Below are 144,179 nucleotides of genomic sequence, written 5' to 3' on the forward strand. Positions count from 1 at the left end.
ACTTGTTCGGGCAGTCCTATCCTTGTACTCACGATCTCCTGCTACTGACAGCAGGGTAAAGCAGAGAGGTTAGCCATAAGTAGCGCTGTCACCTACCGCAGGGTGCAAACTAAAATCTGCAGGTGGGATCCAGAGGGGATCGCATTATCATCAGTACTCAAATCTGGCACTGACCGGCAGCGGGGGATGTGTACTACAGGTTGCATACTCTATGCTCTGGATCCCACCTGCAGATTTTAGTTTGCACCCTGCGGTAGGTGACAGCGCTACCTACGGCTAACCTCTCTGCTTTACCCTGCTGTCAGTAGCTCAATAAAATACAGCAGGAGATCGTGAGTACAAAGATAAGACTGCCCGAACAAGTCCCCTTCCCGACATATAAAGATGCTCAATACTCAAACATATAAACACATCTCCGCTCTACCCTGCAAATACATAAACCATATAGATAGTAATCAGCAAATATACAGCAATTAGCCTTTACCTCCGATGTCAGTCAGGCAGACATGGGCGGCTTCTACCTGACATCACTAGCAACGGCACACATACTAGCTCTGCGCCCACAAACCACTGGCCTGCGCGCCAAAATACTGTTTAAAAGACGATCCCTTGACATCATTCTGTATATGCCATTGTTATCCTTGATGAAGAGGGCTGTGCGTCCCTTGAAACACGTTGACTAAAGAATAAAAATTTACTTTCTTTTATACTAAATTACGCGGAACATTGCCTCCTGTTTTCAGCGCCGATAAAAAAGGTTTGAAAAAAACAGCTATTTTCTATTTCCCACCTTCAGTATACCATCCTGCAGAACAAGATTAAGCTTGTACAATGGGTGGTTGTTTGGAAGCCTTTTCGGTTGTTGACTAAGTCTCTTCAACTCTTCACTGTAGAATCTCTGTTGAATGAGACTTATGACTGTTTCTTCAGCTTTAATTCTTTCTTCTACATTCAACAATTCCTTCTTTCTGATTCCCTTTGCCAAACGTTGAATTCGAGCTACTACGTTTATGACTGTATTCCATTTTTAACATCTGGCTAGTCTTTCAAGTATGTCATCTTGACACTTGGCAGCAGTGCTCAATGTTTGTACAACTTTTACTTCTGGTAGACAGTTCTGTGTAACCTTTACTGGGAGTGATTTCCTTTTCCCAAAGGAACTCTGGACCGGTGAACCAGTTTGAATTTTTCAATTCTGTTACATTCAGGCCTCTTGAAGCATGATCTGCTGGGTTATGCTTTGTGTCAATGTGATGCTAATGTTCCGGATTTATTATTACCTGAATTTTCTCAACTCTGTTGGCGACAAAGATATGGAATCTTCGAGCTTAGTTGTTTAAGTTATCCTAGGACAACTTGTAAGTCTGTCCAAAAATATTCATCTATTTTCAATTCCAATTCTTCTCTCAGAAACTGGCTTACTGATGCTGAAACTACGGCTGCTGTCAGTTCAAGTCTTGGTATTGTCTGAATACTGGTTGGTGCAACTTTGGCCTTCCCCAAAACCAGGGCACAGTGTATATTTCCTTCTCCTATTACTCTGATGTATGAGTACTGACCATAACCATAACTACTGGCATCTGAAAAATGATGAAGTTCTATTTTCTTGTACTTTTCAAAATCATGAGGTACAAAAAGTCTGGGTATTTGAACTTCTCTCAAGTTTTGCAAGTCTCTTATCCAACTCTCCCACCTTGGCCTCAAATTTTCAGGTATGGGCTCATCCCATCCAAACTTCTGTCTGCATAATTCTTGCAGTATTTCTTTTGCTCTGAGGATTATTGGGGCCAAGAATGCCAATGGATCAAATATAGAAAGCACTATGGAAAGAATGGTACGTCTAGTTGCAACTTTCTCTTCAATAGATACTTCAAAGAAAAAAATGTCGTTCTCTACATTCCATCCCAATCCAAGTACATTCTGAACTGGAAGATGATCATAATTAAGATCTACATTCTTCATTGTTGCTGCACGTTCAGAGTCACTAATGGATTCCAGTACCTCTCTGTTGTTTGAGATTAATTTGTGAAGGCGCAGGTTTCCTCTTGTGCATAACTTTTTTTCACTAGTTTGATTGCAGATTCTGTAGACTCTAGACTTATGAGACCATCATCTACATAAAAGTTTTTCTTCAGAAAATTTGCAGCTGATGGGCAATCCTTTTCATTCTGATTGGCCAGGTGCTTCATACCATAATTGGCACAACCTGGAGATGATGTTCCAAATAAGTGTACTTTCATTCTGTATTCTGCTGGCTCTGTATCTGTATCTTCATCCTCCCACCATAGAAACCTCAGGAAGTCTCTATCTTAATTTTTCCAATGAAACTGGTGGAACATCTTTTCAACGTCACACATGACTGCTACGGGATACTTTTTGAATCTACAGAGTACTCCAGGCAGAGTGTTTGTAAGATCTGATCCTTTAAGTAGATGATCATTTAATGCAACACCATTGTACTTTTTTGAGCAAGCAAATACTACTCTAATCTTATCTGGTTTCTTTGAGTGGTAAACACCTTGATGTGGGATGTACCACACTTCTCCTTCTGTAGGTTGGTTATTAATTTTCTCTGCATGTCCTTCTTTGAGGATGCCTTCCATGAATTTTAAATAATCCTGCTTGAAATTGGGATCTCTTCCCATCTTTTTCTTCAAACATTTCAATCTTGCTAGGGCAAGATTTCTGTTATTGGGCAGACAAGGTTGTTCTTTAAATGGTAAGGGCATTTCAAGATGACCTTGTTGATTCTGCTGAATATTTTCTTCTAGAGTGTGTACGAACTTTATGTCTTCTTGAGATACACTCTTTTCTTTAGAACTTATGTCTGCAAAGTCGGATTCAAGGATCTTGATTACTTTTGCTGGACTTACAGTTGGTATCTCTTGGACAGATATTCGATGACACAATCCTGTCACCTGTCTTGAGTTTGCGATCTGCTGTTTTCCTCCAGCAACACCCCATCCTAGATCAGTTTGAACAGCATAGGGTTCACCCTTTCCTCCTGTGATTACCTTTCGTGGTACCAATGCTTCGGGACAATCGTAGCCTATCAACAGTCCAACACCAAACTCCTTCAGCAGGGACATTTCATGAGATATGATAGATAGGTGCTCCCATTCATTGGCTGTTTCACAGGTAGGTATGCGATCTCAATCTAGAGGTATATCGTCTTTTGTATAAGCTGGAGGTAGATCTAATGTGCAGTTTGAATGAAGTCCTCTTACTCTCAGTCCTTTGACCCTTTGACTGTTCACTAATGTGTCTCTTCCCATCACTGTGGTGAGTTTGAGCTTTACTGGTTCTGTAGCCACTTGTAATTTCTTGATCAATGAAGGTGACATCAGTCTGGGCATCCAGTAGCGCATAGGCGTATACCTTATTGTACCTCCTTTTAGGATTTAATATGTGTACTGGTACAAGCATTGATGTGCCATTGTTTCCTCCTTCCCTCACTCTGCAAGAGAATACCAATACTTTCTTTCCTTCCTCAGTATCTTTAGGTATTGAGGATATATTTTTCTTTGGACATTCTTCATGTAGTGGTGTAGGATGGTGTGCTTTGAAAATGCCGCATGTGGCCTTTTTCTTGCACTCCTTAGTAACATGGCCTTTTCTTAGGTATCCGAAACACAGTTGGTTACCCAGCACAAATTATTTCTTTTCTTCTGGGGACTTCGCCTTCAATTGTTGGCACTTGTGTATGGAGTGGTTCTCTTCACAGAACATACACTTGAAGGTAGTCTAAAGATTTGTCGGTTCTGTCTCTCTACTTATCCCAGTAGTGACTTTGAACTTGCTCTCGTAGGTATCTGGACCTTTGGCTGCTGTGTTGGTTGCAAAGCTAGTTGCTCTTGCGCGTCTTATATTTCTTGCAGGCCTTTCTTCTAAGGATTTTAAGACATTAATGATGTTACTGGACTGCATGCTACCCGTGCTTCCATATTGATGAACTCAGAGAACTCTTTAAAACTTGGGAAGTCTATTACCTAGATATTACTGTATTACTGTTCAGTCACATAGCGATTCCATCTAGAAGCCACTTCTTCAGGTAGCTTAGTTAGCATCCTGTGGTTTTCTAGATAGTCGTTCAGTACTTCCAGTCCTTGAACGTGTGGTATGGCATTGCTACATGCTTGCAGGAAGTCTCCATACTCTTGGAGTCTGAAGTGTTCTTTAGGACCTATTTCAGGCCAGTTATTCAATTTCTCTCTAAAAGCTCTTTGTACTAAGAAAGGATGACCATATCGTGCCATTAATTTTTCCCAAGTTTGCTTGTAGGCTTCTTCGTCTTTTCTATAGAAGTTACCTTCAAGAACTTTCTTTGCTTCCCCACCAACATATCTCTGAAGGTAGAATAACTTGTCGATTGGACTGAAGCAATGATGCTCAAGGATCATTTCAAAACTTGCCTTCCACTATATGAACTTCAGTACGTCTCCTGAAAATACAGTGGGTTCCGGCACGGGAAGTCTAGCGAGGACTGTTTTTTGTTGTCCTGTTGGGACAATAGTTGTAACACTCTCCTGAGCATTACAGTGACACCTAGGAATAGAATCATCCAGTTCTATTTTCTCACTTAGTTCTGAATTAGGTGAGTCCCTTTCTTTATCTTTTCTGGTAGAGACAGAAGGTAAATTCACACACCTTTTTTCCTAACACTGGACTAGGCCTCTCTTTGTTTTTATGAGCAGGGATGGAAGGATAATAACTTATTTCTTCACTACATGCTGGAAATTTCCTTCAATTCTCCTGGGCATATTAAGGGAAGTAGGAGTCTTTATCTTCACTTAGTACAGATGATAGTTCTCTCATAAGTTTTACCAAATCTTTAGTGACCGCAGTACATATGTCCATGTTTCTTATTATATCCTGGGAAGGTGTCGTAAATGACCACAGGTTGACATATGCTGCCATAAGCTCTGATTCAGATTCTTCTACCGTCTCTATCATATCACTCAAGTTCCCTTTTATACTTTCTTACTTTAGCTTGCTTTAGCTTTTTACGAATGTCTTTAACCACCTCCGGACCGCCTAACGCACATGTGCGTTCCGGAGGTGGCAGCGCTGCGCACAGTCACGCATATACGCGTCATCTCGCGAGACGCGAGATGACGCGACTATGCGCGCGCGCATGCGCAGTTCGCGCCGGCATTTCTTTCAGGACCATTTCGTCAGCAACCTGCCAGCCAATGATCGCGGCTGGCAGGTTGCTGATTTTTAAAAAATCCAATCAAAGTGCCAGATAGCAGATCATATTTGTAAATATGATCTGTTATATGGCTGCCTGCTCCTCTGCTGGTTCTTTTCGTCGGTTGGATCCAGCAGAGGAGCAGGCTTCACAGTGAGTACACCAACACTACACTATAGCCCCTGATCACCCCCCTGAACCCCAATTAACCCTTTGATCACCTCTTTGATCACCCCCTGTCAATCACAAGTGAAAAGAAAAAAGTGATCAGTGCAAACTGTCACTTTTTTTTTTCACTGTTATTGACCGTTAGGTTTTAGGTATAGTTTAGGTCCCTTGGTTAGGTAGTTAGCGATCAGTTAGCGCCCAGCCCACCGCACCGCAGTCCGTTATTCGCTGATTAGCGTATCGCTAATCAGCATTTGTACTTTTATAGTATCTGAAAGTGATCAAAACTGATCACGGTCAGATCTATAATTGTATTAGTGTCACTTTAGCTCGCCCTCCACCCAAAACGCAGTGTTTGCCCGATCAGGCCTGATCGGTCGCCCACACGTGCGTTTGCCCACACCCGCCCCACCGCAGTGACAAAAAACAATTTTTTTTTTGATCACTGCACATTCACTTTACACGCACTGCGGCGATAAAAAAATCAGTTTTGATATTTTTTATCAACCGCAGCGGCCTCCGGTACTTCGCTAGCCTCCCCTTTGTAAGACAGGCTTGCTTTTTTTTTCTTGGGTAGTCTCAGGGAATACCCCTAAATTTAGTTGCCCACATGTCAAACAGGGGGTATTCTTCTGAAGAGGCCTACAGGCTTCTGACCCAGTCGGATGAGGAGTGGGAACCCTCATCTGATGAATCCAGCGGGTCAGAATACGAACCTGTAGAAAGCAGTGGCTCTCTGACCCAAAGTTCGGACGAGGAGGCTGAGGTCCCTGATAGCACCAGGCGTACCCGGCCCCGTGTCGCTAGACCGCAGGTTGCGCAGGATCCGCTTCAAGAGCAGCAGAGTGGGGCTGGTGCTGTCGGATTACGTGGTGAGGCATACACCAGCAGCCCAGCCCTCCCTGGACCTAGTACCAGCACTGCCGTACAACCTGGTGAAGTAGCGAGCACCAGAAGGGCAGTTGAAGCTGGTACGGTGGCACGTGCAGTAGTGACCCCGTCGCAGCCACCGCAAAGACGTGCCCGTAGAGCCCCTAGAATCCCAGAGGTGCTGGCAAACCCTGATTGGCAGTCCCCAACTTCAGCCGCACCTGTAGTTTTCCCTTTCACTGCCCAGTCTGGAGTTCGGGTTGAGACGGCTCAGATCGGTTCGGCCCTGGGATTTTTTGAGCTGTTCTTGACTGCGGAGCTTTTAGACATAGTTGTGGCCGAAACAAACAGGTATGCCACACAATTTATCACCGCTAACCCGGGAAGCTTTTATGCCCAGCCTTTCCGGTGGAAACCAGTCCAAGTTTCCGAACTTAAAACTTTTCTGGGCCTCCTCCTCAACATGGGCCTAACAAAAAAACATGAATTGCGGTCATATTGGTCCACGAACCCGATTCATCACATGCCCATGTTCTCTGCTGCCATGTCCAGGGCACGTTTTGAGGCCATCCTGCGGTTCCTGCACTTTAGTGACAACACCGCCTCCCGTCCCAGGGGCCACCCTGCTTTTGACCGGCTCCACAAAATTCGGCCCCTCATAGACCATTTCAACCAGAAATTTGCAGATATTTATACCCCAGAGCAAAACATCTGCATAGACGAGTCCCTGATACATTTTACCGGGCGCCTTGGCTTCAAGCAATACATCCCAAGCAAGCGCGCCCGGTATGGGGTCAAATTGTATAAGCTCTGTGAAAGGGCCACAGGCTATACCCACAAATTTCGGGTCTATGAGGGAAAAGATCAGACCCTGGAGCCGGTCGGTTGCCCTGACTACCTGGGGAGCAGTGGGAAGACAGTTTGGGACTTGGTGTCACCCTTATTCGGCAAGGGGTACCATCTTTATGTGGACAATTTTTACACAAGTGTGGCCCTCTTTAGGCATTTGTTTCTAGAACGGATTGGCGCCTGTGGTACCGCGCGAACTAGTCGCGCGGGCTTCCCCCAACGGCTCGTTACCACCCGTCTTGCAAGGGGGCAGAGGGCCGCACTGTGTAACGAAGAACTGCTCGCGGTGAAATGGAGAGACAAGCGTGACGTTTACATGCTCTCCTCCATTCACGCAGACACGACAATACAAATTGAGCGAGCAACCCGTGTCATTGAAAAGCCCCTCTCAGTCCACGACTATAACCTCCACATGGGAGGGGTCGACTTCAATGACCAGATATTGTCTCCGTATTTAGTTTCCCGACGCACCAGACGCTGGTATAAGAAGGTGTCTGTATATTTAATTCAATTGGCTCTGTACAATAGTTTTGTTCTCTACAGTAAGGCTGGGAGAACTGGATCCTTCCTCAAATTTCAGGAAGAGATCATTGAGAACCTCCTGTATCCAGGAGGTTCCGTGGCCCCAACCACCAGTGTAGTTAGCCGTCTACACGAGCGACATTTCCCCAATGTCGTTCCTGGTACCTCAACCCAACCGTCACCCCGAAAAAGATGTCGTGTCTGTAGCAGGAGTGGAATAAGGCGTGACACCCGCTATTTCTGTCCTGACTGTCCGGACCACCCTGCCCTATGCTTTGGAGAGTGTTTCCGGAAGTACCACTCACAGGTACACTATTAGCATAGGGATCATCTCACCAGGACAGGCACACAGGGCTATTAGGGCCCATTCACTCACTGCTGCTGCAAACGTCTCCTTTCACATGGGACAAAGTGCATAACGCACTTCGCCACATCTTTGGGCGATTTGCGCTTTGCACATTGACCCATGGGGAAGGAGAGGTTTGTTCTATAAAGGTAAAAAAACAAAAAAAAAAACAGGTAAGCAAACAGGTTAATGTTTAGTTCCAAAAGTTAAAGTTACATGTTCTGTTGCAAAGTTAATAAAATTATTGCGTTGTGGCCTGTTTTTTTCTTTTTTTTTTTTTTTGTCTTTTTACCTTCCAGGTGGACCAACCGATCGACTAGCTGCAGCACCGATGTGCATTCTGACAGAAGCATTGCGCTGCTGTCAGATTACACACAAGTCGGTGTATGCGGCGCTGCAAGACGGGATTTCTACTCTGCAGTGACAGATACGTTTGCCGAGGCATACGAGCTGAGGAGGAGGCGGCGTTCCTATGCTTTGGCAAACACTTTGTATGTATATAAAAAAAAAAATCCCGGCAATGATTTATTCATCCACATCGATTGATGCGAATGGAGAAATCTGGTTTGCCAGGGCATACGAGCTAAGTGGGTATGGATGTAGGGCGGAGCTCCTATGTCCTGGCAGACGCCTTTCCCCTCCATTTTTTTTTTTTTGGCAGAGATTTTTTCATCCACATTGATCGATGCGAATGAAGAAATCTGTGCCGTTCATTTTTTTCTTTCAGCCCAGAGGCTGAACGGAAAAAAAAATCTCATTACCTGTATGCTCAATATAAGGAGAATAGCAGAAACTCCTAATGCTGGCCATACATGTAATGATTGCGGAGACCCTCAAATGCCAGGGCAGTACAAACACCCCACAACTGACCCCATTTTGGAAAGAAGACACCCCAAGGTATTTGCTGAGGGGCATATTGAGTCCATGAAAGATTGAAATTTTTGTCCTAAGTTAGCGGAAAGTGAGACTTTGTGAGAAAAAAACAAAAAAAAAACAATTTCCGCTAACTTATGCGAAAAAAAAAAAAATTCTTTGAACTTGCCAGGCCCCTCATTGGATACCTTGGGGTGTCTTCTTTCCAAAGTGGGGTCACATGTGGGGTATTTATACTGCCCTGGCTTTTTAGGGGCCCTAAAGCGTGAGAAGAAGTCTGGGATCCAAATGTCTAAAAATGCCCTCCTAAAAGGAATTTGGGCCCCTTTGCGCATCTAGGCTGCAAAAAAGTGTGACACATCTGGTATCGCCGTACTCAGAAGAAGTTGGGGAATGTGTTTTGGGGTGTCATTTTACATATACCCATGCTGGGTGAGATAAATATCTTGGTCAAATGCCAACTTTGTATAAAAAAATGGGAAAAGTTGTCTTTTGCCAACATATTTCTCTCACCCAGCATGGGTATATGTAAAATGACACCCCAAAACACATTCCCCAACTTCTCCTGAGTACGGCGATACCAGATGTGTCACACTTTTTTGATGCCAAGGTGGGCAAAGGGGCACATATTCCAAAGTGCACCTTTCGGATTTTGCAGGCCATTTTTTACACATTTTGATTGCAAGGTACTTCTCACACATTTGGGCCCCTAAATTGCCAGGGCAGTATAACTACCCCACAAGTGACCCCATTTTGGAAAGAAGACACCCCAAGGTATTCCGTGAGGGGCATGGCGAGTTCCTAGAATTTTTTATTTTTTGTCGCAAGTTAGTGGAATATGAGACTTTGTAAGGAAAAAAGAGAAAAAAAAATAAATCATCATTTTCTGCTAACTTGTGACAAAAAATAAAAAATTCTAGGAACTCGCAGTGCCCCTCACGGAATACCTTAGGGTGTCTTCTTTCCAAAATGGGGTCACTTGTGGCGTAGTTATACTGCCCTGGCAATTTAGGGGCCCAAATGTGTGAGAAGTACCTTGCAATCAAAATGTGTAAAAAATGCCCTGTGAAATCCGAAAGGTGCACTTTGGAATATGTGCCCCTTTGCCCACCTTGGCTGCAATAAAGTGTCACACATCTGGTATCGCCGTACTCAGGAGAAGTTGGGGAATGTGTTTTGGGGTGTCATTTTACATATACCCATGCTGGGTGAGAGAAATATCTTGGCAAACGACAACTTTTCCCATTTTTTTATACAAAGTTGGCATTTGACCAAGATATTTTTCTCACCCAGCATGGGTATATGTAAAATGACACCCCAAAACACATTCCCCAACTTCTCCTGAGTACGGCGATACCAGATGTGTGACACTTTTTTGCTGCCAAGGTGGGCAAAGGGGCACATATTCCAAAGTGCACCTTTCGGATTTTGCAGGGCATTTTTTACACATTTTGATTGCAAAGTTCTTCTCACACATATGGGCCCCTAAATTGCCAGGGCAGTATAACTACGCCACAAGTGACCCCATTTTGGAAAGAAGACACCCCAAGGTATTCCGTGAGGGGCATGGCGAGTTCCTAGAATTTTTTATTTTTTGTCGCAAGTTAGTGGAATATGAGACTTTGTAAGGAAAAAAGAGAAAAAAAAATAAATCATCATTTTCTGCTAACTTGTGACAAAAAATAAAAAATTCTAGGAACTCGCAGTGCCCCTCACGGAATACCTTAGGGTGTCTTCTTTCCAAAATGGGGTCACTTGTGGCGTAGTTATACTGCCCTGGCAATTTAGGGGCCCAAATGTGTGAGAAGTACCTTGCAATCAAAATGTGTAAAAAATGGCCTGCAAAATCCGAAAGGTGCACTTTGGAATATGTGCCCCTTTGCCCACCTTGGCAGCAAAAAAGTGTCACACATCTGGTATTGTCGTACTCAGGAGAAGTTGGGGAATGTGTTTTGGGGTGTCATTTTACATATACCCATGCTGGGTGAGAAAAATATCTTGGTCAAATGCCAACTTTGTATAAAAAAATGGGAAAAGTTGTCGTTTGCCAAGATATTTCTCTCACCCAGCATGGGTATATGTAAAATGACACCCCAAAACACATTCCCCAACTTCTCCTGAGTACGGCGATACCAGATGTGTGACACTTTTTTGCTGCCAAGGTGGGCAAAGGGGCGCATATTCCAAAGTGCACCTTTCGGATTTCACCGGTCATTTCTTACACATTTTGATTGCAAAGTTCTTCTCACACATTTGGGCCCCTAAATTGCCAGGGCAGTATAACTACCCCACAAGTGACCCCATTTTGGAAAGAAGACACCCCAAGGTATTCTGTGAGGGGCATGGCGAGTTCCTAGAATTTTTTATTTTTTGTCGCAAGTTAGTGGAATATGAGACTTTGTAAGAAAAAAATAAAATAAAAAATCATCATAATTTTCCGCTAACTTGTGACAAAAAATAAAAAGTTCTATGAACTCACTATGCCCATCAGCGAATACCTTAGGGTGTCTACTTTCCGAAATGGGGTCATTTGTGGGGTAGTTATACTGTTTGGGCATTGTAGAACCTCAGGAAACATGACAGGTGCTCAGAAAATCAGAGCCGTTTCAAAAAGCGGAAATTCACATTTTTGTACCATAGTTTGTAAATGCTATAACTTTTACCCAAAGCATTTTTTTTTGCCCAAACATTTTTTTTTTTATCAAAGACATGTAGAACTATAAATTTAGTGAAAAATTTATATATGGATGTCGTTTTTTTGCAAAATTTCACAGCTGAAAGTGAAAAATGTCATTTTTTTGCAAAAAAATCGTTACATTTTGATTAATAACAAAAAAAGTAAAAATGTCAGCAGCAATAAAATACCACCAAATGAAAGCTCCATTAGTGAGAAGAAAAGGAGGTAAAATTCATTTGGGTGGTAAGTTGCATGACCGAGCGATAAACGGTGAAAGGAGTGTAGTGCAGAAGTGTAAAAAGTGGCCTGGTCATGAAGGGGGTTTCACCTAGCGGGGCTGAGGGGGTTAAGGTATAATTTAGATTTATGATACAATCTGGCAAACCTTTTTCCTTTCAGTGCTGCTTCTTGCTCCAAATTTTCTAGACTCTTTGGGGTCGGTTTTCTGGCACGTGATGAACGTCTTAGTTCATCTGTTTGGGCTATATTTATTTGAGGCATGATTAATGCTGCATTAGACTCTTCTACCTCAGACATATTCCCTTGCTCTTCCCCCTCTTCTCTATCTATCTTTGTATCCTCTAACACTGACACGGTAATACTAGGTTCAGACATTTTACTTTAAATGCAATACTGACAATCAATACGAATATTAAGAGTCCTTTCACTTTAAATGCAATACTGACAAATGCAGAAATAAATGACTGTCACTTTAAATACAACAGTGATAAATGCAGGCGATAAATGACTTTAAATGCTTTAGAGTCCGCGTACTACAAACTATCATTTGTATTTGAAGTCTCTTATTTCTGAACACAAAAAATGTCTCTTTATGCCAAAGCCTATATGCAATGATAAGTAATAAAGGAAAGCTCTGACCTTATTCTGAAGAGCAGGATACTCCAATCTGAAGGTTGCTGGAACAAATGTCTGTCTTAAAGGAGACTTGCCTTTTCTTGATGTGATGCGATGCTCTGTGCTGACTTCTGATACTCTGTGCAGACTTGCGATGCTCTGTGCAGACTTGCGATGCTTTGTGATGACGTGCTGGCTTGGATACGCTGTTGCAGGCTTTGGGCCTAGTGGTGAGCTGACTGCAGTATGTGGTCTCTTCGTGGATAGCGGTGCATGCACTCTAGCTCTGGACTTTGGCCTCCCACCATGCGCCTCTATATCTCTCTAGGGATCGCAGGAGGGTTGGCGCTCTTTCTCTGACTATTTTGCCTTTGCCGTTCTGCCACTTTAGATTCGGCTGCAGTTTGACTAATGCACACATTCTATGGCCTTTATGGTAGCTCCGCTGAGGTGTCTTTGCTTGCTCACCCAGGGAACAGTTGCTGCATGGCGGTATATGCTGGCGCTCCGCTGCTCTAATGCTCTCTTTACTGTGCAAGTTGAGGAGCGCTATCGCTTCGCCTTCTGAGGGCAATAGTTCCACTGTGCCAGGCGCAGCACTATGAAGTGCTTTATGTGCTGTGGCATTAGAAAAATGTTGGTATCTCTGACTTTTTACTTTGTAAATCCTCTAGCGCTGTTCTATGGCAACAGTAGGTTTAAAGAGCACTCCAAATGCTTGAAATAACTTCTTTATTAACTTCAAATTTTCTTCATATAACACTGCCGTCTCTGTTGAAAAGATATCACAAAATGGCGGTATGATTAAGATGGTGGTTCAACTGTTCAATCTTGTCATTCAACATAAAATGGTGGATATATTTCTCTCTTCAGTATCTGTACTCTCACTTTAAGTTATTTAAGCACTTTATGATCTCTCTTAGAGGTATATCTGAGGTCTAACTAATAGTTCTACTTGCAGTAAACAGTTAGCAGTGATTATATGCAGCTATGGTTGAGTATGATCTGGTATGGTTGTACGCAATTTGTATGGTTGCAATTAAATTTGCAATTAGTATTTGCAATTGATTTGGTGGAACTGCAAGTAAATACATATATAACTGGTTCAGTATACAGTTCTAAACACAATACTAACAATATGAACATTATATAACTGTTCTAAATACCTATTTTTGGCCTCTTGTTCTCATAAAACACAGCTCTCAGTGGAGTGAATGTCTCTTCAGCTCCTGTCTCTGGTGAATAATGATTTTAATAGCTCCTGCTAGGGGAATGCCCAGACAGGCCGTGTGTGAGGCTGTCTGTGATTGGTGAAAACTCTTGCTGCGTGAGAAGCTGGCTGTGCTTGGTCTAGACTTCTGCCCAGTAACAACAGATTAACACTATGCTTTCTGTTGTTTCTGCTGTGTCACTGAGCTTACCTTACATTACAAAATGAATCTTAAAGGCATATTATCTTTTTCTGCTTCTGTGAACACAAAATATAACAGTTATATGACATCCAAAACATGATGTCACAGTAAATAACTCTGCTTTTGTCTTTAACATATAAACATAGGAACTGTATTAAGGTTATTAGCAGGATTAGCTGTATACACATATAAGCAATACTAGCTACCTAGGACAGGTCTTAGCTGGCCAGATACAAACTCCCTGGATCAGCGACCCCTCTCTAGTAGCTATAGCCTGTAATATTATTGTGCTCCAGAAATACATCCAGGCCCCTCCTGAATTCTTTTATTGTCCTCACCATCACCACCTCCTCAGGCAGAGAGCTCCATAGTCTCACTGCTCTTATTGTAAAGAATCCTCTTCTATGTTTGTGTACAAACCTTCTTTCCTCCAGACGCAGAGGATGTCCCCTCGTCACAGTCCTGGGGATAAATAGATGATGGGAGAGATCTCTGTACTGTCCCCTGATATATTTATACATAGTAATTAGATCTCCCCTCAGTCGTCTTTTTTCTAAAGTGAATAACCTTAACTTTGATAATCTTTCAGGGTCCTGTAGTTGCCCCATTCCAGTTATTACTTTAGTTGCCCTCCTCTGGACCTTCTCCAGCTCTGCTATGTCTGCCTTGTTCACAGGAGACCAGAACTGTACACAGTACTCTATGTGTGGTCTGTTAAGTGATTTGTAAAGTGGTAGGACTATGTTCTTATCAAGGGCATCTATGGCCCTTTTGATGCAATCCATTATCTTATTGGCCTTGGCAGCAGCTGCCTGACACTGGTTTTTACAGTTTAGTTTGCTGTTCACTAAAATTCCTCGGTCCTTTTCCATGTCAGTTACCGAGTGTTTTATCATTTAGTATGTACGGTTGACTTGCATTATTCCTACCCATGTGCATAACCTTACATTTGTCAGTGTTAAGCCTCATCTGCCACTTATCTGCCCAAGCCTCCAATCTATCCTGATCCATCTGTAGCAGTATACTGTCCTCTGTAGTATATACACAGTATACTGTCCTCTTCCGTGTCAATTACTTTACACAGTTTAGTGTCATCTGCAAAAATTTATATTTTACTGTGCAAGCCTTCTACAAAATCAGTAATACATATATTTAAAAGGATAGGGCCCAGTACTGACACCTCTGGTACTCCATTAGCGACAGTGACCCAATCTGAGTGTGTACCGTTCATAACCACCCACTGTTTTCTATCCCTCAGCCAGTTACTTACCCACATACAGACGTTTTCTCCCAGTCCGAGCATTCTCATTTTATATACTAACCTTTTATGTGGTACAGTGTCAAATGCTTTGAAGAAGTCCATATATACGACATCCATTGATTCACCGCTGTCAAGTCTAGAACTTACCTCCTCATAGAAACTGATTAAATTTTATTTAAATAAAACAGTTTACCCACGGCAGATGTTAAACTTACCTGCCTATAGTTTTCGGGCTCTGTTTTTGGACCCTTTTTGAATATTGGCACCACATTTGCCATGTGCCAATCCTGTGGGACATTCCCTGTCAGTATAGAGTCTGCAAATATCAGAAATAAGGGTCTGGCTATGACATTACTTAATTCTCTTAGGATACGGGTGGGGGTGCCATCTGGTCCTGGCGATTTGTCTATTTTAATCTTTTTTAAGACGCCCCTGTACTTCTTCTTGGGTCAGACAGGGCACTTTTAATGGCGGAATTTACTTTTACATTCTGCATTTCATCTGACATCTGTCACAGCAAATGTCACTGTCAGAAGCGGACACCGTCTATTGAAAAAGTACACTGGATGTCACTGATATTTCAGATACGCAAACGTTATACTGGAGATGTGGCGCAGCTAATGTCACTGTCCACAGCGGACACCGTCTATTGAAAAAGTACACTGGATGTCACAGATATTTTTGGGATGTGCACGCTTTACACTGGAAATGTGGCGCAGATAATGTCGCTGTCTGTAGCGGCCTAACTATTGTACGCTATTTAGAGCAGGATGCGCTAAAAATAGATATTGCTGCCATACACAATAGTCCTTAGAAGTACTTTTGGGTCTGTAAAGTTTTAGCTATTTAGCGCAGTTTGTATAAAAGAAAGTACATTTTTATTCTTTGGTCAACGAGTTTCAGGGGCACACAACCCTCTTCATCAGGACAATAATGGCATATACAGAATGATGTCAAGGGATCGTCTTTTAAACAGTATTTTGGCATGCAGGCCAGTGGTTTGTGGGTGGAGAGCTAGTGTGTGTGACGTTACTAGTGATGTCAGGTAGAAGCCGCCCATGTCTGCCTGACTGACATCGGAGGTAAAGGCTAATTGCTGTATATTTGCTGATTACTATCTATATGGTTTATGTATTTGCAGGGTAGAGCGGAGATGTGTTTATATGTTTGAGTATTGAGCATCTTTATATGTCGGAAGGGGACTTGTTTGGGCAGTCCTATCCTTGTACTCACGATCTCCTGCTGTATTTTATTGAGCTGGCCTAAAATGTGCACAATCATTGCGCTTGTGCACATGTGGTATTCGGCCCAACACCGCCATGTGCCGAGCATCGAGATGCTCGAGCTGAACTGGTGTTTGGCCGAGCATGCTCGATCATCACTACCAGACACCCTCCCCTCTTCAGAGCAGGGGGTGCCTGGTTTAATGCTCGGGTTCTCCCATTGACTTCCATTGTGCTCTGCTGCTCGGTAAAACACCCAAACATCCCGAGGTGTTCTACTCGAACACCCGAACACTTTGGTACTCGATCAACACTAGTGGCAGAACTTTACAGGCCACAGTGAGATCCAATTTTAGCCCCGTCCAACACCAGAATGGAGACTGCGAGCATGGCCCTCTCTTTCAATATCAGTCTCTGACCTCAGAAATGTTCTTCTGGATGAACGGGAAAAAATTCCCACTGACACCTTCCAAAATCTTGTAAAAATTCTTCCCAATCCCAAAAGAGCAAAGGGGGGACAACTGCATATTACTGCCTATGGATGTAAAAAGTGAGGTCAGAAAAGCTCCTGGAGGTAGAATGTGGAGGGGTCAGCACTTTTTTCCATGTAGTGTATATACAGTGGGATGCGAAAGTTTGGGCAACCTTGTTAATCGTCATGATTTTCCTGTATAAATCGTTGGTTGTTACGATAAAAAATGTCAGGTAAATCTATCATATCGGAGACACACACAGTGATATCTGAGAAGTGAAATGAAGTTTATTGGATTTATAATTGTTTAAACACAAATAGGCAGGTGCAGACATGTGGTCACTGTTGTTGTCATTTTATTGATTCCAAAACCTTTAGAACTAATCATTGGAACTCAAATTGGCTTGGTAAGCTCAGTGACCCCTGACCTACATACACAGGGGAATCCAATTATGAGAAAGAGTATTTAAGGGGGTCAATTGTAAGTTTCCCTCCTCTTTTAAGTTTCTCTGAAGAGTAGCAACATGGGGGTCTCAAAACAACTCTCAAATTACCTGAAGACACAGATTGTCCACCATCATGGTTTAGGGGAAGGATACAGAAAGCTGTCTCAGAGATTTCCGATGTCTGTTTCCACAGTTAGGAACATATTGAGGAAATGGAAGACCACAGGCTCAGTTCAAGATAACGCTCGAAGTGGTAGACCAAGAAAAATCTCGGATAGACAGAAGGGACGAATGGTGAAACAGTCAGAGTCAACCCACAGACCAGCACCAAAGACCTACAACATCATCTTGCTGCAGATGGAGTCACTGTGTATCGTTCAACCATTCGGCGCACTTTACACAAGGAGATGCTGTATGCGAGAGCGATGCAGAGGAAGCCTTTTCTCCGCCGCTTGAGGTGGGCTAAAGCACATTTGGACAAGACTGCTTCATTTTGGAATAAGGTGCTGTGGACTGATGAAGCTAAAATTTTGTTATTTGGCCATAACATGGGGCGTTATGCATGGAGGAAAAAGAACACAACATTCCAAGAAAAACACCTGCTACCTACAGTAAGATATGGTGGTGGTTCCATCAGGCTGTGGGGCTGTGTGGCCAGTGCAGGGACTGGGAATCTTGTCAAAGTTGAGGTACGCATGGATTCCACTCAATATCAGCAGATTCTGGAGACCAATGTCCAGGAATCAGTGACAAAGCTGAAGCTGCCCTGGGGCTGGATCTTTCAACAAGACAACGACCCTAAACACTGCTCAAAATCCACTAAGGCATTTATGCAGAGGAACAAGTACAACGTTCTAGAATGGCCATCTCAGTCCCCAGACCTGAATATAATTGAAAATCTGTGGTGTGACTTAAAGAGAGCTGTCCATGATCGGAAGCCATCAAACCTGAATGAACTAAAGATGTTTTGTAAAGAGGAATGGTCAACAATACCTTCAACCAGAATCCAGACTCTCATTGGAACCTACAGGAAGCGTTTAGAGGCTGTAATTTCTGCAAAAGGAGGATCTACTAAATATTGATTTCATTTCTTTTTTGTGGTGACCACATGTAGCACCTGCCTAATTTTGTTTAAACAATTATAGCACTTTCTGTAAATCCAATAAACTTCATTCCACTTCTCAGATATCACTGTGTGTGTCTCCTATATGATAGATTTAACTGCCATGTTTTATCGTAACAACCAACGATTTATACAGGAAAATCATGACGATTAACAGGGTTGCCCAAACTTTCGCATCCCACTGTATGTTTTTCTTCAGACACCATGTTATACTCTCCTGGATGAAGAGACCAATTTGTCAGGAGTCCTTGATGTGAATTCACTTGCATTTGTGCTATTTATGGACTGTCTTTCTTCTACGGATCGCTGCTAATATTTGACAGGCATTGTATAGATGTGTAGGTTGTGACAGAACACCCCCAGGTGACATGTTCTTATATGGTCAATGCCTCATTGTTTGAATTATGGGAGGACAGAAATATTAGGTTTTCTGAAAATATATATAAAGGGCGATCCTCCCGGGTCACACATTACTCCGCTCACAATGGCAGCATACACGAGCCTCCTCCTGGTGATTGCCCTCTGTGCCGCCACAGGTAAGACCCTGCAGGATGGGTGCACTGCTAGAATGATGGGGGGTGTAGTGCTGTGTGGACCTCTGAGACTGTATTAGACATATTATATATAGGCTTAGATACAGATACTCGGGAGACTGTATCACACATAATAGGATTAGGTACACTGCTCAGCAGACAGCATTGGCGACTCTAGGAACAATATATAGGGGGGCACATAAGATACCACAGTCAAAAATGGGGGGACACCAATAATGTTCACCACTTAATCATACTACTGAAAAAAATGAAATAAGTATATATAAATAAGATTACAAAATACGAGCGTATCACGGTCTGCAGGGATACCTTTTTATTGTACTAACCTAATACTTAAAAAACAAGCTTTCAAGAGTTTTCCTTTCTTCCTCGGTACGCTTGAGTATTCAGAAACAATCTATTCCTAAGGCTGGGTTCACATCTGCGTTATGCCATTATGTTATAGGTTCCACTTCAAACGGAATATAATGGAATGGCCACATGGAATGCAAAAAGGAAGCCTTTAAGAGGCATTCTGTTTTGCTCTGTCCTAATAGAAGTCTATGAGAAAGCATAACGGATCTGTCTGGGTCCCACTGTGCAAGACGGAAAAAAGCCATGTCATCTGTGGGTGACAATGTTATGGGGGATCTGTGGATGACACTGTTATGGGGGATCTGTGGATGACACGGTTATGGGGATCTGTGGATGACACTGTTATGGGGGATCTGTGGATGACACACTGTTCTGGGGATCTGTGGATGACACTGTTATGGGAGATCTGTGGATGACACTGTTATGGGGGATCTGTGGATGACACTGTTATGGGGGATCTGTGGATGACACTGTTCTGGGGATCTGTGGATGACACTGTTCTGGGGGATCTGTGGATGACACTGTTATGGGGGATCTGTGGATGACACTGTTATGGGGGATCTGTGGATGACACACTGTTCTGGGGATCTGTGGATGACACTGTTATCGGGGACCTGTGGAGGACAGTGTTATGGGGGATCTGTGGATGACACGGTTATGGGGGATCTGTGGATGACACTGTTATAGGGGATCTGTGGATGACACTGTTATGGGGGATCTGTGGATGACACGGTTATGGGGATCTGTGGATGACACTGTTATGGGGGATCTGTGGATGACACACTGTTCTGGGGATCTGTGGATGACACTGTTATGGGAGATCTGTGGATGACACTGTTCTGGGGGATCTGTAGATGACACTGTTATGGGGGATCTGTGGATGACACTGTTATGGGGGATCTGTGGATGACACTGTTATGGGGGATCTGTGGATGACACTGTTATGGGGGATCTGTGGATGACACGGTTATGGGGGATCTGTGGATGACACTGTTATGGGGGATCTGTGGATGACACTGTTATGGGGGATCTGTGGATGACACTGTTCTGGGGGATCTGTGGATGACACTGTTATGGGGGATCTGTGGATGACACTGTTCTGGGGGATCTGTGGATGACACTGTTATGGGGGATCTGTGGATGACACACTGTTATGGGGGATCTGTGGATGACACTGTTATGGGGGCTCTGTGGATGACACTGTTATGGGGGATCTGTGGATGACACACTGTTATGGGGGATCTGTGGATGACACTGTTATGGGGGCTCTGTGGATGACACGGTTATGGGGGATCTGTGGATGACACTGTTATGGGGGATCTGTGGATGACACACTGTTCTGGGGATCTGTGGATGACACTGTTATCGGGGATCTGTGGAGGACAGTGTTATGGGGGATCTGTGGATGACACTGTTATGGGGGATCTGTGGAGGACAGTGTTATTGGGGATCTGTGGATGACCAGTTATGGGGGATCTGTGAATGACACTGTTATGGGGATCTGTGGGTGACACGGTTATGGGGGATCTGTGGAGGACAGTGTTATGGGGGATCTGTGTATGGCACACTGTTATGGGGGATCTGTGGATGACACATTGTTATGGGGGATCTGTGGATGACACACTGTTATGGGGGATCTGTGGATGACACACTGTTATGAGGGATCTGTGGATGACACACTGTTATGGGGGATCTATGGATGACACACTGTTATGGGGGATCTGTGGATGACACTGTTATGGGGGATCTGTGGATGACACACTGTTATGGGGGATCTGTGGATAACACACTGTTATGGGGGATCTGTGGATGACACACTGTTATGGGGGCATCTGTGGATGACACACTGTTATGGGGGATATGTGGAGGATGCAATAATATGGGGATCTGTGGATGACACACTGTTATGGTGATCTGTGGCTGACACGCTGTTATGGGGGATCTGTGGATGACACACTGTTATGGGGATCTGTGGATGACACACCGTTATGGGGATCTGTGGATGACACACTGTTATGGGGGATCTGTGGATGACACACTGTTATGGGGGATCTGTGGATGACACTGTTATGGAGATCTGTGGATGACACGCTGTTATGGGGGATCTGTGGGTGACACACTGTTATGGGGGATCTGTGGATGACACACTGTTATGGGGGATCTGTGGATGACACTGTTATGGGGATCTGTGGATGACACGCTGTTATGGGGATCTGTGGATGACACATTGTTATGGGGGATCTGTGAAGGATGCACTGTTATGGGGGCATCAGTGGATGACACGGTTATGGACATCTGTGGATGACACACTGTTATGGGGGATCTGTGGATGACACACTGTTATGGGGGATCTGTGGATGACACTGTTATGGGGGATCTGTGGATGACACTGTTATGGGGGATCTGTGGATGACACTGTTATGGGGGATCTGTAGATTACACACTGTTATGGGGGATCTGTGGATGACACTGTTATGGGGGATCTGTGGATAACACTATTATGGGGGATCTGTGGATTGCACTGTTATGGGGGATCTGTAGATTACACACTGTTATGGGGGATCTGTAGATTACACACTGTTATGGGGGATCTGTAGATTACACACTGTTATGGGGATCTGTGGATGACACTGTTATGGGGGATCTGTGGATGACACTATTATGGGGGATCTGTGGATTACACTGTTATGGGGGATCTGTGGATGACACACTGTTATGGGGGATCTGTGGATGACACTGTTATGGGCATCAGTGAATGACACTCACCCACAACCACACTCACACCCAACTGGTCAAACTTGTTAAATGTCTCCCAAACACAATATGCACAATAACCCCCCTCCAACAGTTAATTAGCCCCTTCATAGACAAAAAAAAGTTCAAAGCAGAACACACAGCAATGGGGCTGGGTGGGCTGGCAAGGGAGGGGTTAATAAGTGATGAATGGCCCTGTGTTTACTAGGCAAGAACCTGTTGTGACAGGTGCAAAGCGATCTCCTGTTCCCCCCCCCCCCCCCCAGTCCTGCCAGACACAATGCAATTAATAGCACCCCTCCCCTTCACAATGATAATGCACTCACTCCACCAGGCATCCTGCAGGCTGCAATCAGGACCCTCCTCTCAATCCAAGAGCACATTGGGGGGGGGTCATTGAAGGAGATCTAGTGCCTTGAGTGGGGGTCAGTGACAGTGTTAGGGGGGCAGCTCTGCACAGTACCCCCTCTGTATGAGCCAGTGCAGTCATTGTGCTGCCGACTCTGACGGTCATTGTCACTGATCAGTTTTTCTCCTTCCCCTTAGGAAGCACTAAGCAGGAAACTAAACTGCCTGTGTGTTTCCCACTTCCCTACAGGGAGCAGCAATCAAGCAATCAGCAGCCAGGAGCAGCCTTAGGCTACTTTCACACTTGCGTTCGGTGCGGTCCATCTGGTATCTGCACAGATGGATCCGCACCTATAATGCAAACGATAGTATCCGTTCAGAACGGATCCGTCTGCATAACAGCTTTTTCAGACCTGAGTTTTCAAGATCGTGAAAACTCAGATCCGACAGTATATTCTAACACAGAGGAGTTCCCATGGTGATGGGGACGCTTCAAGTTAGAATATACTAAGATCTGTGTACATAACTGCCCCCTGCTGCCTGGCTGCACACGATCTCTTACAGGGGGCTGTGATCAGCACAATTAACCCCTCAGGTGCCGCACCTGAGGGGTTAATTGTGCGGATCTTAGCCCCCTGATCGGGTGCTGCCAGCAGCAGGGGCCAGACCCCGCTCCCTCCCCAGTATTAGCATTGGTGGCCAGTGCGCCCCCCCCTCCTCAGTATTAGCATTGGTGGCCAATGCGCCGCACAGACCTGTCACTTACCAGTAGGAGGACCTCCGGCCGTCCACAGACAGTGCATGTAAGTATAAGCTAAGTAACCATGGCAGCCAGGACTGCAGTAGCATCCTGGCTGCCATGATAACCGATCGGAGCCCACCAATGATGGGGGGAGGGGGGCCACACTGGCCACCAATGCTAATACTGGGGAGGGAGGGGGGGCAGCACTGGCCACCAATGCTTTTAATACTGGGGAGGGAGGGGGGGCCGCACTGGCCACCAATGCTAATACTGGGAAGTGAGGGGGGGCCGCACTGGCCACCAATGCTAATACTGGGGAGGGAGGGGGGGGGCTGCACTAATACTGGGGAGGGAGGGGGGCTGCACTGCCCACCAATGCTTTTAATACTGGGGAGGGAGGGGGGTCTGGCCCCTGCTGCCTGGCAGCACTCGATCAGGGGGCTATGATCCGCACAATTAACCCCTCAGGTGTTGCACCTGAGGGGTTAATTGTGTGGATCACAGCCCCCTGTAAGAGATCGGGTGGTGCCAGGCAGCAGGGGGCAGTCATGTACACAGTTCTTAGTATATTCTAACTTGAAACGTCCCCATCACTATGGGAACTCCTCTGTGTTAGAATATACTGTCTGATCTGAGTTTTCACGATCTAACTCAAATCCGACAGTATATTCTAAAATAGAGGCGTTCCCATGGTGATGGGGACGCTTCAAGTTAAAATTTACCATCGGATTGGAGAAAACTCCGATCAGATGGTATATTAATAGGGACTCCTGACTTTACATTGAAAGTCAGTGGGGGACGGATCCGTTTGCAATTGCACCATATTGTGTCAACGTCAAACGGATCCGTCCCCTGTAAGTCTGGATGGATCCGTTTGGCTCCGCATGGCCAGGCGGACACCTAAACGCTGCAAGCAGTGTTTGGGTGTCCGTCTCCTGAGTGGAATGGAGGCGTAACGGAGCCATACTGATGCATTCTGAACGGATCCACATCCATTCAGAATGCATTTCAGCTCGGGCGCGAATCTGCAGGCAGCGTGTGTGTCAATGTGTGATGATTCTGATCGGCGGCAGCCGGGCCATGGGCCAGACTAGCGTTACATTTTAAAGGGGGAGGGTGGGGAATCAGCGGGGGGCACACGGGTAGCGACGCCTATGGCAGATTGTATCACACATAATAGGATTAGATACACAGCTCAGCAGACAGTATCACACATAATAGGATTAGATACACAGCTCAGCAGACAGTATCACACATAATAGGATTAGATACACAGCTCAGCAGACAGTATCACACATGATAGGATTAGATACACAGCTCAGCAGACAGTATCACACATGATAGGATTAGATACACAGCTTAGCAGACTGTATCACACAGGATAGGATTAGATACACAGCTCAGTAGACAGTATCACACATAATAGGATTAGATACACAGCTCAGCAGACAGTATCACATATGGCAATTTCCTCCGCTCTTCTGGGTAAAATCTATCCCTTTTATTTCATGCTTTACAATCACGCTGCTCAGGACACGATCGTGGCGCGGACATGTTCCGGACTCACCGCCTCTTCTTTAGATGCTGCACATTTGTATTAAGAACATAGATCCTCGTTAAGTAATTCACCAAGTTCCAGTGTTTTAAAGGGTATTAAACGGTATTTGACCCTATGGAGTCCCACTGATCAGCTGTTAGAGCCCGCAGCACTCGGTGAATGGGGCTGAGCTGCAATACTAAGCACAGCCACTACACAATGTATGGCGCTGTGCATGGTAAGCTGTGAGGAGACCGCAGCACTCGGTGAATGGGGCTGAGCTGCAATACTAAGCACAGCCACTACACAATGTATGGCGCTGTGCACGGTAAGCTGTGAGGAGACCGCAGCACTCATCGGGGCGGGCGAGGGGTTTGGGGGAGTTGGACCCCTGCTGATCTGATCTATCATGAGGATCATCAATGTAAAATTTCTGGATAAGCCCATTAACCCTTTATCACCTGAGGTCCAGCACAGTGTGTATTACAGTCCGCACTATAATAACTATACGTCTTGTGTAGAATGGAAACTTCTGGGGAATCTTCGCCCTGATAAGGACGGCCAGTCTGGAACCTCTCCCTGGTATACAGGCCTAGAGTGAACCTACAACAGAGAAATATGAAAAATAAAAAAGTCCACTTTTTTGGCCCTTGTCAGGATGATGACTCTGTCCGCGCAGTGACCGAACTCATGCCCGCGCAGCTCGCAAGTACAGAGCGGATCAGCGGAACAAGTACAGGTTGGGCGGGGGGATGATCTGTGGGGTTGCCCAGGGTCCGACTCCAAACAATATTAAAGACGGCCCTGATGCTATTCCACTCTTTCCCTGACAGTGGTGGTGGGGTTCCTACTGCTGAGGCACGTTTGTATGGCTGCCTGCCTCCTTGCTCAGCCACCCTGCACGGTGGAATGGCTGCCCACCCTTCCACCCAGCCATATTGTATGGCCGCCTGGCAAGCAGCACATTTGTATGCCCACCAAGCTGCAGCTTTGAATTGCCGCCCAAAACCCACCTCTGAGAACCGCTGCTGCCTGCCTGCAAGCCAGAGCCAGGAGTCAGGACCCTCCTGCTTCAGACTCCCTGCCAGCTTTGGTGAGTCTGATACCCCAGACTGTGCCCCACCCTACACTGGACGGTGCCCCCTAAACATACACTGTTGGTGGCACAGTACAAGCGTATAAGGGGATACACCAGTGCTGTGCCTCCTAACCTCTACTATGCCCCCTTATACCCTATAATGTCCCTCCTACCCTGTACTAGGCCCTCTTATACCCTACATTGTGCCCTCTTAATATACCCTGTACTGTGCCCTCTAATACTCTATACTGTGCCCCCCTTATACCCTATATCCAATAAATGTATGGAGTCGTCATCCAGTCACTGTATAGAGGCATTATCCAGTAACTGTATGGCGGTGTTATCCAGTCACTGTATGTAGGTGTTATCCAGTCCCTGTATGGCGGCGTCATTCGGTCACTGTATGTAGGTGTTATCCGGTCCCTGTATGGCGGTGTCATCCAGTCACTGTATGGCGGCGTCATCCGGTCACTGTATGTAGGTGTTATCCGGTCCCTGTATGGCGGTGTCATCCAGTCACTGTATAGAGGTGTTAGCCGGTCCCTGTATGTAGGCTTTATCAGGTCATTGTATGGCGGTGTTATTTGGTTGGAGGGCTAATATGTTTACAGTGTATACTGTAGATTCCAGTATATTATGCTGTAGTGTGGTCTGTATTTCCCAGTAGAGTAAATGAGCCTTGTAGAACACAGTCCACACCACTGACCACCAGGACCAGCCTTCTGCAATATAGCCTACAGTCCATGGCAGCCTCCCTTCTCTGCCATGTTGCCCTGCTGTGTACTAATGCTTATTATGGCACACTTAAGCTGGGTTCACATCCCCTTTTTGCCATGCGTTTAACATATACAAAAATGTATACCTTAACAGATGACTCAGATTGATATCATACAGCGGCATATATAGGATTCCATTGTAAAAGAAAGTCCACTTTTTTTGCCGGACTCTGCAGGATACAGAAGCGCGGTGTGCTCCGTTTTTGTAACCCTTTTTTCCAATGTATACGTCAAACAGATGGTAAAAAGGTGATGTGAGCCCACTCTTACATATGCACACATGCAATGCCAGGATGGTCATGAAGAGGGGGCCCCGTGCAAAAATTTGCTGAGGGGCCAAGTCAGTTCTACCCGTAGCTATGCCCCTGAACCCACCCATTTGTATACCTCTGTATTAAAAGTACAATGAAGCAGGAAGTGCTCCGTGCTTTCCAGCACGTCGCCACACTTCTTCCAAGGACAACCTCTTTCATCAGGGTTCCTGTACTTCAAGTTGCCCCTTACATACAGCTTCCCATGGAAGCTGCGCCAAGCCAGATTCCAATACTTCAGGGGTATCCTCACTGAATTTAAAAGTTTTAATCCCACCTCAAGGACCTCACTCAGGCAGTCTTTGAGCACCAGAGGTTTCTGTCAAGTAACTTTCTTGACAAGATCTTGATCTCCTGCACCTCCAGACTCCCCCTGACAAATCTTCAAAACTGGGGCAGCATAAGCAGGAGATGTCCAAGGGGCGTATGAAAGTCTTTCACTTGTCCTCTATTCTCCCATTCCTTGAAAAAAAGCTGAAACCATCCCCTACAGGAGGATATCCACAGAGGAGCCCTCTTTTGCCAGAGGTTTGCCAGGTTCATCTTGACAAAGGTGTTCTCAAGTAACTTCACAAGGTTAACCATACATAACCCTCCTAGTCTCCTTGGTCGATAAGTAACCTCCCTCTTGATTAGGTTGATTAACCTATTCCCCCATAACAGCTGGAAAAACATGCTATAGACCAGAGTCCACAGAGGTTCTGGCAAAATACATACACTGCCAAGTATATTAACAATGGTAACAGGTAAACCCTGGCCAAGTGAACTCTTTCCCAAAGGGTCAAAGACCAAACTTTCCACTGACCTACCTTCTGATTAGCTATTTTCAGCCTACCCTCCTAGTTTTTCATTGTTTAATCACCCGGGCGAGATTCAATGCCTAAGATTTTAGCAGACTCTTGAGGCTCTGGAAGTGTGTCTATTAGACTGAAATCAGAATCTCCTCCCAGCCAGAGACTTTCACACTTATCCCGATTAATCATGGACTTAGATGCTTCTGAGTAACGTTCCACTTTAGACATCACCCACTCTGCCTCCCCTCTCGAGGACACAAAGATAGTGACATCGTCTGCCTATGCAACCACCCTCTGAGTGGCTTCTGGGTTGTCCAAATCCGTCCTGACTCCCGCCAATGGTCCATGATCAATCTTCCTAAGAAATGGATCGGTCGCGAACACATATAACAAAGGACTCAAAGGACAACCCCATCGGACACCAGACCCAACCTCAGAGGGGGTTCCAACCCTATCGTTCACTATCGAGAAAGTCTCTGTCCCAGCATACAAAGTCTAAAGCCAATTTACAAACTCCTCAGGTAGGCCGTACCTCAGAACGATAGACCAGAGGTATTCATGGTTCACCCGGTCAAAAGCTTTAGCCTGATCTAAGAACAGCATGTACGGCTTCCAGCAGCAGCTGGGGTGCAAACTTTACCAGCCGATAAAATAATACTTTTGCCTCCTCATTGACTTTGGCAGAGTGCCAGAGGAAAGACACTCATTAAAGACCACAGTCAAGAGGGGAAATAAGGTTCCCTAAAAGGTCTTATAAATTTCAGATGTTAAGTCATCTGGCAATTTCTTGAGGGCAAGCTCTTCAATCATCAGTCTGACTTCCTCTTCCTTGATCAATTCTGTCAAAACATCAAGAGAAGGGTCTACTCCTGGTTCAGGAACGGCTTCAGCCAGGAAAGCCGATACTTTATCTCGATCTAGATCCCTCTTTCCTAAAAGGTGAAAGTAGAAGGATCTGATAACCGTCAACCAGTCCTGTGACAACTTTACTATTCACTGACATTTTACAATCCCTTTCAAGAACTAAAGATACATACCTATCATACTGGCACCTTTTCAGCAAAGATTTCACTCCACAGATCTCCTCAGGCTCTGGTATAGGTGGTACCTATTAAGAGGCACGAGAGCTGGCGTAAATAATTTGCAACCTGCACTTTGAACAGTTCCCACCACTCTGACTTAGTGCCCCCAAGATCCAATAAAGGTACCTGGCTTTTAAGAAAATCTTGAAAGGCCTGTCTTATCTCTGCTTCTTCCAGGAGAAATGAATTCAGCCTCCATATACCTCTTCCCTTCCAAAGGGATTCTTCAACATTCAGAGAAAACATAATCATACAGTGATAAGGGAACTCTCCCTCAACGACGGACACTGGCAAAGAGACAGCTTCCTCCTTCAAATAAAACCCGTCTATTATAGACCTACAGTTACCTCTGTGATAGGTGAAACGTGGGGTATGCCGGATGTGGATATCCACCAGGCGAGCCTCACTAGCTATACTATTTAAAGCTATACCATCATAGGTCAACTTGTCTCTGGAACCTCCTCTATCTTGGGGCCTACCGACAGTGTCCTACAAAAAAAAAAAACATCAGCATCAACTTGGCTGAGAAAATAAAAGGCCACAAACCTAGCTGCGTCAGGCCTAATCCTGGCAACGTTAATGGATGCCAGCGTCAATGGAGTGGGCGCCGCCGTCATGGATAATTAAGTTAAATGGCTTACTTCTTCCTATCCCTCCTAGAGACTGACGAGGCACTATCTAAGTTTTTTTTTTTTTGGAGATGGATGAATCCATCTTCTCGTCAGCGCAGTTTTTGCTTTTCTTCTTCTTTTTCTTATTTTGTTCCCCACCCTCATCTTTCATTTCCAAGCTAACCTCCCCCTCCAAGGTCGATGGTGCTCGCAGAGATGAAGGCTAAACGCCCATAGCTTGTCCACATCACCCTCCTGGAGGACTTGATACTTGTTAGGGGAGAGCACTAGAGGGCCGCTAGTACCGCTTTCCTTGGTCATTGTCAGACCAGATATTTTTGAGCCCTTCTGCTTACTCCTTTTCCCAGCCTTAAAGGGGCTATCCAAGACCTATAATGCCCCCCATATGCCTGGGCCCCTCACACAGATAGTACTTACCTTGCTCCCCAAAACCCGTGTCGCTCTTGATCCCTGCACGGACCCCTCTGCATCTCCCCATCGCCAGATGAAAACATCCGGTGATGAGGGGCAGCCAATAGCAGGCTGCGACTTGGACCCTCATCATGTTAAGCTCCCCCCCGGAGCCACCGCAGGGATCTTCCAGCCTCCTGGCACTCCTGGAGCCGGGCTGCTATAAGAGAGCTGAAGGTAGATGTTGATCCTCCAGCTCTCAGCAGCCCCAACGCCTTCACCTATCTGTGGTTCTGCTGGGCCCTTGATGCTGCTGGGCCTGCTCCGGAGGGGCCACAATATGCGATTTTCTGAGTTCTTGTCTGGGAGGCTTTTGCAGCCTTAACCCTAGCCCCAACCTCAGGGGGGGCCAAGACCACATCACTGCGACCCTGAGCTGATCGTCTCACCCCTGAGGCTGGTTTAACAGTCTCGGACAGTTGGGACAATCTCCTACATCACGTCGGCTTACTACAGGGGGTAGGACCCTCCAAGATTTGCTCTATCCAGAGACAAGAGAAGATCCTGGGCAGGGATGAAAGGCAGGTTCCGTCTCACTATCCTAGAAGTCAGGAGCTCCTCCACCACATGTCTGCTCACCTCACAGGAGAGGATTAGATACACAGCTCAGCAGTCAGTATCACACATGATAGGATTAGATACACAGCTCAGCAGACAGTATCACACATGATAGGATTAGATACACAGCTCAGCAGACAGTATCACACAGGAGAGGATTAGATACACAGCTCAGCAGTCAGTATCACACATGATAGGATTAGATACACAGCTCAGCAGACAGTATCACACATGATAGGACTGGATACACAGCTCGGCAGACAGTATCACACATGATAGGATTAGATACACAGCTCAGCAGACAGTATCACACATGATAGGACTGGATACACAGCTCGGCAGACAGTATCACACATAATAGGATTAGATAAACAGCTCAGCAGACAGTATCACACATGATAGGATTAGATACACAGCTCAGCAGACTGTATCACACAGGACAGGATTAGATACACAGCTCAGCAGACAGTATCACACAGAATAGGATTAGATACACAGCTCAGCAGACAGTAGCACACAGGACAGGATTAGATACACAGCTCAGCAGGCAGTATCACACAGGATAGGATTAGATACACTGCTCAGCATACAGTATCACACAGGATAGGATTAGATACACAGCTCAGCAGACAGTATCACACAGGATATGATTAGATACACAGCTCAGCAGACAGTATCACACAGGATAGGATTAGATACACAGCTTAGCAGACAGTATCACACAGGATAGGATTAGATACACAACTCAGCAGACAGTATCACACAGGATAGGATTAGATACACAGCTCAGCAGACAGTATCATACATGATAGGATTAGATACACAACTCAGCAGACAGTATCACACAGGATAGGATTAGATACACAGCTCAGCAGACAGTATCACACAGGATAGGATTAGATACACAGCTCAGCAGATAGTATCACACAGGATAGGATTAGATACACAGCTCAGCAGACAGTATCACACAGGACAGGATTAGATACACAGCTCAGCAGAGAGTATCACACAGGATAGGATTAGATACACTGCTCAGCAGACAGTATCACACAGGATAGGATTAGATACACAGCTCAGCAGACAGTATCACACAGGATAGGATTAGATACACAGCTCAGCAGGCAGTATCACACAGGATAGGATTAGATACACATCTCAGCAGACAGTATCACACATGATAGGATTAGATACACAGCTCAGCAGACAGTATCACACATGATAGGATTAGATACACAGCTCAGCAGACAGTATCACACAGGATAGGATTAGATACACAGCTCAGCAGACAGTATCACACAGGATAGGATTAGATACACAGCTCAGCAGACAGTATCACACATGATAGGATTAGATACACAGCTCAGCAGACAGTATCACACATGATAGGATTAGATACACAGCTCAGCAGACAGTATCACACATGGTAGGATTAGATACACAGCTCAGCAGACAGTATCACACAGGATAGGATTAGATACACAGCTCAGCAGACTGTATCACACAGGATAGGATTAGATACACAGCTCAGCAGACAGTATCACACATGGTAGGATTAGATACACAGCTCAGCAGACAGTATCACACAGGATAGGATTAGATACACAGCTCAGCACTTAGATACTCATTTGCATGTAATCTGTATCCTCTCTCCTCTTGCCCGCAGCTTACAGTCTACAATGTTACACCTGTGAGGTACAATCTAGCAACTCCAAATGCCTGACGGCGACAACCTGCCCAAGTAACGCAACGTCCTGTCTGACAACAGTGGCATCCGGCTCAGCTGGTGAGTTCAGAATCTCAGGTTTGTCACTATGGGGCCCCTGAGTGGCCCTCATTCAGCTAGGATCAGGCTTCCAACTCCATTGACTGAACATATTTAATCACATCATGCAATCTTGGTAACGACAAGTAGTTACAGATCCGCCTCTTTTAATAACAGCACTGTAGGGTCACATGACTAGTGCCGGTCAGATTATGACATTTCTGTTTTCTCCACTGCAGGTGGGGTCTCGGCCACCGCCATCATTAAGGAGTGTGCAGTGTCCTGCACTCCTCTTACCACTACCATAGCTGGTGTCACCGCCACTGCCACCTGCTGCTCCACCGACCTGTGTAACTACAGCGGCAGCACCAGCATCCAGTCCAGCTATGCCGCCATCATCCTGGCGCTGGGATCCATCCTGACAATCCTGAAGAGCTCAGTCCTGTAACCTCAGATGTATAGAAATAAAGAGATTGTGACTTCAGGGGCCAACGAGTCATTATTCTTCTATTATAAGACCTCACTTGATAGTAGCTGCAGTACCGGGCACGGCCACTGCACCGTGGATGGCGCTGTCTGCCTCCAACTCTATACACTGTATATTTTCCAAATCACTTATCAGTGGGGGGGTGCAGTGTTAGACCCCAACAATCTGATATTGAGGATAGGTCATCAGTATCTGTAGCTTGGCGAACTCCCTTAAAGGAATAATCTCATCTTGGACATTGGGGGCATATCGCTAGGGTAGGACCTGCACCTATCCTTTGAACGAAGCCCACAAAGTGCAGAAGAGCGCACTATGCATCCACAGCCACCCTTCATTCATTTCTTTAGGACTGACAAAAATAGCAGAGCAGCTCAGCCATTTTCGGAAGTCCCATTAAAAACTGTCACTAGTGGGGTACCTCAGGGGTCAGTATTGGTCCCTATTCTCTTCAATATATTTATTAATGATCTTGTAGAAGGCTTGTATAGTAAAATAAAATTATTTGCAGATTACACTAAACTGTGTAAAGTAATTGACACTGAAGAGGACAGTATACTGTATATATACTACAGAGGACAGTATACTGTATATATACTACAGAGGACAGTATACTGTATATATACTACAGAGGACAGTATACTGTATATATACTACAGAGGACAGTATACTGTATATATACTACAGAGGACAGTATACTGCATATATACTACAGAGGACAGTATACTGCATATATACTACAGAGGACAGAATACTACTACAGAGGGATCTGGATAGATTGGAGGCTTGGGCAGATAAGTGGCAGATGAGGTTTAACACTGACAAATGTAAAGTTATGCACATGGGAAGGAATAATGCAAGTCACCCGTACATACTAAATGGTAAAACACTCGGTAACACTGACATGGAAAAGGACCTAGGAACTTTAATAAACAGCAAACTAAGCTGCAAAAACCATTGTCAGAACATAGTCCTAACACTTTACACATCGCTAGTCAGACCACACATGGAGGACTGTGTACAGTTCTGGGCTCCTGTGAACAAGGCAGACATAGCAGAGCTGGAGAGGGTCCAGAGGAGGGCAACTAAAGTAATAACTGGAATGGGGCAACTACAGTACCCTGAAAGATTATCAACATTAGGTTTATTCACTTTAGAAAAAAGACGACTGAGAGGAGATCTAATTACTATGTATAAATATATCAGGGGTCAGTACAGAGATCACTCCCATCATCTATATATCCCCAGGACTGTGACTGTGACGAGGGGACATCCTCTGCGTCTGGAGGAAAGAAGGTTTGTACACAAACATAGAAGAGGACTCTTTACGGTAAGAGCAGTGAGACTATGGAGCTCTCTGCCTGAGGAGGTGGTGATGGTGAGTACAATAAAGGAATTCAGGAGGGGCCTGGATATATTTCTGGAGCGTAATAATATTACAGGCTATAGCTACTAGAGAGGGGTCGTTGAGTGGAGTCGGGAAGGAATTTTTTATTCCCCTAAAGTGAGGAAAATTGGCTTCTACCTCACAGGGTTTTTTGCCTTCCTCTGGATCAACTTGCAGGAGGACAGGCCGAACTGGATGGACAAATGTCTTTTTTCGGCCTTATGCACTATGTTACTATGTAAAATGAATGGGAAGCGCACTACCTCTTAAAGGCTCTGAAGTATTTTTTCATCTCCACATTTTAAAAGTCATAACTTTTTTATTTTTCCGTCAACATAACTGCACCGTGACTTGTTTTATGTGGGGCCAGTTGTATTTTTTAATGGCGCCATTTTGGTGTACATCAGGCGAATTTTATAACTATTAAAACATTTTGTGGGTAACTGTGAAAAAAAACTACGCAATTCCGCTATTGGTTTTACGGTTCCTTTTACATGGTGTGTAACACCCCAGAGTAGTGTTACCACTGCTGCAGCTTAGAGGGGAGGGGAGAAGAGAGAAGGCAGCGCCAAATGTGTAGTACAGTATAGAATAATTAAAATAATGTCAAAGTAATGCGCTTACCAGAATGCGGGCAGCTACAAATACCGGTCCAAGCGATGCCTTTGCTGTAAAACAATTACCCATAATCAAGCCACATTCATGTCAAACCACAATAAAACATCCTTCCCCATAAAACAACATATGACGTGCCAGTCTTCCTACGTTATATACCTAATTGAGTGTAGTTGCGGCCTGCAGTATGTGGGGTGCATGACACAGGAGCTACACTGTCGATTGAATCAACATAGACATAATATACGACGCTTATATCAGAAACACAGTTTGTCAAGACACTGTGCGACAACCACAGAAAAACAAAAACACCCAATAAAAATCACTCCAATAGAACATATACCTGAAAACCCATTTAATCGGTTTGACATTTTACAGAAACGAGAGGTCTTCTGTATATACCAACTCGATACGCTAACACCCCATGGTCTCAATGCCACTGCCTATGCCCTATATTTTATATATTATATACACTTTTTATGCTAGTACCTTTATTTACATTTTATTTCCCTGGTTTGTTTTTCTTTTTATTGTGTGTATTTTATAGATTATTATTTTTTAGACATGATGTCCGTTTGCCAGGATATCCCTCTGGCTCCCCCCCCCCCCCTTTTTTTTACCAAAAATCGTGTGTCTTATGCACACTATTGTTTCTGCTATACAGTTTTTTGCCTAACGCTCACTCCAAACAGACTTATACTCCAAAGCGATTGTGAGCGCAGCATCATTCCCCTCACTTCCCCCTCCCCTTTCTCTTCCCTGTTATCTCTTCATTGCCATATAGCACTCATCAAGCATCCTTTGGGCCCGTCCCACTAACTCACATGTCAGGAGGTGAGATGGTCTTCCCCACCACTCCGGACAGCTCAGCTCTTCTCAGCGCTTCATTGACTATCATACAGGACCAAACGGCATCCCCGTGGGCCCGCCCCACCAGCTTACGTGTCAGGGGAGGGGGGCGTGTCCTGCCACTCTGTTCAGCCTAGCGCTTCCCAGCGCTCCATCTACCGAGCAAAACTTAGCCACCCCTTTAGTGTTACGTCACAAAGGTGGGCGGGACATAGCAACCCGTCCTGAAGTATGACCGCTCTTCGCCGTTCTTTGTTCATAATTACTATCGGTGCATATCTTCCTCCCCAGTGACCACCGGACATCTGTGTGAAGTGTACCCAATCCTGTTTTTACCAATACTGACAGAAGATTGATTATTCTAACTCATGTCTATTTATACTAATCCCGCCCATAGCCAGGCCCCCTAAAATCGCGGTAAGGCGCCAAAAACAAGTGTATAAATAAATTCAAACTGTTTTGTATTGTATCACTGATTGTCCTGAAGAAGAGGGTCCAATTCCCTCGAAACGCGTAGACTAATAAATACTTTTTTAACACAAATGACTGGGAAAAAAGCAAAACAAGATAACCCAAACAATAAACAAAAGGGGAAGAAGACACTTAACTTCAAATAGCAATGCAAGCACAGGAACTCAGCCGAGATCCAAACACCAGCAATCCAAAACCAGACTGAAGCTATAAACTAGTGCACAGAATGGTGGGAGAAGCCACAATAAATAGGGAAGGATAAATGACCACATAAGCAACACCTGAGGCAAGGGGTGTGGCCATCACCAGAAACAACACAGACCCGAATTGATCTACAAGTAACCTGTCAGATCAAACCATGTGTTGCCAGTCTCACTGATCTCCTGGCACCTGTCACAGGAACGTCCATGACAGTACCCTCCCTTTTACGGGTGACCTCCGGGCACCCAGGACCAACCTTATCCAGGTGTGACCTGTGAAAAGCTTTCACCAAATGACTGGCATTTAAGTCGAATGCCGGTACCCACATCCTCTCTTCTGGTCCATAACCTTTCCAGTGCACAAGATACTGAAGAGATCTACGGCGAACTCGAGAGTTAATTATCTTGACAATCTGAAATTCCAAACTACCGTCCACCATGTCAGGAGCGGGTGGCAAGGAAGACGGTTCCAAAGGTTAAACATATCTCTTCAACAAAGACTTATGAAACACATTATAAATCCTTAGAACCTGAGAATGTTCAAGACGATTAATAATAGCAGTGATCTTATATGGACCAATAAACCTTGGACCTAACTTCCAAGAAGGTACCTTCAACTTAATATTTCTTGTGGACAGCCACACAGAATCACCCACTCTTAGGTCCAGATCATTCATACGTTTATACTTGTTAACCATATTCCTCAAGTTATTTTGAATATCCCGCCATATAGATGACAATGATGATGAAAAATGTTCCTCCTCAGGAATACCAGAAGTATCAGAACCAGAAAATGTGCCAAACTGCGAGTGAAACCCATATGCCACAAAAAACGGCAATTTATCAGTGGACTCCTGAATACGATTGTTTATGGCAAACTCTGCTAGAGATAAAAATGAAGACAACTTCTCCTGGTTCTCAGAAACAAAACATCTCATGTAAGTCTCCAGACTCTGATTAGTGCGCTCCGTCTGTCCGTTCGACTGAGGATGAAAAGACAAAGAAAAGGACAATTTTACCCCCAGATGAGTACAGAACGCCTTCCAGATTCTGGAAACAAACTGAGTCCCACGATCCGAGACCACGTCAGAGGGAATGCCATGGAGTTTCACAATGTTATCAACAAACACTTGTGCAAGAGTTTTAGCATTAGGTAGGCCCGGTAATGCTATAAAGTGCGCCATCTTACTAAAGCGATCAATTGCCACCAAAATAACTGTCTTTCCTGAAGAATTTGGTAGATCAGTGATAAAAACCATGGATAAATGAGTCTATGGTCTGGACGGGATGGGCAACGGAAGTAGAGATCCGGAAGGCCAAGTATGTGTCACCTTAGTGCTACAGGCTGACACATAGTACTCAACACACTTACGCAACCCCGGCCACCAGAATCTACAAGAAATTAGGTCAGCAGGATCTGCTCCCAGGGTGTCCCTTAAGAACCGTACAGTGATGTTCCCCAAACACCTTTTGACGCAAGTCAGATGGAACAAACAATTTCTCAGAGAGACAAGAATCCAGTGCTTCTCCCTGAGCCTCTAACACCTTCACCTCTAGGTTATGGTAAAGAGCGAATATCACCACCCCTTCCGACAGTATCAGACTTGGATTTTCAAAATCATCACCTCCAGGAAAACTACGTGACAAGGCATCTGCCTTGACGTTCTTAACCCCAGGACGATAAGGGACAATGAAATTAAATCTGATGAAAAACAAAGACCATCTGGCTTTTCTCGGGTTTAGTCACTTAGCCGATTCCAGGTAAGCCATGTTTTTGTGACCTGTGAGCACTAGTGTTGATCGAACACCATAGTGCTCTGGCTGAACACATCATGATATTCGACCGAGCACCCGAGTATAATGGAAGTCAATGGGAGAACCCGAGCATTAAACCAGGTACCCCTGCTCTGAAGAGGGGAGGGTGCCTGGTTCATAAGAAAATGTCAGAAATTGTTGGTAACACCACCAAAATGGTTCTGTAACAGCATGGGGAGGATGTATGGATTCATCTTCGACTCGCTGGTCGCTGCTTGGAACTATGTTAAACATAGAAACATAGAATGTGTCGGCAGATAAGAACCATTTGGACCATCTAGTCTGCCCAATATACTGAATACTATGAATAGCCCCTGGCCCTATCTTATATGAAGGATGGCCTTATGCCTATCCCATGCATGCTTAAACTCCTCCACTGTATTTGCAGCTACCACTTCTGCAGGAAGGCTATTCCATGCATCCACTACTCTCTCAGTAAAGTAATACTTCCTGATATTACTTGAAAACCTTTGCCCCTCTAATTTAAAACTATGTCCTCTTGTAGCAGTTTTTCTTCTTTTAAATATTCTCTCCTCTTTTACCTTGTTGATTCCATTTATGTATTTAGCAGTTTCTCTCATCTCCCCTCTGTCTCGTCTTTCTTTCAAGCTATACATGTTAAGGTCCTTTAATCTTTCCTGGTAAGTTTTATCCTGCAATCCATGTACCAGTTTAGTAGCTCTTCTCTGAACTCTCTCTGAAGGGGTCAGGGTCAGGGTGCTGGCGGGGTGTCATGAAACTGTCCCAGGCTTTGGAGAGTGTTGCCTTGCCTCTGTTGGAACTGCTGTGTGTTCCCCTTGTCTCCCCTCCTCGGTTGGCCAAGGAAGTACGGGTAGCAGGAAAGGCAGCCTAACATGAAGTCAGCCATGTGTGCCAGAGTACCAACAGGCAAGACTTCGCTGTCGTCATCAGAACACCTACCCCTTGGCAAGGGATATTTACACAAGGGGGTGCTCCGTGGAACAGTTGTGGGCCTGTTTGGTGTGGCCCGCCATCTCCCTTTTGCCACCCCACTGCCTCTTCCAGCCTGTTGCGGTGCTGCAGATCCTTCCCCTCTGTACTGCTGTCCTTGCTCGGCTTTCCACCTTCCCAGGTTGGGTCAGTGACATCATCGTCCACCACCTCCTCTTCCACTTCCTCACTCTGATCATCCTCTTGATTTGTTGACCTAACCACAACCTCAGTGATTGACAACTGTGTCTCATCCTCTTCATTAACCTCTTGAGACAGTAATTGTGGTTGACTCACATTGGCAACTGTGTCTCATCATCATCCAACTCATTAAACACTAAAAATTATATTAATTTTCACTTATATTTTTCCAATCTCTGGCCCTGACACACAGAAGGTATTGGACAGATGTCACAAGTCACTGCAGACACCCTCTATAGAAAAAGTATTGAAAAGGAAGAAAAAAATATAGTCATTTTCACTTATATTTCTCCAATCTCTGGCCCTGACACACAGAAGGTATTGGACAGATGTCATAAGTCACTGCAGACACCCTCTATAGAAAAAAGTATTGAAAATGATGGACAAAATATAGTAATTTTCACTTATATTTCTCCAATCTCTGGCCCAGACACACAGAAGGTATTGGACAGATGTCACAAGTCACTGCAGACACCCTCTATAAAAAAAAGTATTGTAAATGATGGGAAAAAAAATTGGCACTGTAGCTATTGTGGGGGATAACAACAAGCTTTGGCTTAGACTTCTTGGCATCTTTCAGAGGATTCTCCTCTTCAGGTTTCTCATTTTCCTTTGATTGAGCCAACCTTGAGAAGCTCTTGCCTCTAACTCTTCAAACTTAGTCCTCATTTCTTCGACCCGCTGCTCCAGAGCACGCTTAGACATCTCCAACTTACAGACTTTCTTCCCGCCGTCATCCTTTGAGCTCACGAGATCCTCCATCTCTGCTCTAAGTTGCTTGTTCAGCCTTTCTAATTTATCTCAAGTCTCAAGCGCTTCTTCAAGGGCCCTAACCAGAGAGAGGACCTTGGTCTCCTTTTCCCAAGCATCAGCCTCCGCTTGGTCATGTTCTTCGGCATATCGGGCCGAGATGTATTTCTCTTCAGCCAGGAGCCGGTCAAACTTCTTCTGTTTCTTCTCAGATTTTCGCACCAGCTTGCTGGAAGTGCCCCAATCTTTGGCCTCCTGTTCCAGCTGCTCCTTGCTCTGCTCTGTTGCAGCAGACTTAGGAGTACCCACCTTATCTTTTGGACACCCTGTGGGGGTACCACCCACGGTCCCTTTAAGCACTTTGTCTGTGTCTACTGTAGTCTTTGGTGTCTTTTTGGAGTTTTTACTCTTCTCCTGGACATTAGGCAGTAGACCATTCAATTCACTCGTCTCTTTCTGGGTCTCCTCCTTTGACCCTTCTATAGCCTTCTTCAGTGGCTCTGTGAAGACCGCTAGTCCCTTCTCTAATGCATCCAGGGACGAGGCGGAGCGAGCGGAACCATCTTTAAGTTTGCAGCTGTACTGACCTGCCAGGTCAACTATAACTGTCTGGATCTGGGCCTGAGACACTAGGCTGACGTTACCCCCCCCTTAACTCTCGTCTTGTCAGATATAACAATCCTCTGGTCGCTATTAGTAACCCCATTTATTTTGCAGGATTTTGACATGGTAGGCTCACTCTCCGAATCGCTATCAGTCACAGCATATACGTCATGCACACCGCTCGTGTCATTAGTTATCCTGACCGCTAGGGGCATTGATGAGCTCATTCCCACCTGGGCCTTTTCCTTATTACCCATAGAACACCGGGCAGACTGCTTATCCCCACCTGATACGTGTGGTACACTTTGTAGCACTGTCACATTTTTTACATTTTTACCAACAGGGGAAGCTTTTTCCCCAGTCACAGCCTGCAAAGAAAATGGATTGCCATCCTCAGACATTTCACAGGAATCCACATTACTTATATGCAATTCTTCAAACCTCCTGATCAAGTCATAAAGTTCTTCTTGAACAGTACCAGATGAAGAAAATAAACCTTTATTATCGCTACATATTTTACATAACTTCACACCTTCATCCGGAAATGCATTTAGCTTGACAGCTTCCCTTAAAGGGACAGGAACAAATCCTGCAGGAGTTGCATCACTGACTGCAGAAGTGTCTCCATTTCCTGACAACTCCCAAAACGAGGGGAAAGAACTGCCCAATCTCCTATCCGGCATGAGGGCATCGGCAAACCCAAGCTCATAAGTCCCAGTTTGCACTGGTGTCTCACACTCAGTGAGAGCCACTGGATAGTCCTTCCTATCTGCACGAATGTCCCGCACATTGACCCCAACTGCACAATCAATAATCGGAACAGTCTTACCCATTGGTGCCACTGGTTTGTCAGGCTTATGAGGTGAAGGATCTCCAGGGCCATCCCCTCCGAGGTCATCATCCTTCTCCCACCTTGGATTCCTGGACGTATGTCTCCTGACCATCAGACAATCAGGTGCACACTTTCCAAACCGATGGCATCTCCAGCAGCACTCTCTCTGACGCGGGCTAGCTGCACGCTGTCGTGCTGGGTTGCTGCCAGCAACGGACTTATGGCACCTCCGGACATCATCTCTAGGATTCTCTATACACTTGCAGGGACCACTTGAACTCCTGAAAGTCGAACCACTCTTCCGCTCTTTTTCTTCCCGACGGTTGCCCTTGGCAACGGCATGTATTCGCTTTTCCTCCGACACTCCCAGCACGTCAAGGACCCTCTCTTCAGCAAATGATTAGTTCTCTGCTGTAGCTGCTTCATTATGTCCTCCGTGGCCCTTGTTTTCTGCCAAACTGGAGCACAATTCACATGGGATGTCATCTTGACCCAAAAATTTTCCCAGAGACCCATGACCAGAGTCAGTCTCGCAGCAACACAGTTCACTTAGTCAGAGAGCACAAAACCACACAAGAACACAGTCGGTCTCTGTACCTTAGGATTTCTGGCCCTTTAAAACAACACAGCTTTTGCTTGCAGCACAGCAGTATTGCACCACAGGGAAAAAAAAAAAAATTAAAAAGTCCAGATTATCGCCTGCAGGCTCCTGTGTGCAGTCGCTGCTCTCAGCAACCACTTTGCCTCTTTTCAGCCGGGACTCCTGCGCGCATCCTCCACCAATTGTGGGGAATTAGCTCTACTCCGGGGTCATTCACACCAGTATCTTTGCCAGACACCAAGTTTAAGGTCCAAACATCGATTTTTATTTGGCACCTAAGCAAAACAAACATAATACAAACATATGGTATAATCCCTGACTCACCTATAGAGTGCTGTTCAGACACAGTGTCAGGTCCGCCTTTCTCAGCCAAGCGTATACCAGTACCCCAGGCTGTAACACGGTCAGTGCAGGCTATGTCCCAGCCTCGTGGTTTCTCAGCCTAGCCTGGCTGGAACCACACACCCAGAGCCTCACTCGGCCTCTTCTTACAACCACGCCCCCGAGAGACAGTCTGAAATGGGCTTTTACTCCCCAGTAATGATCCCAGGTGATTACACCTCCTGTGGGTCCCTCATGCTAGGGGAAACCTGCCCTGGAATGAGAGGGGTGGATTGGCAGCTTCCTCTACCAACCTAGCTTCCAATCCAAGTAAAATCCAGCCCTTAAATACTAAACAAAATAGCTCCAGCCACTATGCCTTGCTGAAGCCAGCACCACTCTGGAACTTTACTTATCTCACCCAGTTGAGGAACCTGGGTGAGATATACCTCTTCCAGAATCCTTATTCACTTTAGCGTTCACATCACCACACAATAAAATACTGCCAGCCTGCCACCACACACAATAGTCCTTAAAAAGACTTTTGGTTCTTTGAAACGTATTTGTACTAAATAGATTGCCATTACACTTCTTACACTATCTGTCCCTTCTGAAGCGCAGCTCTCCTTTACTTCAAATGAGCCGAACATGCGTCATCGGGTACCGCCATGTGCCGAGAATAGCAATGCTCGAGCCAAACAGCAGTTCGGCCGAGCATGCTCGCTCAACACTAGTGATAATATATGCATTTTTTTGTATGGACTCTGCACTTTACATAGTTAACTAGATAGTCAGCACCTTATGAATTGCTTAGTTATTATGGACTGCCCCTGAGGACATCAACAAGCAGATCTAACATCACCGTTGCTCATTATGGACTGCCTCTGAGGACATTAGCCTACTTCACAAGCAGATCTAACATTGTGAAAGGTAGAAACCGCTGCTATGTCTATGGAGAGAGAACTTGCTCCTCCTCATAATTTAGTGTGTCCTAAGGCAAAGGGGTCCTGCCTTAAGGAAAATGTGTGTTTAGCTACCAGTATAATATTTATCATGCAGCACTTTGTGTTTTTCTAGGTACCCTTAGAGCATATTTATATATTTACCCTAAGCACGTCGAGGACGGCTTGACTCTTAAGTGCCGGGGAATATAACGCCCCAGAGGTGCATTACCACCTTTTACACTTCCTCACTATCTTCTATTGTTAATATAATGTCATATTTGCACTTACTTGCTGATCCTGCAAAAAGTGTATATTTCTGATTTTGCAACTGTTTATGTGAAATGTGCCTGGTTCACCAGCAGATGGCGGCAAGCATGGTAGAGCTAGTTTACCTGGAATGGAGCCTTTCTTTCCATTCTAGCCCTCTCTAGAGTTTAGTTAATGAAAGGTCACTCTAGCTTACCCCTTCTTGGGGAGAGGGTGAGTTGGGAGTACCCCCTCCAAAGGGGAAAGAAGCAGGCCATCGTCCCTGCTGGACGGGCCCTGCTAAAGCCAGCAGAGCACCATCAGCTCTGTTGGACTTGGAGGCCCAAGGTACAAGCCTGAAGAGCCAGGGATAGACAGCTCCTCTGGATAAAGAAAGCTAGAGACAGACCAGATGACAAAATTAAGTTGCAGCCTAAAGCAAAAGTAAAAGTTTCTATTTAATCCTGTCAGCACAGCAGAGCCAAAGAGTAACAGATGTATCAGAGCCGAGTGTGTTTGCCGGCCAGAATTCATGCCAAAACCTGCTGGAGACCAAGATAAAGTTGGGAGATTGTTGTCTGATGAAAGTTTATTCAAGTAAAGCTGTTATCAACTTCAACACAAGGTCTGGACTCAATTTATTTCATCATCCCCTTCACCAATGTCCCCTTTTATTGCAGTGGACAGCCACACTTGGGGTTCCAGTGTATCCAGGTAGGAGCACCATGACAAGTGCAACACCTATAAAGGGACATTAGGCCACCATACACCACTCTGGCTTTCCTGACCTGGGTACCATTCTATCAGGCCTGTGCAATGCAACTGACGTCACGATAAACACTTACACCTTCTTAAAGGGATCCCATGGATGTTAACCCCCGTGTGCTGGGGTGGCTAGATCACCAAATATTTGAAAACACACATGTAAGGTAACTTCATCCTTTATTAATAAAATGTCACACAACACATAACATCTGACATATTTTATAGACTAGCAACAATACAGGACAATGCTGTGACACAGAAGGTCCCCCCGCAGCCAGAACCGGTCGGCATACTCAAGTGTCAAAGGAGTGTGCAATCTATGTATATAGCACTTATCACAAAAGTGTCAAAATATTCATTCTAAATACACATAATCCTCCATTTAGCTACAAGCAATATTGCACAATCCCATAAACGTAATGCTTATCAGTCATTGCAAAGAATCTCAGCAGAAATAAAAAAACGTAAATACAGTAGGTGATAATACATAGTCTAATTGGTCAGTTACACATATTTTTAATGACACCCATCTGTGAGGGAGAGGAGGAGTCCCAATTTTTGCTGGCAGCATCAAATCTATTCCTAAAAATGGCCGCAAAATCTTGCCAGACTATTCGCGATCACGTCATCAGTCCGATCACGTGACTCGCAATCTTTTTTCTTTATGCTCAGAAGGGGCGGCTCCCCTGCGAACCGCCCACAATGGAATCTCCCTGCAAAGCCAACGATGTTTGAGATGAATAACACAAAACTCCAACAGCCGTATAATATCACTGGCGCCATAATAGTAAAGGGCGACGTGCCCATATCTCTCTTTAGGAAGATATATGTATTATGTTTTGATAGCAAGCTAAATTCGGGGATATTCAGAGTACCATCTTAAGGGTAGCAAGATCAGTTATTAATTCTCACATTACCCACAAAAATATATAAAAGAACGCTGATGATCCCAAGGTGCTATTGCCCCTTCAATCACCATATGGAGATAATATATTCATCACAATATGATAATGAAGTGCAAATAAAGTGCACAAATGAGTCATAATTCCACACAAAACATGAATTATTATAAAGTGTGTAATGTAAAATACATAACATTTATACATGCCGTATAATGTGCAAGTAACAATCTTGCAATAAGTGAATTACATGATGACTGAAATAAAATACATAATCAAAAAATATATTATATAGCATAAATTACAATAGATTAATAAAAAGCAAAAGTGAACCACAAAACATTTAAAAACAATAAGTGCTGCGCAAAAGTGCAAGTGCTGGTGCCAAACGTGACAGGCAGTGAAACGTGCAGGACCTACAAAAAATGTACAGCCCTGTCCCTGTCTCTCGGGCCAATATGGACATCGCTGGAAATTTTGGGGATTCTGCACATGATAGGGAATATACAATAACATACCCAACAACATGCACCACGGTGGGTGTAACATATTGGGCCATATGCCCATGTAACCTAATTTATGTTGGAATGACATCAAGACAATTCAGGAGGAGGATCAGGGAACATGTCCTATCAATTGAAGCAGCCAAAGATGAGGAGGAGGATCTGACACAATTACAGACTGTACCAAGACATTTCAAAGAAAAACATAATTCTGAGGGATCCTCTCGCGGTTCAGAGGGATTGACCAGGTGATGATCTCCCCTAGAGGAGGGAATTGGAGGAAGATACTTTGTCATAAGGAGAAAAAGTGGATCTTAACCCTAAATACGGTCACACCATTGGGATTAAATGAGGGCAATAGCTTTGCCCCATTCCTCCAAGGGGTGCCTCAGTGTTGCTCGGTGGTGGCCCTCTGACCCGGGCCGGAGCTTGACGCATATAACTATGTTTTTAACAGTTGTGGTTTTATTGAGCTTTTCATTGTTTTTAACTGTTTAACAATTTTGGCACCTTCCCGACTAACCTTTATTGCTATGTTTCAGAAACCCGGTCTTTGGTTGTTTTGCCCATATTTTTGTGATATTGACTTATGATCATCTGTGACGAGTTAGGAGCGCCTTGGCTATTATCAACGTTATTAGGATGGATAATCCTTGAAGATGATGACATTGAATATGGATAGTGAGGAACAATGTGGCTTACGCTCTTTTAAATTGCTTAGTGATATATAACATAGGGTCATACTGCCCATATGGGGATCCGTTTTTGTAGGTCCTGCACGTTTCACTGCATGTCACATTTGGCACCAGCACTTGCACTTTTGCGCAGCACTTATTGTTTTTAAATGCACTGTGGTTTACTTTTGCTTTTTATCAATCTATTGTAATTTATGCTATATAATATATTTTTTGATTATGTATTTTATTTCAGTCATCATGTAATTCACTTATTGCAAGATTGTTACTTGCACATTATACGGCATGTATAAATGTTATGTATTTTACATTACACATTTTATAATAATTCATGTTTTGTGTGGAATTATGACTCATTTGTGCACTTTATTTGCACTTCATTATCATATTGTGATGAATATCTTATCTCCATATGGTGATAGCACCTTGGGATCATCAGCATTTTGTTATATATTTTTGTGGGTAATGTGAGGGTTAATAAACTGATCTTACTACCCTTAAGATGGTACTCTGAATATCCCCGAATTTAGCTTGCTATCTAAACATAATACATATATCTTCCTAAAGAGAGATATGGGCACGTCGCCCTTTACTATTATGGCGCCAGTGATATTATGCGGCTGTTGGAGTTTTGTGTTATTCATCTCAAACATCGTTAGCTTTCTATTGTGGGCGGTTTGCAGGGGATCCGCCCCTTCTGAGCATAAAGAAAAAAACATTGCGAGTCACGTGATCGGACTGATCATGTGATCGCGAATTGTCTGGCGAGATTTCGCGGCCATTTTTGGAAATAGATTCGATGCTGCCAGCAAAAATTTGGCCTCCTCCTCTCCCTCACAGATGAGTAACATAGTACATAAGGCCGAAAAAGACATTTGTCCATCCAGTTTGGCCTGTTATCCTGCAAGTTGATCCAGATGAAGGCAAAAAAAAACCCTGTGACGTAGAAGCCAATTTTCCCCACTTTAGGGGAATAAAAGATTCCTTCCCGACTCCAGTCAGGCATCAGAATAACTCCCTGGATCAGCGACCCCTCTCTAGTAGCTATAGCCTGTAATATTATTACACTCCAGAAATACATCCAGGCCTCTCCTGAGCTCATTTATGTGTCATATCGACCAGAGCACCAACCATTACCTCTGGGCTAGTTGTGCCACCCTTTATACATAGATCCATTTATAATATACCTCCATTAAGGAGTGTGCACACTCCCCAGACAAAATGGATATCTGGAGTCACACTCAGAGTAAAAGGATGACATTAGAGACCTTTTCATTTGATACATCTAGTGAAGATGCAGTGAGACAGGTAGAAACTATGACAGATACTTAGAGAAACTGAAACTTTGCTGTTAAAACAATTAAGACAAAGATGGGAAGTTAAATCCCTCCAACAGTATCTGACATATAATAAGATACCTAAGGGGCTACTCCTATATAAAACACATGACCAATCAATAATTTTGATACAGTTGATAATAAAGCGGAGATCAGAAATTTTGGAGGAAGTAACTACAAGACTGGACCTCCTGAAGGTAAAAATAGAACAATTCCCAACTAATGAGGAATTAAATAATTGGCAATTAAGATTATGTAAAAGCTTAGATAAAATAGAACACGAATTGATGAATAAAAAGAAGAAAAAATTTAATAATGGAGGCACCACCCGACAAGGTAAGGGATATGAGGGAGCAAAACGGGTGAAGTCTAGAGAAGTAGATTCACACAACACTTATACTATACCTGTCAATAATAGATTTGAAACTTTGTCAGAGGAACCTTTTTTAGACACAACTCCCCCTCATCACAAACCACGGACACGAGGACGGATACACAGATCACCGATACAGATAGAACAACCACAATCACCCAACAGACACCGGTACAATCTCAGAGACAGATACCCCAACCAGAAACATGAACACAGAACCAATTTATATTTTCAGACACCTCAACCACAGAGAAATCACAATTATCAAACACGGAGGAAATATCACGAGTCAAATCAACACAAAAGGAAAAACCAACACAAAGAGGAAAGAGATGTAAGACCAAGATACAACAGATATTAGAAGAAACACAAAGCACTGTAGTCAATTTAAGTACTACTACATTAGTGGTACTAATGCACAGATTTCCTTTTGAACATAGGTTTGAAATTTGCTCCCACTAACAAACTTAATAAATTCGACACGTATTTAGGAGTGGAAAAATGTATACAACAGTTATGCCCAAAAAAATATTTTATTAAGAACCCTATTAGGGAAGAATAAAGTAAGGGAATAGTAAATAAATACCAACATACCAGTCTAAAACCCAAATCAACTAAGTATCCTAGACAGGACTTTTTGTAAATGTATTGAACATGACATTCGTAAATTAAACATAGACACCACCAGAAGTAATAATTTAACAAGACAAGAGAGAGAAGCCATCAAACAATTACAATCTCAAAATAAGATTGTCATTTTGGATGTGGATAAGTATAATGGAAAATGTAAAAAACAACTAGACGATCCCAATACATATATACAATTGGGAACAGATCCCACACAATTATTTCAAAACATTCTGTTAGAACAAGAATATAAATTCATCACAGGTAAAGAATAGCTGGGCACTCACTAATACTTGGAACCACACAAATTTATTAACAATAGAGATGAAACATGCGACAATGGCAAGTATTCGAATAGAAATGATGGCATATAAAATCAAATGACATATAATAAAATCGATACCATATGATTTAAAAGATACCAAACGATTAAATGTTCTTAAAGAGGATCGTCCTGTAATGAAAAAATATGCACTGAATAGTCTCTCTTCCTAGGATGCAAAAAAGCCAAATCACATGGAGCGTGTGCGGTGTCCCGCTACACAGGCCTAAAGAACCTTGGTTGAAAGGAAAACCACAGCGATTTGAATAGGATATAATGTGCCGTGTAAAGCCGAAAGTCCTGAGACACTGGTGTTGTATGATAACCGGTACACTTACGTGTCCACGATTTTACCCTTCGATTAAAACGCTCTTGTTCACTTTACACGCTGACCAACAGACATGTATCGATATCTGATTAACCTTAAGGTCAATGACGTCCTTACACAGGCGGGCGGGTAGTTGTACTCCTCCATGGCTAACGGCTTGTGGTTGATAATTGATAGAAAATCGCGTGGCAAAGATGTAGTGCCGGAAGTGGTATAAAGTCCAATTTGATGATTCGTAAAAAAGACCTCTTTGTTCTTGAATTGGGGGCCAGTAGTACCAAACGCATTTCGGGACTGTATATCGTCCCTTCCTCAGTGGTTATTCGTCCCCCATTTTTCCCCAATATTTATATGGACTTCGGTCGTCTCCAAAATCTGGTATCGATTCAAAACCTGGCATGTATTCGCCAAAAAATATAAAATCTTAATACAAGCAATAAAATCATTTAAAATAAAGCCATACATCATATTGCTCTATAGATGTTGCATCAAAAGGAGCAAAAAACGCATCAGAAACCAAGATGCGGTTTACATGCGTTTTCATTGCGGTTCTGTTGCGATTCAAGATTCAATTAGATTTTCTTATGATGTTCCAGTATATAACACCTCCTTAAATGGTCAACATAGAAATAGGGCAATATGATGTAATAAAAACATAGTTGTTGTCCATATATAAATAAAATTTAAAAAAAATCCATTAAAATGATTATAACATATGTTCTATTGTCCTATAAATCTAGTATTGAGAAGGTCACGCATCAGAGATAATTTTTATTGTGATTTCAAGTATCATTAGATTTTCTTATAATTTTGATATCTGTTTAACTAAAACTAAAATTCAAGGTAAGATACACTAATAAGAAGATAGATATAGGAAGAAAAACATACACCCAGACATGAGTAGTAAAACGCGGGAGGATGAAATGAATGAGAGTGACACACATAAGAACACAGATGTTAATTTTCACATTCCTGTACAAAATAGATTTGAGGTATTGGAAGATAGAGAACATTTTTTAGATAGAACTCCCCCACATCACAGACTACGAACACGACAAAGATCCCCCCAATTGGGAGCACGGCCACACAACACCAATTCACCCATGATTAACACAGGACACATTATCACCAGAAACCAGAAAGGAGGAACACATATCAGGATCATTACAAATCACAAGAACACCAGCCGAGAATACGGAAATACGAGAAAGAGAGAGAAAGACACGTAGAGGAGGGAGGAAGAAGAAGAGAACACTACAGATAGAACAAGTTGAAAATGATTCCATTATCAATTTAAGTTCAGTTACACTCTCAGACACACAGAGCCAACTATTGAACAAAGAATTAAAGTTTGCTCCCACGATAAAACTAAACAAGTTTGATACCTTTATAGGAGTTGAAAAATGTATAAGGAGATTATGTTTGAAGAAATATTTCATAAAAAACCCACTGAATAGGGAGAATCATAAAAATGAGGAATATGTACATACTAGACTCAAAAAGAACTCTAAGAAATACCCTAGGAATGAGATGGGCCAAGAATTAGCAGCCTTTAAAGAAAGTGTAGAGAATGACCTTCGAAAATTGAAAGACGAAACTAGATTTAAACGGAATAACCTAACTAGAGCTGAGACTATGGCTATGAAGGAGCTACAAAAAGAAAAGAAGATAGTCATTCGTCCAGCTGATAAGGGCGGCTTCATAGTCATTCAAGACTTAGAGAAATATAATTTGGAATGTACACGGCAATTATCAGATACAGCAACATATATGAGACTTCCCAAAAATCCCACAGAACTTTTTTATGCAGAGTTAGTTACTTAAAATGAAGGAAAGAGTATTGGCATATAATCAGAAGATGAATACAATTTTATATTAAATAGTCACCCTAGGATACCAGTATTTTATTGTTTACCTAAAGTACACAAGAATAAAGAAAACCCACCTGGATGACCAATTGTGTCCGGAATTGGATCGTTAACAACCAATTTATCTCAATATATTGATGTTTTATTACAGCCTAAAGTGAAAATTATTCCTTCATACACTAAAGACACAACACAGATTATTAATATTGTGGAAAAGTTAAATTTTAAACAGGAATGGATTATGGGCTCTGTGGATGTACAGTCCTTGTATACAATTATTGATCATGAGAAAGGAAAAAAGGCAGTTAGATCTCAGTTACCAGTACACGATCTGATCGAAGGGATAGGTTTTATACTTACTCATAATTATTTTAATTTTAATAACGACTTTTATTTACAGACACAGGGGACTGCCGTGGGCACCAGGTTCGCCCCCAGTTATGCTAATAATAATGATTTGAATTTAAACTTCTCAGGTACGACTAGTCAGATTTTGTTGGAATTTTGGGATTTACAGATCACTATTCAAAATGAAAAAATTGAAATGTAGTAACTTCACTAAACTAACAGCACGGAATAGTTATATTCTTTATAGTAGTTGTCATCTTCTGAGATGGTTGGTAAATATACCGCAAGGCCAATTCTGGAAAATCAAAATAAATTGCACAATCTACAATTTGAGAATGAGGTAGAAAAAATGAAAGAACAATTTTTAGAGAAAGAATACCCTATTGAAATATTGGATGGAGCAATTAACAAAGTACAAGAGATGGACAAAAAGTCTTTCTTTGAGGAAAACAATGTAAGTCAAGACCAACCCAAGGAAGAAAACCTGAGAATAGTGTTACCATATAGTGCAGAGTATACAAAAATACAGTACATTATCAAGAAACATTGTCATTTAGTGAGAAAGGATAAGGTGATAGGATCAATAATACCATCACATCCACAATTTACATTTACTAAAGCACCGAATTTAGGGATAAAAGTGGCCCCAACAGTGAAAAAAGACTCTTTTAAGCCATTAAACTTACAAGAGTGGACTAAAACAAATTTAAAAGGCTTTTTTAGATGTGGAAGTTGCAGAAACTGTAAGGAGATTTCCTTCCCAAAAAAGACGACTGAGATTTTCTCAACGTCTAATAACCATATACATCGTATAAAGGATCTCCTTACCTGTAACTCATGTGATGTGATTTATATTATTGAGTGCCCATGTAAACGCCAATATATAGGAAGAACGAAAAGACCCTTAAAGAAACGTATCTCTGAACATCTTTCTAATATTAAAAAAAGGTTTTGAAAATCATTCCCTATCAAACCATTTTAAACTTGTAAATAACCAAAATCCATCAGGACTGAAATTTGCTGCATTAGAAAAGGTACATAAAGATTGGAGAGGAGGTGACCATATAGGAAAATTATCAAAACTAGAAACAAAGAGAATTTACGAATTCAATACTTTGCTACCAATGGGTCTTAATGCAGAGTTTGAACTATTTGGTTTCTTGTAAAAGGTAGGTGGGCGCCATTTGTCGACGGGGGGCCGTGCCATTTTTTAGTTTGGCCGGTCCTCCCTTGATGATAGGCCTCCACCTACTGTTTAGCCTCCCTCCAGAATACAATACCTGTGGAAAGTACGCACCGAACATATACACACATGTATATATAGATGTATCTATTTATTCTTATGCCCTCGTGCTTTTATGTCGCCATATTAGTGTATCTTACCTTGAGTTTTAGTTTTAGTTAAACAGATATCAAAATTATAAGAAAATCTAATGATACTTGAAATCGCAATAAAAACGCATAGAAATCGCACTATGATTTCTTATGCGTTTCCTTCTCAATACTATATTTATAGGACAATAAAAGATATGTTTTTTATATATGGACAACAACTATGTTTTTATTACATCATATTGCCCTATTTCTATGTTGACCATTTAAAAAGAAGTTATATACTGGAACATCATAAGAAAATCTAATTTAATCTTGAATCGCAACAGAACCGCAATGAAAACGCATGTAAACCGCATCTTGGTTTCCTTTTGATGCTACATCTATAGAGCAATATGATGTATGGCTTTATTTTTAACGATTTTATTGCTTGTATTAAGATTTTATATTTTTTACATGCCAGGTTTTGAATCGATACCAGATTTTGGAGACGACCGAAGTCCATATAAATATTCGGGAAAAATGGGAGACGAATAAACACTGAGGAAGGGACGATATACAGTCCCGAAACGCGTTTGGTACTACTGGCCCCCAATTAAAGAACAAAGAGGTCTTTTTATAAATCATCAAATTGGACTTTATACCACTTCCGGCACTACATCTTTGCCACGCGATTTTCTATCAATGAATCAACACAGAGCCATTATCAACCACAAGCCGTTAGCCATGGAGGAGTACAACTACCCGCCCGCCTGTGTAAGGACGTCATTGGCCTTAAGGTTAATCAGATATCGATACATGTCTGCTGGTCAGCGTGTAAAGTGAACAAGAGCGTTTTAATTGAAGGGCTTAATCGAAGGGTAAAATCGTGGACACGTAAGTGTACCTGTTATCATTCAACACCAGTGTCTCAGGACTTTTGGCTTTACACGGCACATTATATCCTATTCAAATCGCTGTGGTTTTTCTTTCAACCAAGGTTCTTTAGGCCTGTGTAGCTGGACACCGCACACGCTCCATGTGATTTGGCTTTTCGCATCCTAGGAAGAGAGACTATTCAGTACATATTTTTTCATTACAGGACGATCCTCTTTACGAACATTTAATCGTTTGGTATCTTTTAAATCGTATGGTATCGATTTTATTATATGTCATCGATTTTATTATATGTCATTTGATTTTATATGCCATCATTTCTATTCGAATACTTGCCATTGTCGCATGTTTCATCTCTATTGTTAATAAATTCATGTGGTTCCAAGTATTAGTGAGTGCCCAGCTATTCTTTACCATTTTATTCCAAGTATAGTGGGTGAGTCTGTATCAGCTGTGAGCACCACTTCTCCGTGATCTAACACTCTTGTGAAGCCTAATCACAATTTTATAAATTCATCACTACAACCCAACAGAAAATCCCAGTCTTCTACTGTATACCGAAATGCCACAAAGACCCTATAAACCCCCTGGGACGGCCAATTGTATCGGGAATAGGGTCCCTGATGTTCAATTTTTCCCAGTACATAGACATGTTGTTACAACCAACAGTGAAAAAAATAAAATCCTATCTAAAGGATACCACCCAAATTATCGAAATCCTAGAATCCTTAGAGGTTGATCCCAAATGGATAATAGGTACATTAGACGTTCAATCGTTATATACAAGCATCAATCTCCAACAAGGTATAAAAGCAATGGAAGACCAACTGGTGAAGGAGGGTAGATTGACAAACAAACAAATAGAGTTTATGGTGAATGGGGTCCATTTTATATTAAATCACAATAATTTTTGTTTTGAATCCCAGTATTACAAACAAATACAGGGTACTGCCATGGGCATCAGGTTTGGTCCCAGTTACGCTAATTTATTTATGGCGCAATGGGAGGACCCCATATTGCTCCCAGACTGGGGACAGACCTGGTGCTCTGGCAGCGGTACATTGACGACGTCATATTTATTTGGAAGAAAGACAGAGAGACCCTTAACCAATTCCTGGCAGATATCAATGTTAATGAGGTCAATTTACATTTAACTTCAAACATTTGTGAGACATCCATAGAATACTTGGATTTACAAATAACAACACAGGGTAATAAAGTCACATGTAACAAGTATCATAAACCCACTGCTAAAAATAATTTCATTTTGTTTACCAGTTGTCACTTGCCCAGGGGGTTATTAAATGTACCTTTTGGACAATTTCGCAGACTACAAATAAATTGTACTTTAGATACGAAGTTTAAAGAAAAGCCAATAACGATGCAAAATCAATTTATTGAGAAACAATATCCCTCTAAATTAGTGGAAATCTCATTGAATAAAGTCAGAGAGTTAGAAAGAACTAGTTTCTTCACTAAACTAAAATTGGAATTCTCAAATACAGACAAAGTGGAGCATATGCGAATCATACCATTCAATAACCAGTATAGGAAAATAATACATATTGTGGAAAAACACTGGCATTATCTACAAAAAGATAAAGTGATAGGTACACTTGTAACACCCCAGAGTTGTGTACAAAACTCTTCTACCCCGCTACAACCTGTTAAGTGTATTTATCCTGTCATCTTGTGTAATTTTACATCACATCCTCACTAATGTGCATTGACACCCTTGTTTAATGTATTTGCTGTAATTTTCATGTTCACCAGCAGGTGGCAGCAATGTGTTTAGAAGGGACTTAGTTCAGTTTAGCATTTCTAGACTGGAATAGTACATTCCAGTTTAGCTCCCCCCTCTGTGAGGAGGTGTGGAATGTTTCCACATCCTGCCTCATGGGTGGGGAAGGAAGTTGAGTTAGTGTGCCACCCTAGGGGAAGGCTGTGCTGGTAGGAGCTCCCAGTTCTAGGGATCCAAGCCAAGATCAAAAGATCATCATTCCCAGTCTGAGCTCTTTAGCCTCAGCTGGTGGAAAGCAAGCAGCCATCTCCAGAACTCCAGGAAGAAGCATACCCTGTGAGCATAACTGTGAGTACCGTCCAGAGACCAGGAGAAGCCAAATTCCTCCTCAGCAAGTCAGTCCCCAATAAAGAAGAAGATGCAGATAGTAATTCCTGCCACAATACAGAGCCACACGCAGACGAGAGAGCTCCAGGCACATGATAGAAGCAGAAGAGATAGATTCCTGCCATACATTGCCAATACCTGCTGGGACTTCAGACTATTGCTGTATCTCACATGGATTACTGCTGCATCAAGTAAAGACCAGTTTGAACTATATTCCAAGTCTGGATCTCAATTATTGCTGCAAATCCCTCAATTACTCCTACTAGCAACACACTCATTTTATTGCAAGTGAGCCAGGATCCAGGAGTCCAGCCGTACCAAGGTAGGAGACACCGTTGACACCATTACTGCTACCATACAGAGACATTACACCACTCTGGCATTCCTAGCCTGGTACGTGAGTTATTACATCTTAAACGGCCCTACAATTGGCGTCACGAACAAAAACTACTAACTATTATTCACACCTGACCCAGTCATTGCATATTATAGCGTCAGAGTGCATAATCCCAATCCGGCTTACTGCACACCCATTCCACCCATACCCCAGGAAACCTTCACTAAGGCTCCGAATTTGGGATTACAAGTAGCACCCACTATAAAAAAATTATATAAAAAAGGTAGGAACTATACAAAATTTAAAGGGTTCTTCAGGTGTGGGTCTTGTAGAAATTGCATCTGCACCTCTTTTCCTAAAAAAACCACTGAAATCATTGCTACAAGTAACCACCATAAACATATAATCAGAGATTTTCTTACACGCACCTCCACAGGTGTCATTTATGTCATTACATGCCCATGTGCAAAACGGTATCTGGGCAGAACTAAAAGAACTCTCAAAAAACGTATTTCGGAACATATGTCTAACATCAAGATTGGCAATGGTTATATGAAACATCTATTATCTAACCATTTTAGGGATCATCACAACCAAGATCCTAGTGGTCTTATATTTGTGGCAATAGACAAAGTGGAAAAACATTGGAGGGGGGGAGATTACATCAAACAAATGTCAAGAATGGAATCAAGGAGAATCTTTGAGTTGAACACATTAATGCCAGCAGGCCTCAATGCAGATATGGAGCTGTTTGGGTTTTTTATGAATTTTCAGGGCGGTGTCCCTTCACTGATGCGGAACCCCGGTGGTTTTAAAGCCGCGGGGTCTGTCCTTAGTGAAGGGAACCCACCCCATTCCATCTCTTCCATCTCTTGCAATTCCCATGTACCCAACTCTATCATCAATATGAAAAGGTCTCTATATTTGTGATGCAGGAGTGAAAAAATTCCTGAATACATAGGCTGATAGAAAATATCTTCTTTCAGCTTTGCACAAAAAACGCAGAAGTCCGCAAGTATATTGTCCTCTGTAGTATGTGTATATATATATATATATATATATATATAAATATTATACTGTTCTCTGTAGTATATATGCAGTATACTGACCTCTTCGGTGTTAATTACTTTACACAGTTTAGTATCATCTGCAAAAATTCATATTTTACTGTGTAAGCCTTCTACAAGATCATTAATAAATATATTGAAGAGGATAGGACCCAGTACTGACCCCTGAGGTACCCCACTAGTGACAGTGACCCCTCTAGTACTGACCCCTGAGGTACCCCACTAGTGACAGTGACCTAATCCGAGTGTGTACCATTAATAACCACCCTCTGTTTTCTAGCACTGAGCCAGTTACTTACCCACATACAGACATTTTCTCCCAGTCCGAGCATTCTCATTTTATATACTAACCTTTTATGTGGTACAGTGTCAAATGCTTTGGAGAAGTCCAGATATACGACATCCATTGATTCGCCGTTGTCAAGTCTAGAACTTACCTCCTCATAGAAACTGAATAAATTAGTTTGACATGACCGATCCCTCATGAAGCCATGCTGATATGGCATTATTTGTGTATTTTCATTGAGATCCTTCAAGATAGCATCTCTTAGAAAACCTTTAAACAGTTTACTCACGACAGATGTTAAACTTACCGGCCTATAGTTTCCGGGCTCTGTTTTTGGACCCTTTTTGAATATTGGCACCACATTTGCCATGCACCAATCCTGTGGAACACTCGCTGTCAGTATAGAGTCTGTAAATATCAGAAATAAGGGTCTGGCTATGACATAACTTAATTCTCTTAGGATACAGGTGTGTATGCCATCTGGTCCTGGCGATTTGTCTATTTTAATCTTTTTAAGTCACTTTTGTACTTCTTCCTGGGTCAGACAGGACACTTTTAATGGGGAATTTACTTTTACATTCTGCATTTCATCTGACAGTTTATTTTCTGAATACAGTGGAGAAAAAAATATTTAATAGCTTTGCTTTCTCCTCATCGCTCTCTGCAACTCCCCCCTCATTAGTCTGTAGAGGACCGACACCTTCAGATTTATACTTTTTACCATTTATATAATTGAAGAACATTTTAGGGTTAGTTTTGCTCTCTTTGGCAATTAATCTCTCTGTCTCTAGTTTGACGGCTTTTATTTGTTTTTTTACATATTCAATTTTTTTCCTATAGTTTTTCAGTGCTTCCTGGCTCCCCTCCTGTTTTAGTGATTTAAATGCTTTCTTTTTGTCATTTACTGGCACATTGGGGGGGCTCTTGTTACTGGCACATTGGGGGGCTCTTGTTACTGGACCATGATGGGGGGCTCTTATTACTGGCACATGAGGGTTATTGTTACTAGCACATGAAGAGGGGGCTCTTATTACTGGCACATGATGGGGGCTTATTACTGGCACATGATGGGGGCTCTTGTTACTGGCACATTGGGGGAGATCTTGTTACTGGCACATTGGGGGGGCTATTATTACTGGCACATGGGGGCTCTTGTTACTGGCACATGATGGGGGGCTCTTATTACTGGCACATGATTGGGGGCTCTTATTACTGGCACATGATGGGGGGCTTATTACTGGCACATGATGGGGGGCTTATTACTGGCACATGATGGGGGGCTCTTATTACTGGCACACGATGGGGGCTCTTATTACTGGCACGTGATGGGGGTTCTTATTACTGGCACGTGATGTGGGGCTGGGCCCTTATTACTGGCACATTGGGGGGCTCTTATTACTGGCACGTGATGGGGGCTCTTGTTACTGGCACGTGATGGGGGTTCTTGTTACTGGCACATGATGGGGGGGATCTTGTTACTGGCACATGATGGGGGGGCTCTTGTTACTGGCACATGATGGGGGGCTCTTGTTACTGGCACGTGATGGGGGGATCTTGTTACTGGCACTTGATGGGGGCTCTTATTACTGGCACATGATGGGGGACTCTTATTACTGGAACGTGATGGGAGGCTTGGCTCTTATTACTGGCATATTGGGGGGCTCTTATTACTGGCATGTGATGGAGGCTCTTATTACTGGCACGTGATAGGGGGCTCTTGTTACTGGCACATGATGGGGGGCTCTTGCTACTAGCACATGATGGGGGCTCTTATTACTGGCACATGATGGGGGGGCTCTTGTTACTGGCACATGATGGGGGGCTCTTGTTACTGGCACGTGATGAGGGGCTCTTGTTACTGGCATGTGATGGGGGGCTTTTATTACGGGCACATGATGGGGGGCTCTTATTACTGGCACGTGATGGGGGGCTCCTATTACTGGTACCTGATGGGGGCTCTTGTTACTGGCACATAATTGGGGGGCTCTTGTTACTGGCACATGATTGGGGGCACTTATTAATGGCACATGATGGGGGGCACTTATTACTGGCACATGATGGGGGGCACTTATTACTGGCACATTATTGGGGGCACTTATTACTGGCACATTGTTGGTGGGCACTATATGGGCATCTACTGAGGCCACAAAGAAGGGATATTTTATATGGGGGCTCTGTACAGTAGCATTTTATACTGGGACACATTATGGTGGGTACTATGGGGAAGGGGGAGAGGAGTTCTATGGGGTCATCTACGGGGGGCACTAAGAAGGGGTATTTTATACTTGCAAATTATGGGGGACACTGAGGACATCTACTGGGGCACTATATATGGGGCATTTTATACTGGTACATTATGGGGGCACTATGGGGACATTAGCTCACCTGGGGGCATTACAAGGGGGTATTTTTTTCACTGTCACATTATAAGGATAATTATTTCTACTGGGGGGGCATTATGGTGGGCTTTATTACTCCCCCAGTGTGCAGGGGACAGCACCTCCTGCCACTGTTCAGCATCAGCAGCAACCGCAGACTCAAATTCAGTCCCACTCCACCACTCCCTCTCCTAGAGGTACTGGTACCGGCAGCCATACCTCTGCCTCCACTGCACCCTCCTTCAGGTCCTCCTCCTCTGCCGTCCGGCGCCAGCCCTCAATTGCTGAGGCTTTGGAACGCACCGCGCCCTACACCCCCGGGGACAGACGCGTGTGTTCTCTCAATGGGCTCCTGGCAAGGGTTATTGCCCAACATCTGCTGCCCTTTAACCTTGTGGATAGCAATCCATTCAGGCAGATGTTGGAGCAGGCCCAACCTAGATGGCGTGTCCCCAGCCGCCATTTCTTTGCCCTCCACCAGCATGTGGTGCAGAATGTATCCCTGTCGCTGGATCACGCTGTCAGCAACAGGGTGTATCTGACAATGGATGCCTGGACCAGCAGGCATGGGCAGGGGTGCTACATTAGTTTTACCGCCCATTGGGTGTCCCTCCAAGGTGCCGGGGAGGGAACAGCGGCATCAGACTTTGTGGTGCCGCCACGGGGTGTCCAGGGTGGAAACACTAGCCTTCCTTAAGCCACTGTCTCCACAGCTGCTGAGCCCCCCAGCAAGCGCCCCCGTAGCTACGCAAGTGTGGGGCACGTCCGCTGCCAGGCCGTGCTCCAGCTTGTTAGCTTAGGGGAACGGAGACACACTGGACCTGATGTTCTATCAGCACTACAGGATCAGGTCCAGAAGTGGCTGACACCCCGAAGGCTCCAGGCAGGTATGGTTGTATGCGACAACGGCAGCAACCTCCTCGCCACCCTCCATGCTGGCAGTCTGACACACGTCCCCTGCATGGCACATGTCCTCAACCTGGTTGTCCAGAAATACCTACGCACATTTCCAGGGCTGAGTGACATTGTGCAACGTGTCCGTCGGATTGCCAGCCACTTCCGACGCTCCCCAACTGCCTCCGCGTCCCTGTCCAGACTGCAGCGGGACAACAGCCTGCCCCCTCACAGGCTGCTTGTCGACAGCGTGATGCGGTGGAACTCCACCCTCCACATGCTGGAGAGGTTGTGGGAGCAGAGAAGGGCGGTGAGGGAATACCTGCTTGACCTAGGCACTCCAGGGCCAACCAACCCACTCCCATACATCACTAATGCGGAGTGGGGGCAGATACAGCAGGTCTGCCACGTGTTGGCCCATTTGAGCAGGCGACCAAGATGGTCAGCGGGGAGCATGTCGGCCTCAATGACGTGCTCCCCTTAGTGTTCCTGCTGGACAGGACACTAGATCGCCTGCTCGAGGCTGGGGAAAGTGCCTTGGTGGAGCAAGATGAGGTGGCCTTGATTCACCAGGACCAGGCCCAGGACGGCGTGGAGGAGGAGGAAGACATTCACGACATCCAGGGGCACCGTTAGTCCGGGGGTGGGGCAGCAGCAACAGGGACCTTAATGAACAGCAGCTTGAGGACCAGGATGTCATGGTCCCTGGCAGCCATGAGGAGGCACAGCGGGCTGTCCTCTTCCCTATGGCTGCCCACATGCTGCGCTGCCTTAGGAGGGACCCCCGGATCAGGAAACTGAAGGAGAGTGATGATTTCTGGTTGGCCACCCTTTTAGACCCTAGATGCAAGGGGAAGCTGGAGCAGTTCATCCCAGCCAGCCGGAGACAGGCCCGGATGGAAAAACTGCGGGCCTGTCGAATCAAACGGTTGGAGGCTAACCCGCGGCCTCAGGCTCCAGTTCTCCCCGCCCATCTCACCCAGCCGACAGCTGGTCCCAGCAGCACCAGCCGAGTTGGTGACCTTATGGGTGAGATGAGGCAGTTCTACCAGTCTGCGCGACCCAGTAGCAGCAGCAGCAGTCACTACCAGCGGCTGGCCCGCATGGTGGCTGACTACATGGGGTCAGTCGGTGCTTCCAACAGCATGAGCACCGACGACCCCATGGAGTACTGGGTCGCCAGGCTGGACACCTGCCGTGAGCTCGCTCAGTATGCGCTGGAGCTACTGTCTTGCCCCCCTCCAGCGTACTGTCTGAGCGGACATTCAGCGCGGCAGGTGGGGTGGTCACGGACAAGAGGACCCGTCTGTCCACTGACTCCGTGGACAGACTCACCTTCATCAAGATGAACGAGTCCTGGATCGGCAGTGACTTCTTGGCCCCCGCTGTCGGTTAAGGCTGTTGAAAGGTCCCTTGTCCATCACTCTCCTTTTCTCTCCCTCCCAAAATCCGTTGTTTTTTAATCTTTTTAACTTATTTATTGATATTTTTAATTATTTATAAAATTATTTATTTATTTATATTTATATATGAATTGAATTATTTATTAATTAAAATGAATTTATTTTTGATAAATTTAGTTAGGAATTTATTGATAAATTATTTATTTATTTTTTCTATTTATTATATACAGTACAGACCAAAAGTTTGGACACACCTTCTCATTCAAAGAATTTTCTTTATTTTCATGACTATGAAAATTGTAGATTCACACTGAAGGCATCAAAACTATGAATTAACACATGTGGAATTATATACATAACAAAAAAGTGTGAAACAACTGAAAATATGTAATATTCTAGGTTCTTCAAAGTAGCCACCTTTTGCTTTGATTACTGCTTTGCACACTCTTGGCATTCTCTTGATGAGCTTCAAGAGGTAGTCACCTGAAATGGTCTTCACGTCACAAGTGTGCCCTGTCAGGTTTAATAAGTGGGATTTCTTGCCTTATAAATGGGGTTGGGACCATCAGTTGCGTTGTGGAGAAGTCAGGTGGATACACAGCTGATAGTCCTACTGAATAGACTGTTAGAATTTGTATTATGGCAAGAAAAAAGCAGCTAAGTAAAGAAAAACGAGTGGCCATCATTACTTTAAGAAATGAAGGTCAGTCAGTCCGAAAAATTGGGAAAACTTTGAAAGTGTCCCCAAGTGCAGTCACAAAAACCATCAAGCACTACAAAGAAACTGGCTCACATGCGGACCGCCCCAGGAAAGGAAGACCAAGAGTCACCTCTGCTGCGGAGGATAAGTTCATCCGAGTCACCAGCCTCAGATATCGCAGGTTAACAGCAGCTCAGATTAGAGACCAGGTCAATGCCGACACAGAGTTTAGCAGCAGACACATCTCTAGAACAACTGTTAAGAGGAGACTGTGTGAATCAGGCCTTCATGGTAGAATATCTGCTAGGAAACCACTGCTAAGGACAGGCAACAAGCAGAAGAGACTTGTTTGGGCTAAAGAACACAAGGAATGGACATTAGACCAGTGGAAATCTGTGCTTTGGTCTGATGAGTCCAAATTTGAGATCTTTGGTTCAAACCACCGTGTCTTTGTGCGACGCAGAAAAGGTGAACGGATGGACTCTACATGCCTGGTTCCCACCGTGAAGCATGGAGGAGGAGGTGTGATGGTGTGAGGGTGCTTTGCTGGTGACACTGTTGGGGATTTATTCAAAATTGAAGGCATACTGAACCAGCATGGCTACCACAGCATCTTGCAGCGGCATGCTATTCTATCCGGTTTGCATTTAGTTGGACCATCATTTATTTTTCAACAGGACAATGACCCCAAACTCACCTCCAGGCTGTGTAAGGGCTATTTGACCATGAAGGAGAGTGATGGGGTGCTGCGCCAGATGACCTGGCCTCCACAGTCACCGGACCTGAACCCAATCGAGATGGTTTGGGGTGAGCTGGACCGCAGAGTGAAGGCAAAAGGGCCAACAAGTGCTAAGCATCTCTGGGAACTCTTTCAAGACTGTTGGAAGACCATTTCAGGTGACTACCTCTTGAAGCTCATCAAGAGAATGCCAAGAGTGTGCAAAGCAGTAATCAAAGCAAAAGGTGGCTACTTTGAAGAACCTAGAATATGACATATTTTCAGTTCTTTAATGCTTTTTTTGTTATGTATATAATTCCACATGTGTTAATTCATAGTTTTGATGCCTTCAGTGTAAATCTTCAATTTTCATAGTCATGAAAATAAAGAAAACTCTTTGAATGAGAAGGTGTGTCCAAACTTTTGGTCTGTACTGTATATATTTATTTATGATTTTGCATTATATTTTATCTATTTATTAATTTATTAATCATGAATTTTAAAATTTATATATATATATATATATATTATATTTTATTTATAAATTTAATATAATCATGTATGTTTTGATTCAGTAATAGTGTGTATGAATTATTATTTTTATTATTTATATATTGATTAACAATTTTATTTCTTGTAATGTATTGCTCATGTTTTAATAAATATTATTATTGATTGTGATAATTTTTAATATATTTATAGTTATATTTACATATATATTGTATTTTTTAATGTATTTAATGTATAATATGTAGATTATTCAAATTATGAAATGTACAGTTGGCTTTTAATTAAATTTATGTATTGATTAATGTCAATATTGATCGATTTTTAAATAATCAGACATTATTTATTTTCTTAATTTATTTTTTTAAGTAATTAGTGTGCATGGCCACACAGCACACAATCTGACCTCACTACTCTGCGCCAGGTTTCCTGATCAAGGCACATGGAAGATGCAGCAGAACACTGTGTTTTCGCTTACAACGACATCATGTGTTTTCTTGAAGCCAGGGGGCTGTGGAAGTGTCAGTGTTTAGCAGCGGCTCTTACGTTCCTCCTCATGTCTGTGAGGAGGAATGTGTCCCGACGCTCCACCCACCCATACACGATCAGTATCGCACACACGCTAGTCTACATCCAACTGCTGCACCCATCCCTCATGTGCCTTTGTGAGAACCGAAGTCATTGATGAGCCAAGTTTCATCGGCCGGAGTCTGGAAGCGTTCCGTCATGATCCGACGGGGGCAACGCAAACTCCCTTAGGCGATGAAGCAGGGTTGTTCCAAAGCTGATGGAAGGGTCCACATTGGGGCTTCCACCAGTGAGCAACCTGCATGATCTCTTGACGGTCATAGGGCATAATGATCCATTTTAAGTGGCTATTTTGAACAAACGGGGTATTGATGTCAGGCGCAAAGGGTGCATACTTGAGCATGGCACAGCGGATCGCCAACACTGTCATCCAGCACAGTGCACTTTTCATTCTGTTAAGAGGGGAACAAATGTTCTTCAGTTACATAGTACTGACAGTAAACTGTTTGCGCATAACGATTAGCAGTTTGGCTCCTTTTACACGGGCGTCGCAGATGTGGTCCGAATGCGTCGCGTGAGCTTTCATGTAAATTGATGTGACCTTCCAAGCAAAGTTAATGACTTTTATCTGCGATTGTGCTAAGCTATTAATTTTTTTCCCACGGTGGTTCAATGCGTTTTGAAGCGCTTTTCATGCCTCAGTTAAAAAAAATTAAGATTTATTTACAACATATCTTAACAACCATCATTGAAAAACGCAACGTGCCCACACCTGCTTGAGGATGCGATGCATTTTTCACCCAACACCTTTAACTTCTATGGGTCCTGTGTTGCTTTAAAAATGCAGGATAAAAAACAAGCTGCATTTTTGAAGCAACGCACAACTGATGCGTGAAAAATAAAAGCTCATGTACACAGACCCATAACAAATTATGGCTCAGGATTCAGTGCGTGTGCTATGCGTTCACATCACGCATTCCTACCGTGTGTTTAAATCGTCCGTGAGAAAGAAGTTAAATTTTTTTTTATTTTATAAAATAGTATTCTTTCAGGATTTATATAAATGTACAGTAATACGGTCCCCTAAAATGCGGTTGTATGGAGGAGGAAAAGAAAGCACCACTTAAATAGATCAAATGTGGTAGGTAAATATATAGATGTTGTCTATAATGCAATATTAATATATCTATCTCACCCATTTCAGCCCGGAAGCAATCAAATTTGCTAATAATGCTGATATCAGCATTCTATTGGACCGTATTACTGCACATAGATATAGAACGTAAATTAAAAATTATTATTAATTATATAAAATACATAATAAAACCATAACAGTGATTAATAAAGCACAAACAGTTTACTGTCAGTTCTATGTAACTGAAGAACACATGTTTCCCTCTAAACAGCTTGAAAAGTGCACTGTGCTGGATGACAGTGTTGGCGATCCGCTGTGCCATGCTCAAGTATGCACCCTTTGCGCCTGACATCAATACCCCGTTTGTTCAAAATAGCCACTTAAAATGGATCATTATGCCCTATGACCGTCAAGAGATCATGCAGGTTGCTCACTGGTGGAAGCCCCAATGTGGACCCTTTCATCAGCTTTGGAACAACGCTGCTTCATCGCCAAAGGGAGTTTGCGTTGCCCCCGTTGGATCATGACGGAACGATTCCTGACTCCGGCCGATGAAACTTGGCTCATCACTGACTTTGGTGCTCACACAGGCACATGAGGGATGGGTGTAGCAGTTGGATGTAGACTAGCATGTGTGCGATACTGATCGTGTATGGGTGGGTGGAGCGTCGGGACACATTCCTCCTCACAGACATGAGGAGGAACGAAAGAGCCGCTGCTAAACACCGACACTTCCACAGCCCTCTGGCTTTGAGAAAAAACACATAATGTCGTTGTAAGGGATAAAAAATTGTTCCGCTGCACTTTCCATTCCTTTATATATTTACAAACATTTTATAGATATCTATAATGTATATAATAATCTCAATATGTCTCAGTTGATGTATGGTGTTGCCTGGGTCTGGTGGGGGCCCATTCCCGGGAAAACACTGCTGCTGCCCACATGTCACCTGCTGTTGCTGCTGCTGCTGTCGGAGATGTCTCAATTGATGTATGGTGTTGCCCGGGTCTGGTGGGGGCCTATTCCCGGGAACACACCGCTGCTGCCCACACATTGGCTGCTGATGCCTGTCCTGCGGAGTTAGGCCGAGATATTTATAGGCCTTATACTGCAATCTAACTTCTACCTGCTGATGCTGCTGCTGCTGTTTGTCATCGACCTCACGTTGACTTGTCTGTATGACTTTTAAAACAACGTATGCTGCTGATGCCTGTCCTGCGGAGTTAGGCCGAGATATTTATAGGCCTTATACTGCAATGTAACTTCTACCTGCTAATGCTGCTGCTGTTTGTCATCGACCTCACGTTGACTTGTCTGTATGACTTTTAAAACAACGTTGGCTGCTGATGCCTGTACTGCGGAGTTAGGCCGAGATATTTATAGGTCTTATACTGCAATCTAATGTCTACCTGCTGATGCTGCTGCTGCTGTTTTTCATCTACCTCACGTTGACTTGTCTGTATGACTTTTAAAACAATGTTGGCTGCTGATGCCTGTCCTGCGGAGTTAGGCCGAGATATTTATAGGCCTTATACTGCAATGTAACTTCTACCTGCTGATGCTGCTGCTGCTGCAGTTTTTCATCGACCTCACATTGACTTGTCTGTATGACTTTTAAAACAACGTTGGCTGCTGATGCCTGTCCTGCGGAGTTAGTTTGAGATATTTATAGGCCTTATACTGCAATCTAACTTCTACCTGCTGATGCTGCTGCTGCTGCTGTTTGTCATCGACCTCACGTTGACTTGTCTGTATGACTTTTAAAACAAGGTTGGCTGCTGATGCCTGTCCTGCGGAGTTAGGCTGAGATATTTATAGGCCTTATACTGCAATGTAACTTGTACCTGCTGATGATGCTGCTGCTGCTGTTTGTCATCGACCTCACGTTGACTTGTCTGTATGACTTTTAAAACAACGTTGGCTGCTGATGCCTGTCCTGCGGAGTTAGGCCGAGATATTTATAGGCCTTACACTGCAATCTAACTTATACTTACTGATGTTGCTGCTGCTGTTTGTCATCGACCTCATGTTGACTTGTCTGTATGACTTTTAAAACAACGTTGGCTGCTGATGCCTATCCTGCGGAGTTAGGCCGAGAAATTTATAGGCCTAATACTGCAATCTAACTTCTACCTGCTGATGCTGCTGTTTGTCATCGACCTCACGTTGACTTGTCTGTATGACTTTTAAAACAACGTTGGCTGCTGATGCCTGTCCTGCGGAGTTAGGCCGAGATATTTATACACCTTATACTGCAATCTAACGTCTACCTACTGATGCTGCTGCTGTTTGTCATCGACCTCACGTTGACTTGTCTGTATGACTTTTAAACAAGGTTGGCTGCTGATGCCTGTCCTGCGGAGTTAGGCCGAGATATTTATAGGCCTTATACTGCAATCTAACTTCTACCTGCTGATGCTGCTGCTGCTGTTTGTCATCGACCTCACGTTGACTTGTCTGTATGACTTTTAAAACAACTTTGGCTGCTGATGCCTGTCCTGCGGAGTTAGGCCGAGATATTTATAGCCCTTATACTGCAATCTAACTTCTACCTGCTGATGCTGCAGCTGCTGTTTGTCATCGACCTCACGTTGACTTGTCTGTATGACTTTTAAAACAACGTTGGCTGCTGATGCCTGTCCTGCGGAGTTAGGTCGAGATATTTATAGGCCTTATACTGCAATCTAACTTCTGCCTGCTGATGATGCTGCTGCTGCTGCTGTTTGTCATCGACCTCACGTTGACTTGTCTGTATGACTTTTAAAACAACGTTGGCTGCTGATGCCTGTACTGCGGAGTTAGGCCGAGATATTTATAGGTCTTATACTGCAATCTAATGTCTACCTGCTGATGCTGCTGCTGCTGTTTTTCATCTACCTCACGTTGACTTGTCTGTATGACTTTTAAAACAACGTTGGCTGCTGATGCCTGTCCTGCGGAGTTAGGCCGAGATATTTATAGGCCTTATACTGCAATGTAACTTCTACCTGCTGATGCTGCTGCTGCTGCTGTTTTTCATCGACCTCACATTGACTTGTCTGTATGACTTTTAAAACAACGTTGGCTGCTGATGCCTGTCCTGCGGAGTTAGTTTGAGATATTTATAGGCCTTATACTGCAATCTAACTTCTACCTGCTGATGCTGCTGCTGCTGCTGTTTGTCATAGACCTCACGTTGACTTGTCTGTATGACTTTTAAAACAACGTTGGCTGCTGATGCCTGTCCTGCGGAGTTAGGCTGAGATATTTATAGGCCTTATACTGCAATGTAACTTCTACCTGCTGATGCTGCTACTGCTGCTGTTTGTCATCGACATCACGTTGACTTGTCTGTATGACTTTTAAAACAACGTTGGCTGCTGATGCCTGTCCTGCGGAGTTAGGCCGAGATATTTATAGGCCTTACACTGCAATCTAACTTATACTTACTGATGTTGCTGCTGCTGTTTGTCATCGACCTCATGTTGACTTGTCTGTATGACTTTTAAAACAACGTTGGCTGCTGATGCCTATCCTGCGGAGTTAGGCCGAGAAATTTATAGGCCTAATACTGCAATCTAACTTCTACCTGCTGATGCTGCTGTTTGTCATCGACCTCACGTTGACTTGTCTGTATGACTTTTAAAACAACGTTGGCTGCTGATGCCTGTCCTGCGGAGTTAGGCCGAGATATTTATACGCCTTATACTGCAATCTAACGTCTACCTACTGATGCTGCTGCTGTTTGTCATCGACCTCACGTTGACTTGTCTGTATGACTTTTAAAACAACGTTGGCTGCTGATGTCTGTCCTGCGGAGTTAGTTTGAGATATTTATAGTCCTTATACTGCAATGTAACTTCTACCTGCTGATGATGCTGCTGTTTGTCATCGACCTCACGTTGACTTGTCTGTATGACTTTTAAACAAGGTTGGCTGCTGATGCCTGTCCTGCGGAGTTAGGCCGAGATATTTATAGGCCTTATACTGCAATGTAACTTCTACCTGCTGATGCTGCTGCTGCTGTTTGTCATCGACCTCACGTTGACTTGTCTGTATGACTTTTAAAACAACGTTGGCTGCTGATGCCTGTCCTGCGGAGTTAGGCCGAGATATTTATAGCCCTTATACTGCAATCTAACTTCTACCTGCTGATGCTGCAGCTGCTGTTTGTCATCGACCTCACGTTGACTTGTCTGTATGACTTTTAAAACAACGTTGGCTGCTGATGCCTGTCCTGCGGAGTTAGGTCGAGATATTTATAGGCCTTATACTGCAATCTAACTTCTGCCTGCTGATGCTGCTGCTGCTGTTTGTCATCGACCTCACGTTGACTTGTCTGTATGACTTTTAAAACAACATTGGCTGCTGATGCCTGTCCTGCGGAGTTAGGCCGAGATATTTATAGGCCTTATACTGCAATCTAACTTCTACCTGCTGATGCTGCTGCTTCTTCTGTTTGTCATCGACCTCACGTTGACTTGTCTGTATGACTTTTAAAACAACGTTGGCTGCTGATGCCTGTTCTGCGGAGTTAGGCCTCATGCACACAAAAGTTTTTTTCACGGTCCGCAAAAACGGGGTCCGTGGGTCCGTGATCCGTGACCGTTTTTTCGTCCGTGGGTCTTCCTTGATTTTTGGAGGATCCACGGACATGAAAAAAAAGTCGTTTTGGTGTCCGCCTGGCCGTGCGGAGCCAAACGGATCCGTCCTGAATTACAATGCAAGTCAATGGGGACGGATCCGTTTGATGTTGATACAATATGGTGCCATTTCAAACGGATCCGTCCCCATTGACTTTCAATGTAAAGTCTGGAGTTCTTTTATACCATCGGATTGGAGTTTTCTCCAATCCGATGGTATATTTTAACTTGAAGAGTCCCCATCACCATGGGAACGTCTCTATGTAAGAATATACTGTCGGATATGAGCTACTTCGTGAAACTCAGATCCGACAGTATGATCTAACACAGAGGCGTTCCCATGGTGATGGGGACGCTTCTAGTTAGAATACACTACAAACTTTGTACAAGACTGCCCCCTGCTGCCTGGCAGCACCCGATCTCTTACAGGGGGCCATGATCAGCACAATTAACTCCTCAGGTGCCGCAGCTGAAGGGTTTAATTGTACTATCATATCCCCCTGTAATAGATCAGGGCTGCCAGGCAGCAGGGGGCAGACCCCCCCCCTCCCCAGTTTGAATATCGTTGGTGGCACAGTGTGCGCCCACCATTGGGCCCCCCCTTCCTCCCTCTATTGTTATAAATCGTTGGTGGCACAGTGTGCGCCCCCCATCGGGCCCCCCGTCCTCCCTCTAGTGTAATAAATCTTTGGTGGCACAGTGTGCGCCCCCCATCGGCCCCCCTCCCTCTATAGCAGTAACAACATTGGTGGCAGTGTGTGGCCTCCCATCTCCCCCCCCCCCCCCCAGATCATTGGTGGCAGCGGAGTTCCGATCGGAGCCCCAGTTTAATCGCTGGGGCTCCGATCGGTAACCATGGTAACCAGGACGCTACTGCAGTCCTGGTTGCCATGGTTACTTAGCAATAGTACAATAGTAGAAGACTCATAGTTACCTGCTTGCTGCTGCGATGTCTGTGTCCGGCCGGGAGCTCCACCTACTGGTAAGTGAAAGGTCTGTGCGGCGCATTGCTAAAGAACTGTCACTTACCAGTAGGAGGAGCTCCCGGCCGGTCACAGACATCGCAGCAGCAAGCAGGTAAGTATGAATCTTCTACTGTTGTACTATTGCTAAGTAACCATGGCAACCAGGGCTGCAGTAGCTTCCTGGTTGCCATGGTTACCGATCGGAGCCCCAGCGATTAAACTGGGACTCCGATCGGAACTCCGCTGCCACCAATGATGGGGGGGGGGAGATGGGAGGCCGCACACTGGCCACCAATGTTGTTACTGCTATAGAGGGAGGGGGGCCGATGGGGGGCGCACACTGTGCCACCAACGATTTATAACAATAGAGGGAGGAAGGGGGGGCCCGATGGGGGGCGCACACTGTGCCACCAACAATTTATTACACTAGAGGGAGGAAGGGGGGCCCGATGGGGGGCGCACACTGTGCCACCAACGATATTCAAACTGGGGAGGAGGGGGTCTGCCCCCTGCTGCCTGGCAGCACTGATCTCTTACAGGGGGATATGATAGTACAATTAACCCCTTCAGGTGCCGCACCTGACGGGGTTAATTGTGCTATCATATCCCCCTGTAAGAGATCGGGTGCTGCCAGGCAGCAGGGGGCAGTCTTGTACAAAGTTTGTAGTGTATTCTAACTAGAAGCGTCCCCATCACCATAGGAACGCCTCTGTGTTAGAATATACTGTCGGATATGAGTTTTCACGAAGTGAAAACTTAGATCTGAAAAAGCTTTTATGCAGACGGATCTTCGGATCCGTCTGTATGAAAGCAACCTACGGCCACGGATCACGGACACGGATGCCAATCTTGTGTGCATCCGTGTTCTTTCACGGACCCATTGACTTGAATGGGTCCGTGAACCGTTGTCCGTCAAAATAATAGGTGACAGGGGGGGTGACGGACAGGATACACGGATCACGGCCTCGGCTGCAAAACGGTGCATTTTCTGATATTTCCACGGACCCATTGAAAGTCAAAGGGTCTGCGAAAAAAAACGGAAAACGGCACAACGGCCACGGATGCACACAACGGTCGTGTGCATGAGGCCTTAGGCCGAGATATTTATAAACCTTATACTGCAATCTAACTTCTACCTGCTGATGCTGCTGCTATTTGTCATCGACCTCACGTTGACTTGTCTGTATGACTTTTAAAACAACGTTGGCTGCTGATGCCTGTCCTGCGGAGTTAGGTCGAGATATTTATAGGCCTTATACTGCAATCTAACTTCTACCTGCTGATGCTGCTGTTTGTCATCGATCTCACATTGACTTGTCTGTATGACTTTTAAAACAACGTTGGCTGCTGATGCCTGTCCTGCGGAGTTAGGCCGAGATATTTATAGGCCTTATACTGCAATGTAACTTCTACCTGCTGCTGCAGTTTGTCATCGACCTCACATTGACTTGTCTGTATGACTTTTAACCGCCTCCGGACCGCCTAAAGCAGATGTGCGGTCCGGAGGCGGCAGCCCTGCGCAGAGTCACGCATATATGCGTCATCTCGCGATGGCCGAGATTTCCTGTGAACGCGCGCACACAGGCGCGCGCGCTCACAGGAACGGAAGGTAAGCGAGTGGATCTCCAGCCTTCCAGCGGCGATCGCTCGCTGGCAGGCTGGAGATGTGATTTTTTTAACCCATAACAGGTATATTAGACGCTGTTTTGATAACAGCGTCTAATATACCTGCTACCTGGTCCTCTGGTGGTCCCTTTTGTTTGGATCGACCACCAGAGGACACAGGTAGCTGTGTAAAGTACCACAAAACACTACACTACACTACACCCCCCCTGTCACTTATTAACCCCTTATGAACCCCTGATCACCCATGATCACCCCATATAGACTCCCTGATCACCCCCCTGTCATTGATCACCCCCCTGTCAGGCTCCGTTCAGACATCCGTATGATTTTTACGGATCCACGGATACATGGATCGGATCCGCAAAACACATACGGACGTCTGAATGGAGCCTTACAGGGGGGTGATAAATGACAGGCGGGTGATCACCCATATAGATTCCCTGATCACCCCCTGTCATTGATCACCCCCCTGTCATTGATCACCCCCCTGTAAGGCTCCATTCAGATGTCCGTATGATTTTTAAGGATCCACGGATACATGTATCGGATCTGCAAAACACATACGGACGTCTGAATGGAGCCTTACAGGGGGGGGGGGATCAATGACAGGCGGGTGATCACCCATATAGATTCCCTGATCACCCCCTGTCATTGATCACCCCCCTGTCATTGATCACTCCCTGTAAGGCTCCATTCAGATGTCCGTATGATTTTTACGGATCCACGGATACATGGATCGGATCCGCAAAACACATACGGACGTCTGAATGGAGCCTTACAGGGGGGTGATCAATGACAGGCGGGTGATCACCCATATAGATTCCCTGATCACCCCCTGTCATTGATCACCCCCTGTCATTGATCACCCCCCTGTAAGGCTCCATTCAGATGTCCGTATGATTTTTACGGATCCACGGATACATGGATCAGATCCGCAAAACACATATGGACGTCTGAATGGAGCCTTACAGGGGGGTGATCAATGACAGGCGGGTGATCACCCATATAGATTCCCTGATCACCCCCTGTCATTGATCACCCCCCTGTCATTGATCACCCCCCTGTAAGGCTCCATTCAGATGTCCGTATGATTTTTACGGATCCACGGATACATGGATCGGATCCGCAAAACGCATACGGACGTCTGAATACAGCCTTACAGGGAGGTGATCAATGACAGGGGGGGTGATCACCTCATATACACCCCCTGATCCTGATCACCCCCTGTCATTGATCACCCCCCTGTCATTGATCACCCCCCTGTATGGCTCCATTCAGACATTTTTTTTGGACCAAGTTAGCGGAAATTTATTTTATATTTTTTTAGTTTTTTCTTACTAAGTCTCATATTCCACTAACTTGTGTCAAAAAATAAAATCTCACATGAACTCACCATACCCCTCACGGAATCCAAATGCGTAAAATTTTTTAGACATTTATATTCCAGACTTCTTCTCACGCTTTAGGGCCCCTAAAATGCCAGGGCAGTATAAATACCCCACATGTGACCCCATTTCGGAAAGAAGACACCCCAAGGTATTCCGTGAGGGGCATATTGAGTCCATGAAAGATTGAAATTTTTGTCCCAAGTTAGCGGAAAGGGAGACTTTGTGAGAAAATACCCCAAAAAAATTCCACTAACTTGTGCCAAAAAAAAAAATTCTATGAGCTCGCCATGCCCCTCATTGAATACCTTGTGGTGTCTTCTTTCCAAAATGGGGTCACATGTGGGGTATTTTTACTGCCCTGGCTTTTTAGGGGCCCGAAAGCGTGAGAAGAAGTCTGGGATCCAAATGTCTAAAAATGCCCTCCTAAAAGGAATTTGGGCCGCTTTGCGCATCTAGGCTGCAAAAAAGTGTCACACATCTGGTATCGCATTACTCAGGAGAAGTTGGGCAATGTTTTTTGGGGTGTCATTTTACATATACCCATGCTGGGTGAGATAAATATCTTGGTCAAATGCCAACTTTGTATAAAAAAATGGGAAAAGTTGTATTTTGCCAAGATATTTCTCTCACCCAGCATTGGTATATGTAAAATGACACCCCAAAACACATTCCCCAACTTCTCCTGAGTACGGCGATACCACATGTGTGACACTTTTTTGCCGCCTAGGTGGGCAAAGGGGCACACATTCCAAAGAGCACCTTTAGGATTTTACAGGTCATTTTTTACACATTAGGGCCCCTAGAATGCCAGGGCAGTATATCTACCCCACAAGTGACCCCATTTTGGAAAGAAGACACCCCAAGGTATTCCGTGAGGGGCATGGCGAGTTCCTCGAATTTTTCTATTTTTTTGTCACAAGTTAGCGGAAAATGATGATTTTTTTTTTTGATTTTTTTTCTTTAAAAGTCTCATATTCTACTAACTTGTGACAAAAAAAAAAAAATTCTATGAACTCACTATGCCCATCAGCGAATACTTTAGGGTGTCTACTTTCCGAAATGGGGTCATTTGTGGGGGTTTTCTACTGTCTGGGCATTGTAGAACCTCAGGAAACATGACAGGTGCTCAGAAAGTCAGAGCTGCTTCAAAAAGCGGAAATTCACATTTTTGTACCATAGTTTGTAAACGCTATAGCTTTTACCCAAACCATTTTTTTTTCCCAAACATTGTTTTTTTTATCAAAGACATGTAGAACAATCAATTTAGCGAAAAATTTATATATGGATGTCTTTTTTTTTGCAAAATTTTACATCTGAAAGTGAAAAATGTTTTTTTTTTGCAAAGAAATCGTTACATTTCGATTAATAACAAAAAACATAAAAATGTCAGCAGCAATGAAATACCACCAAATGAAAGCTCTATTAGTGAGAAGAAAAGGAGGTAAAATTCATTTGGGTGGTAAGTTGCATGACCGAGCAATAAACGGTGAAAGTAGTGTAGTGCAGAAGTGTAAAAAGTGGCCTGGTCATTAAGGGGGTTTCAGCTAGCGGGGTTAAAGTGGTTAAAACAACGTTGGCTGCTTATGCCTGTCCTGCGGAGTTAGGCCGAGATATTTATAGGCCTTATACTGCAATCTAACTTCTACCTGCTGATGCTGCTGCTGCTGTTTGTCGTCGACCTCACATTGACTTGTCTGTATGTCGGAAGGGCAAATATATCGCCCACAAAATCATTACTTCTAAGTTAAAAAAGAATTAAACAAATAGCTAGGTATATCACTTTAAACCAAAAAGACCATATATAATAAGATAAATCACATGGACTTCTAAAACAAAATAAAACGAACAAACAAAAACCGCAATCTCATTATAATAGATATATTCCGTTTTCTCATATATATATTCATAAAAATATAGTCCATTGACTCTATATATATATCCCCATATTTCATGATACTCGTTTATAGCAATGGATATATATAGCCAAAGATTGGATAATTACAATAACACATGGCTCTCTATGCGATAATCTTGTGGTTTTTGTATAATGCGGTTCCACTGCGTTTTTAATATAATTCAATTTTATATAGATGACCGCATTCTCAAACATATATTAACAATCTAATTTTATACATAATAGATATAATGTTAAAATGCATATATTATTTAAAGATTCAATCTTAATACATATTGTATTTAAAACTGTTAAGAATACATATATTATCTAAAATTTAATAAATTTTAAAAAATTATAAAAAATTACATATATTGTTTAGTCAATCAATTGCTTAGAAGGTCATATAGAATCATACATGGCTTTCTGATGAGGCAAATTTTTCATACAGTCCTCCTCAAAATCTTCATAAATATCTCTTCCCAAAGCAAGGGGTATTCTATTTATTTAGTTCAGCAGGAAGATTCGACATTTGGGGATGGTAGGTAGGTGGGGTCCGCCACCGGGGGAAGGCCCGGAGATACAATTACTTACGGGTCTCTCCTCAGTGGAGAACCCCCCCTCCTTAGTATATATTCACAAAAAGCCATATATTTCGATTTCAGCATTTAAACCGGCTGGTAATAGGGTGTTAAAGTCGAAGATGTATTTTGATTCAATCCTCAACATTTTCTTAATGTGATTTCCACCCCTCCAGTCTATTTCGATTTTTTCCAGAGCCGAAAAAACAAGTCCCTTAGGATCTTGGTTATGTGTAGTTTTAAAATGCTTTGACAAAGTATGTTTTATGTAACCCTTCTTTATGTTGGAGATATGTTCCGCTATATGGACCTTCAACTGTCTTTTAGTTCTTCCTACGTATTGTCTTTTACACGGACATTGTATAACATAAATGACACTATTAGAATTACATGTAAGGAAATCTTTTATTGTATGTTGATGAGTACTTGTTGTAGATTTCACTATCGATGTCTTTTTAGGGAACATAGTGTTTTTACAACCCATACATTTTCCACACCGGAAAAAGCCTGTGGTGTTTGTCCATTTTTGTATGGATGAATCTACTTTGCTTTTATTAGTTTTTGGGATAGTAGGTGCCACCATAAGTGCTAAATTAGGTGCTTTAGTGAATGTGACTTGTGGGAATTGTGAAATTAAGTGACCTATTATTTTATCTTTATTTAAAAAGTGCCAGTGTTTATTTATTATATACTTTACTTTCTTGTGTTGAGTATTAAAAGGCAAAATTATTCTTGTACTATCCTCTTTGTGTTCACTTTTAGTTTTGGTGTCAAAAAAAGATTTCCGATCTAATTGTCTAACCGTATCCAGAGCTGTCTCTAAAATTTCTGTAGGGTATTGTTTTTCCAAAAACTGGTTTTTCATAACCACTGCTTCTTCTTCAAAAGCTTCCAACTTTGAACAGTTTCTCCTAATTCTTCTAAATTGTCCTGTAGGGATATTTAAGAGCCATTGTGGCAAATGACAGCTATTATATAGAATATAGCTATTCTTTGATGTTGGCTTCCGAAATGTATTACATATTAATTTAGACCCTTCCACTTTAATTTGTAGGTCCAAAAATTCCACCATTTTTTGACTAGCCTTTCCTGTAAACCGTAGATTATAATCATTTTTATTGATATCCTCCAAAAATTTGTCCAATGATCTCTGGTCATTTTTCCATATGAAGAGGACATCGTCGATGTACCTCTTCCAGAGCACCAGGTCTGCCCCCAACTTCGGGTTAATGGTCTCTTGTTCCCAATTTGCCATAAATAGATTAGCGTAACTGGGGGCAAACCTGGTGCCCATTGCCGTCCCGCATATCTGCAAATATATATCTGAATTAAACCAAAAATAGTTATGATCTAGAATATATTGGGTAGCTGTTTGCAGGTATTCAATCTGTTCTATGGGTACCTGACTGTTTTGTTGTAATTGTTGTCCCATAGCTTTTATTCCTTGTTTATGATTAATTACCGTATATAGGGACTGCACATCTAGTGTTCCTATGATCCATTCAGGACTATATTGTATATTTTCTACAATTTGTATTATTGAGGTTGTATCTTTTATGTATGATTTAATTGTTTTGACTACAGGTTGCAGTATTTTATCTATGTAGTGTGACAGGTTTGCTGTCAGTGATCCTATACCGGAAATTATTGGTCGACCGGGCGGATTAATGGGGTCTTTGTGTAATTTAGGAATACAGTAGAATACTGGTAATCTACATTGGCTGTTGGTGATATAGTGATATTCCTTGCTTCACGGTGGGAACCAGTGGAACCGCATTATACAAAAACCGCAAGATTATCGCATAGAGAGCCATGTGTTATTGTAATTATTCAATCTTTGGCTATATATATATCCATTGCTATAAACGAGCATCATGAAATATGGGGATATATATAGAGTCAATGGACTCTATTTTTATGAATATATATATGAGAAAACGGAATATATCTATTATACTGAGATTGCGGTTTTTGTTTGTTCGTTTTATTTTGCTTTAGAAGTCCATGTGATTTATCTTATTATATATGGTCTTTTTGGTTTAAAGTGATATACCTAGCTATTTGTTTAATTCTTTTTTAACTTAGAAGTAATGATTTTGTGGGCGATATATTTGCCCTTCCGACATAGGAAGGAAAAAGCACGTCACTTTCTATGCATAGTTAATCAATATGGACCACACCTGTGCAGGTGTATAAAAACCAGTCATTTCTAGGGGTAACTCAGCCACTGAAGAAGGAGTCGTAGTCACTCCGAAACGCGTATGGTAACTACCCCATGAAATTAAGCACAATATCGGAGGATTAATAAGCGCTTTAAAAGAAAGAAAGACGCGAGGGATCGGTGAATTTTGGCTTATAAAAGCAAAGACCAGCCGGATATCGGCCTCCCTGGAAAGTCGACTCTTCTGGTAAAGTTTATCCCTGCGAGATATCCACTAAAGACGCAGAAGGATTATATTGCAGATCGACTCCCAATACAGTACGGCTGTACATAATCACCGAGGATCCCGAACCCACACTGAACTTAGTTGGAATCAAATCTCCACATACCGTATCGCTGCCTGTAAAGAATTTGATCACACGTGGGACGCCACCAGTGATGCAACAAAAGCCGGCATCACTTCGTATATAACTGTGATTAAAACAGCTCCGGCTTATTCCTAATAACAGGCAACAACATTGTAGCGATAATACAAGTGTTACGACTATTAAGTCGCACAGATATAAGTGACTATTCAAAAATTGTATCCAAATATTAAGTTCACCTTCACTATTGCGACCTTACCTATTGGGGTATTGATTGGGTTAAATAACCCGTTTGGAAAGACACTCTTTTACCATACAACAAACTTTGGTCAAAATACAGCATTGATACTATTGTATTTAACATTTTTATTAATTTTAGCTTGTGTATTTTAAGTATGTTTATTTAATAGTGTATATTACTAATAAATATTGTTTGGATTAATTATCTGTGTGGAACCGAATAGTGGTGTGCCCTACTACTTTTCCTCTTGTTCTCCGAGATATTTATAGGCCTTATACTGCAATCTAACTTCTATCTGCTGATGCTGCTGCTGTTGCTGTCATCGACCTTACGTTGACTTGTCTGTATGCCTTTTAAAACAACGTTGGCTGCTGATGCCTGTCCTGCGGAGTTAGGCCGAGATATTTATAAGCCTTATACTGCAATCTAACTTCTACTTGCTAATGCTGCTGCTGCTGTTTGTCATCGACCTCACGTTGACTTCTCTGTATGACTTTTAAAACAACGTTGGCTGCTGATGCCTGTCCTGTGGAGTTAGGCCGAGATATTTATAGGCCTTATACTGCAATCTAACTTCTACCTGCTGATGCTGCTGCTGCTGTTTGTCATCGACCTCACGTTGACTTGTCTGTATGACTTTTAAAACAACTGTGTGTCTTGGTGCTGTTAACTTAGTTGTAGAACTTTGACCAATAAAGTTAATCTTATAGTGCCATTGCTTGTATTTAATCTGAATATTTAGTCCTATGTACAGTACAGAACAAACGTTTGGACACACCTTCTCATTCAAAGAGTTTTCTTTATTTTCATGACTATGAAAATTGTAGATTCACACTGAAGGCATCAAAACTATGAACCCTAATCCTAACAAAAAAACAACTGAAAATATGTCATATTCTAGGTTCTTCAAAGTAGCCACCTTTTGCTTTGATTACTGATTTGCACACTCTTGGCATTCTCTTGATGAGCTTCAAGAGGTAGTCACCTGATATGGTCTTCCAACAGTCTTGAAGGAGTTCCCAGAGATGCTTAGCACTTGTTGGCCGTTTTGCCTTCACTCTGCGGTCCAGCTTACCCCAAACCATCTCGATTGGGTTCAGGTCCGGTGACTGTGGAGGCCAGGTCATCTGGCGCAGCACCCCATCACTCTCCTTCATAGTCAAATAGCCCTTACACAGCCTGGAGGTGTGTTTGGGGTTATTGTCCTGTTGAAAAATAAATGATGGTCCAACTAAACGCAAACCGGATGGAATAGCATGCCGCTGCAAGATGCTGTGGTAGCCATGCTGCTTCAATATGCCTTCAATTTTGAATAAATCCCCAACAGTGTCACCAGAAAAGCACCCCCACACCATCACACCTCCTCCTCCATGCTTCACGGTGGGAACCAGGCATGTAGAGTCCATCCGTTCACCTTTTCTGCGTCGCACAAAGACACGGTGGTTGGAACCAAAGATCTTAAATGTGGACTCATCAGACCATAGCACAGATTTCCACTGGTCTAATGTCCATTCCTTGTGTTCTTTAGCCCAAACAAGTCTCTTCTGCTTGTTGCCTGTCCTTAGCAGTGGTTTCCTAGCAGATATTCTACCATGAAGGCCTGATTCACACAGTCTCCTCTTAACAGTTGTTCTAGAGATGTGTCTGCTGCTAGAACTCTGGGTGGCATTAACCTGGTCTCTAATCTGAGCTGCTGTTAACCGGCGATTTCTGAGGCTGGTGACTCGGATGAACTTATCCTCCGCAGCAGAGGTGACTCTTGGTCTTCCTTTCCGCATGTGAGCCAGTTTCTTTGTAGCGCTTGATGGTTTTTGTGACTGCACTTGGGGACACTTTCAAAGTTTTCCCAATTTTTCGGACTGACTGACCTTCATTTCTTAAAGTAATGATGGCCACTCGTTTTTCTTTACTTAGCTGCTTTTTTCTTGCCATAATACAAATTCTAACAGTCTATTCAGTAGGACTATCAGCTGTGTATCCACCTGACTTCTCCACAACGCAACTGATGGTCCCAACCCCATTTATAAGGCAAGAAATCCCACTTATTACACCTGACAGGGCACACCTGTGAAGTGAAAACCATTTCAGGTGACTACCTCTTGAAGCTCATCAAGAGAATGCCAAGAGTGTGCAAAGCAGTAATCAAAGCAAAAGGTGGCTACTTTGAAGAACCTAGAATATTACATATTTTCAGTTGTTTCACACTTTTTTGTTATGTATATAATTCCACATGTGTTAATTCATAGTTTTGATGCCTTCAGTGTCAATCTACAATTTTCATAGTCATGAAAATAAAGAAAACTCTTTGAATGAGAAGGTGTGTCCAAACTTTTGGTCTGTACTGTATGTGTAGAACTTACACTATAGCGTTGACATTTATAAGATTGGGTGTTTATGTATCCTGCCTGCATAGTTGTGTAAAAAATGTTGTAGTCCTTTTAGTGAAGAGTTATCATTTATAAGCTGATGCCTGTCATGACAGTGCTGGGTTACGCAGATAGATGGGTAGCCCTTGTTCTGTAGCTTTAGTATTTAAATTCTACTGTCTGTCATTATTCTGCTAAATTATGATTGTTCCTTGTATTACATTACAACAAAATACTTGTTTAAGCAGTCTGTCAAGATTGTTTGGAGACAACCGGCATGGACCACTTATTTTCAATAGTAGTTACTCTAGTATATAGTATTGGAATTCTCAGAAATTGGTGTTCATGTTTGCTGTTCTGACATGTGCTATGCTCATTATGTATAATCAATGATTAAGATAATATTATTTAAAAAAAATAATCTTTATTTTAAGTGTTAATAATCAACATTCACAATTTTTTTATTTTATTTAATTTTTTATTTTAGTTTGTTATTTTGAAAAAATTGTGTTTGGGTGAGCCTTGTTGTGGTTGTCACTGTTAAAGGTGGGGACTGCACCTGGCCTTCCATTGTCAGCAGTTAAAACTGTACAGGACTGATTGATAAACACAAAAAAAGTTTATTATTTAATTATTTAATTTTTTTTAATAAAAGGATCGAGGTTCGAACATGGTGTCGTCAGTCATCCTGGGAGGGATGTCTGACTTCCGTGTTGGCCTCTCTCTACATGGTTTTGTGTGACTGGGGTCATACGCAGCCGTGTGGTAATCCGGTTTTGTGAATGTAGAATTATTGGCACATTTTGATGTAGCTATATACATTATTAATTTAGTTAAAGAATATATGTAATGAAAATTATTGCCTGATTATTATAGAACTCATGTCACCATTTTTTGAGAGATTCCACTAAATTCATCCCGGTTTTCTTTTGTTAATGAGGATGAAATGCTCCAACAATGAAATTTGCGTAATCACTAAAATTATTTCTAATCCATGCTGCTTTTTTCTTCTAACAATCATTTATTTTATTTTATTGAAACTTCAAATTTTTTTTGTAGATAAATGTCATTTTTAAATGACATGAAAAAAATAAATGCACATACAGTTTTAGTAGTTATTAATCTCTACACTGTATGTATTCAATTTTCAAATACTAATTTTATTATTATACTTTTTGATATATTGATAAATTAATAATTTAGCGGAATTTTGTTCACACACGTAGTAATATATATTTTTGGGTAAATAATAATATTTTTCAAATTTAATTTGTACTTGGCACTATTACGTTTTTACACTACTTGACTACTGTGCCATAGTTTTGAAAAAAAAATTGCTTACAGTTCATTAAAGAAACAAATTTAAAAGTAAATTTTATTTTTTTGTTTATACAAGATAACTTTGGCCTAAAAAGGTATAGTTTAAAAAAAATAGAATATCCCAGCTGCACTTATGAAATGTGGTCATGAAATAGAAAAGCTGAAGGGGTTGTAATGAAGGTGGTTGGTGAGAGGGTACAGCTTCACCTCTTACCCACATCTGGTGGGCTCGAGTCTGAAATATGGCCCAATGGTACCGCCTGCTCTTGCTCCTCCACAGAGAAATTATCCTCCAACACCTTCTTTAATGGAGTTCTGAGGAGGAACTTATAAAGAATAAATTACTACAAAATAACAAATAACTTTTTTTTTTTATGTTAAAGCATAACAAATTTTTAGGTCAGAAAATTAGTATATGATGGGTTCTGGATAGAATAATTATTATATCAATGTTTTATTGTGCTTGTTTAGGATTAAAAACAAATTACAAAACAAGGGTTAAAGATGGTTTAAAATTGACTAACTTACCGTATATACTCGAGTATAAGCCGACCCGAATATAAGCCGAGGCCCCTAATTTTACCCCCAAAAAATGGGAAAAATTAAGACTAGGGTAGGAAATGCAGCAGCTACTGGTAAATTTCAAAAATAAAAATAGATACCGTACCAATAAAATTACATTAATTGAGGCATCAGTAGGTTAAAGGTTTTTGAATATTTATTTCAAAGAAAAACAATATGGTATCAACAATAACTTTAAATTAACAGTACAAAAACCAACTAAAGCGAATATTCAATTTTTGGGAAAATACCAGTTCATGCAAATTTTTATGTGAAAATTTGAATGCGATTTTTTTTGCGAATTTTCGCAATCAAGACCTAGACTCGAGTATAAGACGAGGGGGCTTTTTGAGCACAAAAATATGTGCCAAAAAACTCGTCCTATACTCGAGTATATACGGTAATATCTCAAGTAAGGTAATAGTTGTTTTTTTTTTGGAAGGTACTATTGCTGTTACTGGCTGGATCATTTAAATTTAGAAATAAAAATATTATTTTAAAAGAGGTTAAATCATATATCTTTAACGATGTGAGTGTATATATAGAAATAAATAAATATATATATAGATATATATACATATATATATATATCTATATATATAGGTATATATAGATATATATCTATATATATTTACTCTAGAAGAAGGACCATGATTCGCGCGGGTATATTTCATGTGTTTTTATTTTTCATGTTTCAATGGGTCATGAGATGAAATAAACAGTTTCCTATTAATAGTGAATGGCGAACAGGCTAATTTTCTATAATTTGACAAAGATGGGCCATATCTTTTACTGTGCAATAGTTATGGAAAATCCTGCGCTTGTGCTGGGTCCCCCATGAATTTATGAACAATTACACGCCACCCCTCTGCCTTACAGGAGACCGTCACCACATTTCTTGTGCGAGTGAGGCCCCAGCATTTTCATGTCTAGGTTCTATCTCCTATCCTCAATACAGGCTTCATTTTGGGGTGGGTATCATACCGGTACCATAATTCCGGCCTGAGTTCTTGAAAAATTTATTTTCCTGGGTGGCTAAGAGACTGGCCCTACATGTCTCTTTATGCTAATCCTCCCTACCAGCTCTCTGCATTTCTGAGGTGTAAATTAACCAGGCATAAAGGTAGGGGCAGTTTAGCTTGGGAGCCTAACAATAGAACCAGGAGACCTACAGTCTGAGGCTTCCTTATGAAGCTGCATGAGGTGTGAGGTGATCTCAGCAGATGGTTATTAGGGTCTGTTGTCTTCAGAGGCTACAGGTGCGGCCATATGGACATCCTGCTTCCTGGCTTAATATTCTTAATATTCTTATTTTACATTAACAGTTAGCCTGATTATACTCCTCAAAATATTTATGAATAAGATCTGGATAGGGACATGACATTGCGTAAGACCTAACTCAAAGCATATCGCTGTGAGGTTGTGCCATCATCCGTCATATGACTGAATATTTCAGGAGCTGAAAAGTGGTCAAAACTTGTGATCAGTGCTTCTTGCAACCGGGGATAGGGTCAGCGAGTTTGTATTAACTGATAAGACAACATGTGTATGGCTGTTAGGCTTGTATTGGCTATCATACTGTAATTTATTTGGGGATGTATCGGGATAGTACGTCCAAGAGAGCATAGAACACCGCAACAATTCTTTCCTGTTAGCAATGGATCTGTGTTAAAAGTTTCATTGAAAGCAATGGTTGCTTTTTTGGAGTGTTTGAGGGACTTACATACATATGGTACATTTGATATACACTCACCTAAAGAATTATTAGGACCACCATACTAATACGGTGTTAGACCCCCTTTTGCCTTCAGAACTGCCTTAATTCTACGTGGCATTGATTCCACAAGGTGCTGATAGCATTCTTTAGAAATGTTGGCCCATATTGATAGGATAGCATCTTGCAGTTGATGGAGATTTGAGGGATGCACATCCAAGGCACGAAGCTCCCGTTCCACCACATCCCAAAGATGCTCTATTGGGTTGAGATCTGGTGACTGTGGGGCCATGTTAGTCCAGTGACCTCATTGTCATGTTCAAGAAACCATTTTGAAATGATTAGAGCTTTGTGACATGGTGCATTATCCTGCTGGAAGTAGCCATCAGAGGATGGGTGCATGGTGGTCATGAAGGGATGGACATGGTCAGAAACAATGCTCAGGTAGCCCGTTGCATTTAAACTATGGCCAATTGGCACTAAGGGGCCTAAAGTGCCCAGAAAACATCCCCCACACCATTACACCACCACCACCAGCCTGCACAGTGGTAACAAGGCATGATGGATACATGTTCTCATTCTGTTTACGCCAAATTCGGACTCTACCATTTGAATGTCTCAACAGAAATCGAGACTCATCAGACCAGGTAAAATTTTTCCAGTCTTCAACAGACCAATTTTGGTGAGCTCCTGCAAATTGCAGCCTCTTTTTCCAATTTGTAGTGGAGATGAGTGGTACCCGGTGGGGTCTTCTGCTGTTGTAGCCCACCTTTCTTTCCCATTCTGACAGTAAGTTTGGAGTTCAGGAGATTGTCTTGACCAGGACCACAACCCTACATGCATCGAAGCAACTGCCATGTGATTGGTTGACTAGATAATCGCATTAATGAGAAATAGAACAGGTGTTCCTAATAATTCTTTAGGTGAGTGTATATATATGTGTGTTAAAGGAATGATTTGCTACGTTTCTAACCATGTACAAAGTAAACATTTTGAGACGAATATAAATAATGACTTTCATAAGAGAACATGTACATTACTGAGTGTTGGTGACAGTGGCGTACACACAATCCATGGGGCCCCTGTGCGAAACTGATCCATGGGCCCCCCCGCCGCCGCCCAGTGGCAGATCCAGAGCCTGGTCTCGGGAGGGGCACTTCCCCGGGCAATAGGAGATTATGGGGCCCATGTGTCCCCGCCCACCCTCAAGCCACACCCACGCACAGCCCTACCTATATATCGCGCTCATACCTCTTACATCCAGTGACGTCTCCTTTGATGTACAGTAGATGTTCCCTTTCTTCATCTTCTCCATTCAGACCGGACCACCATGATGATTTCTTTCAGCCATCTCTCATCTCTGCAGAGTTTGACAGACAGACATCTTAGTTTCCTACCCCCATCAGACCCCCAGTCAGCCCCCATCAGACCTCAGATCAGCCCAGACCCCCAGTCAGCCCCCATCAGACCTCAGATCAGCCCAAAGACCCCTCCATCAGACCCCCCACTCAGCCACCAGATCAATCATCAGCCCAAAGACCCCCCAGTTATCCCCCATGCCCATCAGACCTCAGATCAGCCCAAAGACCCCCCATCCAGCCACCAGATCAATCATCAACCCAAAGACCCCCAGCCATCCCCATGCCCATCAGACCTCACATCAGCCCAAAGAATTCCCTCCGGGGGGCAACTTATGTGACGGATGGATCATGGATGCCAGACTGAGACGCAGCTGCAGCAGGGGCCCCAGGGGTCCGCAGGCGGCCGGGCCCCCCTGGGGTGCCGGGCCCGGTCGCAACTGCGACCCCTGCGACCCCTATATGTACGGCACTGGTTGGCGATGTTAATGTCAGCATTGTACCGGGACATTATTTTGACATGGTCCAGCATATGGTCGCACCACTTATTCACTATGACTATTTTCTTGTGCCGGTGGTCATGTGTGTGCCACAATTCAAACCGAATACTGCGGACTGTGGCGCTCATAGCAGCACGCGTGACGGGACCAGGTCCAATCATGGACATTGTACAACATGTATACATGTAATGCAAAAAAATTAAAATACAAGTATTAGGCTACTTTCACACTTGCGCTTGATCGGATCCGTTCTGAACGGATCCGATCATATTAATGCAGATGGAGGCTCCGTTCAGTACGGATCCGTCTGCATTAATAACTTTAAAAAAATTCGCAAGTGCGCAAGTAGCCTGCGCGGATCCGTTCAGACTTTCAATGTAAAGTCAATGGGGGACGGATCCGCTTGAAGATTGAGCCATATGGTGACATCTTCAAGCGGATCCGTTCCCATTGACTTACATTGTAAGTCTGGACGGATCTGCACGCCTCCGCACGGCCAGGCGGACACCCGAACGCTGCAAGCAGCGTTCAGCTGTCCGCCTGTCCGTGCGGAGGCGAGCGGAGCGGAGGCTGAACGCCGCCACACTGATGCAGTCTGAGCGGATCCGCGTCCATTCAGACTGCATCAGGGCTGGACGGAGGCGTTTGGGTCCGCTCGTGAGCCCCTTCAAACGGACCCATGAACGCTAGTGTGAAAGTAGCCTTAGTAATTAATGTGATCATGTCACCAAAATAAGCCAAAAATTATTCTATTAATGTAAAATGTTTGATTTTAGGTTACCGTTAGAATATTTCTTTGAATTTAAATGGTATGTTTGTGGTGTATGAGGAATAAATCTAACAGTCAATTGTTCACATTAGTCAACTTTCCAATTAGTCCCCACTATAAGTTGTAATCGCGTTCGAATGGAACATTAGCGCTATTAGTCTGATTCACTATTGGTCGGCTCAATAGAATTAAGTTTCATTCGTACGCGAATACAACTTAGAGTGAGGTACCAATGTGAAATTCGCCTGCCTATACAGTCTGCCGAATCTACAGACGAACGAAAATGGCAAGAAGCAATTTCAATGCGGAAGAGCTGGAATATGTGATCACTGTAAGTACTTCTACCGGAAAAAGTATGTCACGGTGCTGTTGTCCAAGTCCAAGGGGCGGCCCCTGTTCTCGTCACTGTTATAGGTGCGGCCCCTGTTCCAAGTCACTCTTAAAGGGGCGGCCCCTGTTCTACTCACTGTTATAGGTGCGGCCCCTGTTCCAAGTCACTCTTAAAGGGGCGGCCCCTGTTCTCGTCACTGTAATAGGTGCGGCCACTGTTCCAAGTCACTCTTAAAGGGGCAGCCCCTGTTCTACTCACTGTTATAGGTGCGGCCACTGTTCCAAGTCACTCTTAAAGGGGCGGCCCCTGTTCTAGTCACTGTTATAGGTGCGGCCACTGTTCCAAGTCACTCTTAAAGGGGCGGCCCCTGTTCTACTCACTGTTATAGGTGCGGCCCCTGTTCCAAGTCACTCTTAAAGGGGCGGCCCCTGTTTTAGTCACTGTTATAGGTGCGGCCACTGTCCCAAGTCACTCTTAAAGGGGCGGCCCCTGTTCTCGTCACTGTAATAGGTGCGGCCACTGTTCCAAGTCACTCCTAAAGGGGCGGCCCCTGTTCTACTCACTGTTATAGGTGCGGCCCCTGTTCCAAGTCACTCTTAAAGGGGCGGCTACTGTTCTAGTCACTGTTATAGTTGCGGCCATTATTCCAAGTCACTCTTAAAGGGGCGGCCCCTGTTCTAGTTACTGTTATAGGTGCGGCCACTGTTCCAAGTCACTCTTAAAGGGGCGGCCCCTGTTCTAGTCACTGTTATAGGTGCGGCCACTGTTCCAAGTCACTCTTAAAGGGGCGGCCCCTGTTCTACTCACTGTTATAGGTGCGGCCCCTGTTCCAAGTCACTCTTAAAGGGGCGGCCCCTGTTCTAGTCACTGTTATAGGTGCGGCCACTGTTCCAAGTCACTCTTAAAGGGGCGGCCCCTGTTCTACTCACTGTTATAGGTGCGGCCCCTGTTCCAAGTCACTCTTAAAGGGGCGGACCCTGTTGTAGTCACTGTTATAGGTGCGGCCACTGTCCCAAGTCACTCTTAAAGGGGCGGCCCCTGTTCTCGTCACTGTAATAGGTGCGGCCACTGTTCCAAGTCACTCCTAAAGGGGCGGCCCCTGTTCTAGTCACTGTTATAGGTGCGGCCACTGTTCCAAGTCACTCTTAAAGGGGCGGCCCCTGTTCTACTCACTGTTATAGGTGCGGCCCCTGTTCCAAGTCACTCTTAAAGGGGCGGCCCCTGTTTTAGTCACTGTTATAGGTGCGGCCACTGTCCCAAGTCACTCTTAAAGGGGCGGCCCCTGTTCTCGTCACTGTAATAGGTGCGGCCACTATTCCAAGTCACTCTTAAAGGGGCGGCCCCTGTTCTACTCACTGTTATAGGTGCGGCCCCTGTTCCAAGTCACTCTTAAAGGGGCGGCCCCTGTTCTAGTCACTGTTATAGGTGCGGCCACTGTTCCAAGTCACTCCTAAAGGGGCGGCCCCTGTTCTAGTCACTGTTATAGGTGCGGCCACTGTTCCAAGTCACTCTTAAAGGGGCGGCCCCTGTTCTAGTCACTGTTATAGGTGCGGCCACTGTTCCAAGTCACTCTTAAAGGGGCGGCCCCTGTTCTAGTCACTGTAATAGGTGCGGCCACTATTCCAAGTCACTCTTAAAGGGGCGGCCCCTGTTCTAGTCACTGTTATAGGTGCGGCCCCTGTTCCAAGTCACTCTTAAAGGGGCGGCCCCTGTTCTAGTCACTGTTATAGGTGCGGCCCCTGTTCCAAGTAACTCCTAAAGGGGCGGCCCCTGTTCTAGTCACTGTTATAGTTGCGGCCACTGTTCCGAGTCACTCTTAAAGGGGCGGCCCCTGTTCTAGTCACTGTTACAGTTGAAGCCACTGTTCCAAGTCACTCTTAAAGGGGCGGCCCCTGTTCTACTCACTGTTATAGTTTGCGGCCACTGTTCCAAGTCACTCTTAAAGGGGCGGCCCCTGTTCTAGTCACCGTTATAGGTGCGGCCACTGTCCCAAGTCACTCTTAAAGGGGCAGCCCCTGTTCTAGTCACTGTTATAGTTGAGGCCACGGTTCCAAGTCACTCTTAAAGGGGCGGCCCCTGTTCTAGTCACTGTTATAGTTGCGGCCACTGTTCCGAGTCACTCTTAAAGGGGCGGCCCCTGTTCTAGTCACTGTTACAGTTGAAGCCACTGTTCCAAGTCACTCTTAAAGGGGCGGCCCCTGTTCTACTCACTGTTATAGTTTGCGGCCACTGTTCCAAGTCACTCTTAAAGGGGCGGCCCCTGTTCTAGTCACCGTTATAGGTGCGGCCACTGTCCCAAGTCACTCTTAAAGGGGCGGCCCCTGTTCTAGTCACTGTTATAGGTGCGGCCACTGTTCCAAGTCACTCGTAAAGGGGCGGCCCCTGTTCTAGTCACTGTTATAGTTTGCGGCCACTGTTCCAAGTCACTCTTAAAGGGGCGGCCCCTGTTCTAGTCACCGTTATAGGTGCGGCCACTGTCCCAAGTCACTCTTAAAGGGGCGGCCCCTGTTCTAGTCACTGTTATAGTTGCGGCCATTATTCCAAGTCACTCTTAAAGGGGCGGCCCCTGTTCTAGTTACTGTTATAGGTGCGGCCACTGTTCCAAGTCACTCTTAAAGGGGCGGCCCCTGTTCTAGTCACTGTTATAGGTGCGGCCACTGTTCCAAGTCACTCGTAAAGGGGCGGCCCCTGTTCTAGTCACTGTTATAGGTGCGGCCACTGTTCAAGTCACTCTTAAAGGGGCGGCCACTGTTCTAGTCACTGTTATAGGTGCGGCCACTGTTCCAAGTCACTCTTAAAGGGGCGGCCCCTGTTCTAGTCACTGTTATAGTTGCGGCCATTATTCCAAGTCACTCTTAAAGGGGCGGCCCCTGTTCTAGTTACTGTTATAGGTGCGGCCACTGTTCCAAGTCACTCTTAAAGGGGCGGCCCCTGTTCTAGTCACTGTTATAGTTGCGGCAACTGTTCCAAGTCACTCTTAAAGGGGCGGCTACTGTTCTAGTCACTGTTATAGTTGCGGCCACTATTCCAAGTCACTCTTAAAGGGGCGGCCCCTGTTCTAGTCACTGTTATAGGTGCGGCCACTGTTCCAAGTCACTCTTAAATGGGCGGCCCCTGTTCTAGTCACTGTTATAGTTGCGGCCACTGTTCCAAGTCACTCTTAAAGGGGCGGCCCCTGTTCTAGTCACCGTTATAGGTGCGGCCACTGTTCCAAGTCACTCTTAAAGGGGCGGCCCCTGTACTAGTCACCGTTATAGGTGCGGCCACTGTCCCAAGTCACTCTTAAAGGGGCGGCCCCTGTTCTAGTCACCGTTATAGGTGTGGCCACTGTTCCAAGTCACTCTTAAAGGGGCGGCCCCTGTTCTAGTCACTGTTATAGTTGCGGCCACTGTTCCAAGTCACTCTTAAAGGGGCGGCTACTGTTCTAGTCACTGTTATAGTTGCGGCCATTATTCCAAGTCACTCTTAAAGGGGCGGCCCCTGTTCTAGTTACTGTTATAGGTGCGGCCACTGTTCCAAGTCACTCTTAAAGGGGCGGCCCCTGTTCTAGTCACTGTTATAGGTGCGGCCACTGTTCCAAGTCACTCGTAAAGGGGCGGCCCCTGTTCTAGTCACTGTTATAGGTGCGGCCACTGTTCAAGTCACTCTTAAAGGGGCGGCCCCTGTTCTAGTCACTGTTATAGGTGCGGCCACTGTTCCAAGTCACTCTTAAAGGGGCGGCTACTGTTCTAGTCACTGTTATAGTTGCGGCCATTATTCCAAGTCACTCTTAAAGGGGTGGCCCCTGTTCTAGTTACTGTTATAGGTGCGGCCACTGTTCCAAGTCACTCTTAAAGGGGCGGCCCCTGTTCTAGTCACTGTTAAAGTTGCGGCAACTGTTCCAAGTCACTCTTAAAGGGGCGGCCCCTGTTCTAGTTACTGTTATAGGTGCGGCCACTGTTCCAAGTCACTCTTAAATGGGCGGCCCCTGTTCTAGTCACTGTTATAGGTGCGGCCACTGTTCCAAGTCACTCTTAAAGGGGCGGCCCCTGTTCTAGTCACTGTTATAGGTGCGGCCACTGTTCCAAGTCACTCTTAAAGGGGCGGCCCCTGTTCTAGTCACTGTTATAGTTGCGGCAACTGTTCCAAGTCACTCTTAAAGGGGCGGCTACTGTTCTAGTCACTGTTATAGTTGCGGCCACTATTCCAAGTCACTCTTAAAGGGGCGGCCCCTGTTCTAGTCACTGTTATAGTTGCGGCCACTATTCCAAGTCACTCTTAAAGGGGCGGCCCCTGTTCTAGTCACTGTTATAGGTGCGGCCACTGTTCCAAGTCACTCTTAAAGGGGCGGCCCCTGTTCTAGTTACTGTTATAGGTGCGGCCACTGTTCCAAGTCACTCTTAAATGGGCGGCCCCTGTTCTAGTCACTGTTATAGGTGCGGCCACTGTTCCAAGTCACTCTTAAAGGGGCGGCCCCTGTTCTAGTCACTGTTATAGGTGCGGCCACTGTTCAAGTCACTCTTAAAGGGGAGGGCATTGTTCAAGTCACTCTTAAAGAGGAGGGCACTGTTCAAGTCACTCTTAAAGGGGAGTGCACTGTTCAAGTCACTCTTAAAGGGGAGGCCACTGTTCAAGTCACTCTTAAAGGGGAAGGCACTGTTCAAGTCACTCTTAAAGGGGAAGCCAGTGTTCAAGTCACTCTTAAAGGGGAAGCCACTGTTATAGTCACTGGTAAAGGGGAGGTCTTTGTCAAAGTCAATATTAAAAGGGCGGCTACTGTTAAAGGGGAGGTCTTTATCAAAGTCACTATTAAAAGGGCGGACTCTGTCAAGGTCACTGTTACATGGGAGGCCATTGTTGAAAGTCACTGTTAAAGTGGCGTCCACTGTGGAGTTTAATTCTAATATTTGCTTTGAATAAAAATGTTTTTATTATTACTTAACTTTCATATACACTACGTGCAGAATTATTAGGCAAATGAGTATTTTGACCACATCATCCTCTTTATGCATGTTGTCTTACTCCAAGCTGTATAGGCTCGAAAGCCTACTACCAATTAAGCATATTAGGTGATGTGCATCTCTGTAATGAGAAGGGGTGTGGTCTAATGACATCAACACCCTATATCAGGTGTGCATAATTATTAGGCAACTTCCTTTCCTTTGGCAAAATGGGTCAAAAGAAGGACTTGACAGGCTCAGAAAAGTCAAAAATAGTGAGATATCTTGCAGAGGGATGCAGCACTCTTAAAATTGCAAAGCTTCTGAAGCGTGATCATCGAACAATCAAGCGTTTCATTCAAAATAGTCAACAGGGTCGCAAGAAGCGTGTGGAAAAACCAAGGCGCAAAATAACTGCCCATGAACTGAGAAAAGTCAAGCGTGCAGCTGCCAAGATGCCACTTGCCACCAGTTTGGCCATATTTCAGAGCTGCAACATCACTGGAGTGCCCAAAAGCACAAGGTGTGCAATACTCTGAGACATGGCCAAGGTAAGAAAGGCTGAAAGACGACCACCACTGAACAAGACACACAAGCTGAAACGTCAAGGCCAAGAAATATCTCAAGACTGATTTTTCTAAGGTTTTATAGACTGATGAAATGAGAGTGAGTCTTGATGGGCCAGATGGATGGGCCCGTGGCTGGATTGGTAAAGGGCAGAGAGCTCCAGTCCGACTCAGACGCCAGCAAGGTGGAGGTGGAGTACTGGTTTGGGCTGGTATCATCAAAGATGAGCTTGTGGGGCCTTTTTGGGTTGAGGGTGGAGTCAAGCTCAACTCCCAGTCCTACTGCCAGTTTCTGGAAGACACCTTCTTCAAGCAGTGGTACAGGAAGAAGTCTGCAAGGTAAGAAAAACATGATTTTCATGCAGGACAATGCTCCATCACACGCGTCCAAGTACTTCACAGCGTGGCTGGCAAAAAAGGGTATAAAAGAAGAAAATCTAATGACATGGCCTCCTTGTTCACCTGATCTGAACCCCATTGAGAACCTGTGGTCCATCATCAAATGTGAGATTTACAAGGAGGGAAAACAGTACACCTCTCTGAACAGTGTCTGGGAGGCTGTGGTTGCTGCCGCACGCAATGTTGATGGTGAACAGATCAAAACACTGACAGAATCCATGGATGGCAGGCTTTTGAGTGTCCTTGCAAAGAAAGGTGGCTATATTGGTCACTGATTTGTTTTTGTTTTGTTTTTGAATGTCAGAAATGTATATTTGTGAATGTTGAGATGTTATATTGGTTTCACTGGTAAAAATAAATAATTGAAATGGGTATATATTTGTTTTTTGTTAAGTTGCCTAATAATTATGCACAGTAATAGTCACCTGCACACACAGATATCCCCCTAAAATAGCTAAAACTAAAAACAAACTAAAAACTACTTCCAAAAATATTCAGCTTTGATATTAATGAGTTTTTTGGGTTCATTGAGAACATGGTTGTTGTTCAATAATAAAATTAATCCTCAAAAATACAACTTGCCTAATAATTCTGCACTCCCTGTAGTTCCATAGGGAACTATATAAATATGTACTTTTTTACCATTTTCATATTAAATAATTTTTTTTATGGTTGAGATGACTATAATTACTAATAATTGTATTTTACAACTTTGGGATTACATCCTTTAATTGTTATCTTGCAGACATTGTTGGAAAAGGGGTACGACGACCTTGGCTGTCGGGGAGAGAAACAGGCAATTGTGAGGAGAATTGCTAACACTTTATGGCATAAAAATGGAAGAAAGCATACAAAAGAAGCTTATCTTAAAAAAATGGTCCGACCTGAAAAGGCATCTGATGGACCTCATTAAAAAAGTCAGAGACAAAAATTGTCCAGGTACGATGCTTACATTATTTTCTATCACCCACCTATTGTTATTTATGTGTTCAGTTATGCAAATAAGTATTTCTATCCCTTTACAACTGATAACTTAGCTAAGTGGTGTCGAACCGATGGGACGGGTGCTAGAGGCGGCACTCAGAGCCCTCTCTGTGGGCCGCATACCCTTGAAAAGGTCTAAGGCGTACTAATCGGCTATAGACATTTCCTACCATACAGCTTCGCAGGCCACTATTAACAGCACAGTCAGCATATTGAATGTAGGCGGCTGTTACAGCAAAATTATAATTGTGTGGAAGACGGACTATACTGGTATTCAGGTACAATGGGAACGTTGGAAATTTGCAATAAATTAGTTGGGTTTCTCTTCTGCCTAAAAGTTCTCCAGCACGGATTTGATAAATGTTGGGACACGTAGCTGATTATCCCTTTACAATATATACATACACTCACAGCGAGATACAGATAGATGATGTAAACCCTTATCCAATGTCAAAACAGTTGACTTGGTCCACCCCATTTCAATAACCCTGCAACAGTACCTTGCGAACCAATACCCCCCGTTACCTCATCCTAGATATTAACATACTCAACTGTAAACCATCTGAAAGACTTCATTCATAGTTACATCTAACACCAAATCATGTGAAATCAAACATAGGGGTAATTATTATCCCATCCAGATCCCACCATAGATTAATTTGTGTGCCGGTAGCTTTTTTTTTTTTTTTTGCTTTGCTTGTTTATCTTGGAATTTTTGTAACATTTGTTCATTACAGGGGCTACTCTTCCTAAAGTGCGCCCTAAGCGCTCCAATAAGAAGAAGGTGGTGGAAGAGGAGATGATGGAGGATGAGGAGGATGAGGTGCAGGCAGGACCATCAGGGCATCAGGCCCATAGTCCCCCGGAGGCAGATGATGTCCAGGAGGATGAGGAGGAGGAAGAAGACGAAGTGGTGACCACCCCCCGCCAGGAGGGTAAATATATTCTGTTGATGATTTAATTTAAAAAATGTCCCCACACACATACAGGTGTCAGTTTAGTCTTCACCACAGGCAGATTTTATTCAAGAAAACAATTATAAACAAGTTCAAGTTCAACCTCTAATATTATTCACACTTCAAATATTACATAACCTAAAGTCCCCCACTTTGCGTTTGCTCCAAGCAGTGTAACAAAAATATTAGTATATCGCCAGTCTTTAGGGTCTGTCAGAGACCGCGCTCATTTCTCTGCAGGTTCAGTTTTCACATCTCCTGTCCACACTTGAAAAGAACAGCATTTTTAATCCAAACTTTATTAAAAAGGCTTGATGGAGTACGGGAGTGACCTGTGCCACTATATCTGTCTGGGCACTCAGTCCAAAAACACGGACCCTAATTAAATACACATAATTTTTTTTTTACAGCTAGCTGATGTTACTGGTGTACTGATTTCCATAAAGTATCTAAACGAGGCATACAATTTAATTAAGATGTAACGAGCATCCAAAATATAAAAATTTTCTTAGACTAAAAAATTAAAGTGCACAAAACCATATTAATATTTATCTAAAAAATGGTGTAAAAACTATGAAACTGTAAACAAAGAACGTACAACACACAACAGTGATATAAAACATGAACACTATAAAGTAATTAATCTACAAAAAAAGCATTAACCCTTAAGTCTAAAGAACTATTATTAATCCTAACTAAACCAATATATAATGGATTAACATAGTAACACAGTAACATAGTATATAAGACTGAAAAAAGTCCTCTGCCCATCCAGTTCGGCCTGTAATCCTGCAGGTTGATCCAGAGGAAGGCAAAAAAAAAACTGTGAGGTAGAAGCCAATTTTCACCACTTTAGGGGAATAAAAAATTCCTTCCCGACTCCAATCAGGCATCAGAATAACTCCCTGGATCAGCGACCCCTCTCTAGTAGCTATAGCCTGTAATATTATTACACTCCAGAGATACATCCAGGCCCCTCCTGAATTCCTTTATTGTACTCACCATCACCACCTCCTCAGGCAGAGAGCTCCATAGTCTCACTGCTCTTACCGTAAAGAATCCTCTTCTATGTTTGTGTACAAACCTTCTTTCCTCCAGACGCAGAGGATGTCCCCTCGTCACAGTCACAGTCCTGGGGATAAACAGATGATGGGAGTGATCTCTGTACTGACCCCTGATATATTTATACATATTAATTAGATCTCCTCTCAGTCATCTTTTTCTAAAGTGAATAGCCCTAATTTTAATAATCTTTCAGGGTACTGTAGTTGCCCCATTCCAATTATTACTTTAGTTGCCCTCCTCTGGACCTTCTCCAGCTCTGCTATGTCTGCATTGTTTACAGGAGCCCAGAACTGTACACAGTCCTCCATGTGTGGTCTGACTAGCGATGTGTAAAGTGTTAGGACTATGTTCTCATCACCGGCATCTATGCCCCTTCTGATGCAAACCATTATCTTATTGGCTTTGGCAGCAGCTGCCTGACACAGTTTTTTGCAGCTTAGTTTGCTGTTTATTAAAATTCCTAGATCCTTTTCCATGTCAGTGTTACCCAGTGTTTTACCATTTAGTATGTACGGGTGACTTGCATTATTCCTTCCCATGTGCATAACCTTACATTTGTCAGTGTTAAACTTCATCTGCCACTTATCTGTCCAAGCCTCCAATCTATCCAGATCGCTCTGTAGTAGTATACTGTCCTCTGTAGTATATATACAGTATACTGTCCTCTGTAGTATATATACAGTATACTGTCCTCTGTAGTATATATACAGTATACTGTCCTCATCAGTGTTAATTACTTTACACAGTTTATTTTCATCTGCAAAAATTGATACTTTACTATACAAGCCTTCTATGAGATCATTAATAAATATATGGAAGAGAATAGGGCCCAATACTGACCCCTGAGGTACTCCACTAGTGACAGTGACCCAATCTGAGTGTGTACCGTTAATAACCACCCTCTGTTTTCTATCACTGAGCCAGTTACTTACCCACATACAGATGTTTTCTCCCAGTCCGAGCATTCTCATTTTATATACTAACCTTTTATGTGGTACAGTGTCAAATGCTTTGGAGAAGTCCAGATACACGACATCCATTGATTCGCCGCTGTCAAGTCTAGAACTTACCTCCTCATAGAAAATGATTACATTAGTTTGGCATGACCGATCCCTCACGAAGCCATGCTGATATGGCGTTATTTGCTTTTTTCCGTTGAGAAACTCTAAGATAGCATCTCTCAGAAAACCTTCAAACAGTTTACCCACAACAGATGTTAAACTTACCGGCCTATAGTTTCCAGGCTCTGTTTTTGGACCCTTTTTGAATATTGGCACCACATTTGCCATGCGCCAATCCTGTGGGACATTCCCTGTCAATATAGAGTCCGCAAATATCAGAAATAAGGGTCTGGCTATGACATTACTTAATTCCCTTAGGATACGGGGGTGTATGCCATCTGGTCCTGGCAATTTGTCTATTTTAATCTTTAATTCAAAGATGTACTTCTTCCTGGGTCAGACAGGGCTTTATCTGCTTTATACACCAAACAATGATTGTCTTTTAAAGTACATTTAAAATTTATATTTCCTTTACTTTTACAGCGATAAACAACTTAATGAAAGAAATGAAAAAAGTGCAGCGGGAGCAGCGTGAAAGAATGAAGAAGTTGAGGGCGCAGCAGATGAGAAGGATGAAGGAGCAGAAGCTCCAATTCTCCCATGAGCTGACCCTAGCAGAGGAGGCCAACCAAATAGCCATGGATGGACTGTTTGAAAAGTTAAAACAAATTAAAATATTACCCAAATTTTTTTTTCATTTGTTTTTTGGGGCTTCAGTTATTTATGTTCCTAATATTTTTCTTTATTTAAAGATTGTTTTTATAAAACTTTATTGTTCTATAAAATTTGTTGTGTATTGTTTTATTGTAACCAATGGGGTTACAGTACGGACAATTTAGTCTGGGCCAAAGTAATAATTCATTATCATTACATACAGCAGCCGCCGTTACATGGAAACAAGGCAATAGACATGGCGCCGCTTATGGTCGCACCACTTATTCACTATGACTATTTTCTTGTGCCGGTGGTCATGTGTGTGCCACAATTCAAACCGAATATGCGGACTGTGGCGCTCTTAGCAGCAAGCGTGACGGGACCAGGTCCAATCATAGACCTTGTACAACATGCATACATGTAATGCTAAACTTTGAAAATACAAGTATTTGTACTTAATGTGATCATGTCATCAAAATTTTAGAAAAATTATGGCTATAAATGGGAAAAATTAGATTTTAGGTTACCGTTATAACATTACATTGTATTTAAATTGAATGTGTGTGGGGTATGAGCAATGGGGTATTGGCCAATGGTCATCTGAGGAGAGGTGTACCTGTGTAGTGAGGTGACGGTACGGTATGGGGTGTACAGCTGGTTCGCCTCCACGTGGTGCACCCTGGGTTATGGTAAATGAACCAGCGAATACTGAAATACTGGAGGTGGGGGGGGACATGATGGAGGGGGGTTTAAGGTGGTGGAGGGTTTGAGGGGGGAGGGGGCTTGGTGTGGGTTTTATAGCGTGGGATATATAGTGTGTAGCACATAAATAGAGGTGCGATGTGCATATGAGAGACATTTGTCTGTTATCCATACATACATGTTACAGACATTGTAGTGTGATGTAACCACTTCAATTTGTGCCATAATCATTTACCGCTTCACACCCAATGACGTAGCTATATTTCATCCAGCAGAATAATTAAACATGGATCAATCCTTATGTGGGCACCGTGGCCACCTGCTTTGTGTGGCTGCATAAACCCACAGCTAATGTCCGTGACCGTCAGTAATACCGATGGTGGACATTTAACCCATAAGATGTAGTGGTCACTTGTTAACTATAACAATACAAGCAATACGAATATTTTAGCAATAGTGTTGGATTCGAAATGCAACAAATTTTTATTGCATTGCAATTCCAGCTTTGGAGATTTTGCTATACAGGGAGTGCAGAATTATTAGGCAAGTTGTATTTTTGAGGATTAATTTTATTATTGAACAACAACCATGTTCTCAATGAACCCAAAAAACTCATTAATATCAAAGCTGAATATTTTTGGAAGTAGTTTTTAGTTTGTTTTTAGTTTTAGCTATTTTAGGGGGATATCTGTGTGTGCAGGTGACTATTACTGTGCATAATTATTAGGCAACTTAACAAAAAACAAATATATACCCATTTCAATTATTTATTTTTACCAGTGAAACCAACATCTCAACATTCACAAATATACATTTCTGACATTCAAAAACAAAACAAAAACAAATCAGTGACCAATATAGCCACCTTTCTTTGCAAGGACACTCAAAAGCCGCCATCCATGGATTCTGTCAGTGTTTTGATCTGTTCACCATCAACATTGCGTGCAGCAGCAACCACAGCCTCCCAGACACTGTTCAGAGAGGTGGACTGTTTTCCCTCCTTGTAAATCTCACATTTGATGATGGACCACAGGTTCTCAATGGGGTTCAGATCAGGTGAACAAGGAGGCCATGTCATTAGATTTTCTTCTTTTATACCCTTTCTTGCCAGCCACGTTGTGGAGTACTTGGACGCGTGTGATGGAGCATTGTCCTGCATGAAAATCATGTTTTTCTTGAAGGATGCAGACTTCTTCCTGTACCACTGCTTGAAGAAGGTGTCTTCCAGAAACTGGCAGTAGGACTGGGAGTTGAGCTTGACTCCATCCTCAACCCAAAAAGGCCCCACAAGCTCATCTTTGATGATACCAGCCCAAACCAGTACTCCACCTCCACCTTGCTGGCGTCTGAGTCGGACTGGAGCTCTCTGCCCTTTACCAATCCAGCCATCTGGCCCATCAAGACTCACTCTCATTTCATCAGTCCATAAAACCTTAGAAAAATCAGTCTTGAGATATTTCTTGGCCCAGTCTTGACGTTTCAGCTTGTGTGTCTTGTTCAGTGGTGGTCGTCTTTCAGCCTTTCTTACCTTGGCCATGTCTCTGAGTATTGCACACCTTGTGCTTTTGGGCACTCCAGTGATGTTGCAGCTCTGAAATATGGCCAAACTGGTGGCAAGTGGCATCTTGGCAGCTGCACGCTTGACTTTTCTCAGTTCATGGGCAGTTATTTTGCGCCTTGGTTTTTCCACACGCTTCTTGCGATCCTGTTGACTATTTTGAATGAAACGCTTGATTGTTCGATGATCACGCTTCAGAAGCTTTGCAATTTTAAGAGTGCTGCATCCCTCTGCAAGATATCTCACTATTTCTGACTTTTCTGAGCCTGTCAAGTCCTTCTTTTGACCCATTTTGCCAAAGGAAAGAAAGTTGCCTAATAATTATGCACACCTGATATAGGGTGTTGATGTCATTAGACCACACCCCTCATTACAGAGATGCACATCACCTAATATGCTTAATTGGTAGTAGGCTTTCGAGCCTATACAGCTTGGAGTAAGACAACGTGCATAAAGAGGATGATGTGGTCAAAATACTCATTTGCCTAATAATTCTGCACGTAGTGTAGGTGGTATTGGTAGAATTAACTAATAAAACAAATATAGTTCTGTATGTCAGAATAGTGCCTTATAAAAGTTGGATTCGCAATGTGGTTAATAATAATAGCAAATATTATCACATTGTGATTAAAAATTAGCACTGCTAGATTCAATATCAGTTAATTCTAGACCCATTCCATTAGAGACCCAGCAGCAGCCTCAAGTTCAAATCGCAATGCGATTAATATAACTCGAAGTAATCGCATGGAGATTTCAACTTAGCACTGCTATATTCCATATTCCATATTCGTTAATTCTAGCCTAATATGGAATATAGCAGAGCAAGTTGAAATCGCAATTCGATTAATTAAAGTTATAATAATCGAATTGCGATTTCAACTTGGAGCTGGTTTAATATGGTTGGCTTGGTAAAATATGGCGAATGTATTCGTCATATCCCTCATAACGGAGTATTCTCCATCTTCGTTTTAGCTCCATATTCGTCAACTTCCCTAATTCTAGCAATCATTTCAAATAGGAAAGTTGACTGTAGAGACAGGGAAGTTTAATTCGCTATGCGATTATATTACTTTGCTTGATTTAATAAATAGAATAATTATACTTGATAATTATAATTATTCTATTTATAAAAAAAAGAAAAAAATAATATAATCGCATAGCGAATTAAAAACAGCTGTCTCTATAGTCAACCTTCCTATTTGATTGCTAGAATTAGGGAAGTTGACCAATAGGTAGCTAAAACGAAGATGGAGAATACTTTGTTATCTTCGTTTTGAGGAATATGACGAATACATTCGTCATATTCGCTAATTCTACCAAGCCAACCATAGTAAACCAGGTCCAAGTTGAAATTGCAATTCAATTATTATAACTTGAATTAATCGAATTGCGATTTCAACGTAATTCTCAATTCCGACAGTACATTCTAGTATGGAGACGTTCCCATGGTGATGGGGACGCTCCATGAGCACGGAAGTCGGCAGAAGCGGCAACGGGCACTGACTGGAGCAGCCAGGAAGCCAGGAATCCTAAGGACAGGTAAGAACAACTTTAGGGAAGTGGGAAAGAAATAAATATAACAAAAAAAAAAAAAAGAATATTCGAAATATCGAATTTATAGCACTATATTCGCGCTTAACACTACATATCTCCAGTGGTGGACTCCTGAGTTATCTGCACATATCATACATACATATCACCAGCGGTGGACTCCTGAGTTATCATCTGTACATATCATACATACATATCACCAGCGGTGGACTCCTGAGTTATCATCTGTACATATCATACATACATATCACCAGCGGTGGACTATTTACATATCATACATACATATCACCAGCGGTGGACTCCTGAGTTATCATCTGTACATATCATACATACATATCACCAGCGGTGGACTCCTGAGTTATCATCTGCACATATCATACATACATATCACCAGCGGTGGACTCCTGAGTTATCATCTGTACATATCATACATACATATCACCAGCGGTGGACTATTTACATATCATACATACATATTATCAGTGGTGGAATACTGACAGATGATCCATACATATCACATGCACAAATCGCCTCTGGTGGGACTACTGATATATCATTCAAACATGTCTTCCGTGTCGGACGAATGACACATCATCTGTATATGTACTACATATGTGAGTTGTCTCACCACTGGCAATATCAGCAGTACATATAACCAGTGCTGGAGCCTGGTAAAGAGAACTGTCCAAAGATCTTTACTTATAGCTATAAAGGGAGGGATTTCAACCTTTTGGAATGAGCAGAGCCTGACAGAAGTGTTCTTTTTCTGCCCTAGTTTGGAGAAAACCACAGCGTCTGGTTGGCATCGTACTGGGGGCAATTGGCATACAGGAGCATGAACAAATGGCTAACCAGCAGCAAAAGTGGGCACAATTGACAGCTAGTTGCTGGCACCATGAAGGAAGTGCCTTAGACAAGTGCAGCCCCCAATATGCCTCCATCAGCCACCCCCAGTGCCTTCAATACACCTTTAATACCCCCGCACGCCCCCGCAACAAGCCCCACCCCCGCCAAGCCCCGAAACAAGCCCCGCTCCAGCAACAAGCTCCGCCCCCTGCCGAGCCCAGCGATCGGAGAGCATATGGCAGCAGGCACTTACTTGTTTCTTTGCTCTGCCATCACGTCTGTTGTCCCGGCAGCTACAATCCTCTCCCTAGCTGATGCGGCGTGAATGTTCTAATGCGCATGCGTGGCAGCCGGCGTGCGCGCTCCTGAGCAACAGACCGGCCGCCTGGGTGAAACAAAGGTCCTCTCTGCGCAGACGCGGCCCAGAGATGCGGCAGAGGAGCGGGCCGTATTCTATGGATACAGGATACAACTGTGGCACTACATAAACAGAATAATTAGTACATGGGTGAGTTTTTTTTTAAAAATTACGGAGGGCATCAGTTGGATCATATGAGATATGATCTTAAAGATGAGAATACCCATTTAAAGGTACTAGTAGAGAAGAGCGGCCGCTGAATCCTGATTTAAAGTTAAAGTTACTGCAGGATATGGATTACAGTTTAGAAATGTCAAATGTACACTCCTGTGAGAGGCAGGGAGGGAGATCTGTGGATGACACTGTTATAGGGAGGGGGATCTGTGGATGACACTGTTATAGGGAGGGGGATCTGTGGATGACACTGTTATAGGGAGGGGGATCTGTGGATGACACTGTTATAGGGAGGGGGATCTGTGGATGACACTGCTATAGGGAGGGGGATCTGTGGATGACACTGTTATAGGTAGGGGGATCTGTGGATGACACTATTATAGGGAAGGAGATCTGTGGATAACACTGTTATAGGGAGGGGGATCTGTGGATGACACTGTTATAAGGAGGGGGATCTGTGGATGACACTGTTGGGGGATCTGTGGATGACACTGTTATGGAGGGGGATCTGTGGATGACACTGTTACAGAGGGGGTCTGTGGATGACACTGTTATGGAGGGGGATCTGTGGATGACACTGTCATGGGGTGGATCTGTGGATGACACATATAGCATAAGATGCTATATACGGTATGTGTCATCCACAGATCCCCCTCCATAACATTGTCATCCACAAATCACCCTCCATAACAGTGTCATCCACAGATCCCCCCTATAACAGTGTCATCCACAGATCCCCCCATAACAGTGTCATCCACAGATTCCCCTCCCTATAACAGTGTCATCCACAGATCCCCCTCTCTATAACAGTGTCATCCACAGATCCCCCTCCCTATAACAATGTCATCCACAGATCCCCCTCCCTATAACAATGTCATCCACAGATCCCCCTGCCTATAGCAGTGTCATCCACAGATCCCCCTCCCTATAACAGTGTCATCCACAGATCCCCCTCCCTATAACAGTGTCATCCACAGATCTCCCTCCCTATAACAGTGTCATCCACAGATCCCCCTCCCTATAACAGTGTCATACACAGATCCCCCTCCCTTTATCAGTGTCATCCACAGATCCCCCTCTCTATAACAGTGTCATCCACAGATCCCCCTCCCTATAACAGTGTCATCCACAGATCCCCCTCTCTATAACAGTGTCATCCACAGATCTCCCTCCCTATAACAGTGTCACCCACAGATCCCCCTCCCTATAACAGTGTCATCCACAGATCCCCCTCACTATAACAGTGTCATCCACAGATCCCCCTATTTATAACAGTGTCATTCACAGGCAACTAGGACATGTTGAAATCTGAGTGATTTTTTATTTTTATTTTTTTAAACCACAGACAGCAGGACTTTTCTTCCCTGTTGCGGTTTTAGGTATTGGGTAAAGTATCGCAGCATTTCTAAGCATACTTGAGTAAATGTATCGCTAGTATAGCTGCCCCCCTACTTTTGTCCTGGCCCCCAGTGTGCCGCCCCAAAATTTGAAAGCTAGAGACGCCACTGCTTTGTCTCAGTTAGTTTGGCCTATGGCCTCTCTTAGTTGGCTAAATTTAGCTTTTTTGAAGTTTGGTATTTTTATTCCTTCCTGTGGAAGGTTATTACTTTGTGGTCACTATTTCCCAGGTGTCCCCCGACCTGCACATCTGTTGTTCTGTCAGGTCTATTGGTTAATACTAAGTCCAGTATGGCCGTCCCTCTAGTTGGGTTCTGAACCAGTTGGGAAAAGTAATTGTTTTTAGTTATTGCCAAGAACCTGTTTCCTTTATGAGATGTACAGGTCTCAGTTTCCCAGTCTATATCTGGGTAGTTGAAGTCCCCCATAATAACCACCTCATTATGATTTGCCGCCTCGTCTATGTCGTTTAGTAGTAGATTTTCTGTGGACTCCGGTATATTAGGTGGTTTATAATAAACTCCTGTTAGTAATTTATTTATTTTTTTGCCTCCATGTATTTCTACCCACAGTGACTCCACATGTTAATGTCCCTCACTTATATTTTCCCGGACTGTGGGCTTTAGACAGGACTTTACATAAAGGCAGACCAACCCCCCCCCCCCCCCCTCCGGTTTTGACGATCCTTTCTAAACAGACTGTAACCCTGTACATTAACTGCCCAATCATAGCTATCATCCAGCCGTGTCTCAGTTATTCCCACTATGTCATAGCCATCATCCAGCCGTGTCTCAGTTATTCCCACTGTCATACCTATCATCCAGCCGTGTCTCAGTTATTCCCACTGTCATACCTATCATCCAGCCATGTCTCAGTTATTCCCACTGTCATAGCTATCCTCCAGCCATGTCTCAGTTATTCCCACTATGTCATAGTCCTCCTCACACATCACTAATTCCAGTTCACCAGTTTTATTAGTCAGGCTTCTGGCATTAGTATACATACAATTAAGAGGTTTATGTATATTTTTTACCCGACACCTTTCCTTCTGAACTGTTCTAGTGCCTCCTTCCATTCCTTCCCCAGTCCCACTACCTTGCCCCCGGTCTCTATCTTCCTCATCTTCCCCTCCAATAATGTAATTACCACCCCCCCCCTAGTCCCACTACCTTGCCCCCGGCCTCTATCTGCACTATCTTCCCCTCCTATAATGTAATTTTCCTGCCCCAGTTTAAACACTCCTCCAACCTTCTAGCCATCTTCTCCACAACACAGCTGCCCCTTCCCCATTGAGGTGCAGCCCGTCCCTACGATAGAGCCTGTAGCCGACAGAGAAGTCGCCCAGTTCTCCAGGAACCCAAACCCCTCCTTCCTACACCAGTTCTTGAGCCAAATGTTCCCCTCCATAATCTCCCGCTGCCTTTCTTGTGTGGCTCGTGGTACAGGTAGTATTTCGGAAAACACTACCTTTGAGGTCCCTACCCTAAGCTTTTGACCTAAATCCCTAAAATCATTTTTAAGGACTCTCCACCTACCCCTAACTTTGTCATTGGTTCCGATATGGACCATGACCGCTGGGTCTTCTCCAGCCTCTCCCAGTAATCTGTCAACCCGATCCGCGATGTGTGGAACTCTAGCGCCAGGAAGACAGCGCACTGTTCGGCGATCACGGTCTTTGTGACAGATCGCCCTATCTGTACCCCTACAAATTGAGTCTGGGTTAACGGAACCAGGGTACAGGAGTGCAGGTACATTTAGCTTAGAATAACTGGGTGTCATTAAAAATTAGGCAATATGTGTAACTGACTAATTAGATGGGGTATAAATAGCATGAGGTTTTGATGGTAGGGTACGCCCCCAAGAGGAAGCGAGGCGAAACGCGCGTTGGAGTTGGTGGTCCCCCTTGGCTCCTGGTCTGTATATGTCTCTCCTTTTCATGCTACTTTGCAAAACTGTTTATAACCCTTTCAGTGCTTGGTCTTGCTTTGACTGTGTATCATCACCTATTTACAGTTTTTTATTTCTGCTGAGATTCTTTGCAATGACTGATAAGCATTACGTTTATGGGATTGTGCAATATTGCTTGTAGCTAAATGGAGGATTATGTGCATTTAGAACTAATATTTTGACACTTTTGTGATAAGTGTTATATACATAGATTGCACACTCCTTTGAGACTTGAGTATGCCGACCGGTTCTGGCTGCGGGGGAACCTTCTGTGTCCCAGCATTGTCCTGTATTGTCAGATGTTATGTGTTGTGTGACATTTTATTAGTAAAGGATGAAGTTACATTACATGTGTGTTTTCCAATATTTGGTGATCTATTGTATCTATTCACACATACTCAATTGTTTGTGTCTTGGTATTTTTAGATGTTCTATTTGGGGAGGCCACCAAGGCTGATGCTCTTGGTTTGGTGCAAACAAGATATTAAGCATTTGGGCAGGTGATGATCTCGAAGTTTTGGGTCTTATGTGAGTCCAGATTTGTTGCTAAAGTAGAGACAGTTTTGTTTCCGTCTTCATCTTTCTTTTCAGTCCATCCTATTTTTTATTTTATTTCGTTCTTCGATTCTTTTCTTCTTTTGCAGGTTTTTGTCAGCCCCTCAATTTTGGATCGGGGGGCAGTCATATGTGTATTGGGCAGCTCATCATGCAGAACATCATTCGTTGTGCCTTTTGCTTTGCCTTCTGTGTCGGTTTTTTGGAGATTTATCAAGAGGTCACTCTGGGTACAACTGCATCTTGAAATTGCTGTTTTACAGGTGTGCTTTACTTTGGTCGGAGGTGATTGCTAGTAGATGTTGGAGATATGGCTGTGATTGAGCAGTCTCGAAAGTCACTGTGGGAATTCCCCTTCTACCAATTCCATTGTCTGGTTCCTTTTTTGACATTAAGCTGTGACTGGTTGGAGAACTGGGTTTTCTTGTTCCCTGGGGTCTTATATGGCAGCAAGTTTTGCAGCTCCTTACACTGCAGAGAGATTACTTTTTGTATGTCAGAGGGCAATGATCTCCTGATTTCAGTTTTGTGGGTTGTGGATAGAGATGACCTTGCAGTTCGCCCGGCGGTTGTTTTTCGGCGAACTTTGCGCGTTCGCAATTCGCTGAACATGCGAACATATGGAGAAATTTGCGCCTACCATACTCTTTTACATTGTGAAGGACTTTTACCCATGACACATCCATCAGGTGGTACAGGACAGCCAATTAAGACGTTCATGGACGTACCCCCTACCTTATAAATAAACCCGATCTGGCCGCCATTTTACATTCAGTGTTTTGCCAGTGTAGGGAGAGGTTGATGTGTGGAGCAGGGACAGGCTGTTAGGGACACCAGATGCTAGCTAATAGGGCCACAAAAGTCCTTTATAAGGACTGGTATAGGTGTGCTATCGATAGGTCTGACGTACTGAGGGGTGTGTTATACTTATAATATACTTCTAACTGCTTTCATATCTTCGCTTCAGTTTTTATGTGTTTTCTGTTCCTTTTTGTATTTGTGTCCTCCTGGTCCATCCTTTTGTATTTGCGTGTCCTCCTTTCCTTCACCTTTTTCTCAAGATGGATGCTCTGGGTGGTGAGACAGCATGGTGGGACACTCGCATTTCAACTCTACCAGTGCATTACTTTGAAAGAATCCAAACTTTATATTTCTACCCAGGTTTAAGTGCCACATTATCTTACTAGCCACATTTTTTAAGACTGGCATTTTAGATGCTGGTCTTAATAAACCCCTAAGATGGCAGTGGATCTGCGGGAGTTATGAAAAGGCGTCGGCTTCTCCATAACTTCGTCGCATCCAGTTCTAAATGTAAGACAGCTTCCGAGCTGTCTTACATTTAGACCTTTTTCTACGCCTAAACCAGATGTAGAAAATAGTGAATGAGACGGGGCTGCTACCCGTCCGCTTCCCCATCCACACCATGCCCACAATTTTAGACCTGGCGTGAGCGGGGCGAAGCCACAGCAGCGCAACTGCACCTTAAATACGCCTAATTTAGGTGAACTTCAGCTTAGTAAATGACCCCTTTTTTGTAGTGAAGAAGGCCTACTTCAAGTGGATCCTGCAGCGCCAAACTATATGAGATTGGACAATAAGATTTTTCTTTTTATGGTTTTACTTGGTTGATTATCCGGTAATTCCAGTTTTCCACTCTTTTTCAAAAATACACAAGCTGGGGTTTCCTCCACCCTTTCGTCCTATTGTGGTGGGCATAGGTTCTCTTAATGAGAACCTACCAGTCAGTAGATAGACTACTCCAACCACTGATTCCTTAGATTTTTCATCCAGGATTCAACACCAGTATTGGCGGCACTACAACAAGTCTCCTGGCAATCACACCACACATGGATCATGGCAGATCTCTACTCTATTCTTTGGGGTTGTTTTTCAGCGTGAAATACCATGCAACTTGCATTGAGTTTTTGGACCTTTAATTATATGGCGATGTTCACACACAAACTGCAAAAACACGTACATTTAGAAACCAACTGATGGCGATACATTATTGTTTGCCACCTCGTGTCATCCTAAACATACTAAAAAGAACCTACTGTTAGGTGAACAAATACGGTCACAAAACATGTACTTGTGGTGATGTCACCTATGAAGGAATTTGCTTCTCCTAATAATCAGACTTATCCCAGTATCTGGCAGGATATTCATTTGTAACGCATCTAATGCGGTATATCTGATCCCCTGTACACAATGCCGACTGCACTACGGGGCCACCAGATCAAGACATCAGGAGGTCTACTGTGAAAAGATTTCTGCAGTATTGATGCACTTGCCACAAAACTCTCTGGATATATAACAGGCTTAACGTGCCGGGACTGAAAGATTTAGGCCCCTTTCACACGGGCGAGTTTTCCACGCGGGTGCAATGCGGGAGGTGAACGCATTGCACCCGCACTGAATCCGGACCCATTCATTTCTATGGAGCTGTGCACATGATCGGTGATTTTCACGCATCACTTGTGCGTTGCGCGAAAATCGCAGCATGCTCTATATTGTGCGTTTTTCACGCAACGCAGGCCCCATAGAAGTGAATGGGGCTGCGTGAAAATCGCAATCATCCAGAAGAAAGTGCGGATGCAGAGCGATTATCACGCATGGTTGCTAGGAGACGATCGGGATGGGGACTCTATTATTTTCCCTTATAACATGGTTATAAGGGAAAATAGTAGCATTCTTAATACAGAATGCTAAGTAAATAAGGGATAGAGGGGTTAAAAAAATAAAATTAATTTAAATTCACCTCATCCACTTTTTCGCGAAGCCCGGCTCGTCTTCATTCATTGAGGACCTGGGAGGAAAAGGACCTTTGGTGACGTCACTGCGCTCATCACATGGTCCATCACCATGGTGATGGACCATGTAATAAGCGCAAAGCCATCACATGGCCATCACATGGCCCATCACCATAGCGATGGACCATGTGATGAGCGCAGTGATGTCACCAAAGGTCCTTTTCCTCCCAGGTCCTCAAAGAAAAAAATTACGACGAGTCGGGCTTTGTGAACAAGTTGATGAGGTGAGTTTAATTTTTTATTTTATTTTTAACCCCTCCATCCCTTATTTACTTAACATTCTGTATTAAAAATGCTATTATTTTCTCTTATAACGATGTTATAAGGGAAAATAATAAACTTTACACAACACCCAACCCAAACCCAAACTTCTGTGAAGAAGTTCGGGTTCGGGTCTGGGTACCAAACATGCCGATTTTTCTCACGAGCGTTTAAAACGCATTAAAACGCTTTTCACTTGCGTGGAAAAATCGCGCATTTTCCCGCAACGCACCAGCATCTTTTCCCGCACGTCACCCGCAACCCCCATTTGAAAGAGGCCTTAGGCTACTTTCACATTTGCGCTTTTGCTGTCCATCACAGGATCTCAAAACCACAGCAAAGTGGTTCCGTTATTATAATACAATCGGCTGCATCAATTCAGAACAGATCAGGTTGCATTATATCTAAAATGAAGAAACCGGATCTGGCAATAAAACCACTGGAATTCAATAGGCGTCGGATCCAGTATATTCATGTCCGAAAAAACCCGGATCCATCACCATTGACTTACATGCTTGCAGCGATTTTGTGTCCAGCATGGGAACGCAATGGAAGTGCTCCTTAGTATTTGCCTAATAAGACGATGGGGCATTTTTCCACCACTTTTGGGGGCAAAAATTGGTTTTCTGGGGCAAAAAATACGTTAATCACACAATATTAACAATTCTAGTATTCCGGCTAGTAAGGCCAAAACGTGTCAGAAATGGTGCGTTTTTTAGTACATATGTCTGGCTCTGGATAATACTGGATTTTACATGCTTCAATGAAGATTTGTTTTAGAAGATCTCTGAAATTTCTCTATCTTCTTTCTGCAAGCATGAGAGGTCAGCATTTTCCAGTCAACATTGTAACGGGTGGGCTGTACTGGACTATTCCTTTTGTATTTAAGTCTCCACTTCTACAGCATTCACACTCATCTGTCCCTCTAACCAAACATCTCATCTCTATGATTTACTGTTGGAGATGTGGCTTCCCAACATATGTGGCCCAATGTGTGGCTGCTATTGGCAAGCTGATTTCCCCTTCCCTATGACCGATTCTCTGGATTCAGGCAGCCAGATCTGTAGAAAATAAATCAAGGTAACTGGACTTACTGTACATTTCTTGAAAACATTTCACTCGTTCTTCCAATGAGCTTTCTCAATTCTGAGAGAATTGAGAAAGCTCGTTGGACTTGAGAAAACTCATAATTGAGAAAGCTCGTTGGAAGAACGAGTGAAACGTTTTCAAGAAATCTACAGTAAGTCCAGTTGCCTTGATTTATTCTCTACAGATATACCATGACCTGGATAAATGAGAACCTTCACAGTCAATATAAATTTTGAATGCATTGCTACCACCCCTGATTTTCTGTATTTCATATCTTGGGGATGCCTTAAAGAAGTGGTCACCTTGTTTCATATTTTTTGAAGTCCATCATCTACAGTCAGACCATCAGATATAATCCTGTTCCAGCCCATCAGACAGGGATGAACACTTCACCCATCTCAAAAGAAGATATTTACATCAGAGCAATCAGCAAATCATCACGACTGCTCTGATCCCCAGAAGTCAACTCTTCCAATACAAGGAAAATGAAGAGAACCACCGAGTACCTCTTATAGTGACGTATATCCACAGCTAGAGAATCGAAGATAAAGTAACATCATGTCCTACACAAGGATGATGCCTGAATACAAAAGAACCTGAAACACAAAAAGGAACCCGTCCCAGAAATGTAAAGAGTTCCTATGTAATGCCCACAGACAAGACCCAGATATCAAACCTGTAGCAGGATTTTAAGATCCCCTGGAGATTCTCATGTTCGACATCCAATGTTATGGACCTGATTCTATGCACTTTATGTAGTAATTTCCTGATGGAGGTCTCTATGTCGTAATGTTTATTGGAGGTCTCAATGTACCAATGTTGTATTGGAGGTCTTTATTTAGTAATGTCCTACAGGGGGTTGGTATGTAGTAATGTCCTATTGGGGTCTCTATGTAATAATGTGTAATTGGAGGTCTCTATGTAGTATTGTCCTATTGGGGTCTCTATGTAGTAATGTCCTATTGGAGGTCTCTATGTGGTAATGTCTAATTGGAGATCTCTATGTAGTAATGTCCTATTGGGGTCTCTATGTAGTAATGTTCTATTGGGGTCTCTATGTAGTAATTTCCTATTAGGGGTGTTGATGTATTAATGTCCTATTGGGGGTTTGTATGTTGCAATGTCCTATTGGGGTCTCTATGTAGTAATGTCCTATTGTGGTCTCTATGTAGTAATGTCCAATTGGGGTCTCTATTTAGTAATTTCTAATTGGGGGTCTCTATGAAGTAATGTCCTATTGGGGTTTCTATGTAGTAATTTCCTATTGGGGTCTCTATGTAGTAATGTCCTATTATGGTCTCTATGTAGTAATGTCCTATTGGAGGTCTCTATGTAGGCACAAGCGATTGTATGGGACATGCCAGATATAGTAGGGAACCAAAGATGGTGGAGGCAGAAGAGAGATAGTGTCCCTTTTCTGTTCTAGCATGACTGCGCCCCAGTGTGCAAGGAAACTCTATAGAAGGCATGGTTGGGGGATCTCGTACAACTTGACAGGACACATGAGATGACCTCCACCCCATCCAACATCAGAGAGATTGTGAGTCAGGCCCTCTCCTCCAACAACAGTCTCTGACCTCACAAATGTTCTTCTGGATGAATGGGAAACAATTCCCACTGACACCTTCCAAAATTTTGTAAAAATCCTTCCCAGAAGAGCAAAATGGGAACAACTGCATATTACTGCCTATGGATGTAGAAAGTGAGGTCAGAAAAGCTCCTGGAGGTGGAATGTGGAGGGGTCAGCACTTTTTCCATGTAGTGTATATATGTATTGCTTCAGACACCATGTTATACTCTCCTGGATGAAGAGACCGATTTGTCAGGAATCCTCGGTGTGAAGTCACTGCTTGTTTAGGTTATTAATGGACTCATTGGGCCAGATTTATCATGACTCTGACCGCTCACTCCACTTTCACATATGGCTAAAGTCAGTTTTAGCCAAGTCAGATTTATGATCGGCCCTTTAAGACTGTAATAAATGTGGTTTGACGGTAGCAGTTTATCCGTCAGTAAGCAGCTTTACAAAAGTCGCACATCTTTACGAAAAAGTCGCACGTTTTTATGAAAAAGTCGCATGTTCTATTAAAAAGTCTCATAAGATAAGCATGGTCCTCACTGGAGTGAAATTGCGACTTTTTTGCGACTTTTTAAATAGTCCCAATAGTAAATCTGTCTAGAGATTCATTTACATAAGAAAACACTCCCACTTTCAGAAAACTGGCGAGCATAGTGCAGAGCAGAAAAAAGTCACAAATTTGTGCGCAGTTTTAGCGTTTGGGACTTTTTTTGGGACTTTTTCACTCCATTATTCTGACCTGAGATAATGATAAATCTGGCCCGTCGTGTTTTTTCTGTTGCTGGCTGTAACATTTTTGACATTGTCCACATTTATGGCCGAGGGCTAATTATTTGCTTTGTGGAATGATAGAAATGTTAGGTTTACTGAAAACATTCTTTTTAAAAGCCGACTATATATAAAGGGCGATCCTCCCCCAATTAGACATCACTCCGCTCACAATGGCAGCGTACAAGAGCCTCCTCCTGGTGATCGCCTTCTGTGCTGCCACAGGTAAGACCCTGCAGGATGGGTGCACTGCTAGAATGATGGGGGTTGTAGTGCTGTGTGGACTGCTGAGATTATAATGCATACTATGTATATGAGTAGACTCACAGCTCAATGGGCAATATATTTTTTTCTCTATTATTTTTTTATTTTTCTCATATCAAATACAAGAAACAATAATTACATAATATAGACCCCTACCAAATGAGGCCATTTCATAGAGAATTAACCCCATAGTTCCCCTGGTGGAGCAAGGAGGGGAAAAAAAAGGAGGCCCAACCTGCAATGCAACCATCTACCATGTAGACCACAATTTGGACCATACTTCTAGTTTATTTTGGGAAATGTATCTAATCCTTTCATATGCCTTCACTTTCTTAACCAGGCTGAGCCAGTTGTTAATATCGGGAGCGGCTCGAGCCATCCACCATCTATAATAACTCTAGTCAACATAAACACCATAGAAATGAGCTTAAGTTTATATTCTGAACCCTGATCTTTCTCGATATCCCCCAATAAAGCCGCTTGAACAGTAAAAGGCAACTGTACCCCTGACGGTTCCATATACATCCTGCCAAAAAGCCTGAACGTAGCTACAATTCCAGCAAAGATGCATGAAGTCGGCAAACTTGTGGTCCCCCCCTAGGGCAACCCGAGTTAGGCCCCCCCCATGCATCCTTGTTATTCGGGCAGGGGATGAATACAACCAGTGTACAAAATGAAACTGTATTACTCGAGGATCTTCTCATATTACTATGAATCCTGTCCCAGTCCATCTGTACTAGTCCAGGGACCACACGTCTCCATCTCGCCCTGCTCCGCCTGCCATGCCATGGATCAGTGCCCTATATTTATGTGTTAATTTAATCTTCCCACCGGTGCTTTAGTCAATATTTCTATTAATTTATTATGTTCTACTGTAAATAATGGAGATTGACCTGTGAGAGTGTAATTGTCTATATCTAAACCAATTAATCTTACTAATACCTTCTAAGTGAGAAATCTCGTCTAATGTAAGAATAGCCCCCTCCCTGAAAAGTTGAGAAGTGTAATTAATGCCTGAATTTATACTCACATACTCAAAAACTCACCCAAGTGAACATTTCCCCAAAGTGGCATAAAATCTAATGTAGTAACTTCTACTAACTTTCTCATATAGTCCCACACTTTTCTAAGAAGACGCCCCATGGCTCGGCATGCAGGTCTCCTCCTTTGCTTCAATTGTCTCGATTCCAATCGCACAAATATACTTTTGTATCCTGAATTATAAACCAAATCTATTAACACAGGGCCACGCTGCCATTCCCTTATCTTTTGTAACTGGGCGGCAGATAGTAACCTCTGAAATAAGGAACACCCGATCCTCCTGAAGTAACAGGATAGTGGAAATATTCTATTTTAATTCCAACATGTTTTCTCCCCGAAATCAACTCGCTTTATAGCTTGTCAATAAGTGAGAACGTGCAGCTATCGATCCCCACTGGGGCAGCCATACACTGATACAAAAGTGGAGGAAGAATAACCATTTTAATAAGTGAAATTCTATCCGCCATTTATAGTGGCAATTTAGACCAAATAGCAATCTTGGCTTTTATTTTTTTAATTAGCGGGGTAATATTAAGTGGAAAAAAAAACATCTATAGAGGAAGAAACTCTTATGCCCAGGTACTCAAAAGACTCCTGTGGCCCCAGTATCCTCACTCCCCCTGTATTATCCGGCATCATATCTTCCAAGGGTAACAAAATGGTTTTGTTCCAATGAATCCCCGACATGCCCCCGAACTCCTCCACACTATGGATGATATTCGGTAAAGTATTCGGGGTATCACAAAGACAAAATAAGATATCATCAGCATATAAAGACACTTTACCTACACTCCCATCCTCGCCTGATCTTTAAAGCCGAGGGCTCCAAAAATAGATTAAATAAAAGGGGAGATAAGGGGCATCCCTGACGCATACTTCTCGATAATAGAACAGAAGGAGTTAACACCGTTACCACTGATTCGAGGCGTCGGGTTTGTGTAAAGAAGTCTTGTCATATTAATAAAGTATTCCCTATACCAAACTGCCTCATTGCTGTCCAGAGGAAACCCCACTCCGCCCTGTCACAGGCCTTAGTGGCCTCCAATGACAGGATGGAGCACCCCCCCCCCCCCCCCGTCACCTGCATGCTTATATTATGACGAGTGCTCTTCCCTGAGATAAAACCACATTGGTCAGGATGTATAATCGACTCTATAACTTTCCTGAGTCTGATAGAAAATACCTTAGCGATAATTTTGGTCTGTATGCACCGACCTCCATCAGATCTATCCCCTTTTTTTGCCTATTAACACAATAATAGGCTCCATCATAGATCTTGTAAATTCCCCCTCCCAGACTGAGCCACGAATGACCTCATCCAGGCAGGGGAGCAACACATCCCGGTATCTCCTGTAGACCTCAAAGGGTAACCCATCCGAGCCCGGAGAAGTATTACCTTGAACTGATTTCAGGGCACTCTGTAGCTCGCTCGGAGATCGGTGCATCCAGGGCAGATCTCTGCTCCTCAGATAGTCTTGGGAATTCAATGTGATTGAAATATTCTCCTGTTCAGTTTCCTCCAAATATCAACAAACCCCGTTTCTCTGCAGAATTTTGCTAGTGGAGAAGTAAATCTACAGGGAGCACCCTCCCCTCTAATACTACTAATCCTGTCCAATTCTATATCCATTACACAATTAAAGTCGCCAATAATATTGGTTGCACAGCTTCCCCTCTGTTCCATAAATATTACTAATTGACCCAGTATGTACGGAGAGCATGGCGGAGGAATATAAACGAATGCAAGGATACATTTTGTGCCATTTATTATTCCATAAAGGAAAATATATCTCCCTTCCCCATCACTGGATATGGAAACGCACTTAAAATCAACCCTTCAGTACACAAAGCCCCCCAGAGTAGCTAATATAAACTGAATGATAGAAGGAACTCTTTTTAATACAATAAATGGTGTCCTTGTTCAAGTGCGTTTCCATTAAAGGGGTATTCCCATCTTGCTACTTCATTCTCAATTGCTGCCAGCTCGCTGTTCACTTCCTGGTTTTCTGCTGCTAAGGCTGGGCGGGCTTAGGAAGTTTGAATGAAGGCCGGCCACACCTCCTTATGACATCACACTGAGAGCTCAGTCCTTGCGTGCTAGTTCATGTGAAGAGTATGACTCATCAGTCTGGCAGCCTGCAGTGTCTGTGAGGCCCCTCCCCCTGCTGGGGGAATCATCAGAGAGCCATGTGAAGTGAGCTCAGTGTACAGTAACAGGTGGCTGTCATGCAGTTTTACACACAAAATCTCTGATCTTTTACAAACCCATTCTGTCCATCAAAAACTATAATTCCATATTATACATTAGCTCAAAAGGTTGACCAGACCCCACCCACCAGCACTGATGCAGATTTGTTTCCATTATAGCTGTACTCCAGTTGTGTATAAACCTCACACTATGTATCTTTATAGATGCATATACAGCTCAGCTACATGTGTCTTCTCCAGTACCCTAACATCCCTTTGGCTGAATGGCTTCCTATACAGCCCTGCTACATCTTTATTCTACTCCCCCACTAGCACTGTGTCTGAAAAGCATCATATACAGCTTTGCTACATCTGTCTGTTTATCTCTTCAACCAGCACTGTGTCAGAACAGCTGCATATTCATCTCTGCTACATCTGTTTCTCTCTTTCACAGCATTGATACTGACCCGCCACATATACAGCCTGCTACATCAGTTTCTCTCTTCCACCAGCATTGATACTGACCCGCCACATATACAGCCTGCTACATCAGTTTCTCTCTTCCACCAGCATTGATGCTGACCCGCCACATATACAGCTCTGCTACATCAGTTTCTCTCTTCCACCAGCATTGATGCTGACCCGCAACATATACAGCTCTGCTACATCTGTCTATTCCCTTCCCCACTAGAACTATGGCTGAACAGCAGCATAATCAGCTCTGCTACATCCATCAGCCCCCAAGTGCCTCCATCAGCCCCCATATGCCTCAAATAGCCCCCCATATGCCTCAAACAGCCCCCATCAGCCTCCATAAGCCCCCATCAGCCTCAAATAGCCCCCCAAGTGCCTCCATATGCCCCTTTTTTTAAAAAAGCCCCCCCAAGTGCCTCCATAAGCCCCCATTCAAATAGCCCCCCAAGTGCCTCCATAAGCCCCCATTCAAATAGCCCCCCCAAGTGCCTCCATAAGCCCCCAAATAGCCCCTCCAAGTGCCTCCATAAGCCCCCCAAGTGCCTCAAATAGCCCCCAATCGTTGGTGGAATTGGTGGTGCATGTAAAAATAATACTTACCCACCACTTATGAAGTTGTCTCCCGGTCCTCCTCTCCGATGCTGTCCGAACTCGTCTCAGGCAGCCGTGCATGCGCAGAATTATATTCTATTGTGCAGAGTTGGAGCCGCGCATGCGCAGCTCTCTTTTAGACACGGCTCAAAAGAATATGGATTCACATTGTGAGTGAGAGGCTGGCCGCAGCATTGAAGGGGAAACGACTGCGCAAGCGCGGCCATGGATGCGGCCGGCGAGCGGTGGCCGTATCCATGGGCCACGAAGATAAACAATGGATTAAGACATTTAGATTTAAAAGAGAACAATGGGTTTTTGTTAATGAAATATATTTACAAAAAAGTTAAATGGGGGATAAATATTTTAATCAAAGATGATTAATCAAATGGGAATACCCCTTTAAGCCTACTTTACCCGGGAGATGTTTGGGAATCAAATTTAAGATGGCACATCTCTTAACTTTGTCCTCCATACCCCGTACATTCCATGCTAATATCCTAACTGACAGACTGGGTCAAGGAGACCAGGAAAAAAAAAAAAATAATCTCTCTACCAGTTCCAACTATATCCAACCATCCTGCATCCCAGCTCATCTTACAGCCATTGTAGCTCAGATCCGGTTTCTCCCTCGCTCTCCTGAGGATCCTATCCCAGTCCTTGGAGCTCAGGAGCTCTAGCATTACAGACGGATCGGACCCATGCACTTTTTTTTTTTGCGCAATTGCAGGCGGTGTGCTCGTTCCACCCCAAAAACAGAAGAAAAGCAAGCCTTTCCCAAATTCTCTAAGAGCCATGTCTGCAAAAATGCTTCAAGGTCTTTACCTTCTCTCCCTCGGGAAGCCCTAGAATCCTGATCTTGCAACGTCTTGACCTGTCCTCTAGGTCTATAAGTTTGGCTGTCAGGGCCCCCTTTTCCTCTTCTAGGAGTAGAATATCTTGTTTCACAGTATCATCCTCTAACCTTATATCTGAGGTGCTCGGACTACATTTCCCTGACGGCACACTGGGTGAACGTTGTGAAGGCCGGGAGCGAGTCGTACCCTGGGATGGCACAGGTGCTACCAACGCCAAGGATTGCTGGCCCTACTTCCATCAGGGTTTCTGCTGCCACCTACGTTAGTGGCTGCAACCCCCCCTTCTCCTCCTCCATCTCCTCCTCCACTTCCACCTCTGAATTATCATCTTTCAGCACTCGTCTAACTCTTGGAGCTTGGATCGCACTTTATTTAGATCATGTCTAATGAGTGATATATCGTTTTTTTCTGATCCCATTTGTGTTGTTAGATTCTCTAACGCATCCTTAGTTCTCTTGACAAAAGTAAGGATTTCACCCAAAATATGTGCATCTTCATTACTAGTTTCTAATTGGCTAGTAGGTGCAGATATCCCCAGCTGACCCTTTTCCGCCACTTCTCCTTCAACAGGCTGATCTTGATTATTTTCTTTAGTACCGTCCCCTTGAGTTTTAGAGGCAAGCCTTGTTTTGGTAATTTGATATTTTTAATTTTTCTTATCAAATCACTTATATTATACATTTTCTCAAGTTTGTGCATATATGAAGTAGTGTGGAGCGAGCATGCTCGGACAAATACCAGTTCGGCTCGAGCATCGCTATGCTCGGCACATGGCGGTACTTGGCTGAGTACCGCCATGTGCTCGAGCACAATGTTCGAGTCTCCCTCCAGCACGTTTCGCGGCTGCTAAGCAGCCAATAAATGTGCAGGTAAGTACTGCCCTCACTGTAATGCCAGTAGCCATGTTGGTTACTGGCATTACAGTGATTGGCTGGCCGGAACGCTTCATTGGGAGCTATATCGCACCTGATGACGCGTGTTTGGTTCATTCAAATTTAGGAAGAGCTGAGGATAGGAAGGGACAGAAAGTGTAGGGAGTGTAATTGAATATTATAAGTGTACAAAAACATTTCAGAGACCCAAAAGTCCTTTTAAGGACTATTGTGTGTGACAGCAGCAATATATGTTTTTAGCGCATCCTGCGCAAAATACCGCATAATAGGCGGCTGCGGACAGTTAAATTATCCAGGCCACATCTCCTGTGCGTATCCCTAAAATATCAGTGACATCCAGTGCACTTTTTCCGTAGACGGTGTTCGCTTCTGACAGTGACCCGACCAGGGCCGCATCTGCAGTGTAACTTGTGGGCTACTAAAAATGTTCTCTGACATAAAATTAGATTTTTCAATACACGGTGTACGCTGCGGACAGTTAAATTATCCGCGCATCCCTAAAATATCAGTGACATCCATTGTCCTTTTTCCGTAGACGGTGTCTGCTGCGGACAGTGAGATTAGCTGCGCTACATCTCCTGTATAACGTTTGCGTATCTGAAATATCAGTGACATTCAGTCTAATTTTTTTGCTGCTGGTTAGCGCATCCAAAATATCAGCGACATTCAATCAGTGTAATTTTTCATTAGGCGGTGGTGGCAGCAACATTAAAAGTGCTTTTGGCCAGGGACGCTACATTTCCCTGACGGCACACTGGGTGAACGTTGTGAAGGCCGGGAGTGAGCCGTACCCTGGGCTGGCACAGGTGCTACCAACGCCAAGGATTGCTGGCCCTACTTCCATCAGGGTTTCTGCTGCCACCTACGTTAGTGGCTGCAACCCCTTCTCCTCCTCCGCCTCCTCCTCCTCCTCCACTTCCACCTCTGAATTATCATCTTGCAGCACCAGTCAGCCATCAGTCAGTAGCTGGAAGCAGTGTAGCACTGCAGCGGGGAATCGGTAACAGGCCGTGCTGAAACTTATTTACTTAGGTGACAAACAGCACACCGCGGCAGAGCTGTGGCAGGGGATAAGGGACCAGACTGAGCTGTGGCCCTCGTCCACAAATTTTTTTAGATAGTCAGCTCACCAGCAGGCCCTCAGCTACAATCTTTTACAGGGTCAGCTCACCAGCAGGCCCTCAGCTACAATCTTTTACAGGGTCAGCTCACCTTATGACGACAGCAAAGTCTTGACTGTTGGTACACTGGCACACATGGATGACTTCATGTTAGGATGCCTTTCCCGCGACCCGCGCATTATACGCATAACCCTTTTTGACCCCCACTGCAAAGAGAACTTATCATCTCCAATTCCTCTGGTGCAGAGGACAAGCAAAACGGTGCAATACCAGAAGGTCCTTGTGGAAAAATTGCTCCACATTTTATAGGGCTGACATCAAAATGAATCGTCGACGTCACGGGGACGTGCGATCAGGCAGAAGTTATCTAGAGTCAACAAAGTGGGAGCAGGCCGTCTCTTATAATGTTTTCGCTGGTCAGCTCACCTGCAGGCCCTCGCATATCTGTGACTTAGGCCTCATGCACACGACAGTGTTTTTTCAATGTCAGTGATTTGGCTTCAGTGGTCCGTGTCCGATTTTGCTTCAGTTGTGTTTCCTTGTGTCTTCCTTTTTTTTGTCTGACAGGGGGAAAAAAAGGACGGTTAATGAAAAGTGTAATTTTATTGCACCAAGGTCTTGTAGAAAAAAAAGGACACGGACGCAGACATGGATGACATACCAGTTGTGCATCAGTTTTTTTTTGACGGACCCATTGACTTGAATAGGTCCGTCCTCCGTTTTCCACTGACAAGAATAGGACAGGTTATATTTTTTGGGCGGACTGGAATCACGGATGACGGACGCAGAGAAAAAATGGAGGACTATCAGTTTTTTTTCACAGCTCCATAGAAATGAATGGGACCTCCGCTAAACTGTGAAAAATGACGGAACGGACGCTGATGCACACAACGGTCGTGTGCATGAGGCCATACAGTGTAGACGCTGCAAACAGTGACATTACCTGTGGTACCTCTCTTTTATAACGCTTCCTCATCCTAAATACCAGTAACATTCCCTGTAATTTTGTATTACTCATTCCAATAACAGGGCCTCTTAAGAGTCCTGTATTGTTATTTATTGTGGGTAATTTGCGCTCCCCCGCTTGCCTTCCTTGGATGTGGTAGCCGTTTCTCAGGCTCCCTCTCTGTAATCGAACACTGATTCCCCATTACCTATGGTCACCATGTTAGGCGCATAAAAGAACATCGAAAGTTGATAGGGCAGACATCCAAATGGATCATCGACGTCACAGGGACGTGCGATCAGGCAGAAGTTATCTAGAGTCAACAAAGCGGCAGCAGGTCCTCACCCATAATGTTTGCGATGATCAGCTCATCTGCAGACCCTCAACCATAATTTTTTCGACGGTCAGCTAAGCAGCAGGCACTCTCCCATAAGTGTCTGGTCAACACAATCCTCACCTCACGTAACTAATTAGCACGGAGGAGTCTCGTTGGTTATCGGAATTAACCAGACAAATCGCTCCACCAACTCAGAACGGCCATGAATCACCACCCACAGAATCGAGAAAGAGCTATCAATCTGTCAATCCTTCCCGTGTCCGTACCGTGGGTGAGGTTTGCCGTGTTGAGTCAAATTAAGCTGCAGGCTTCACTCCTGGTGGTGCCCTTCCGTCAATTAGTTTAAGTTTCAGCTTTGCAACCATACTTCCCCCGGAACCCAAAGATTTTGGTTTCCCTGAAGCAGCTCGGCAGGTCATGGGAATAAGACAGTCGGATCGTCTTAGAACATCCGTCTTTCATTGTTGATTGATGAAAACATTCTTGGAAAATGCTTTCACTGTGGTTCGTCTTGCATCGGTCCACGAATTTCACCTCTAGCAGTGCAATACGGATGCCACCGGCCGTCCCTCTTAATCATGGCCCCAGTTCCGAAAATCAACAACATTTTCGGCTGAAATTGCCCTTTATATACAAGTAAATATAGAGGAAAAAATGTTTCCTATAAATTTTTCCCTTAAAATTGTTTTTTTCTTCGGTTTGGTGCGTATTATTGTCAGTCTGTAAAAGGTGCATACTGATCGGACAACATCTTTCCCAGCAGCGACCTGGGAGTCCAAGATGCATCCATACATCCTCCCCATGCTGTTCCAGAACCATTTCGGTGGTGTTTCCATCAATTTCTGACCTTTTCCCTTTAAACCAGACACCCTCCCCCCCTCTTCAGAGCAGGGGGTACCTGGTTTAATGCTCAGGTTCTCCCATTGACTTCCATTATACTCGGGGCTCGGTCGAGCATCCAAACATCTCGATGTGTTTGGCCCGAGCCCCCGAGCACCCAAGCTCGATCAACACTAGAAATTAGTACAAATTCACATGTATGAACATATATAAACCCAATTTGGGTAAACCAGTAGTTAAAGACTGAACATATACAATTATAAGCTTCCTAGCCTGATATAGTGATCTACTTATACCAATACTAATACCTTCTGTGGAATCATCTTGTAATAACCCCAGTACTTGTTAACTGTTCAGCTGGAAGTCTGATTTTATAGACCTCAAAAATAATATCCAGTATTGCTCGCCAGAAAGGGCCCAAGGCAGCACATTCCCAAAACATATGGATTATATGTGCTTCTGGTATATCGCACTTAGGGCAATTAGATGTGTCGCGTATACCCATCTTATTGAGGAACGCTGGTGTCCTGTATACCCTATGTATTAGATACAAGTGTGATATTCTGTGCGTCTCACACAGTGATAGCACGGGGCCCTTAGATAGAGTTGTGACAAGCAGTATATGCCCTTATTTTCCCAGTTACCAAAAACTTCTAATAAAGTATGATTGCTCCAGAGAGGTGTAAGGTTACAGCATCCCGATATTTTAGTGATGTCTCTCAGTTTCTGCCATACTTTACAGAATAAATTTACTCTCGGGATATTGTCTGGGGGACAAAGAACCGAGCCATGCTCCAGTATGTATCCTGTGGTCTCCCTCCCATCAACTATGATATTAGTGCATGCACCGGACCCAGGCTGCCTACCAGGCTCGGACTGGCCCACAGGGGTACAGGGGAAACCCCCGGTGGGCCCCTGAGCAAAGTGGGCCCCTAGTCTCCCACCCCCTGCACAAGTGGCATATAACACAGTAGACTTACTGGATTTCATACATATATTCAATGTACAGCACCTCAACCAGCCTATGTTCATATATAAAACTTATAGTAAATATTTAGAAAAGCTCCACCAACATACTACTGGAGCTCGGCCTTTCAGTTACCAACTGAAACAAAACGACTCACAGTATTTTTGCATAAACAAATTTATTAACTCACTAAAATCTAATAAAACTTAAATTAATGTCCACATTTCAACATACATATATGTATAGATTTAAATACAGTGCGGAGCTCACGCACAAACCCATACAGCTGGAGTACTCCAATTAAATAAGACTTTTTGGCTAATAGTATCGTCTCACTGCAAGATTCCTTTCATTGATCAACTCAAATATATATATGTTATATGCTGGTTTTACCAGTTGTTGGAACCAGGGAGGTTCTAGTGATGTCCTTTCTGTGGACTCCGTTGAACAAAGTTCGGCAGCCAAAGTCCCGTTCTCTGCTGGTTGTTACACCGCCTCCGACACTGGTGATTCACTTGCTCCTTTTGCGGAGTGAGCGCTTGTCCCGATCAGTATAGCGTCCCACGTGTCCAACTCGATGGTAGTGCGTTGGCTGATGACGTGGACTCCTGAGTTTGTCGGGATTGCGGAAGCTGGTACAGCGGAGTTCGCAGTGATTTGCAGCTAGGGCCACTTGAAGTTGATAGCGGACTTGCTCCAACAACTAGGAACACTTAGAGTTGATAACGGACTTGCTCCAACAACTAGGAAAAAAGTCCTTTTCTTGAAAGATTTAAAAACCGCAACAATAGCCAGGTCTAGTTCACACTAGACGCGTTTCGGAACGTAGTTCCTTCCTCAGTAGGTGAATATGAAATGCTGAATGCAGACCTATTTGTTACACCTTTATATACCCTTTTAGGTTTGGTGCAATATATGGTCCGGATTCTGGATCGTGCGGTCTCCCACTATTATAGGTCGCAAGGTCCAGGTCCGGCTCTGAATTTCAAGTATATACATAATAAATGATATATAATACACTATAATGCATCATATTAAAACCGTCAGTATTCTATAAGACAAAAACCTGGTTAAATTTCAAAAAATTATAACTAATAAAAATACAATTATGATTAAGATCATGAATATCTAAACACATATATTAATTGATTCAGAGACTGTCATAGATGTTGATGTTTGACGGAAGAAGGAGAGAGTAGTAAAACTGTTGGAGAATATGTATTGCCATCCAAATTGGATACCTGCTACATTGGACGTCAGTTCTCTGTATACAAGCATCAATCACAAACAGGGTATACAAGCAGTATCAAAAATCTTGTCCTGGAAAGGTAATCTAGAAACGGAACAACTTCAATTTATACTGGATGGGATCGATTTTGTGCTCAGTCACAACTATTTCCAATTTGGGTCGAAATTACTACCTACAGATCACTGGCACCGCCATGGGTACCAGGTTCGCCCCAAGTTATGCCAATTTATTTATGGCAGCATGGGAACAAGATACCATCACACCAAAACTGGGGGCAGACCTGGTCCTATGGCGGCGCTACATTGATGATATTCTGTTAATCTGGAGGGGATCCCATGCAACTCTGTTGCAATTTATAAATGACATAAATAATAACACGCTCAATTAGAATTTTACAGCCAATATCGATCCTCACACAGTAGAGTTTCTAGATTCGCGTATCCAAAAGAAAAGAGAAACTTTTATCTGTAGCACAAAAAGATGTAGCTAAAAATAGCTTTATCCTGAATACAAGTTGCCACCTTCCGAGGTGGCTCCTCAATGTCACTTTTAGCCAATTTAGGCGTTTAAAAAGAAATTGCACAGAACAAGACCAATTTGAGGTTGAGGCACAATATATGAAAGCTCAATTTCTGATGAAAGAATACTCCAATGGTCTATTGGAGGATTCAATCCAAAGGGTAAGACAATTGGATAGAGTTTCTTTCTTTAAACCAAAGGAAGTACTTAGTATCACCCAAAAAGAAGAAGAAATAATAGCTAAAATAATTTTACCATACAATAAAGACTATAAGATGGTGAACAATATTCTTTATAAACATTGGCGCCTATTAAAGGAGGATAAAATTTTAGGCTCCAAACTCCCGAGTCACCCTCCAATAGTCTACACTCGTGCCCCCAATCTGGGACTTCAAGTAGCCGCCACGATAAGAAAGAATCAAATAAAATCAATAATTACCCCATGGTCAAACCTGAAAGGTTTCTTCAGATGTGGCTGTTGCCACAACTGTAGACAAATATATATTTGAGTTGATCAATGAAAGGAATCTTGCAGTGAGACGATACTATTAGCCAAAAGGTCTTATTTAATTGGAGTACTCCAGCTGTATACATATATGTATGTTGAAATGTGGACATTAATTTAAGTTTTATTCGATTTTAGTGAGTTGCTAAATTTGTTTATGCAAAAATACTGTGAGCCAGCCTAAAGTATTATTCATATATAAAACTTGTTAGATTATTTATTATATTTGAATGTATCCGTATGGTGGGTCCCCAAAATAAATTTTACTGGTGGGCCCTAGGTACCCCAGTCCGACACTGCTGCCTACCATACCCCATGTTTTGCATTGTTGAGCCTGTGCCACCAGGAAGTACAGCCATTGGTTGGGAATCACCAATCCTCCATTATCCTTCTTTGTAGGGTTTCTAATCAGATTCTTGGAGACTTCTTGTTCCATATCAGAGATCTAAATAAACCCTGTATTTTATAGAAATGTCGCACTGATATCCACGCTGGGCTGTTATGCAATATGTAGAGAAATTGTGGCATCAGTACCATTTTGACTAGATTGGCTCTTCCAATAACCGAGAGTGGCAGCTTACACCAACTAGTTATCTTCTTAGTACTCCTATCAAGTAATGGGATCAAATTCAAATCAATGTAATCTTGTGATCTACATGACACCTGTATTCCTAGGTATTTGAAAATTTTAACTATTTGTAGAGGGGATATCTTATCCTGAAGTGATGCCGACACAGGGTCCAGGGGGAGCATCACTGATTTGTCCCAATTTATGGTTAGACCTGAATAGGCACCGAAATCTTCAATTAGTTTCCTTACATGAGGCAGGGACTGTTCTATTTTGTTCAAAAATAGCAGCATGTCATCGGCATAAAGTGAAATTTTCTCTTCTATGCTTCCACATGTTAGACCTGATACTTTGGGATCCATACAGATTATTTGTGCCAGGGGTTTAATAGCCAATGCGAAAAGCATCGGCAATAAGGGGCATCCCTGACGCGCTCCTCTCTCTAGGGTCAATGCATCAGGCAGCAGTCCATTTACACATATACAAGCCCTCGGTCTTCTATACAATAATTTTACCCATGCCATGAATTTTGGGCCAAAACCCATACTGTAGCTTCCATTACTCCCCATAAGAACTTCCACTCAATGCTGTCAGAAGCTTTCGCAGCATCGAGTGAAAGAATTAGAAACAGTACAAAACACGTCAGTCCTGTGTCCCAGTGAGGACAAGTACTTGCGCTGCTGCAGGCTCCGTGGTAGTGTGGTAGGTATTCACACTCAATGCGACTAATAGAAGGGGGTTGGAGCCGCGCTGCTCTAGATTAGGTTCCCGGTCAGTGATGAATAGTGTCGGGCTCCACACGCCTTTACTCTGACACTCTAACAGGGTCCGATCTTCCAAGCACAGTAGCCTCTGTGAGGTTCAAAGGACAGGCAAAATAGTGAAGTACCCTTTACTAGATGGTATAAAAAAGGTTTTAATCTACTCACAACAGAGTTGTTCAACAAAGGCATATAATGATTCCACGTTACAACGTCTCGTTCCTGCCCGACCCGGGTTTCGCTGCTTCGCTTCCTCAGGGGCGAACTGCGCATATGCGCAATCAGGCTCCTTAAGTAGCCCAGCTGTATCATTACATTCAAAATTTCACCGGATCAAATCCGGGAATTACAAATCAAGCTTTTATGCTATGCATTTAAAAAGCAACATTACTTTCATTTTCATTACTTTCATCAGTCTTATCATAAATTATGACCATACTTCTCTTACATTATATTATCATTATAATCAGCCTAGACATAATCTGTTATTATAATCATCTAGAACATCAATTCCCGCTAATCAGCCTAGACATAATCTGTTATTATAATCATCTAGAACATCAATTCCCGCTAATAGCCGCACTTTAAACATATTTTCTCAAGTTCGTTACACACTTTCATTCTCGTAATTTTGTCCGCCGTCTCTCTTCATCTGCCAGTCATTATGACATCGTCACTTCGCCCCACCCTCTCCCAGAGCGTCATTCGGATCTGCCCAATCACGCCCCTCCCGGTTACCTCCGGCCACGTCACTCCATGACGCTACCCTATCAGGACAGTCCAACCTCCTGACGTCACCCGAAGGTCCTCAAGGAGCGAAATAGGGAAGAACCGAATATCGCACCAGGTAAGATGTTTCACAAAAGGCACGGTTTTAGGTCAAATTCGATATTCAACCCCCCTGGCTGCAGAGTCCCCAACTGATAGATCCACTCGACCTCTTTCCTATTTATTTGTGTCAGTGAGTCCCCTCCTCGCCAATGTGGTCTAACTGTCTCAACCCCAGAAAATTTCAAACCCGAAGGATTTTTTCCATGTACAAGTTTGAAATGGGCTGATACACTATGAGTGATGAGACCTTTTTTAATATTTCGTATGTGCTCTTGTATCCGGACCTTAAGCTTCCTTATCGTCCTACCCACGTACTGGAGCCCACATGGGCACTCCAGTACGTATATGACATTCTCGTTCTCACATGAGCAGTTCCCTCTTATGCGGAATTCCATTCCATTCTTATTAGATATTATGCTGTTACTATTTCTCCTACGTTCCTTCGCGTTCCGGTTTCTGCAACCTGTGCAGAAACCGGAACGCGAAGGAACGTAGGAGAAATAGTAACAGCATAATATCTAATAAGAATGGAATGGAATTCCGCATAAGAGGGAACTGCTCATGTGAGAACGAGAATGTCATATACGTACTGGAGTGCCCATGTGGGCTCCAGTACGTGGGTAGGACGATAAGGAAGCTTAAGGTCCGGATACAAGAGCACATACGAAACATTAAAAAAGGTCTCATCACTCATAGTGTATCAGCCCATTTCAAACTTGTACATGGAAAAAATCCTTCGGGTTTGAAATTTTCTGGGGTTGAGACAGTTAGACCACATTGGCGAGGAGGGGACTCACTGACACAAATAAATAGGAAAGAGGTCGAGTGGATCTATCAGTTGGGGACTCTGCAGCCAGGGGGGTTGAATATCGAATTTGACCTAAAACCGTGCCTTTTGTGAAACATCTTACCTGGTGCGATATTCGGTTCTTCCCTATTTCGCTCCTTGAGGACCTTCGGGTGACGTCAGGAGGTTGGACTGTCCTGATAGGGTAGCGTCATGGAGTGACGTGGCCGGAGGTAACCGGGAGGGGCGTGATTGGGCAGATCCGAATGACGCTCTGGGAGAGGGTGGGGCGAAGTGACGATGTCATAATGACTGGCAGATGAAGAGAGACGGCGGACAAAATTACGAGAATGAAAGTGTGTAACGAACTTGAGAAAATATGTTTAAAGTGCGGCTATTAGCGGGAATTGATGTTCTAGATGATTATAATAACAGATTATGTCTAGGCTGATTAGCGGGAATTGATGTTCTAGATGATTATAATAACAGATTATGTCTAGGCTGATTATAATGATAATATAATGTAAGAGAAGTATGGTCATAATTTATGATAAGACTGATGAAAGTAATGAAAATGAAAGTAATGTTGCTTTTTAAATGCATAGCATAAAAGCTTGATTTGTAATTCCCGGATTTGATCCGGTGAAATTTTGAATGTAATGATACAGCTGGGCTACTTAAGGAGCCTGATTGCGCATATGCGCAGTTCGCCCCTGAGGAAGCGAAGCAGCGAAACCCGGGTCGGGCAGGAACGAGACGTTGTAACGTGGAATCATTATATGCCTTTGTTGAACAACTCTGTTGTGAGTAGATTAAAACCTTTTTTATACCATCTAGTAAAGGGTACTTCACTATTTTGCCTGTCCTTTGAACCTCACAGAGGCTACTGTGCTTGGAAGATCGGACCCTGTTAGAGTGTCAGAGTAAAGGCGTGTGGAGCCCGACACTATTCATCACTGACCGGGAACCTAATCTAGAGCAGCGCGGCTCCAACCCCCTTCTATGAGTGAAAGAATTGCTCGGTCTCCCATCCCCTGCTTAGACATCTGTAAATTAAAGTATAATCTTCTAATATTAATCGCAGTAGACTTACCTGGCATAAAGCCAGTCTGGTCACCATGGACCAGACTAAGGATTACCTTTGTCAACCTGCTGGCCAGAACATCTGTGCATAGCAAAGAAATAGGCCGATAAGATTCCTGACATGTGGGATCCTTACCAGGTTTGGGCAGCACTATTATTATTGCTTCCTCCATGGATTTGGGTAGTCTACCTAGTGATTGTATCCTGGATACATCCTATATAGGAAGGTCCCTGCTGAGCCTTAATAACAGTGGCTAGCATGTGTCCCACACTCTCTCCCTCCTCAATGTACTTCTGTATCCAGAAGAACATTTTACTGTCCGCCATTTCCAACTGATGATCCCTATATGTCTTCTGCGCCTCAATCCAATTAGACCGGTTCACGTCTGTGGCATTATCTACATATTTATCTTCAGTGTCAGTGGACTGCAATTCTTGTAACAGTTCCCTATTTTTGGACTTATGCCTTTGAATGAGCTTATTGAGCATCCCTCTCACAAAAGCCTTGAAAGTGTCCCATACTACTGTCATAGATGTCGACCCAATGTTAAAGGACATAAATTCCTGCATTTCTGCCAATATTCCCACCTCATCCCGTAAAAATAGTTAGCCAGAAGGGGTTTAGCTTCCACAGGCCCTTATTTCTCGTAGGATTGGAGTCTAAGCTCAGTTCCACTTTGATGGTAGAGTAATCATTAATACTTCTAGGCAAGTATTCCACTTTCCTCACCAGACTTAGTATCTGTTGGTTACCTACTGCTAAGTCAATACGGGATAATGTGTTATGTGAACTAGAATGGCAGGAAAATTGTCTAACGTTAGGGTTATGGATCCTCCAAATATTGCTAAGTGCTGTTTCCATGAATACCTTTGCCATATTTGATAAGTGTACTTCCTCTGAATCAGTGACCTAGATTACAATCAAGCACCATGTTGAAATCTCCAACTATAAGTGGGAGGGGGGGGGGGGGCAGCCATAAGCGCCAGCACTTGTTTCAGTACTTCTTCCGTATATGGGGGTGGTATATATATATCGCCACGATTATAAGGGTTGATTGAAATATTGTGCATTGTAGACATACATAGCGGCCATTAGGGTCTATGCTTGTCTTAGTACACTGAAACGGGATCTGTTTATGTACAAGTACACTGACCCCTCTAGCATGACTAGAGGACACGGAGTGGTATGCGTGCCCCATCCATGCACGGTTCGGTGTAGTCATGGATTCTTTTGTCAAATGAGTTTCTGATAAGCATACTATGGCTGGTTGGAATTGCCTTAAGAAATTCAATACTGCGTATCTCTTGGATGCATCCCCGAGACCCCTCACATTCCAAGCTATTACATTAACCCCCATCATCAAACCCCAAAGGTATAATTTTCCAGGCATCCCGTCCATTCCATATAGCTTTCACCACCTCTAACTCACTTCCGGTAAGTATTTGGTTATTGCTAAGAGAGATAATACAGCGGTCATGGTACGGTTTCCCAAAACTCCCTAACACAGTGCATTTACATAAACGCATTTCCCTTGCAACACGGGGATTTGGGCTATATAACAAAAAACACCCAGTGGTCGTGGGAAACGTAAGGTTGTCTAATACCTGAGATATCTATTATAGATCCTAGGCTATTCCACTCCCATTACTCTCTCCTCCCGGACTTATCTGGCATAAAGAACATAACGTATATGCATCCTACTTTACCTAACTTGGTACAATAATATATAACATATTCTAATACATTATGCTGTTGACGCCTCCCCATATAGACTCTTAATGAATATGCCATTAACCCAGAGTCCCCGTGATATATGCAACATCCAAGGGAACAGTCCACCCGACATCTGAGTTAGATCCACTCTTCGTCTCTGCACCAATGGATCATCCAGAAGATGGTTCAGGATTCACCGGCAGGTTTGTGGCTTCCAGCCATTGCACAGCTGCCGTATCAAAGATGTGGACCTTTCCTTCCGCCACCACTCCTAACTTGGATGGGTATAACATCGAGTATGGTAGCTGGCGCTCCCTCAAGCGATGCTTCGCTTCTGTATATTTTGCTCTTTTCTTCTATACCTCTGCTGAAAAGTCTGGGAATATGAGCACTTTTCTGTCAGTTATTAGCAGATCCTCATGGTCTCTTGCTTTTCTTAGGATGAAGTCTCTATCTTTAAAATGCAGCAGTTTAATCAGGATTGGTCTTGGAGGGGCCCCTGGTGGTGGTGATCGGAAGGGCACTCTGTGAGCTCTTTCAATAGCAAACATGTTGGACACAGTGTCTTTTCCAAACTTCTCAATCAGCCACTGCTCAAAGAAAACTGCGGCATTTGTTGCTTCCGTTTTTTTTGGTACACCCACCAGTCGCAAGTTATTCCTGCGGAGCCTGTTTTCCAAATCATCCACCTTGTTTAGCAGGTAGGAGACATCATGGACAACTTTTCCTAGGTCTTTTCTTAAAGGAGACATTTTATCTTCCAAGCAGCTGACCCGATCTTCCACTTCTTTAATTCTCTCAGAGATCTTCCTGAGATCGTGTCTGATAAATGGTGTCATATTCAACAAAAAACAAACAATATCATAAATAACCTAGAAATTATAACAAAATTCAGTATGGATGAAATGGCCGCGGTCTTTAATAAATTTTGGGGGTAACATAAACCAAAAGCAAATAAACCATTATAAATTTTAAATACCCATAAATAATAAAGTCCATTACCCCTCATCTTTTGTCCACCCAGAAGGCTGGGCGACTAACCCCCCCCAAAATTCCAAAGACCGAGACAAATCTTCGGGAGGGCGGGCGGGACGAACTTCCAGCTTGAATCTTGACACGCTGACTAAATCCTCAATGTAAGTACTGCTCCATAAATAGCTGAAATTCCCACCACAAAGGGCCCATCACCAATCAAAGTTCAATTTAAAAATATGCCCAGCAACCAGGCAGCAACAGATCTAACCAATAGCAACGCTGGGCAAACTTGCCCAGCAACCATCCAGCAACCAAATTAACCAATCCTGAAGCTGTCTGACTTGTCACCGGCTTACTAAAAATCTGAGGAGAAATTTAATTCTGGCCCTGCCCCCGACAGGACATATTTTCTTGCAGACTCCCCATTTGGGTGTTAAGGGAGATAAGTGCTGTGCTGCAGTTAGTAACCGCTTTGAATACATCTTTGATGGTAGGTTCAGCAGCTTCCTGTGTAGGCTCTGCATTGCTTTCTCCAGCTCCAGCCGCCATATTCAGTGCCGCCTCTCCATCAGCCCCCTGGCTCACTATTATTTTCTCTGTATCGGCGCGGTGAGTACACCCAGCTCTCTGTGACCCCCTCCTGTGACTCATCGGGGGTGCTTGTGGGCGCAAGTCTTGCAAATTTCTCTAATCGCGCCGCTATCTCTGTCGGCTTTACTCCTGCTTCCGCGCCATCTTGCCGCTCTGCTCTCCTTCCCCTTCCTCTCCTTCTTACTTTGGTGCTCCAAAATGGGGATGCCCGGCTTGGCCGACCTCCAATGTGTCAGGTCGCTGTTTTTGGAGACCAGTGTATTTCTATACTGGATGGATGCAGGAGGATTACAGGATTCTCGTCCGGGAGAGCTGGCTTCAGCGTCTCCTCACATGCCGCGCCAGGCCACGCCTCGAGGATTTTAAATATTTGTTGATCTTGGATGGACCTCCTTCTGGCCTTCCCCCTGATCGACCTTTGGGGAGGACAGTTCTCCTGGTTTTCTACTGTTTTTAGGGGCCATGTCTTATCGGCCAGATAAAAATTGGTAAATAAATATTGATATCCAAAGCTTCCCAACTGTAAAACCTTCAGTCCTCTGTATACACCTCTAGAAGAATACGAGCCTCCACTAATCAGAGGGCGTCCCATACACATAAGGTTGATGCGGAAACAAGAGGAGAATGTCTCTAAGGATGTCATCTCTTATCCCACTCTTCTCTTTCCCTTCTTTATACCAGGGAATCTTCCAGCGGCCCATTTAACTTCCTCCTTCCCCCCCCCCCTTGTTCTTCTTTTTCCTTCTTTAGTGTTTTGCTTCCCACTCCACCCCCCACCCCCCTCCTCTTACCGGACCGACAATACGGTCAGCACAGATACCGAAGATGAGTTCAGCCGGGAAGCGGGGAGGACGCAGACCTTTTAATCCTACAACAGCCCTGGTCCCACATCTGCCTCTACTCACGCCGCCGGTCTTCAGAGTGAGGGAGATGTCACCAGTTCTCGGAGCCAGGAGCAGGAAGCACCTCGGGCAAGGTGTGAGGGAGCCTGAGCGCACGGAGTACGGAGGCCTCAGTCCCAAACATCAAGCGCGTGCGAGGTGGGCAGGGGGGGGGAAGGAGGTGCGTCACACACGCGTCTCTACGTCATGCCGCCACGTTCACCCCCGGCGAGACACTTCAATCAATAGACAATATTGTGCATGACAGAATTAGATACACAGCTCAGCAGACAGTATCATACAGGATAGGATTAGATACACAGCTCAGCAGACAGTATCATACAGGATAGTATTAGATACACAGCTCAGCAGACAGTATCACACAGGATAGGATTAGATACACAGCTCAGCAGACAGTATCACACAGGATAGGAATAGATACACAGCTCAGCAGGAAGTATCACACATGATAGGATTAGATACACAGCTCAGCAGACAGTATCACACAGGATAGGATTAGATACACAGCTCAGCAGACAGTATCACACAGGATAGGATTAGATACACAGCTCAGCAGACAGTATCACACAGGATAGGATTAGATACACAGCTCAGCAGACAGTATCACACAGGATAGGATTAGATACACAGCTCAGCAGACAGTATCACACAGGATAGGATTAGATACACAGCTCAGCAGACAGTATCACACAGGATAGGATTAGATACACAGCTCAGCAGCAGTATCACACAGGATAGGATTAGATACACAGCTCAGCAGACAGTATCACACAGGATAGGATTAGATACACAGCTCAGCAGACAGTATCACACGGATAGGATTAGATACACAGCTAGCAGACAGTATCACACAGGATAGGATTAGATACACAGCTCAGCAGACAGTATCACACAGGATAGGATTAGATACACAGCTCAGCAGACAGTATCACACAGGATAGGATTAGATACACAGCTCAGCAGACAGTATCACACAGGATAGGATTAGATACACAGCTCAGCAGACAGTATCACACAGGATAGGATTAGATACACAGCTCAGCAGTACAGTATCACACAGGATAGGATTAGATACACATCTCAGCAGACAGTATCACACAGGATAGGATTAGATACACAGCTCAGCAGACAGTAATCACACATGATAGGATTAGATACACAGCTCAGCAGACAGTATCACACAGGATAGTATTAGATACACAGCTCAGCAGACAGTATCACACAGGATATGATTAGATACACAGCTCAGCAGACAGTATCACACAGGATAGGATTGGATACACAGCTCAGCAGACAGTATCACACATGATAGGATTAGATACACAGCTCAGCAGACTAGTATCACACAGGATAGGATTAGATACACAGCTCAGCAGACAGTATCACACGGATAGGATTAGATACACAGCTCAGCAGACAGTATCACACAGGATAGGATTAGATACACAGCTCAGCAGATCAGTATCACAACATGATAGGATTAGATACACAGCTCAGCAGTAGCAGTACACACATGATAGGATTAGGATACACAGCTCAGCAGACAGTATCACACATGATAGGGATTAGATACACAGCTCAGGCAGACAGTATCACACAGGATAGGAATTAGATACACAGCTCAGCAGACAGTATCACACAGTGTAGGAATTAGATACACAGCTCAGCAACAGTATCACACAGGATAGGATTAGATACACAGCTCAGCAGACAGTATCACACAGGATAGGATTAGATACACAGCTCAGCAGACAGTATCACACAGGATAGGATTAGATACAGCGCTCAGCAGACGTATCACACAAGGATAGGGATTAGGATACACAGCTCAGCAGACAGTATCACACATGGTGGGATTAGATACACAGCTCAGCAAGACAGTATCACACAGGATAAGGATTAGGATACACAGCTCAGCAGACAGTATCACACAGGATGGATTAGATACACAGCTCAGCAGACAGTATCACACAGGATAGGATTAGATACACAGCTCAGCAGACAGTATCACACAGGATAGGATTAGATACACCAGCTCAGCAGACAGTATCACACAGGATAGGATTAGATAACAGCTCAGCAGACAGTATCACACAGATAGGGATTAGATACACAAGCTCAGCAGACAGTATCACACAGGATAGGATTAGATACACAGCTCAGCAGACAGTATCAACAATGTAGGATAGATACACAGCCTCAGCAGACCAGTATCAGACAGTGATAGGATTAGATACACAGCTCAGCAAACAGTATCACACATGGTAGGATTAGATACACAGCTCAGCAGACAGTATCACAGCTGGATAGGATTGATACCCAGCTCAGCAGACAGTATCACACAGGATAGGATTAGATACACAGCTCAGCAGACGTATCACACAGGATAGGATTAGATACCAGCTCAGCAGACAGTATCACCACAGGATAGGATTAGATACCAGCTCAGCAGACAGTATCACACAGGATAGGATTAGATACACAGCTCAGCAGACAGTATCACACAGGATAGGATTAGGATACACAGCTCAGCAGACAGTATCACAGCAGGATAGGATAGAGTTACACAGCTCAGCAGACAGTATCACACAGGATAGGATTAGATACACAGCTCAGCAGACAGTAATCACGCAGGATAGGATTAGATACACAGCTCAGCAGACAGTATCACACAGATAGGATTAGATACACAGCTCAGCAGACAGTATCACACAGGATAGGATTAGATACACAGCTCAGCAGACAATATCACACAGGATAGGATTGGATACACAGCTCAGCAGACGGTATCACACATGAGAGGATTAGATACACAGCTCAGCAGACAGGATAGGATTAGATACACAGCTCAGCAGACAGTATCACATGATAGGATTAGATACACAGTCAGCAGACAGTATCACACAGGATAGGATTAGATACACAGCTCAGCAGACAGTATCACACAGGATAGGATTAGATACAGCAGCTCAGCAGACAGTATCACACAGGATAGGATTGGATACACAGCTCAGCAGACAGTATCACGCAGGATAGGATTAGATACACAGCTCAGCACTTAGATACTCGTTTGTATGTAATCTGTATCCTCTCTCCTCTTTCCCGCAGCTTACAGTCTACGATGTTACACCTGTGAGTCACAATCTAGCAACTCCAATTGCCTGACGGAGACTAACTGCACAAGCAGCGCAAAGTCCTGTCTGACATCAGTGGCATCCGGCTCAGCTGGTGAGTTCAGAATTTCAGTTTTGTCACTATGGGGCCCCTGAGTGGCCCTCATTCAGCTAGGATCAGGCTTCCGACTCCATTGACTGCACATATTTAATCATATCATGCTGTCTGGGTAATGACAGGTGGTCACAGGTAGTCAGATCTGCCTCTTTTAACCCCTTTCTGACCAATGACGTAATAGTACATCATAGCGGCAGCCATTTGACATACTATCACATCACGCTGATCGGGCAGGCACTGCTTCGTTACCCACCCGATCAGTGCGGGGGCCCGGCAGTCACTGATAGCCGGGCCCCTGCTGTATCCGCCTGCATTGCTTTAAAAGCTGATGCCGGCGGATGAAGCCTTTGTGTGCTGTGATCAGCACTGACCGCGGCATAGAAGGTGTTTTTGGCAGGTGAGGGATCCCATCGGGTCCCAGCGCTGCGGTGACAGGGAACCGATGAGTGAGAAGACAAGGACCTGTCTTCTATGGAAGCCCCAGGCTGGCTCTCCTAGGCAACTGTTACTGTATTATACTGTGTAATACACTTACATACCTCCCAACCATCCCGGATCCGACGGGACAGTCCCGGATTGCAGTGGCTGTCCCGCGGTCCTGGTACGGGGGAGCTATGTCTTGCTTTCTGGCAGCTGTCTTCCATAGGAAGCAGAGACAGCTGCCTGTAATAATGAAGCAAGAGCCGCCCGTCCGCTCTCTGCTCCATCATTCCTTCCCCCGGCCAGGAGCTCTGTGTATCCTGCTGCTGGGGAGCAAGGTGAGTATGGGGAGTTTATATATTTTTTTTTACTGCCTGTGAAAGGGGCACTTTACTGGGCATATTACAGAGAGGGGACACAGCTGGGCATATTACAGTCAGGGGTCATATAACTGGGCATAAATACTGTAAGGGGGGAACATATCTGGGCATAACTACTGTGAGGGGGAAATAACTGTCTATAACTACTGTGAGGGATCATATAACTGGACATAACTACTGTGAAAGGGCACATAACTGGGCATAACTACTGTGAGGGGGCACATATCTGGGCATAACTACTGTGAGGGGGAAATAACTGTCTATAACTACTGTGAGGGATCATATAACTGGGCATAACTACTGTGTGGGGGCACATATCTGAGCATAACTACTGTGAGGGGGAACATATCTGGGCATAACTACTGTGAGGGGGAAATAACTGTCTATAACTACTGTGAGGGATCATATAACTGGCTATAACTACTGTGAGGGGGCACATATCTGGCTATAACTACTGTGAGGGATCATATAACTGGACATAACTACTGTGAAGGGACACATATCTGGCTATAACTACTGTGAAGGGGCACATAACTGGACATAACTACTGTGAAGGGGCACATATCTGGCCATAATTACTGTGAGGGGCACATATCTGGCCATATTTACTGTGAATGGGCAGAAATCTGGGCATCGCTACTGTGAGGGGCACAAATTTGGGCATAATTACTGTGTAATGGTATAAAGGTGGAATAATTACTATGAGGGGGCATTTAGGGGACTGTTTGGGACTAGGTGTTTAGTTATGTTTTGGGGCGGAGTTAGAGGCGTGGCCTAGTGCAGAAAAAATGTGTCCCTCTTCCTTCTTTTCAAAAGTTAGGAGGTATGCACTAACAGGCAATGCATTACAAAACAGATGTATTATAAGGCTTTGCAGAGGGGATCAGACCCCTAAAAGTTGAAGTCCCAGGGTGGGTCAGAAGTAAAAAAATAAATAAAATAACTCCCTATTCCCCTGACTTTATAATAAAAAAATACACTGAACAAAAAAATAAACGCAACACTTTTGATTTGCTCCCATTTAGCATGAGCTGAACTTGGTAGGTGCCCTCTGTCCACGTTCCTGGGCTAACCGGTCCTTACATGGCCCTATCACGTCCTGACATTCCAGCAATGGCCCAACGCGTTTCCCCTTATAAATATGGTTCATCAGGGGGCTCACAGCAGCAGTACGGTAATAGGCTGCCATATACCGAAAAACAGAAAATAATGATAAATCAAATAATACTGGAGCGCCCCAGAGCAGGAACCTCCGGAGCTGTTATTTTGGCCCCTGGAGCCCCCCAGCCACGCACCTTACATCTGTGAGAGGAGCGACTCCGAGATCCAACTGAATCAGCGACGTTTTTTGTCTTATATAGCGATGTTCATACTAGCTAATACGTAGTGGATATATATCAAACGTATCTAAGTGTCCGCACATTGGGAAGTGTACTCTATAGGCCTATGTCCTTCACCTCGTCACAGATGTTTGCTGGTCGGGGCGCTCCAGGATTATCAGAAAGTGATAGGGCTATATAAGGACAGCAGGGGCGGACACAGACAGCAGAGGGCCCCTGTGCAAAGAATGTGCCCCCCCCCCCCCCCCAAGCCAAATTCTGAACATAACCTATTCCATCCTAACATTACTTATAGCAATACAAAACATACAGGGTAAGGCTACTTTCACACCTGCGGCACTACGCTCCGGCCGCCTGATCCGGCAGAGAATGCAAGGAATCGGCCGGACACAAACCGCAGCATGCGGTCCCGCTGATTCTCTGCATTTTTGCCAGATTGTGTCCGGATCTCTGCCAGACCCCATTATGGTTAATGTGGCTGGCGGGCATTCTGTCTGCATCCAGCAGTGCCGGAGCACTCCGGCGGGCTGTTCTTTGTGGAAGAGCCGGCCAGAATCACTAACTCCGATGTGAAGGCAGCCTAATACAGCGCCACATACCTCGTACATCCAGGGACGTCTCCTCTGATGTAGACGTTCTCTGTCCTCATCTTCTCCATTCAGACCAGACCGCCATGATGGTTTCTTTCAGCCATCTCTTCTCTCTGCAGAGTTTGACAGACAGACATCTTAGTCTCCTACTTTTCCATCATCCTCCCACCTTCTGAACACCCCATCCTGCCACCCCCAATACTGTGCCCGCCGTGCTCCCTCCTATCTTACACACAGACAGTTCCCCTTCAATAATTATTGGCGCACAGGGTCCTAAAAATAACTGTGTCCCTGACACTAATAGTGTAAACATAATGTTCCCCAAAAATAATTGTGCTAAGCTGATACCGTGCCAGGCTGCCCCCACAGTAATACTGCTCCCCAAAGTCCCACCAAAAGGAATAATTATCTACTAGTGTTGAGCGCGAATATTCGAATATCGAATTTTTTTGCGAATATCGGCACTTCGCTAATTCGCGAATATTTTGAATATAGTGCTATAAATTCGATATTTCAAATATTCTTTATATTTTTATTTTTTTTGTTATATTTATTTCTTTCCCACTTCCCTAAAGTTGTTCTTACCTGTCCTTAGGATTCCTGGCTTCCTGGCTGCTCCAGTCAGTGCCCGTTGCCGCTTCTGCCGACTTCCGTGCTCATGGAGCGTCCCCATCACCATGGGAACGTCTCCGTATACTAGAATGTACTGTCGGAATTGAGAATTACGTTGAAATCGCAATTCGATTAATTCCAGTTATAATAATCGAATTGCGATTTCAACTTGGACCTGGTTTACTATGGTTGGCTTGGTAGAATTAGCGAATATGACGAATGTATTCGTCATATTCCACAAAACTAAGATAACAAAGTATTCTCCATCTTCGTTTCAGCTCCATATTCGTCAACTTCGCTACTTCTAGCAATCATATAGGAAAGTTGACTATAGAGACAGCTGTGTTTAATTCGCTATGCGATTATATTATTTTTTTCATTCTTTTATAAATAGAATAATTATAAAAATTATCAAGTATTATTATTATTCTATTTATAAAAAAAAGCTAAGTAATATAATCGCATAGCAAATTAAACTTCCCTGTCTCTATAGTCAACTTTCCTATTTGAAATGATTGCTAGAATTAGCGAAGTTGACGAATATGGAGCTAAAACGAAGATGGAGAATACTCCGTTATCTTCGTTTTGTGAAATATGATGAATACATTCGTCATATTCGCTAATTCTACCAAGCCAACCATAGTAAACCAGGTCCAAGTTGAAATCGCAATTCGATTATTATAACTTGAATTAATCGAATTGCGATTTCAACTTAGCACTGTATATTCCATATTAGGCTAGAATTAACGAATATGGAATATGGAATATAGCAGTGCTAAGTTGAAATCGCCATGCGATTACTTCAATTTATTTTAATCGCATTGCGATTTGAACTTGATGCTGCTGCTGTGTCTCTAATGGAATGGGTCTAGAATTAACGAACTTAACTGATATTGAATCTAGCAGTGCTAATTTTTAATCACAATGTGATAATATTTGCTATTATTATTAACCACATTGTGAATCCAACTTTTATAAGGCACTATTCTGACATACAGAACTATATTTGTTTTATTAGTTAATTCTACCAATACCCCCTATAGCAAAATCTCCAAAGCTGGAATTGCAATGCAATCAAATATTAGTTGCATTTCGAATCCAACACTATTGCTAAAATATTCGTATTGCTTGTATTGTTATAGTTAACAAGTAGACCACTACATCTTATGGGTTAAATGTCCACCATCGGTATTACTGACGGTCACGGACATTAGCCGTGGGTTTATGCAGCCACACAAAGCAGGTGGCCACGGCGCCCGCATAAGGATTGATCCATGTTTAATTATTCTGCTGGATGAAATATAGCTACGTCATTGGGTGTGAAGCGGTAAATGATTATGGCACAAATTGAAGTGGTTACATCACACTACAATGTCTGTAACATGTATGTATGGAGAGCAGACAAATGTCTCTCATATGCACATCGCACCTCTATTTACGTGCTACACACTGTATATCCCACGCTATAAAACCCACACCAAGCCCCCTCCCCCCTCAAACCCTCCACCACCTTAAACCCCCCTCCATCATGCCCCCCCCCCCACCTCCAGTATTTCAGTATTCGCTGGTTCATTTACCATAACCCAGGGTGCACCACGTGGAGGCGAACCAGCTGTACACCCCATACCATACCGTCACCTCACTACACAGGTACACCTCTCCTCACATGGCCATTGGCCAATACCCCATTGCTCATACCCCACACACATGCAATTTAAATACAATGTAATGTTATAACGGTAACCTAAAATCAATTTTTTTCCATTTATAGCCATAATTTTTTTTAAATGTTGATGACAGGATCACATTAAGTACAAATACTTGTATTTTCAAAGTTTTTGATTACATGTATGCATATTGTACAAGGTCTATGATTGGACCTGGTCCCGTCAGAGCGCCACAGTCCGCAGTATTCGGTTTGAATTGTGGCACACACATGACCACAGGCACAAGAAAATAGTCATAGTGAATAAGTGGTGCGACCATAAGCGGCGCC

At 43.6% G+C, this 144,179-nt stretch overlaps 1 protein-coding gene across 1 annotated transcript; it reads left to right on the forward strand.

Annotated features, from left to right (window-relative positions):
- Window positions 1–29,792: 29,792 nt before the first annotated feature.
- Window positions 29,793–32,468, forward strand: LOC122939279 (lymphocyte antigen 6E-like). The gene is made up of 3 exons (XM_044295351.1): window positions 29,793–29,877; window positions 31,922–32,041; window positions 32,260–32,468. The coding sequence occupies exons 1-3, from the start codon at window positions 29,793–29,795 to the stop codon at window positions 32,466–32,468; spliced, it is 414 nt and encodes a 137-aa protein (XP_044151286.1).
- The last annotated feature ends 111,711 nt before the right edge of the window (window positions 32,469–144,179 follow it).

This window comes from Bufo gargarizans, chromosome 5 (genome assembly GCF_014858855.1).
Source record: "Bufo gargarizans isolate SCDJY-AF-19 chromosome 5, ASM1485885v1, whole genome shotgun sequence".
NCBI classification, from domain to species: Eukaryota; Metazoa; Chordata; class Amphibia; order Anura; family Bufonidae; genus Bufo; species Bufo gargarizans.

Coding starts and splice junctions, on each gene's coding strand:
- LOC122939279 (XM_044295351.1), top strand. CDS start 29,793: ATGTTAAGCTCCCCCCCGGAGCCACCGCAGGGATCTTCCAGCCTCCTG. Junction 29,878..31,921: donor CTGCTATAAGAGAGCTGAAG/GTAGATGTTGAT, acceptor TCTTGCCCGCAG/CTTACAGTCTACAATGTTAC. Junction 32,042..32,259: donor AGTGGCATCCGGCTCAGCTG/GTGAGTTCAGAA, acceptor TCTCCACTGCAG/GTGGGGTCTCGGCCACCGCC.